The sequence below is a fragment of the Watersipora subatra genome, chromosome 9, assembly GCF_963576615.1.
Source record: "Watersipora subatra chromosome 9, tzWatSuba1.1, whole genome shotgun sequence".
Classification (NCBI taxonomy): domain Eukaryota; kingdom Metazoa; phylum Bryozoa; class Gymnolaemata; order Cheilostomatida; family Watersiporidae; genus Watersipora; species Watersipora subatra.
Window position 1 is genome coordinate 59,028,771 of NC_088716.1, and position 142,981 is coordinate 59,171,751.

General features: G+C 36.4%; 8 protein-coding genes across 11 annotated transcripts; 3 read left to right on the top strand and 5 right to left on the bottom strand.

Annotated features, from left to right (window-relative positions):
- Nucleotides 1-1,181: 1,181 nt before the first annotated feature.
- On the bottom strand, nucleotides 1,182-14,115 carry LOC137404201 (forkhead box protein J3-like). Its single transcript, XM_068090363.1, has 9 exons — nucleotides 13,708-14,115; nucleotides 12,960-13,034; nucleotides 12,279-12,464; nucleotides 12,076-12,166; nucleotides 11,717-11,902; nucleotides 11,526-11,582; nucleotides 10,192-10,317; nucleotides 7,398-7,568; nucleotides 1,182-2,498 (listed from the first exon to the last, which is right to left on the bottom strand). Exons 1-9 carry the CDS (start codon nucleotides 14,113-14,115, stop codon nucleotides 2,230-2,232), a joined length of 1,569 nt encoding a protein of 522 aa, XP_067946464.1. The 3' UTR covers nucleotides 1,182-2,229.
- Nucleotides 14,116-14,578: 463 nt separating this feature from the next.
- LOC137404305 (uncharacterized) lies at nucleotides 14,579-29,511 on the top strand. The gene is made up of 8 exons (XM_068090493.1): nucleotides 14,579-14,702; nucleotides 22,432-22,564; nucleotides 22,953-23,090; nucleotides 23,348-23,586; nucleotides 24,002-24,162; nucleotides 26,969-27,094; nucleotides 27,406-27,504; nucleotides 28,942-29,511. The coding sequence occupies exons 2-8, from the start codon at nucleotides 22,458-22,460 to the stop codon at nucleotides 29,020-29,022; spliced, it is 951 nt and encodes a 316-aa protein (XP_067946594.1). The 5' UTR covers nucleotides 14,579-14,702; nucleotides 22,432-22,457; the 3' UTR covers nucleotides 29,023-29,511.
- Nucleotides 29,512-29,772: 261 nt separating this feature from the next.
- On the bottom strand, nucleotides 29,773-42,291 carry LOC137404496 (uncharacterized). The gene is made up of 6 exons (XM_068090720.1): nucleotides 42,045-42,291; nucleotides 40,072-40,180; nucleotides 38,766-38,861; nucleotides 34,732-34,794; nucleotides 30,965-31,194; nucleotides 29,773-30,454 (listed from the first exon to the last, which is right to left on the bottom strand). The coding sequence occupies exons 1-6, from the start codon at nucleotides 42,201-42,203 to the stop codon at nucleotides 30,188-30,190; spliced, it is 924 nt and encodes a 307-aa protein (XP_067946821.1). The 5' UTR covers nucleotides 42,204-42,291; the 3' UTR covers nucleotides 29,773-30,187.
- Nucleotides 42,292-42,732: 441 nt separating this feature from the next.
- On the bottom strand, nucleotides 42,733-55,845 carry LOC137403709 (ankyrin repeat domain-containing protein 42-like). 2 transcript variants are annotated; one of them, XM_068089722.1, is made up of 11 exons: nucleotides 55,828-55,845; nucleotides 54,356-54,510; nucleotides 53,133-53,360; nucleotides 52,481-52,616; nucleotides 48,866-49,066; nucleotides 48,637-48,762; nucleotides 47,566-47,718; nucleotides 45,974-46,123; nucleotides 45,338-45,464; nucleotides 43,539-43,668; nucleotides 42,733-43,095 (listed from the first exon to the last, which is right to left on the bottom strand). In XM_068089722.1, exons 1-11 carry the CDS (start codon nucleotides 55,835-55,837, stop codon nucleotides 42,934-42,936), a joined length of 1,578 nt encoding a protein of 525 aa, XP_067945823.1. In that variant the 5' UTR covers nucleotides 55,838-55,845; the 3' UTR covers nucleotides 42,733-42,933. The 2 variants fall into 2 exon arrangements, with proteins under 2 accessions (XP_067945823.1, XP_067945822.1); XM_068089721.1 differs by having other exon boundaries at nucleotides 47,551-47,718.
- Nucleotides 55,846-56,107: 262 nt separating this feature from the next.
- Nucleotides 56,108-69,651, top strand: LOC137403735 (PAX3- and PAX7-binding protein 1-like). Its single transcript, XM_068089754.1, has 14 exons — nucleotides 56,108-56,493; nucleotides 56,801-56,928; nucleotides 57,617-57,755; nucleotides 57,851-57,989; nucleotides 58,205-58,534; nucleotides 59,055-59,259; nucleotides 59,424-59,544; nucleotides 59,892-60,098; nucleotides 62,782-62,981; nucleotides 63,954-64,101; nucleotides 64,377-64,572; nucleotides 64,809-65,016; nucleotides 65,776-65,900; nucleotides 69,360-69,651. The coding sequence occupies exons 1-14, from the start codon at nucleotides 56,220-56,222 to the stop codon at nucleotides 69,457-69,459; spliced, it is 2,520 nt and encodes an 839-aa protein (XP_067945855.1). The 5' UTR covers nucleotides 56,108-56,219; the 3' UTR covers nucleotides 69,460-69,651.
- A 9,129-nt stretch (nucleotides 69,652-78,780) lies between these two features.
- Nucleotides 78,781-94,531, bottom strand: LOC137405288 (uncharacterized). Its single transcript, XM_068091517.1, has 15 exons — nucleotides 94,491-94,531; nucleotides 93,890-93,999; nucleotides 88,611-88,730; nucleotides 88,193-88,369; nucleotides 87,056-87,119; nucleotides 85,427-85,509; nucleotides 85,002-85,199; nucleotides 84,692-84,892; nucleotides 83,552-83,683; nucleotides 83,077-83,178; nucleotides 81,748-81,888; nucleotides 80,903-81,211; nucleotides 80,320-80,480; nucleotides 79,388-79,674; nucleotides 78,781-79,174 (listed from the first exon to the last, which is right to left on the bottom strand). The coding sequence occupies exons 1-15, from the start codon at nucleotides 94,529-94,531 to the stop codon at nucleotides 78,781-78,783; spliced, it is 2,520 nt and encodes an 839-aa protein (XP_067947618.1).
- Nucleotides 94,481-105,859, top strand: LOC137403931 (eukaryotic translation initiation factor 1A, Y-chromosomal-like). Its single transcript, XM_068090054.1, has 6 exons — nucleotides 94,481-94,683; nucleotides 94,923-95,006; nucleotides 95,147-95,250; nucleotides 98,023-98,155; nucleotides 98,564-98,706; nucleotides 105,469-105,859. Exons 1-6 carry the CDS (start codon nucleotides 94,668-94,670, stop codon nucleotides 105,472-105,474), a joined length of 486 nt encoding a protein of 161 aa, XP_067946155.1. The 5' UTR covers nucleotides 94,481-94,667; the 3' UTR covers nucleotides 105,475-105,859.
- Nucleotides 105,860-106,734: 875 nt separating this feature from the next.
- Nucleotides 106,735-134,508, bottom strand: LOC137405443 (runt-related transcription factor 3-like). Of its 3 annotated transcripts, none has more exons than XM_068091707.1 (10): nucleotides 134,374-134,508; nucleotides 133,376-133,686; nucleotides 131,518-131,651; nucleotides 130,129-130,285; nucleotides 119,427-119,531; nucleotides 117,795-118,001; nucleotides 114,247-114,399; nucleotides 109,666-109,846; nucleotides 108,884-109,075; nucleotides 106,735-107,204 (listed from the first exon to the last, which is right to left on the bottom strand). In XM_068091707.1, exons 2-10 carry the CDS (start codon nucleotides 133,545-133,547, stop codon nucleotides 107,090-107,092), a joined length of 1,416 nt encoding a protein of 471 aa, XP_067947808.1. In that variant the 5' UTR covers nucleotides 133,548-133,686; nucleotides 134,374-134,508; the 3' UTR covers nucleotides 106,735-107,089. The 3 variants fall into 3 exon arrangements, with proteins under 3 accessions (XP_067947808.1, XP_067947807.1, XP_067947809.1); XM_068091706.1 differs by having other exon boundaries at nucleotides 119,418-119,531; XM_068091708.1 differs by having other exon boundaries at nucleotides 107,068-107,204; nucleotides 108,880-109,075; nucleotides 119,418-119,531.
- Between the last annotated feature and the right edge of the window lie 8,473 nt (nucleotides 134,509-142,981).

Here is a 142,981-nt window from a genome sequence, read left to right on the forward strand (position 1 = left end):
ATCTTATAGGTGAATATGTTGCTACAAGTTTAACATTGTCAGCGGAATGAATAGCGCTTGCTTAAGTTGAAATATTCTTTCTGACCGCTTCTCAAAAAATATTAAAATTTTACTATTTTGAGCCAGTAGTCAAGGTTTTTGTTGGTTATCTTTCATAATATAAGGTAAACAACAATTCTTTTAAAAGTCTAATATTTCCAAACTAACATATGCCAGGCCTCAAACATATCTTGGTATAGTTCATATTGCCTCACACAAATATGCTAATCTGTGAATAAGAGCTTTCAGTTTTAAGTCTCAACAAAGGATTTGAATTTTATAGTTTTATGAATGCAACCTATTAAAGTAAAATTTTGAATTAGAGTCATGAGATCATTGCAGCTAAATATAGCATTTTAAGTGGTTTGGGCTACAGTTTCTGACACCAGTTTGTCAATATTACAGCGTACAGAGAATAAGCAAACGCAAATATCACTCCTACAATGTTTGTTTTGCAGTTCTTATTCATACTATTACTAATATCGCTTGTTGTGAGCCAAATACATAGAGTTATCTATAGAGATACTGTACGCTGCACCCTGACTCATATGTGTTATATATACATGTAGTTGTACTGGTGGAGGCTTCTATAAACCACACCTACCATGACCCAAACTTGTTCACATCAGCCATCATTAGGAACTTAAGTTATATAAGAATTTAGGATAGTGTTGGACGCATCAGCTGTGTTTAATACCATCACACTCAAATATACTTCTAATATTATCAAAATATAAATGTAATATTATCACACTCAAATTTTTTTTCTAGTGTTTAATTTAATTACTAGATTGCAATCATAATACAAATTTCAGTAAACTTATATTGCACGCAAAGCAATTTTCAGACAGTAAACCCTCTAGCATGGAAGAGTTAACATGTTTTAACCATAGTTACGAAACGCGAAGGTAAACTCAAGGAAGGATATCATATGCTTACGTAATTACGATTATCTCAACAGCTTGTGTATGTCAAAACTCAACAGCTTCTTATATACACAATAATTTTGTGGTAAGTTGAATCAAATGGTCCTTAAAGCGGCACGCTGATAAGAAACAAGCTACATCAAATCTAACTGTAAACAGCTCTGGTTCCTTTCTTTTAAAACTATATTATATATTGCTAAACTGTGGAGGGAGAAAAATTAGGTTATAAATCAAAGTCACAGTTAAATTGAAATATTAATAATCACAATCATTTGAGCGAATTATAAAACAAAATTGTTATAGTACTCATTCTGTACATTTATCGGAAAGGAAATGAGCTAAATTGCCAAAAAAGTGAAATTGCAACAAGCACGAAAATGTAACAAATAAGAAAATAGAGGCTGCCATACTGAGAGACTATAGAGAGGTATATGCTACAGTTGCACGTGTGTCTAAAATGGTTGATAGAAAAATATGAATAACTGGACGGTGGACAGCAACAGCCTCGCACAGGGTTTCCATAACTGTTACTCTTAAAATACAAAACAACATAAATATTCCAGACAGAAGGTAAATATGAAAGACGGACACAAGGAGACGTGCATCAGTTGGCAAAAATTTAGAAATGTTCGCATCTACAGTATAATTACAAGACCAACATCATAGCATGGCCTCTACTCGGTCTAGCTGAATAGCAAGAAACCTGCGAAAAATTGGCTGCTTCTAGCTATTACCATGATAATTATTTTGGGAAAATTCCAGCAAGTGTTATTAAGGATATAGAAAGTGAATACTGCATGGTTGTGATAGCCAAAAACATTCCTTTGGACAGCGATATGATATCGCTGCAGTTCGCAGCTGTAAGAGAGATGCGATATGAAGTGGATTACTTCTAAGAAAAACCTTGTTTACAGAAAAATATTTGATTGGTTTGCAGAGATCAATTTAAACTAATAATAATTGATTAGCCTTTCTAAAATTTGAAATAAAGAGTTGCTTTTACACACCATTTCTATAGAATATAAGTGAAATATATCATCAAAATAGTTAGAGGTCTCAAAGCATTTCATTAAAAATAGTGATAAGGAAAAAGATAATTTTGGGATAAGTGGAGAATTACCCAAACACCATCACTCTACATGCTTGATGTGACGCTAAAAATGACAATATTCCATATTTTTGAAAGTATCATAGCACAAGGCAAGATGACCAATTCGATTCAATTTTTACCAAGGCCGTATTATACGGATCTTAGGAAACTAGACTAGAGCATCTTTTCCCAGTCTATACCAAATGGATTATCGTCTTCGGGACCATGTTGGGAGGCTGTTGAGGTAGAGATGTCTGCAGCCTGAGGTTCCCGTCTCACGACTACAGCCTGTCGAGGAGAACTCTTCAGCGCCTGCATATGAGGAGGTAAAGCCGACATTGTAGATACAGATGGCAGCAATGACTGCTGAGTCTGCTGCTGCATCATTGGTCCACTTAGAGAGCTGCTTTGTTGATATCCTAGTTGTCCGTCGCTGCCAACACCTGCACACAAAATAAGGAACTGTGCATAGAACACACAAAGTTTAATAACAAGATCTATGTTTATGATTTCTTAGCCTAAGGGCCAAGAATTACGAACTACGTAGTCAAATACCGTGTCAGAGAGAGTTGGGGTTCACTTTTGGTTTATCATTTTTATGTTGACAGCAGCCTGAAAATTCTCCGCATACAACAGAGAATACAATATACGTCTATTAATGGTATAATATATATGTAATAATAATATATAGAAAGGCACTATACCAGAGAATTGCCAATACTATAGATAATATACAGTGAGTTATCCCACGAGCAAACGAGCGGAGCGATGTGTGGGAGTTTTTATGATAAATGCATGTGCACACAACTTACGAAAATTATTCATCAACAATGAGACGAACCCTTGGCTAGAAATTTCATCAAGAAATTTAAGCATCGGAATGTAAAGTCGTTAAAGTATCATAACGATACAGAACACATTTAAACCTATTTAAATATGTTACCAAGTCTTTGTAAATTATCGGTATTATCTTTAAACTTACCCATCTGATCGGATTATACACAAATAGACAGATTTATTTGAACGAAAATTGCCACAAAAAGCTTGAAAAGCTCGGTTTAATAAAAGTTAAGACCGAAAATTGAAACGCCAATAAAGCCGTGCGACCGATTGTAGAACTATTTAGTAGTGCGTATTTCACGAGAAAACCGTGTTCATTTCACCAGTCTATGGTGCTGTTTACTTGTAATCGAATTTATTCGAAGGTTTTTGTAATAAACGTAGACCGTTTGAGGCGTAGACCGATTTACAGGTACGAAATTGTGGTACACCGTTTATCAGCCTATGTTTTTTGTCCAATCACCGAAGGTTTCATTATTTAAAACGTTAGCCGAAATTCTTTACAACTTACGTACCAGCTAGGGCCGAACTACAACGCCCGTTTATGACGATAACATTTTTTTTTATTTTGCTGCAGTTTGTAGAAAACTTTCAGAAGTGTGAACGCTCATACTTGCTTTCTGTTAAAGATCGCTATCAAAACCATTCTACATTCAACGCAACCAACTTTCAAACTGTGTATAGTACACAGTAGCTTGTCATTTTACTTTTAATTTTGCATTTCAGAGTTATAATAAACATATTTCCTTATTATTGTTGTTAAATTACATACAATACAGTAGATTAGGCCTACAGCTTTATAACACTTTTATAACAGCTTTTATTTTGCTGCAGTTTGCAGAAAACTTGCAGACGCGTCAAAGCTCATACTTGATTTCTGTTAAAGATCGCTATCAGTACCATTCTACATTCAACACAACCAACTTTCAAACTGTGTATAGTACACAGTAGCTTGTCATTTTACTTTTAATTTTGCATTTCAGAGTTATAATAAACATATTTCCTTATTGTTGTTGTTAAATTACATACAATACAGTAGATTAGGCCTACAGCTTTATAACACTTTTATGATAGCTTTTATTTTCTGCAGTTTGCAGAAAACTTGCAGACGCGTCAAAGCTCATATTTGCTTTCTGTTAAAGATCGCTATCAGTACCATTCCACATTCAACACAACCAACTTTCAAACTGTGTATAGTACACAGTAGCTTGCCATTTTACTTCTAATTTTGCATTTCAGAGTTATAATAAACATATTTCCTTATTGCTAATTGTTGTTAAGTTACATTATTAAACTAGAAATTCCATTAACATTATTAAATTAATTATTAAATTACGTTATTGTTAAGTTACTTATTGTTAAAATACAGTAGGTTAGGCCTACAGCTTTAATTAATATTTTTTAGTGTTGTGAAACAGGTTTGAGATAGTAGTAGATTAGGTGTGATTTATTGTTGTATTAAATCAAGTTTTTTAAACGTTTTGTGTCGATTTTCAGTAAAATCGGGTTGTAGAGCATATCTTTGGGATAGTAGTGGATTAGGTGTGATTTTTTTACAACCTTTTGTTTTGCATAATTGACTTTGAATTTAATTTCAAAACAACTTGACAACTACCATGGACATACAACTTCCCATAACACCACGTCGCGGCCGACGCAGTGGCCGTCCACGTGTCTCTCAATTATTACAGCGCAATAGGAGTATAACTAGGATAAATAGGAGGATAAATAGGTCCTCACAGCAACCATCTACATCAAATGCTAATGTTCAACAACACGCTACTCAAATTAATAACAACAACTCATCTGATTCAGATAATTCTTTAGTAGATGTTGTAGGCGATGTAAATGACATCGACTTGACAGCCCCTTTGTTTCCAGATGATGATCATGATTTTATGGACACTAGAAATTCCACTGTCATACAGCCCACGACCAAAGTGATAATTGAAAAAAAGAAAGGGTACTGTTGGTTGTTGAAAAAGTAGTTCTCAGCAGGAATTGACAGAGTATAGTGTAAATGAGACTTGTTTGAGTTGATATAAAATACATTTGAGAGAGCACGACTCTAAAAAAGTGCAACTAATAATTTATTTTAGAAGTAAAGTTGGTTTGAAACCAGATATACGAGTAATTGGTTAATTATTGATATTGTAATATCTATTATTATAAGTATACAGTATCTGTTAAAGGTCGTGCAGTCTAGATCAGGTCAGCATCTAATCATTCATTATTGCTTATTGTTGTATATAATAACACCCACACCCAGTACATTACAGCTACCATTGCAGTTATCCTATTGCACTGCAGAGCCATTTGATTGCTAATATTGCATTTCTCAACCATTAGTACCCTTTATTTTTTTGCCAATATCTCTGGCCATCTCTTTGGTCGTGGGCTGTATGACAGTGGAATTTCTAGTACATATATTATATAATATACATATATATTATATAATATACATATGTATTATATAATATACATATATATTATATAATATACATATATATTATATAATATACATATATATTATATAATATACATATATATTATATAATATACATATATATTATATAATATACATATATATTATATAATATACATATGCATTATATAATATATATATAACTTATAATGGTCTACAATAGACTTGGGAGAGTAGAATGGCTGTCATTAGGTTTAGAAATAATCTTCATGTTAATTGAATCAGTCAAAACCGATAGAATAGACAAAGGGTACATCAAGGAGACACTATAAGGACTCGCATTTAGGGCCGCAGTGGGACTTGCATAAACATAATAGCACTGAAAGCAAATTAAACATCAACCGCTGCAGTATGATCTAGGACAATGGAAACAAGATTTTACAAACTCAAGGGCAGCAATGCTAACTTCAAGCTGTGGAACCTAAACTCTTCTCTGTATCTCCTAAATACACTTCATCAGACAGCACCTGCTGAAGAAACCTCAGACTGGGCAATGAAGCAAATGAGCTGTATTTAGACACACACAGGCCTCTATTCATTAGATGTTATGTGGTAACGGGCCTATTTGGTTAGGCCCTATGATCTTAGCTGCTCAATGCTATAGACGAAACCATTTAGAGCATTGCACAAAGATGAATAATACACACAAATACCCGGGCAACATGGCAGCCAGAAACTAGAATGAAGAAAAATCGTCTGTGCCAATAACCAAGGAAGAGACATGAGAAAGAATGAAAACCATGTCAACACTGCACTGGCATTTGTGACTATGAAGGTGTTTTGATTTGAGCGGGTAGTGAATGTTAGATGCTTGAGATTGGTCTGAGTGAGTGAGCCAAGGCTAAGAGTTTAACTATTAGATCGCTTGTTTGTTATATAGGATGGCCCTAATAATAGCCAGCCTGAGCTCTTTAAAGATGATTTCCACCAAATTTCAGTAAAATTTATTAGAAAGAATCCGTAATTCTCTATCAATTATGATTGTTTTTTATATTTGAGGTGATCTGACTGCCAAGATGTTTCAAGATTAAAATTGACAAAACTTGATCGCAGTTAAAACACTCAGATCAAACAAAAGTGCGATTATGACATCTATAGTTGCAAAGAGAGCGACAAAATAGAGACGCTTAACGATGTAATTTGAACGCAATAGCCGATATCAACAATCGCGGCGACGACGACAACTAGTGACATCATTTCACACATATTTTTCTTCTGAGCATTTTAATCATGATCAAGTTTTGTCAATTTTTATCTTGAAACATCCTGGCAATCAAATCATCTCAAACATCAAAAACAATCGCAGACGATCAAAAATGCCGATACTTTCTAATAAAATCCATACTAAAATGTTGTGTAAGTCCATCCTCAACTGTGACCATAAAACCTATACTCACATCTCACGTTATTTGTTAGTGAAGTTTATGAAATCTCAGAAAAACATTTCAACTGTATCTACATTTGTCTCCGACTTAGAATACACCTGCAACTACCGTACTTTTCGGACTATTAACCGCACCCCTATATAAGCAGCATCTGCTTTATTTTCCAAAAAGCGATAATAAAACAATACATAGGCCACACCTTTGTATAAGCCGCAGAACTCAGGATGGTGCTTTTTAACGCGACACCGACTTGGCTGTTTAAAACGGAACAGTGCCAAACGGCACTGTTTCGTATTAACTGACGCTTTTTAACCTAGTGCGTAACGGAACAGTACCGTTAGGCATTGTTTCGTATTTTCTTTCACCGCTAGAGGCGCACTAACCGGAGATTCTGGTTAATGCGCCCTAGCGGTGAAAAAAAAAACTACAAAATAGCCGCACCTTCATATAAGCCGCATGGCTCAAATTATCAGAAAAAAGTAGTGGCTAATAGTGCGAAAAGTACGGTATGTTACTAAAAGAAATGCTAAAACCAGACAAGCCCAGGGTATATTGGTATAAGAAACCTTTTTTGACAGACAACACACATTTTCTAGAAGGTCTATGAACCAAGGGTGGTCTAAAGAACCCACCTCTGATCCTGAGGTCTGTGGTCCTGAAGTCAGCGGCTGACTGGGAAGAGCTCTGACGCAAGACTCCGGTTTGCTCAAAGAATGCTTCGAGTGAGGGTGCAAGATGTGCAAACTGCTCGGCATTTATGGAGTAGTTAGTTTGGTCGAGCTGCCGCATGTTCTCTAGCAAATCTACAGCATGATATTCCTAGATGTACCAGGCATCCATCCCGGCATATAGTGCACAAGTCTCTACATATCAACTGAATCCAACAGCGTGTCAATACATCTTGTTAAACTTAGTGAAATAGCGGATGCTGGCACTTAGCAAATATGCCAAGTCATGATTGCGTAATAAATTGATCTTTTTAAAATATATTGTGACCTAAGAGTATGTATTTGCTCTTAGATTCTGTCAAATAGATTTAAACTACGGCAGGGCTGGGAAGGTATCTCAGTTCTCGCGTTAAATCTCTGCCTGTCGCGTACCTCACCATTTTATTTAGTCGCTTGACAAACACAAAAAATGCTATTTCGAAATGCATGAAAGTTTATAAAACTTTTTGAGCTATTGAGCTATAAATGAAATGACATTATTCAACTGCCTTATAAATGTGCACCAGACCCTTATGGCTGATCCCCTGACGTCATTCATAAAATCCATTCAAACAATCAAAGACTGCCCTTACGATAATAACACAATGAAAGTATTTACTGGTTGACCCATACCCTGGCCTTAAAATATATTTGTAAAATGTTCAGTTCAACAAAACAGCTCATTGTCCGACACGTGAAAAAACATGTTGAAATTATACATCAGTGTAGAGAAAATATGTGAGAGCTCAAAGTCCATGAAAAAGTGCCAATTCAATTGATCTTTCAGATTCATGTATCTACAGCTTAGTGATTGGTTATTCTTAATTTTTTATACCAAATGATTTATCATCACCACATCTAAAGATAGTTTTCGCGATAAAAAATTATGACAGAACAAAATGTGAAACCACTTTACAATTGTCTCTTCTGGATGTAACCGATACAATGGGATCTCATTGTATTATCAAATAGAATTCTAATATCTCATCAGTCACTCCTCAGTCACTCCTCGATCATTCCTCAGTCACTAATCAGTCACTCATCAGTCACTAATCAGTCACTAATCAGTTACTAATCAGTCACTAATCAGTCACTAATCAGTCACTAATCAGTCAATCATCAGTCACTCACCAGCAACTCATAAGTAACTAGTAACAAACAAACTGCGGATCTGTTTGATCAGCCATGTAAACTATGAGATTTGCTATTGATTGAGAGATGCACAAGCGAATAGCAAACATTACGAGACATCTGATTTGCACTCTTACTAAAAATTTATGCAATTTTACGATTACTTTTGGGACCCGATAAAAGTTTGTAGCATAGAAAACATTCAATGAGGGGAAAAAAGAAAATGGGAAAATTTCATGCCGTGAACACACTTAGAAGCTGTCGTCTCTACAGCAAAAGTCAAACTAACAGAATGATTTCAAAGAAACTTATCAAGCTTGAGCGAGCTGTGAAGGCATTATAACATCATGACTGAATCGTACTGAGACCCAATTCTGCAAGTTTGCATTGCAGGGAGCTCGAGTCTAATCCCGCTGGCATTTCATCGGCTCTTTTCATAACTGAATAAGACAATCAATGGCGCCATTGCGAGAGATCAGGTAATTTGAGTTGCAAAATCAATAGCATACTTTCAAGCGACTGGACTGCGAGACAGAGCCTTCTCTTGGCCTTTCCTTGCATAATGGAAGGCCAAGAGGCAAGGTTCAATTGCGTTACATCGCAACAGCTAAATATTATGAAATGGGGAAACACCTTCGACTCTAAAAAACCTAAAGAAGTGATGTATTCAAGTGCAATAAAACCTCCCTTGGCAGCAGATCATGGATTTACCCACTAAAAATAGCTTTTTCAAGGGAATGAACACATTTTAATAGGCAGATGATGATATCATCGTGAAGGCGTGTCTTCCTGTCCCATTTTAAAATACTTCTGGTAGATACGTGAGAGGACAAAAGATCTCATGCAGTGCCTCTAAATATATTGTAAACTAGTCTTAAACCATAACTGTCACGTACAACTTTTATCCTATATCCTAGGTAAACCAGACACGCTGGTTCCGATTTTGTACTCAAAATAAAGATTGGTCCACTAACCTTCAAAGTCATTAAGGCTTTTTTAAAGCGTTTCAATATCCATCTCAAAAACAACACAATGGCACAACAAGCTCCGCCCATAAATATGTGACGCAGCCTAGCTTTTTAGGAACGGAAGTTAGGGATGTTTAGCCCGATTTAGAATGATAGAGATGGGCGTCTTACAAACCATTATTATTTAGACTCAGCCTGTATAATAATCTCAGTCTTTTATGAAAGGTAGACAAACTATTTAAAATTGCTCGTAGCTTGTTACATAATGTTTAATTTGTTTTAGCTCATTTTTCTCGGCGTTCAGCCTATTAAACATAATGTAACAATCTATGAGTACTGCTGAAATACCACTAACTAAAAAAATACTGTTAAAATAATATATTTTAGCAGTATTTTTTTAAGCGTTTTAACCGTGATCAGGTTTTGCCGATTTTAATCTTAAAACATCCTCAAACATCAAAAACAATCGCAAATGATGAAAAAATACTGATACTTTCTGATAAAATTTACTAAAATTGTGTCTAAGTTCGTCTTTCACAAATTTTGAGTGAAGGTCAACATAAATGAACAATTTCAACTATCATCCAAAAGTTTCTGAATTGGAAGGTAGTTTCGCATACCTTGGAACTGTGTCATATCGACTTCATCCAATTTAAAGTTGTTGGTACTAGCCAGTCGTAACGACTCTTTCAGATTGTCAATATTGTTCAACCATTCAAAGTTAGACCCAGTGAGGCTGACGTTAGCTGCAAAAGCCCAGATAAAGTTGCAACTAGAATGAAATTAAATATAAAGTAATTATAAGCTACATAAAAATCATAAATTAAAACTATTTACGTTAGCCCATATAATAAATACATTTGTATCAAGAATAATGAATCGGCTCAGTAAGCAAGAAATGTTCACAATGCAAGTTAAACTTCACACTTTCAAACACTTTGTATAAAATCATTCTTATAAATCTTTACTACAATAATAGCCGTGTTCGTTCATCTGAAGCCATGTTTAGAGGCCAGGAAGAAAGGCATCGCACAGGGATTGAACCCTGATATTCCACTTAGCAGCCAAACACAAAACCAGCTGCGCCACTCGCTCACCTTGCTGCACTAGCTATCACGCATGGTATTCTGACAGCGCACGAGTCTACCACCATACTAGTACATATAGTATTGATTGGAGACAAAAGCTTTCCCTTAAAGCTCAGCTTGCATTAAAAAATTTGTATAATAAAGTATAATAAATTTTACCATGTAGGTATGCACATATGCCAAGTTTATTCCAAGTTAATACCAAGTACGCACATATACCAAGCAGGGTTTTTACCAAGAACAATGTTTGGCATCAATTTGTGTGATATTAATGGCAGTATAACTAGCTACTTCCATCTAATTCTGTTAGCATCGAGAGAGCTTTCTATAACTTTAGAAAGTGACCAGAAAAAAATAAGCTCACCATCACAAATAAAAACAAAAACTTGCTAAAGATAGTAATAAACACGCAGCAACTTTAGCCAATATACAGGAAGACATATCAGTTGAGGGTCAGCCATTACAATAACTAAAGCATCAGCATGATGCATAATACGAGTAACCTTTAGCTTCAACCTGGACTACTAATAATCTTTTAATATTCTTAGTAGTCCGGTAGGAATGCCATGAATGCCACCCTTACTGTTATAGCAAATCTTAGCTCTGACAGCATGCACATACGCAAGAGACAAGTGAAAAACAGCAAAAATGATTGCTAATTATCTAAAGTAGCATGCGGTAGCAGACCCAAGCTAGTGGCTCCAATAGTAAAGCTAGCTAATGGTGGCTAGACGCTGCCACCACTCAGCTGATAAGCACAGTTAACGCCCAATCAGTTGTCTTTAGTAATCCATCCACTATTGATTGTGCCTAATCAATTAAGGATACAGCGATTACAGCACAGAGATATCCAGTAGTTAACTTACTCTGTACTTGTGTGTTTGGAGAAGCAGAATCCAGATGTTCGTGATAGTTTGAGTTTGCTACATAAAAAACAAGCAGAAGATGAGCAGACATGTTATCGGGTTGAATGAAAAAGGTTTGTCTCATTGAACAGCTATTCACATAAAACTTGTCAGGCAATGCGAGAAAACAGTCACAATACTACAGAACTTACCTGGTTGGGTAGATGGAAACTGGTGCTGTTGCTGGTGGAATTGTACTCCTGTTGCCGAGGAAACGCACGAGTTCGGCGAAGATGCCGGGGGCATACTCCCTGCCCCCGTTTGAAAATTGTGGCTTTTGAGAAACTGGCTAATACTAAATGAGTTGCCGGTGCCATCAAGGATTTGATTTCCAATACCTACATAAAAGTCAAGTCCAGATATACACGGAAAGTCATTCAAACTCTCATAAAACTGCAGATATAACATTGTTAGAATCACAAATTGGATGATAAGCCCAGAAAATGTTGACTTAAAGGCAAGCGGATGAATGCACAATCTTCAGAATGACTTTTTTACAACAAACTGTTACCTTGCGGATTTTCAAAAACCTCATGGTACAGTTTTTTGAATGATGCAGAGAGATCTGTGAGCATTGGATTGTCCCGCACAAAAGATGCCCCCTAAAAATACGCATCAAATTCTCAGCTACCAGTCGATACTAAATAAGTCTGCTTAAAATGCACTCAACATGAAGTAAAGAAAATATTTGTATTATATAACAAGTAGGCCTACCATTTCACTGGCCGGGAGACTGCCATGCAAACGTATCTGGCTGCCAGGGGCAGAGCCATGCAATGAATAAGCAGGACTTCCGAGGCTGCTGCCGCTGCTAAAACTACCTTCGGGTGAGTATGGGTTGCGTCTTTTCTTGCCAAACTGCCCTTCAATTGGATTGTGGTCTATCGCCCAATACGAGCCCTACACGCAGATTAAACACACTTATAAACTTCAAGCGTCGAGCTTTCTTTTGAAGTTGTTGGCATTTCCTATTAAAAAAGTATTAATTATGCAAATTTGGTGCTTGATTATTGTAGGTAGAGAAATTTGTATGCATAAACTATAAATAGCTTTCCGTTTGAAAGAATGTATTTGTGAGTCACTGTTTATCTATGATTTTCGTTAATAGAAACTAATATTTTACGAATGTGATAATTTTATATGCTCAGCGTTTAAGATGTACTAACTACCTAATTGGTGATTGTCACTATAATTTATAATCTGCACAAAAACGAGTGAACTTTTTCAATTATACTAAGTGAACCTTAAAAGTATAAATGTACAAGATTTTAGAGTTTTTCCATTTTCCTCAATAGAATCATAGTATCTTACACATAACCTATGTATCTTACACATAACCTATGCAGTGCTGAAACATTCACATCTTACTAACTATAAACAGAATATACGACCAACCTTTCCAGGATCATCTTTGTTTCTGGGAATTTTTACGAAACATTTATTCAATGAGAGGTTGTGACGAATAGAGTTCTGCAAAATTAAAAGATGATAACTGAAGCAACATTTAAATAGCACCTAGCACAGTACCATATATTGAAAGTCACAAATGTCACACAAAAAGTCACATTATTGTTCATTATAATTTGACAAGATGTACCCTGAAACAGCCAACAGCTATTGCGAGGTAGGACTTTGGTTCTATTTGAAGTTGAAAAAACATCACATGTATATGTTACGGTACACTGGACATCATTTAGTTATATGAAAATTTTTTTGAGAAATGTTTCTTTGCAGCTGGAACTTGAACCAACCCATGTTTTTGGACAGTAGAAGTAACTTTTAAATAGCATACTGCAGAACAACTTCAACCCAAAGCTGTTAAGTCTATCCTATAAGATGGACAGCAATTCCATTTCCTAAATAATACATTAAAGATTAAAAGATCTTACTATTTGGTTCAACGACTCCAAAAAACAACAAATTAGAACAACTTATAGGATAAACCCCTCAACTCTGGGCATTACGATGACTTGGTAAAATTAATAGCTGATGCCTCTCAATAGGTCATCAGTCCATCTGCATGCAGATATGATTATTTAAACATTCCAAGATCAATATTAAATATGTAAAAATTTCGAAAATGCATCTGTCAAATACTCAGGTAAAAGATTATGTTACACAAGCCAAATAAAAATGCGCCTACCTTCCATCCATTGCCTGCATCCTTAAAATATGAAAAGTTATCTTGTATCCATTGATAAATGTCACAGAGTGTCATCATTTTTCGAGGTGTACTGTTCACCGCAAACGTTATAAGATTGGCATAAGAATATGGAGGCTTTCCATCTTTTTGAGCTACACTAGTGCCATTTACTGGTCCACGCAGAGATTCTTGACTGGTCTCATCTTGCTCGAACTCGTCAGAAGATTGTGAGCTTCTTGATGATCCTCTGACGGTTGTTAATTTACTGCTATTGTTGTTTATTTCAGGCTTGACGCCAGGCTTTCCAGGAGCAGGAATGGAACCAGGTGCTACATTTATAGTATGCAGCCAGTCTAGAGAAGATAAACTTGATTCAAATCCTGTAGATCGTTTTTTTACCTCCGTCATAACTAAGCTACTAATATAAAATAGAGCAGCCGTACAACAAAACTTAACTTAGTTTGCAGGCTTTACTTAGAATTAATTCACTTCGCATTATTTCATCCACGACTTGCAAATTGTAGAAATACGTAGCTCATTCACGTAGGATTTAGCGTATGAATATAGACTAACTTGAAATTATATTTTTAACTTTTTAATGAGTGTATGCATATTTATGTAGTATTTTAAACTTATTTATTTATTATTTGTAAATAAATAATAAAAAAAAATTGTAATGTTTTTAATAAAATATTTTGCAACATAAAACCAGGTTATTACTCAAATAGCTTGCGGATGAGGCTGTTTAGATGCGTTGGGTAACTAGGAAACTTCGATGCTGTGGGATTAAACGGCAAAAATGTCTTTCGAAGTCATGCCTTTCGTTGCTGTGAAGCTGTATTACTTCCTAACTTCTTCTAATCCGTTTTCCGTTTTTGGGTAATTGGTGTGGTATACATGTATATACTTTTCGGGAACTGAAGTCCGTATCGTAAATTTTCAATCGTTCGAAGATGTGCAAGTGCTTGATTGACCAAAAAGAGAAGAGTATTTAAGTAAGCTTCGACAGTTTATTTTATTAGTTTCAACATAAATATGATACACCCAGAAGATGAGATGATTGAGTTTTTTTTTCTGTCGGAGCACTTGTCCATTAATGGTATATCACGCTTCAAGATGGATTTTCGTAAAGGGAGCAAAGGGTAGCAATTCACAGAGAACCTATTTTTTCTGCCACTATTTGTGATTGTATCAAAATAGAAGTTTTGACTATGACCCATTATATACTGAAACTTGGTCACTAAACTTAACTCAGGGCTGCTGTAGCATAAGAAAAGTTGGTAAGTGTTAGGAGCTGAAATTTGTAGGTTGCTATTTAGTTGAATGAATTATGCTTAACTAGCTGTAGCCCTCATAAACGTAATCTGACTCGCCTTTAATGCAAAACGGATTTTTATGTTTAGGCAGTATAATTAATAGCCAGACGTGATAACCAATCCGAGCCTCACATTCAAACTCGAGCAAACAGTAAAGGCCTACTATCATCTGTACATGCCACTAAAAGTGAATACTTTAACAGCTTTCTATCTAGAACCATAAGAGACATTAAAAATCCCACAAATAACCACTCAGCTAAAGCATTATGAACTTATATAGCAAGTTGAGCTTGCACTACTGACTAACATTAAACTCAATTACTTGAGAATTGAAAACCACTGACAAAATAACTTAAATTATATTAAGCACACCACTTCCACATTAAGTGGTTTAGTGTGAAGACAAATACGAGGTAATACGAGGTAATAAGTCATGCTGTCACACGTCGATTATATGGAATGAGTTTATTATTGTTGGGTTTTTCTACTAAGACCATACACAGCGACTGCGTAAGAGAGTACAGGAACACAGTATTTTAGTAATTAAGGAAAGCAGTCCCATATAGGAACTTTGTTTAAATGTGTTTATGACATATTGCCTTCACACAAGTATGTGCTACTGCAAACAGTGTCCAAGAATTATTTTAGAGATGTGCGTGTGTCTTCAGTGTTTTTCACTGACTGAAATTTATCAAAGTGTCAACTCTAATTTACTAATATAATTATAACAAATAGAAACACTAAATTCAAAATCCCTTGAAGTATTGCGTTTAATGCTATTCAATAAGCTCTAAAGTATAATCACTTGCTAATAGGTTTACAACAAATGCTCCTCCAGCTTCTGGTAGTATCTATGAAACATAAGTTCCTTTTTTAGCAAACGTACTGATCATTTTTACCGATGTGTGTTTGTTCTGCCTTGCACAGTTATATAATCACAAATGCTTGATACTATTAGAAACAGTTTGTGTAAATATGAATCGCCAGGTAAACGTTTCCTTGCATATCCAGATTGTAGAATGTAGCAGACTTGTTTCCTGCAATTCAATGTGCTTATAAGTGTAAACGGAAAAGTATAATTTACAAGATTTAGCTAGATTTTAGGGCAGTAGTTCGACTCCACAATTGTGGATACATCACAAAAGGCTGTCACTAAGGCGCATAGCTTCTAGCGTTTCTTGTGGCTTAACAAAAATTATTGTTATATCAATAAAAAATAATTGCTAAGCAGCTAGTGCCAAGCAAAGACATGAAAAAAATAGTGCAACTAAAAATGAGACGTATCAACTATGTACATGTATATATAAATGCTTAGTATCTTGGACATTCTTCAACATAAAAAAGAGATTTAAATAGTTTCACTCCCATCTTGTATCTTTGTATTCAACGTATAATACCGTGATGTTATGGCGTCTATTTTTCAATCCTTCCCACCATAGTGGCGCTTTCTTTAAGGTGGTATTAAAAAAGGGTAGCATTGTGTTTTTCAAATAGCTAGTCGGAATTTTGGGAAGATAAACTTGGCCCTTTCGCGGGCGAAGCGGATGTTGCTTATATTTTGCACTCTCCTTCAGGCGAAGCGACGTTAATCCTTTTAGATGCAAAAAATGTGCTGAAACTTACCTCCAACTTGTCGCAGATTTTTGAATAAATATGAACCTGAGAAGTATCTCTACTAGTTGATATATATTGCTTGTAATTAAACCTATGATGATCTTCAAGCCTGCGTTGCAATTTGTTGGAGCTTTTAATTTATTTCATTCTAAATGTGAAGGCATTTTTATTCTATAACTGTATTTAACAATGTTGCATAAAAGCTCATTGCACTCATTGATGATTGCTACAGTTTGCAGCCAAAACTGGCTTGTTATGTGCAATGAAAGAGGAGTTATGAATGTCGATTCATTGCAAGCCGAGTTTAGATAACCACAATGATGCTATCAAATAATATGCTATTAATCTGCAAATTTGTAAATTATATAATGTTTTGAAAGAAAAAATATTAGCATTGTTGGCTCAGCCAGCTGTTTTCTGGTTATCACTTTGCTTTGGAACCATTTCATCTTTATCTGGCTGCTCAATACCTTTTGCAGTGTCTGCTGACCTCAACTCTTCTGCACTGCTGAACTAGTCGATATTAGCTTTTAAACAATTTTTGAGCAGAGCAAAACATTTATGTGTTGCTATTTAAAATCTTTTTTGGTTAAAATAATGATAAAAATTTAGCCGCATGCGCGATTAACTCCGATATTTAGAACCAAAATTCCATCGTAATTGTTAAAACCTTGTTCACATACGTCGAACTATCAAGACCGATTTAAACAAAGAAGTATGTAATATTGGTACAGTTGTTAATCATTACTGTGATGTTGAATTCAAAGCTTTAAAAAAAAACTTTGAAGTATTGGATGGATTTAGAAAACGTATTTCAATATGAACAGAAAAAAAGAATTGATTATTATTGATGTAACCAAGTCATTATTAGTACCATTTTGTGGACACTTTTCTACTGATCACTTGCTGTTATGGTTTTGTAAAGATCAAAAATGGCAAATAGTGGTAATTAAATAAAAGTAGCATTTAATTAAAGGGTGGTGCACTATTTTTTAATTCTTCTATAAAGGCAGTCAAATAGAGGTTGCGGTCAATTAGAAGTGGAGGTCAAATACAAGTGGCCGTCAACTACACGTGGCCGTCAAATACAGGTGGCCGTCAAATACAGGTGGTCGTCAAATACAGGTGGCCTTCAAATACAGGTGGCCTTCAATGCAGGTTTTACAGTAAATGTGAATGATCTGATGATTCAACATCATGTTTGTTGTTTTACTATATGATATGTAATAGTTTGGAAAAGTTAAACACTATAGTGTAGTTTTGTTTTTACTCGCGATAGACGCCTCAATTACCCTCATGTAGTGCTATGTTGGCACAGTAGATGCTGAGTTTAGTGGCTCTACATCTTGTAATGGAAGATATTCTTCCAAAATATATTCTTCCAAGGTAAATAATAGGCTCCCTATGTGATCATCAAAATGAAGGCAAAAACATGAGCACCAATTAAGGTGTACACGCAATTTAACAGAATACCGTCTTTTACCACAAGGTTGGAGTACGAGTAAAAACTTGGAAAGACTTGCGCTAGGTTAAAGAGCATCATCATGGTACATAACTAGGCTGCACTACCACTGCATTTAGATTAGAAAACACAATGAATATATAGAACCTATAACCAAGAAAAGACCTTATACATTAAATTTTCACCTGAAGGACATCTATGTTATACGGACCACAAAACTACACTTGTACTATAACTATGTGAATGGCCGACATTGCATGGATAATAAAACAGGTTTTTGCATAGAAAACTTCTTTGTAATTAGAGAAGCTTTTTACCCTATGAATTTGAGTAACTTGAGCTAGCTAAAGTTTTACTGTAATAAGAGTTGTTATTATAAATTGAGCCAGCATTGTGAAAAAGATTGACTTATGATCTTTCATGCAATCATGATTTTCAAGTGTACTAGCTGAAGCCGCTATCTCAACTTATTGGCATTAAAAATTGGCAGGTGCGTAAGTACATGCACAATTGTTTATTAGTATATCCCATTGGACGCGTGTTGTAATGGATAGTACTACTCCTGTCTGCAGAACTGGATGTTCGGAGTTAGATTACAGTGCGAAATGGATTTTTTGTTCATGAGCCTTTATCACTACACCTGGACACGCAAATGACAAACAAACACAGATTTATATATATATATAGATGAAAATATGACCAGAAATTACGATTTTACTTGCTTGACTTGATTGGTCGATCAGTAATAAACACAATTGACACAGTGTGCCTATTGGTTCATCTCTCATCTGTTTGATCGTATGTACCTGTTGAATAATTTTCAAAAAAGCTTTGTTTCATCATTACTTAAAACGCATCATAGCTTTGTATCTTATAAGCTTATAAATAAAATATGTAGCAGAAATTCACATCAAAAATGAGAGTAACTCCAGTAATACTTGCTGAGGACTGTTATAAGCTGTAAGACTATAGCTAAAGGTTTTGTGGCTAAGTTACCTCATGACATCTACTGAAAATGCAGGCAAGGTTGAAACTGATTGCACACACGTTGAAGAATTTTAAAGTCATCTTTATACATCCTGCATGTTTTTGAGTGGTAGTTTTAAAATTAGACCAGTCAGCTTCTGTGCACCATTTTGTGGGTTTCGCTAGCAATAAATTCCTCTTTAACAATTTGGAAATTTAAAAAATGATGCGTAAAAATTAACTATTCTCAGAAGTCATCTGTTGAAAATCTATTTACACATGCCCTGCTTTCATGAATAAGAACTTCAAACAGAAATTTTTAGGCACTTTATAGTGCGACCTCGGGTTACTATAATCTTGTTGTACAAATTTTTCGCCCTACTATGTAAAACACGTTGATTTTTTTCTCTCTCCGTAAGAAATATTGCTTGCCATACGATATCAACCAAAGTTTCTCTCGAAATTCAAATTTGGCAGTCTGTATTCCGATTACGTCAGAATAACAAATATGCCGTTCTGCTATTCGCCGAAATCCCTCTAACGACGAATGAAAGAGATACAATACTCGATCTCGCTCAGTTTGGCGCTATTAGTTATTGTGGAAACGAAATCAGAAACAGATAGGTGATAAAATTTTAGCTGATGAAAAAGTTTACTAAAATAGCTAAAAATACATACTAAAGCTTAACCTAAAGTGTGTGTTTAGTAAGCTAAATTCAACTTTTATGTTATACGTCTGTCTTGAAGGTAAGACTCTTTACGGTACATGCTGCACGTAGTACATTGTAGCGTTACATTTTATTGCAGATCTTAACTACTAAATACAATAAAGTTACTGCAAGTAACTATAGTTGTTCAAGTTAAAATTATTTTGTTACTAATTTTCACTATGTACAGTACGTATACAAAATTTTGATGATCCTACCAGGGGGTGTTTGCATTAGATATTTACAATGGGTTTCTATACCCCTCAATACAAAATTCTCGCTTTACAATGCCAACACTAGAACAAATTGAAATCAAATGGGTAGGTCTACTGTATTTTGAAACCAAACGTTTTGTTATATGTAGCATCACAGCTTTTCCTTGTTGATATATTGCAAAGATTGCGAATATTTCTGTCCATTTCTGTGATTTAAGAATATTGATAAAACCTAGTGTTTTGTTGAAATTACACCCAAAGTATTATGTAAGCCAGCAATGCCTCACCAATATGTAAAGTGCTACTGCCCAAGTATTATAGTAGCCAGCAATGCCTCACCAATATGTAAAGTACTACTGTTAATGAAAAGGATTTTTAGCTGTCAGTTAACTTTTAATCTGATCATTATTTAATCAGCCATCGTAGGTAATTTCTGTTAATTTAAATCTAACCCAATCCGCTAATCAGAGTTGGTTGATATTTCACCTTATAGTTCGAATTTGATTGTATTCCCTTGATTAGTGGCTGCAAGGATTGCCATTTGAATTGTACTACATCAAGACAAGCGCTTGTATAATGGTTTGTCATCTCCACTTTTTAATGGGTTGCAGACTCGCAGGTTCTCTTTTTAATGGATTGCAGAGTCACAGTTTCTCTTTTTAATGACTACTTGTCGTTGCTAATTTAGATGCTGATTCTTATTTTTGGAGTAAAATTTGTTACTAGTCAGCATATTAAAACTAATGGTCAACTTTAGGGCATCCTGTCAAACAGTTATTTAAAATATTGAATTGAGCTATTATATGCAACCTTTTTGACTCAGGGTTGGCTCGGTTTAAACCGAGTGGTTTATGGTTTTTGCATTATTTTTTTGAAAAACATACTATTTTACGCTCCTAATGGTTCCTGTGTGATAGAAATGCAATTCTATGTAATTATCAGCTATGGAAGTTCGTTTAAGACACAGTATTGAAGTGATGGCAAAGCTCAAATTGAAACTACATGAAATCCTAGCACAACAATCAATTAGTGAATTTCATTTTCATTCGCTTTTATCAAGTGATATGATGATCCTTTTACTGATGAAATATAAAAACCATGTGAAATATACTAATCCCATCATCATCTCTAATAATGAATGAAAACTTTCTCAAGTCTGACCAGTGAAAAAGGATTGCTTCTAATTAGAAATTAAAACAAAATCTTTTTGGGCAAAAGCTTTAGGTTTGCAAACTAATATTTCATTTATTGGGCACAAGCCAAAGTAGTTGGATTGTTAGAATTCAGTTTATCAAGTTTTTTGTGCTTTGAAAAGTTAAAGTTGTGCTTTGAATTTCCAACATGTTTCGCAAACAGAATCCCGTTTAGCAGCTTTTCACTCGAACTGCAAAAAGTAAAGGTTTTAAGGCAAAATGTAATAGGTGTGCTGTCGTAACGAGAGGTCATGCAGATGGGCTTAAAGCTCATGTAGCAAAATGTCAAGCTGACAACACCAATTTAGACAGTGATGCTAGTATTCAGGTGATAGAAGTTGAGTCATCTGCCACTGCTCTAAACACGAGCAATGCATGTGCATTATGCTCTACTCTTCACTACCCCACAATTAATCACTTGGATTAAAATTCCTACTTATACATAGAGCTGTATGTAAAATATTCACTTTATGTGATAAGATTTCTGCTCTGTGTTTCATCAATCATGTTTGATTAAAGACTCATTCTGAAATTTCCATCTTTTCTCTCTTTTTCCCTGACAACTCCCACAGAACCTTCTTTAACAGATGATTCCACATATCTATGTTCAATACTCAATCATGCAGCTATAATAAGTGATGTTTATTAGACTTAAAATTGCAAAAACCTTGGTCAAGTTATAAAAACCGGTTTAAACCATAAAAACCTGGTTTATTTGTTTTTTTTCATAAAACCCATAGTTTTTTCCAACCCTGCTTTTTATTATAACTGTCAGTCTAGTTTGTGCATACAAATTTCTCTGTTTGGCATTGTTAACAACTAGAATTTGTGTAATATGCTTCGGGGTTGACATGGAAAAATTAACTGATTTCAATCATTGATTTAAATCTTTTTTTCGGGGAAAAAGGTCATGATTTTTTTATTTTCTTTATTTTTTCATTGTATTTTCAAATCATAAACATTGGAAAAATGATGATTCTTTTCCTAACCTTGATTTGCTTTACTTATTACTGTATTTGATGTATTTACAACCGACAGATCTCGTAACAGCTATAGACATACCCACATTATACAAACATTGCTACCGTTACCTGTTGTATATTTGTCAATCATATCTGCAATAGTGCTGACTGAGGCATTCCTGCACATTCAATGCCGAGTATAGTCTATAGCTACCATTAATAGTAAGCATGCTCTAGGGATGGGGTATTGATACGCCCTATAGTATACTTCTTGGTTGCTCACTTGTAGATTGTCGCTAACTTAGATGTGAATCAATGAGGATGGCTTCTCTTACTAATACTTCGATTCTGACTACAAAGGCTGGGGATATTTTATATGAGAGATGTTATGGTGATCTCTTTGATGCCGTGGCATGTGCAAGGTAAATATACTGTACGAATTTGGACAATCGCTTCAAGCCTTTATAGCTAATTTGTTGTTGTGTAATACATGTCGAATGTAAGTTATAAGGAAACTAGCTGCTCTTCAGGGTTAGTACGGAGGCTAGTACGTCCTCCCAACCCTTGAACTCATTTGTGATGTACTCTGTAGCCAGAAAGAGTTGGATATGTGTATCCGTCGCATTCTCAAAGCTAGCTGACTTCTTTGTCTTTGATGTAACAGCTGATGTTGTTCATCTGCATTTTTTTAAGTGTACCGGGTCTTAATCACATGATTTTCATTCTGCTAAAACATGTGGTATTCCAGTAGTACTTCACTCCTTTAGCTTGGGTCAGCATTAAATATCATGTGACTTTTTATGTGACCAGGTATTTGGTGATGTCCGCTGTGATCCTTGTGACAGCCATTCTCTGTGTGGTCAGGATATACCAACTCCACCGTGTCAGACACGGGGCTCTCCATCACTACTTCATTTTTTACAGCTCAACCTTCTGTTGTATTTTGTGGTAAGCTAATGAGATAGTTCAAATACATTATCACCACGTAGTCTCATTTTCCATAGAAGTCTATTCATATTTTCTATTGTTTCTGTCGACGCTTTGTGTATGTAAGCTAGAGTACACTGATACTTGTTGTAATTGTATTGGCACTCTGTATGCACAGATGTTAACCCCTAGTTCTATTAATAACCTATTTGCGCTTTTTGATACCAATTTGCAAGTGAATTCAATTATATGTTGGAGTCGTGCATCCTCTGTTATAGCCTCGTTCACTGGCTAATCGGAGACTATGCTCAGCTAGACTTTTTGGCTCAGTGGTTTAAACTCGCCGCCTACCTCTTTGTAACCCATTCCCTCTGGACAAGGGCACATCAGACTATACAGACAGACAAACTTACTAATTGCTGCCTTTTACCAGGACTTCTTTTGGGGCTCATCTACTGCACAACCACGGTCATACTTGGTGCTGTCATGGTTACAAACTACCAGAGCGCCTGTCGGGGTATGTTTGTTTCCTTTTTGCCCTCATGCACCAAACAGCAGGTGCTCTAGTCCTAGGATGGTCATTACTTTATAGACGGTGAAATAAATCAAATTTGCTCATTACTAGCATAGCTAGCTTGTGTTCTTTAGTTGGGAGTGAATAATATTTTTAGTTCGATCTCAGACATGTGTAGCGGGTGCTGTTTGACTACTGACAAGGGTAGCAGGTGCTGGCTATTAAATTAGTCAATGCACTGCCGCAAGTACGCGCATGTTTGAGATTATAGAATAATTGGTTTTTTTCTAATTTAGATGGTTACCTAAAAACAATAAGCAATTGAGTTGTCTCTTAGGTAGAAATAGGTAATTTGGATTAGTGTAGGTCCTGTCTTGCTCATGTCTCATGGATGTAGTAAGGTGCTGGTCTCCTGCAGCGCTAGAGTGGGTGATGATGTCTAGTGCGGAACTGCTGATTGTTCAAACCTTTCTAATCGCTGCCTTCTTCATATCCAAACGATTGAATGCCATAAGTACTGTCGAGATTGTAAGGACTTCCCAGCAGCGCAAGTTATGGGGCTTGGTCATTGTCTTTGAGGTAGATATTATCTTATTTACTGCTAGCTATGCTGTTTGTTCTTGGGAAGAATATGACCTCATTTCCTGGTTGTCACTCATTTAAAGCGCATGAATTACATAATTTTTTTATTATATATTTCAATACATCAGTCTTGGCTTTCGAATGAGCCTATATTCAATACACAAAGAATAATAGAACTATGAAAAATGGGGTGTCAAAAGTACGTCCTGCAAAAAAAAACACTTGGTTCAGGTACTCAAAATGTGACGTCATAATTCTCATTTAGCCTTAAGTCGTCGATCCCTTTCGCTGCCATTGAGGCTGCGTTTTTCTGTGACAATCGGTGCTGTTAAACCCGGAGAGCGCTAATAATAAACTAAGATTCTAGATAATCAACAATGCCCGCGATCGTGCTAACGCCCGACCAATACAAACACATGTTCTAGGTTAATTAATTATGCTTCAATAAACGTACTGTCGTTGATAAAGGTAATGAAATCACATCGATTAAATTATGACCTGCGGTTGCGTGGCCCTAGGACTAAATGTCAATCGCACTTTCGCGAGATCACGCAATGCTTGAAATTAATTAGTCTCAGTCGTCACCCTCAACATCACATTAAAAATAAAGAGCTAGTGCAAAATATCATCGGGAAAATATAGTATGGTTCTAGGAGTCTGAGGTACTTATCATAGAAATAATATGTACATGGAGAACTAATGACACTGATCCCTTTGTCATCTTCATTCGTTCTCTGGAGTTGTCCTACCTTCGCCTGCCACTAGCGTCATTATCGTAGTTGATAAATAAGCGGTAAGAGCACACAACAACGAATATGAGAACAATTTTTGAGACTACGCCAGTAAACTTTTTCGCGGTAGATCTCTGGGAAATCCTATAAACACCAACCAATGTCTGTCTCACCATGGCAAACAATAGCTCATTCGAAAGCCAAGACTCTGATGTATTGAAATATACAATAAAAAAATTATGTAATTTATGTGCTTTAATGTATCTCAAATTTTTTTGTAGCAAGCACTCATTGTACTCAGTAAATACCTAGTAATTGTTATCATTTATTGCTTTATAACTGTTTTTAAGGAGTCGCTCTCTCATTTGTTTATACCAGTATAATGTCGACCCTCGTTGAAACGGACCCCATTGGTCCAGATAGTGGATAAGACTCGCAAATTAAGCATAACAGCTGCAATCAAAGTGCAGTTATGTTTAAACAATTAATAATTGGTTTGTAATGATTTTTAATAATAATTTAGAAAATTGTTAAATGTAAGAAATGCTTGTCTATTAGAGCCGTTTATACCGAATCACTCACAAATGTGAAATACGTTTTTCAATTATATGGTTTGTGTGCTATTCGACTTTCATGATGGCGAAATATAATTTATATGATTTATAGATATGTTAGAAAACTACAACATGAGTTAAAATTGGTTTGAAGCGGTAGCAGTTTGAATATGCAGTAAAACAAACCAGTGGTAATACTTTGTGTGAATGAAAATTTCTGTGACCAATCCTGATTTTCCATTACAGGAGCTGACTGTTATTAGAAATTTCTGCAGCCTAAAAATTTTTCGGAAATTTTTGTTCAAGTGAAGTATTACAACCGTAAATTCACACGCTACTGCCATGTGTTTTGAGTTAATATTTTGTGTTTAGACATTATTCAAACTTCTCTTTGTACCATGTTTTCACAGGCCATCTACATGAGGTAGATAAATATTTACTTTGGTTTTTTGTATTTAACCTGTAATTTCTTTGTCTCATTTTCAAATCTATGCAGAATAGTATATAGTGCAAAGTATATCGACCTTATTATTGTGATTTCTTCTGTGTATACAGACCTATATATAGGCATATATATAGGTTAAACTGGATCGCCCACCACCTCTATTACCCTAGGACACTTATATTTCGCTAGTATTTAGTTTCGTGAGTAGCATACAGAGTAAAATTTTGCTGCAACTTAATTTCGCAGCTCTGATGAGTGCGAAAAAATTTTCGGAAATTTCTGTTCAAGTGAAGAATTACAACCGTAAATTCACACGCTACTGCCGTGTGTTTTGAGTTAATATTTTGTGTTTAGACATTATTCAAACTTCTCTTTGTACCATGTTTTCACAGGCCATCTACATAAGGTAGATAAATATTTACTTTGGTTTTTGTATTTAACCTGTAATTTCTTTGTCTCATTTTCAAATCTATGCAGAATAGTATATAGTGCAAAGTATATCGACCTTATTATTGTGATTTCTTCTGTGTATACAGACCTATGTATAGGCATATATATAGGTTAAACTGGATCACCCACCACCTCTATTACCCTAGGACACTTATATTTCGCTAGTATTTAGTTTCGTGAGTAGCATACAGAGTAAAATTTTGCTGCAACTTAATTTCGCAGCTCTGATGAGTGTGAAAATGTAGTGATGTGAAAATAAATGCAGTGGAACAAGCATAATTAGATTCCTCAGGTTCGGTTCACCAGTAAGAAAAAAAATTTAAATTTGGGACTACATGTAGTTTGTAATTGTAAACCGCAGGTAGAATTGTGTGGCCGAGATCAATAATGCAATTTGATCGCTTGCTGCCATTTGTTACTTGAACTATCAATGAATAAAGCTATTTAATTCCACATTTTCGCTCATTCGTTATGATAGTTTAGTTTCGCTCATGAAATTTTTGCAAGAGGATGACTTCGCGAAAGTTAGATGAGGTGAATACATAAGTGTCCTAGGGTAGTCAGTTTTAACGAAGGTCGATTATACTAGGGTGACTGTCTAGTAATTCTCTGCTATTCAACAGATTTCTGCCATAGCGAGTTTCTCCTATGATCTAGCCATACGTATCCTAGGGGAGAAGTATCAAACATGCCAAGAGATTTTTTCCAGTGAACAGTGGATCTACAGCCTTGTCTATGGCACATTCATGGTAAGTGAACAGTGGATCTACAGCCTTGTCTATGGCACATTCATGGTAAGTGAACAGTGGATCTACAGCCTTGTCTATGGCACATTCATGTAAGTGAACAGTGGATCTACAGCCTTGTCTTTGGCACATTCATGGTAAGTTCAATTATATTTTCAGCTTCTGTTGTCTGTCTGTTTTTTATAAGTCTCACAAGGTCCAGCAGCGGTTGCAAAGTAGTAGGCGATTTCTAATCACCATCACTCGGCCATAAAAAGTAAACACCTACATTTTCACTATTGTCTGAGTGCTCTGTACAATAGCCTCGGTTTTAGATAATAAAGTATGCTTTGCCGATGTGGGCAATGTTGGCAGCCCTTGATGCTGTCCCAACACTCTACAGAGCTGATGAGGACTTTACTGAAAGTTTTCATGTAAGTGCTGTTAAGTCTTCACCTCTATTGGTTTTTCATATCCTCTCCTACATCATGCTTATAGTTGCTTTGTTCTCTACAAACTTTCCAGTATTTTCAGTATTTTTCCAGTATTTTTGGTAAATTTTGGTTGAAGATGAGCTTACACAAAAGTTTAGTAGATTTCATAAAAAAGTATCGATATTTTCTATTATTTGCAATTGTTTTATATGTTTGAGGTGATCTGGCTGCCAGGATGTTTCAAGGTTAAAATCGACAAAACTTGATCGAGGGTGAAACGCTCAAATCAATCGACAGTGCGATTATAACCTCTATAGTTGCAAAAAGACCAACAGAATAGAGACGCGTAATGCTGCAATTTGAACACAATAGCAATGATAGCGTGTATATCACTCATTTCGGCATGTATTTTGCTTCCGAATGTTTTAACCACGATCAAGTTTTGTGGATTTTAATCTTGAAACATCCTGGCAGTTAGATCACCTCAAATGTCAACAACAATCGCAAATGATAGAAAAATGCTGACATTCTTTGATAACATCTATTGAAATTTTGTGCAAGCTCAACTTTATATCAAACGAGTCACTTTCAATGAGTTGGCTCTTGATTCACTCGCTAGTCGCTACATCGGTGCTTATATTAACACCGATGTAGTCCCAGATAGTGTTTTGCCCTCATAGCATTATCTTAGGATAAATATATTTCAGTTTTGGTGTTTCTATTTATTAGTAACAAACGTCAAACGCTCGTTGATATCACTAACTGCCAAAAACTTAGTCGCAACTACGAAAAGCTATAAACAAAATATTTCTGTTATTACGATTTTTATACCTCTATATATATAGGTAAAATATGTATAGGTAACGTATAGGAAAATATAAAATAGTTGAGAAAAGGATGCCGTTGACATAGTTCATTGATTTACTCACTCCTTTATCATACTCAGCGCTGTTTGCTCATCCAACATCATTAAATTTGTCATCTAGAATGTTCTTTGGGTTAGGGATCATGTTAATGCAAAAAAAATTTAAGAAAATTATAGTTGGTGGTTATTCATTATAGTATGGAATGTTTCAGAAGGCTTTACCAGAATAGTATAGGTCATGTTGATCTAGACTGCTGTGAGTACTAGCTCATAACAACTCACCTCTTCAGCATTTGCTTGAGGTTGCCTTGAAAGTTAAAAAGGTCCAGCAATTTTGTGTTGGGTCTAGTTGGCCTGTGAGGCTATGCAGGCACTTTGGTAACTCGATGTCAACCCGGAATTTGTATTCGTGATGCGCAGACAGTTGTGTGGTGGTCACTTATGTCAGAAAATTAATGTGATCAAAATCTCTTCTCCCCCCACCGTGTTTTGTTTGTGGTACAGCTTTATACTTGGTCATTGTCATAAAAAAGATATATATCACTGTTCCAGCCGTACTGTGTCTCTTACAGTCGACCCAGTCAGCTGTCGGAGATAGGAGGAATCAATACATTCCCAGATTATTTCAATCTCTTAGACGAGATGATAGTTGACTAATTTGACTGAACGCTCAACATCATTCGTTTCAGACTACCGCAAGCGCTCTCGGTGCTGGAGAAGCCACTTTATAATAGAGCGTTTACTCATTACTAGAGACAATCAACCCGATAATAAGAGGTCTATATTTAAACATAGCCTTGTCCTTCTACATTTAAACATTCAAGGTGCTCAAGAGACAAGCTTAGCAGCAACTGAATTATTTTTATATGAGTTAACTATTCACTTAGTGTGTGTTATCCTGTTTTGTTTAGCTCAACAAAGAACAATTCGTTAGAGTCTCCTGTCGGTGCTATTCTGTTTTACCCAATTGTGTAATATAGCTAAGTGATTATATACAGGTCAGCCCATGTTTTCATAAATGCCCCTTCATTCCGATTAAAAATCACTTATATTTTCATACGCATTTACTATTCACCGCTATTTTGAATTGTGGCATTGTTACAAGATTAGTTAGTTCTGTTGAATATAATGTTTCCGTTTTATATCGTGTTTATCTAGGATTTGCATCGGATCAACATTCGATGTTGATTCGCGAAAGGGTGAATTGTCAGCCATTTTCAGCCGCAGTCTCTTCAAGGAAATGGTTGGCTATCTCAAACAGCTATGTTTCTGAATAGTTCTTTTTTAATTTAAAAACTTGAGCAACCAAAATTGTAGCCCATTGCTCACCCTCACAATAGAACAATCGACAAGTAACTAGTCATATAGTAAGTTGAATAGGTGACAGTTTGCCACAGGAAAAGATCAATCATAAAATATAATCATATGCCTCAGCAGTGTATGATAACATAACTAAATTTAGTTGTGAACTGTTTGAAACTAATACTTTTTACAGGCAGCATAAATTAAACAGTAACTAATATTAATGTTTTCTCCAATGTGTTTAAGGACATTACATGGTGCTATGAAACCTGCTCAAGCAAGATAGATGACCGGTAATCATTTTGTTAATACTTGCTAAACATTTGAGAGACCTAACAATTCCCATGTACATGTACATTAAAATCAGTCATGTCTAACACCTGTCAGGCTGCTACTAGATTAATCTGCTGTCGACCAGAGTACCAGATGAGGTGCAACTAGGCATATGAATAGACTATCTAAAGCTATTATACAAGTAGACAATTCACTATATAACGCTATACATGAGAAGACAACTCACGAAGTAACAGAACACACTACACATGGTACTTCCTTGCTATTTCTTATCGCTCTGCAGCTATTGCTAACACATTCTCCAGTTTTAACTCTGATCATTTCTAAGCTAGGAGAGTGTGAGTAGGCTTCTCCCGCTGCTGGATTTCTGTCCATGCACACATGGTTGACTGTCACTTTGGGTTTTCTGTTGCTTGTGGCTATCATAAGTATGCCATCATATTCTTTCAACCATCCAGAAGGACAGAATCTCCCATTTGGTATCATTATCTGTGGTAAGAGATTACGATGAGAAACATTTTGATAAAACCTTGATACAACAATAAACATCAGCAAACTAAAAGAATGTCATGTAGGAGATCAACAGAAATAAGAAATGATTACATTAATTATCATAGCAATCCAGATTATTTATAGTTTGAGTTAATTTGAAGGACATGTTAGGTCATGGATATCTATGCTTGTTTCTTAAGAGCAGCCATGGCCGAGTGCCTTGCCAGTGCCATGGCCTGCAAACAACAGGTCGGGTTCAGAGATCACCAAAAAAGGTCACTGGTAGCGACATGAATGACATCCAACCTTAACTTGCTCTCTACAACTAGACATGTCTCCAGTCGTCGAGGTTCTCTTGACACTGGACTCAGGCATGTTCAGCCAAGATTGTTGAGCCACTGGTTTTTCAACAAAGCTCTTAAGAAAAACATACACTGCTTACTCTTTACGGCATCATACTCGATATTTGAGGGGTTGCACACTTGCACAACAGTTTCTCATCCTCACCTGTGCTCTCCGTTCAATTAGGCACACAGAGCAGCCAATCTTGTGGTTGCTAGGTACGGAGTTATCCTTTCTATCATAAGTAGCCGCTGCTAGCAATGTATAGGAGATGTTGTTTGGAGTCCTCTGATCAGAATTGAAAAGTCCTGTTATTACTTGATTATTTGGAAGACATTGGAGGTCAGAGCCACTACCCGCCAGTCCTTTAGCAATTCTTGGTCCAGCGATATACCCTTTCAACATTGCGAAAATGTTAAAATTATCATTTGTTTCTTCTTTTAATCTATAACTGACTTTTGTCTTGTATCAACAGCTTCATTAAAAAGTCATTACATCATATTATTAAATAAAAATTATAGTTTTGTGGTAAAGGCAGTCCAACTTTTTATTTAAACAGGTATAGATTGAACATAAACCTGCTGTAAATACTGATTGACTTAAACAGCTAATGCTAGTGAATATCATGTAACTTAGTAGAAATGTAATGCATAGCATATGATGCTCAAAAGACAACTCTCTGTGTGCCTATGAAAAACTAGAAGTATTTGTTTCAGATCTAACAACTACACTACTGGGTCACTGTAGCGGAGGCAGACAGCCAATCTCCAAGTAAATATTACTTATGTATAAGTTCACATGTTGTTGAAAGTTAGTCACATCCTAATCACTTTCATCAAGCATAAAGATAACTCACTTATATTGATTGAACTGAATGAATTCTATTTGGAGCTAAACTTTTATATTTACAATCAGATTCTATTTCTTTTGCCTAACAATGAAATTAATTTCATTCTTTTTTATTAATTTATATATATCTATAAAACTCAGTGTTTGTCATTTGTTTGTGGTTTCTCCAGTTATAGCGGTACAGTTTGAGAAACAAAATTTTCACTCTGCACTGGATTTGAACTCGGAGCCTCCAAGTCCCCAAGCAGATGTTCTGTTCAGTAGACTACATGTCCAACTAACCGTAGCGATTAATATTAGTGCACATCATATTTGTTACACTTGCCAATCTTTAATGCTGATTGGTTAACAGGCTCACTCTTCAGCTAGCACGCTTGAAGAGTATGACAATCTTTTTTTCCCAACGCTGGCTCAAGTTATACTAACGGCTCTTAGTTTAACTAAGAGCCGTTAATATTATTAACTAGCTTAAGTTACTCAAATTCATCGGGTAAAGAAACTTTGCCAATTAAAAATAAATTTTTTATGTAAAAAAATTTTTTACCCAATGCAACCTGGGCATTCATCTAGTATATATATATATATATATATATATATATATATATATATATATATATATATATATATATATATATAGAAAAGATCAAGCACCGAGCTCAGTAAGCACATATGGACCTTAAAAGACCAAGGCATAGAATATAACATCAAGTGGAGCATAGTCAAAAGAGCTACATCATACAACAAGACCACAGGCAGATGCAACCTATGTCTGTATGAGAAATTTTATATTATATACAATCCTAACATTGCTACCTTAAACAAACGCTGCGAACTAGTTTCAACATGTAGACATGCTGGCAAATTCCTTTTAAGCAATTTTAAGACTTAACTTTTAAACTTCTGCATTGTTGAGGCTTTAAATCGTGTTGCTTGCTAATTTTAATCCAACGTATCAGGGGTGTATTTAGGTATTTTAAGACCTACGCTTTTATTTCCATCTATATATAAGTCGTTTTCAGTGCTAACAATTTTATCTGATGATTATTGCATGGCAATATGAAACTATTAGTAATAAAGTTGTTTTAACTTAACTTTAACTTTCATTTTTACTCAATTTTACATCGCTCTATTTTAATATTGAGCACTTTCATGCAAGAGACTGTTCATACTGCATCTACTGTATATATATATATATATATATATATATATATATATATATATATATATATATATATATATATATATATATATATATAATACAAAGATGGAAATAATTTTAGCAACAGTTTATTACTTAAAGTTTCATGATGCAAAATTATGTTAAGTTTACACCAATCGTCAGATAAAAAATTGCATGACACAAACACAGAACCAAGAATACACTAAGAACACCAAAATGAAGAGTTACCTGTATAAATACAAAGATGGAAAATTTTTTTTAGCGATAGTTTATGACTAAAAGTTTCATACTGCATGCAGTAATCATCAGATGCTATTGTGAAGTGCTTGTGTATAATACTTGGTCAAATCAAGTATAAAAGCCTAACTATTAAATTGGCTAATTGGTGAGCTTAGCCTTAGATAAGTAAAATTTGGTGACGTGTCTACAGGATGTTACTATATCACTTCTCTGATTCTGGGTAGCCATGTGAGGTTGGAAAATTATAAAATACTTCTCAGTTAAGCATAGATTGCACTTAGAAACACCATTCTGACAGGCCTTAGCTCTTGTTATTACTTTCCAATCGATACTAAAATCCTTTCCCTCGTCTTTTAATTGCCATATATATCTGCTTAATTCGGTGGTCTTTCTCTTGTCACTAATACCAAAGGATGTTTTGTGGTTGTTGAATCTGTCCTTAAATTGCCTCTATGTTAGTTCGATGTATGTTTGTATGTCCGATGTATGTTAACATACATCGGACATACACGTCTTTCTCTTGTCACTAATACCAAAGGATGTTTTGTGGTTGTTGAATCTGTCCTTAAATTGCCTCTATGTTAGTCCGATGTATGTTTGTATGTCCGATGTATGTTAACATACATCGGACTAACAGAGAGGCAATTTAAGGACAGATTCAACAACCACAAAACATCCTTTGGTATTAGTGACAAGAGAAAGACCACCGAATTAAGCAGATATATATGGCAATTAAAAGACGAGGGAAAGGATTTTAGTATCGATTGGAAAGTAATAACAAGAGCTAAGGCCTGTCAGAATGGTGTTTCTAAGTGCAATCTATGCTTAACTGAGAAGTATTTTATAATTTTCCAACCTCACATGGCTACCCAGAATCAGAGAAGTGATATAGTAACATCCTGTAGACACGTCACCAAATTTTACTTATCTAAGGCTAAGCTCACCAATTAACCAATTTAATAGTTAGGCTTTTATACTTGATTTGACCAAGTATTATACACAAGCACTTCACAATAGCATCTGATGATTACTGCATGCAGTATGAAACTTTTAGTCATAAACTATCGCTAAAAAACATTTTCCATCTTTGTATTTATACAGGTAACTCTTCATTTTGGTGTTCTTAGTGTATTCTTGGTTCTGTGTTTGTGTCATGCGATTTTTTATCTGACGATTGGTGTAAACTTAACATAATTTTGCATCATGAAACTTTAAGTAATAAACTGTTGCTAAAATTATTTCTATCTTTGTATTTATACAGGCTCGGTGGACAACATTGAGCACTATATCAGTGAAGTCTCAACTATTATCTGTATATATATATATATATATCTGACATATATATATATATCTGACATATATATATATCTGACATATATATAGATATATATATGTATGTATATATATATACATTTGATATATTAATTTCATCCCTATCTATGACTGGGCTAAAATTAAAATAAACTCGCTAATTGTTCACCATTCTAAGTATTTAGCTCATAATGCTAAATTGGCAAGAGCAAAGAGCAAGAGCAAACATGAACCAGCTATATGACAAAATATAGTTTATCAGCTTCAAATGCTATCACTACAGGATGTCAACTTGTGAAGTATTCCTAAGCGTGACAATATAACCAAATGGTTAGAGCAACAACGTACTTACCTCGATAAACCTGAGTAGATAATTGTGGGCAGGTCACTCTGCCCCATCTGACATATGTAGTACCTAAAGAAGTTGACAAGGAAATACAATGTTACCGTAATAGTAGAATAAACTTTATTCGCATCATTATGTACATTGAAAGCCTACGCATTTTATTTTCTTGTTTTTTTTTCTCTTTTTCTACTTGATACAAAAACTTTAAAATATTCAGAACCATATTAAAAAACTGTACTATGTTTATGTCTGTATCAGAAGTCTTTAAAATAATTGCGATACATTGTTTAGAAAGAAAACAATAATAGTCAATCCTAAACATTTCATTATTCCGTCATTATTTTTACAAATATAATGCTGATTTTTATAAGGCTATTAAAACTGTAGATTACATAGAACACCGAGTCCATATTAAGTTCAGAACATTAGCATCACATTTTTTTCATCATGTTGAAAGAGCTGCTAGCTGTCATCGCAGCTCTGAGCAGAGGGGCAAAATTACTTTCATCTTTTTTGCCTATAGTATCTCACTACTAGAAAATATTGCTGCTCAAGGTATACTTGACTGCAAATCTACTTAAAACAACACAGAGTTCAATAGAAGTATGAAAAGTTCGATAGAAGTATGAAGAGATCGGTAGAAGTATGAAGAGTTCGATAGAAGTATGAAAAGTTCGATAGAAGTACGAAAAGTTCGATAAAAGTATGAAAAGTTCGATAGAAGTGTAAAGAATTCAATAGAAGTATGAAGAGTTCGATAGAAGTATGAAGAGCTCGATAGAAGTATGGAAAGTTCGATAGAAGTATGAAGAGTTCGATAGAAGTATAAAAAGTTCGATAGAAGTGTAAAGAATTCAATGGAAGTATGAAAAGTTCAATAGAAGTATGAAAAGTTCAATAGAAGTATGAAAAGTTCAATAGAAGTATGAAGAGTTCAATAAAAGTGTAAAGAGATCAATAGAAGTGCAAAGGTTTCTGCACACTTATTCTTGGCAATACAGAACTGGGTCATTTGAATAAACACACCAAAAAGACTTCATTAAAAGGCTCTTTGTTGGTTTAGGCCGTTTGTTTGTATATAAATTAAAGATACAATATTTTTACACAATTTCAAAGATAGACATTACTTATATATAAGTTCACATTGTTGAAAGTTAGTCACATCCTAATCAAGCACTTTCATCAAGCATCAAGATAACTCACTTATAATGATTGAACTGAATGAATTTTATTTGGAGCTAAACATTTATGTCCACTTGTGGTGGATGACGTCCCCTTGCATTTAGCCAAATCAAGCCGATGCATAGCCAAGCAATCCCGAGCCAAACCACAGCCAAGCCAGAGCCGTACCGACTCAAGACCGAGCCGAGCTGGACTGAGCCGAGCTGGACCGAGCCGTGCCGGGTCTAACCAAGCAGAACAAGGACGGTGTTTAGCAGCTACATAAGCCCAAACAATTGCATAGCAGAGCAGAGCTGTTATGGGCCTGTTCATTGCCTGTTACTTGATTCTTTCTCGTACACTTTGATGAACTAAGCAGAAACATATGTATTGTACTCATGCACGAGTCTTGTACTAGTAGAGGAAAGTGAAGGTCGCACAAACCTTTACATACTATCAGAGTCTATTTCTTTTGTCTAGAGCTTTTTTAAATTTTCAGTTCAAAAACAATTAAAAGTTCAAATGGTGTACTATATTAGCCAGCGATAGAAAATAAATATATGAGAACAGGAGATAAAAATCAAGATTCGCATTATCTAGTAGACTGTCTGCTTGATGTAAAACAGCAGTGACATCACCAGAGTGCTTTCCCAGTCTCTTAGAATTTCATCAACCAATGTTCAGTAAGTTTAGGATATAATTTTTTGTCTCGCGTTCAATAGCTTTTACATACCTTTAGGCTCATCGCTGCATAACGTTTGTACTCATATATTTTTAAAGTTGAATAAAACAGAACTTTTTAATTGTTGTTGATACTAGTACACTAGTAGTCCCGTATGCCGTGAGAGACCGTCATGTGTAATAAGTGTGTGCACAGTTACTCTTAGATGTGAAAAGGTGGTCGACTGGTTTGGTGGTAGTACGCTTGGCACCACCGAATGTCTGTGTTGATTTCTCGTGCAGGGCAATTTTTTTCCTAACGCTCTTAGCGTGTCTTTGGACAGACGAGCAGACGGACGAACATGGCAAGTATTATAGTAAAGATTACAACTTACTAAAATATACTCCATGTTAGCAAATTGCAGGTCTGCTAAACATTTTGTTAAATTCTTTATAATACTTACTGCTTTACTATATAGTAGCTATATTTAAACAATTTTTGAAATCATATTTCTACAAAATATTTTCCATTTAATATCATATGAACTTAGATGTGCACCAGTAGGAGTGAATACCAATGCAGTTTATATATTGGGCCTGTATTACTCCTGGAATATATATACCTCTATCGTTCCTAGAATATATACCTCTATCATTCTAGAATATATACATGTATACCTCTATTGTTCCTAAAATATATTGCAGTATATCATTAGTTTGTTATTGCGTCGAGATTGAAATTAAACAAGCATTATTTCAGTCTTAAGATTTATTCGTAAACAACGTTCTCTCGTGTTCCTCGTTGACTTGTTGACTCATTGGTTATTAACCAGCAAATGCGACTGATTTTAACTAGCAATTTAGTTGAAGCATAGATGAAGACCATTTTGTTATTGGCCGTTACAGACCTAAAGAACAACAGTCGTGTGAAACTTGTATATATGGAACGGTTTTTGAGTTTATTCCTTGAAGGTTGACTTGCGACAAAATTCGTATTACAGTTATTTAGTATCACAAAGTTCACTATGTCTTACTCTGCTGTGTTGTAGGAGAAAAATTTGTGGAAATGTGATTACAAGCTGTCAAAAGCTCAAAAACGAATAGTTAATCGCAGCTATCACAAAAACGCTGTAGGTTGGGATCCCTCTCCAAAATGGCTCAAATGGGACGTAGTTGAATACGATGTGCTTCTGTTTACACTTTCATGCAACCTCATTCGTCAAAATATTTTCACAAATAAACTTCACTCATACAATAAAACCATGTCTATTGTCTTTACGCATCTATTTCATCATCATTGTAATGCTGTCACTTTGAGCAGTCATCTCTCAAAACCTAGCCTAAAAATAGTTTAGTTTTTTAACCTTAGCTCAAAGGAGTGCATATAATTATCTGATAAACACAAGGAGCCTGTTGGTAACCTGTGATAGTCAAAAAATGCTGCAGAAATTGTTTGTGCCATTTGGCAGGAAGTATAGGTCACATGATCAGATTACGACTAGATGATTGGATCAAGCTGAAACGAAACTGTAAAGTAGTGAGCATTTATATGTAATAAGGGCTTTTCGGTAGAACCCGAAGCGCTTGTCATAAACTAGTGCTACAGGACTGCTTCAGTTCATGTGATAACATCACATGTCAAAACAATATCCCCCGTTGAGTTGAGTACGTCATCGAAATAAAGGGATTCCAACCAACGGTGTTTTCGTGATGGCTGCGATTAACTGTTCGTTTTTGAACTTTTAAGAGCTTGTAATCACATTTCCACATATTTTGCACCTACAACACAGCAGAGTAAGACACGATGATCCTTTTGACACCAAATTACTGTAATTTGAATTTTGTTGAGAGTCAACCTTTAATAAATAAATAGAGAAACTAGAATTTTTGTAAAATATGAAAACATACTGTAGTGATATGATTGCTGCAAAGATTTTACTGCAATGGTTATCTGACCGATGACACCTCAACCAACTTCGTCAAGTAACCATTGCGATAAAAATCATGCAGCAAACATTTCACTTCTGTGCCTTTTCAAATTTTACAAAATTTCCTAATTTTTTGATTTATTCTTTGTTAAATTTCTCAAAAACACAATAGGTATATTCATTACTAGCTTAATACAAAATATTCTCAATTGTTGCACAATTTATGAACGTTTAACACTTACAATATTTATGCAGTAGTTTGCTGCCACCATGCATGATCATACAACAAACCTGCTATTAGGGTTCGAAATATATCGGAATGAAGAAACTGGCGAGAAACTGGCTCTTCCGTTTGCATGTCAAGAAGGCTGTTATCAAAGAAGTCTCCTGAAAAATAGAAAAATGGAAAATGGTATTTGTCTGTTGGCAGCATTTTTGTAGCATAACAATTTTACACTGTTTAAAAACTATTCAATTATTCTCATATATCATTTTGCTTAAACTAAACTGTGAAAAATATATAATTTTGTTTTAGATACCATAGTACATGTATGTTTTTACAATACGAATATATTCAGAAAACATTTAAAAAAAATTGCAAACTACTGTAAAAAAAATTTCATTGGAAAACTTTTTTCAATTTGAAAACTTTCAAAATTGTCATTGAGTATAAACAGTGAATAAAAATAATGTCTGAACCAGTTCAATGGAATTTAATAAAATCAGTGCATCCCTAATGAGTATCTATGTACTATCCTCATCAGTTTAGTAGAATCAGCACATCTGTAGTAGTTATCTATGTACTACCCTCATCAGTCTGGTCGAACCAGCGCACCTCTATATTGTATCCTAGTTTAATGTAAGCAGCACATCCCTAGCAGTAATCTAAGCACTAATCACTTTAGCAACAATGCGATTTCTGTAGGCTTTTTTGTATAACGGAACACGTTAAAGATATCTATCATCTTTTTCTGGATATCACTTAACAATAACTTGGTTTTTTTATATCTGCTTTGTTATGCTATTGTTGCTTGCAACAAGAATGGTTTTCTCTAGCACCATAATAATCAGTCAGTAAGGACTAGCCAATATTTCATTCTTACACCTGCTAGACATGTCATAGTAACCATCTTGTGTTAGGAATAGAAAACACCCTAATCCTCCCCGATCTGTATTTAGAGTAGTTACAGGCTGGTGCGAGGACCCTCGAGTTGGAAAAGGAAGATTAGCCGTGATTAAGGATTATAGTGTTTATTCGGCGGAATTAGTTTGGAATTTATAGTAATTATAATACAAATTAAACCCCTAGAACATTTTAAGATGACGCTTTATCAGATGTTTGACCTGCTAGCTGGAAGTCTTGCCGTCATCCATCATATTGATTCGCTTAACAATTTATCAGCCGGAAAAGCTGAGCGCCTTTAGATAGTTTGCTGTCTCTGTCTTCTAGATAGTTGCTTGGTTGATTAGCATATTATTCTTACTCTTTGTTGCCAGAAGAAGCAATCTAATGTACGTAAATAGTCTACCACCATAATCAAGTTTTGTTCTTTAGCCTATAACGTGTATCAGGTATTGTTGCAAAGTTAGCGCTTACCAGAGGAAGGGACGCTCCACATAGAGTTGTCAAGAGAAGGTGTACTTTGTATCGGAGGGAATGTGCTGCCTAGCCTGGAAAATACTCTCTTTGACCTCTGCACCCTCTGCTGTAAAAGTCATAGACCGATGAGAGTAGTTGTTCACTCTTGTTCACTCAACTCCAGAGGTCTTGTAAGCTCTCCCAGGTGTACGTTAAGCTCACCAAGTAATAGTCCGGAAAGAAACAAATTGAAAAATATATGTCTGTTTTACGGAGCCTTGCATCGTATTTTTCTAGCAAATAGATTTTAATTTAAATCTTATAGAAATTCACATTTTCTCATTTTTAGTTTATAAATTACAATGCAATTCATAAACAGAACATAAAAACCAACCAAGGTGTTTATAATTTTTATAATTGGTTACAAAGTATAGTATAAGTATAGCTTGAAAATGGGCACGCTTGCTACACGCCCCTCACAATTTACTGGTCATTCCATAATTAGCTTTGCGGAAAAAATAAAGATTGACGCAGTTAGTGCAATCACAGATATGAAGTTGCCGACAAAGAGTGTATAAGACCTTTAATCCATTATTTTCCTCCAATCATTACATTTTCTATCTGTCTCTTTCTCTTCAGGTATAAATTTGACGCATTCCAATGTTTTGAAGGATTGTCTCAGCCAAGGGCATTGGCTATCTGCTATCCAATGTTTTGATGGATTGTCTCAACCAAGGGCATTGGCTATCTGCTAAAATCTCTGCTCAAACCTCACATAAATATAGTGTCACAGTTGATAAAATGTTTACCTGTTCCCTAAAGTTATAACAATATCCGTCAAGCTTTCTTGACTAGCTATACAGCTGCGGGAGTCTTAGCAAACTGATTATGCAGTATTATTGCTACTGTCATACATGAATATATATTGTCGTATAATTTTTAAGATTTAATCTCCAAATGATTTGTTTAGAGGAAGAAAGTTGAACTGTCAAAGATTTAAAAACTAACCGTCAGACAGTATATTACAAAAGAATATGAAGAACGATTATGGTGTACAAGTGGTAAGTAGAGGCTTCCTGTCCGTTTTTTCAGATCTCGAAACAGATTTGACTCAAAACTAGTAAGTTGGCAGTTTCCAGCAAGATTACTCTATGAACTGCCTATTTATGTAGTCTCCATAGACATATATTACTCCCCATCTATATATATAAATCTCAAAGTCTGTAGTTCGGTTTGTCCAGCTATAGCTTTTAAAACATTGTAATAAAGAGCCAGTATCGCAGAGGATTTGATCTTGCAACCTTGCGTTCACCAGGCTAATTCCTTACCAATTTAGCTACACGAGATTAATGGATTTGTTAGGCAACATATGTCGGTATGTGGCTGAAAATACGCTACCGCTCTCCGTTATGGTGCAACGTCATTCTATGTATTAGTAAAAGCCGCAGATAACTAGCTTACTAAATTTAGCCATTGGCAATGTGCCAGGCTAATGGCGAGTGGCAGTGAACTACATTATAAGCTGGCTTGTAATGCCCGTGCAACGCCAGACATTCCGCTAGTAGATATATATAACTCAGGCGAATACTTATGGTTTTATGTTTTTATCCTGAGCATCGTCAAGCTTGTTTTTCCCTTACATTTATTAAAATAGAAATAAATGCCGATTCAACTAACGATTTCATGCAAAGAGTCTTTGCATAAAATCATTAGCTAAATCTTTGCTTGAGACAGAGCTTCATCTATTCTAAAGTTCCTCCTATCTCAGACTATCAACAATTCACGCTTCTTGTTTTTGTTATTATAAAAGTTCTACTGTACATGAATTTTAGACTTTAGAGAGTCTTGTGAAAAGCTTGTTTTTTCAGCTACATTCTTCTTTATACATGTAGCAGTTAACATGCTAGTTGGTTAGGTACCAGTGATTACAACTTCAAGATTTCAGCAGGCTTCAATTTCTTAGCTTGTCACATGCCACCACCTGCACCTACCTGCCTTGCTAATGCATCCTCTAGACTGCGTATTCTTCCATTCATAACGAGCATCATGAAAACTGCAGCGATGAGTAAGCCAGATGCCAGTCCAATACAAACCGTGCCAAGAGCTTGTCTAGCTGCTGATAGCTGACCATTACCTGCTCTCTCTAACATGCTCAGCTCATAGCCAGACAAGCGGGCAGCCGTGTAGAGAAGTCAGTAAACGCTTACTAGCGAAATTGCTCATTCATCTCCATATTAACGGATTATCTCATGATGGTACAGCTGCGAGTACATATACAAGGAAAGCCTCTCCGCAGTCCTTCTCATAAAACTATTAAGCATACATAAATAACACGGCATTGCTATTAATATTGGCGCCACATTAACTTTTTTTTCTCTGTACTTGCTAGTTATAATTTGTACTTCTGCCTGTTCTTACACCCTTTCTGCTTTCGGCTACACATGTGGTATTTTAATGCCAGTCACCCTTTAATCTTTAAATCATTACTGTTCCTTCTTTCATACATTTATCATTAAGTGGTGATAAATCTCAGTTTCTTACCTGAACGTCTGCCACTAAAACCGGTTAGTATTTTAAAGCATGCTGCCAATATCAGTGGAGTGCATAATATAAAGTAATAGGTATTGACAGTACAGAAGGTAAATATGTATTTTTAAGTTGTAAAAAGAGAAGCATAAACAATAAATAGTAGAAAAAATAATATTAAAACAGTGACCTAGGAAGATGATTGAGAATAGGTCAAGTTGTAAAAGCAGCCTATTGCGATACAATTCTTCTAAAGGTGTACAGGAAATTTGAAGAACATTTTAGCTTCGCTAAGGAAAGGTGAAACGCCAGACTTAAACGCATGCATAAGTCATAAAAATCTGTTCCGACATTTTACACAATTTGTCGGGCTCGAGCAGACGTAGATCGTGCACTATTTCGCCTAATTGGCTCAGACTTTTCATCCCATGAGCTTTTTTTCTTTCCACCCTTTTTGTTGGCTGAGAGCTGTTTTGCTCGCTGTTTACGGCTTCGTGGTACTTCTTCATCACTCTCCTGTTTGGTAGCAAAAATAGCTAAGTTATGGGATCTACGCCTTGAAAAGGCATTGAATCAATAGCCTAAAATCTTTCCTTACAGTTTAATGAAATTGAGTGTGGTACACAAAACAGCTCTCTTACTTCGCCAATGTTTTATACTATACTAAGTGTAGATAACGCAGAAACCAGAAGAACCAAAAGAAATCTCAATCTAGGCTTACAGCATCACTGCAGAAATTTGCTCACATCTACAGTGACATTTGTCTTTTCATCAAATGCTCAGACCTTTCAACAATATATCCAAACATACACATAGAGCTATTCACTACTATGGAGTCCTAGAAACATTCTCAGGTATATAGACATAGAGCTACTAACAGATAAGCTGATCCAGAGATACTCAGAAGAGTATAGCCATGGCTTGTACTACTCAATTGTACAAGTCATAGAGATACTCACCGGTACATAAGCATTATCAAGCTCTCTGTTCAGATGATTTATCTCTCGCTTGTAGTTGTCTAGCAACGCCTCTAGTTTCTCTCTGCGCAGCCTCTCGTACTCAAGCTGGTCTGTTAGCTCATTTATTGTCCTGCATCATGATATGACACATCCAGTCAGTGGCTAGCACTCATGACATATTCAGTCAGTAGCTAGAACCTCTGGCATATTCAGCCAGAGGCTAGAACTTATGGCATAACACATCCAATCAGTGGCTATCACTCATGACGCATCCAGTCAGTGGCTATCACTCATGACAGGTTACACTCAGTCAGAGGTTAGAACTTATGACATATTCAGTAGGAGGCTAGAACTTATGGCATATTCAGTAGGAGGCTAGAACTTATGCATGACACACCCAGTCAGTGGCTATCACTCATGACGCATCCAGTCAGTGGTTATTACTCATGACAGGTCACACTCAGTCAGATGTTAGAATTTATGACATATTCAGTTAGAGGCTAGAACGTATGGCATGACACATCCAGTCAGTGGCCACCACTCATGGCATGACGTATTCAATCCGAGACTAGAACCCATGACATGTTGCATTCCCCTAATGACTAAAACACATGGTAAATAAAATGTTTTTTCAATACAGAGTATTAAATTAACAAAGAGAACAAACTACTACATACCAGTACCATCTATTAAATTTATTTTCTTATGGTCAGGTAAGGAGTTTTGATAAAAGAAAATAGAGAGCCACATAAATATATTTAGAAGTTGAAGCAAAAGATGACATGTGCTTGTGACAAGCAAAGATATGTGTCCACTAGAAAGTGCAGTGCATCAGACAGCAGATCATCGTGGCCTCAATATGGCCCTAAGAATCATATTGGTTTCTAATAAAAGTCAATATGACATTTATTTTCCTTTTTGCAAGTCAAGTGGTTTTAATTACTTCAAAAAAATCAAAGACAAACCAAAAACTTTTACTTTTACCTAAGAATAGTGTAAAACATTAGCAATGAAAGTAAAAAAATTACATGACAATTTGTAACAAATTTGCATTAAAATACTGGCTTGCTGATATATTGTTGAAAAAATAGTGAGCTCATTTGAGGCTTGAGATGGCTTGCCACAGCCAGTCCGTACTTACTCTTTCTGCTTAGCGTTATAAGTAGCGAGCCGTGATCTAGAGAGAGGACAGCAGTCAAAGATGAACAGAAAAACTATCAGTAACTGGTTTAGCTAATAAGAGAAGGAACAGCAGTGAAGTCACTGACTTCAACCCAAGCCATCACACCGGACACACCAGCGGAAAATGCAATGATAGAACAGTATTTAAGAGTTTCATCGTGACATGTGGAGTTATTTCAACAAGAACAATACTAGCCAAACAAAGATAGACTCCTGCGTGTCCAATTCCTGGCGCTAACAAATTCTAGCCAACAGGTACTTGCCTCGTGTTAAACCTCAAATATTAATAGTTGGTAGCTAAACACAGGTTTTCTCGTTTCGGCTGCCAAGACAGTAATTTGGTAGTTTGACCGGGAGATACTACTACTTAGAATAAGTCTAAGTAAATAGATTGGTTGAAAGAATTGCTATGCTTAAATTGACAACTGAGAATCAAACAGCAAATCAGAACTTATTTACAGAAGAAACAGGTAACAGGCAGCAAATTAAGCCATATACTGATATACAGATTTTACATGAATTTCATTCATAAATTAACTTAGAAATGAAAAAGAGAAGTTAGAACAAGAATTGTAAACACAAACATTTCAACTAAAAACAGTCTTTAAAAAATGTACCTTTCCGCTTCCTTCACCTCTTTAGCCTTCTGTCTGTCTTCGTCTAATTTCCCTCCCAGCTGTCTGAAATTATTCTTGGCAATGTCAAGCAATCTCTCCAGCTCATCTATCTTTTTCCTTCCTCTCCCTAGAGCAGAAAAAAGTATTTTGATGTGCTCTAGGAAATGTAGTGCCAGGAAGAAGTTTAGGTGTGGAAACATATACCCTCACAAACAACTCTATTATTATTTTGTAAAAAGGCAAGAGCAAAAGTTGTGACTGGTTCTTGTAAGGTTGGTCAGTGCAGCCATCTGCTTTAGAAAAATGTCCTCGATAAAAATGATAGCAAGGTTATCCGTGTTGTGCTGAGGCAGTTTTAGCAACCTTTACTATAATAAGAAACGTGTCCTTCCGTCGTTACTCTAAGACAAGTTACATTAGGATCAAAAGATTGCCTTGGACAAGAATTGAACTAAGACATCCAAGTTTTGCAGCCAATTGCTCTACCAATTGCACAATCAGACCACCTTGTAGTTTCTTGGAATAATTGTGCGCATAATGATTACACATGATGATCTCTCAGGGGGCAACAGGACTGGAACACAACCAATAGTCCTACTATAGATAATATAATAAGTAACGGGTTATAAAAGACACCTCTTGCTTGTTTGATCTGCTGATCAGTCATGGCTACAGACTCTCCTTCAGAGTTACCGATAGTCGGGCCACTGAACTCATCCTCGGAGTCGTCTCCCTCATGGGCGAGGTGAGCGATATGTCCAGGGCCAACTCCTGTCTCGTCATCATCTGAACGTAACGTAAATCAGTTGAAAATTACATTGAACACCTCATCTACATCTGAGCCAACAATCTCTCTAGGTTGGAGTGAATAGGTGTAAGACAGTTTCATCTACTTTATCAAGTATAAGGAGGGTTCAGACAGCCACAAGTGAAGATGTGGTGTGTATAGCAGTGATCGGCATCACTGGCGCTAAGAAACCTTTGGAGCAAACTTGCTGCTGATCACATGAGTAGAGTAGACTGAATAGAAAGGACTTACCAAGGTAGATTTACTGATAGTGACCTACTAAGAGCGACTTATTATGAGTAACTTACTGTGAGTGACTTACTATGAGTGACTTTGACTTACTAGTAGCGACTTACTAGGAGTACCTTAATTGGAGGGATCTACTAAGAGAGACTTACTAGAAAAGACTTACTATGAGTGACTTACTACTAGTGATGTACTAGGAGGAACTTACTAAGGTAGAATTACCAAGGTAGACTTACTGGGACAGACCAACGATGTTAAATGTCATCAGTAGGTGATATGACTCCACCAAAAACTCATAATATGGTGAACCAAGAAATCAGATGTGAATATGTGACAGGGGTCATGCAGTGTATAAAAATAATCAGTTTGAAGATAGGGTTTTGTTCACAAATTATGCACAAATGAATTTCTAGATGGAGGAAATCACTAAGGACATAAGTCATATAAGACATAAGTCAAACAAGATTATTAAAACAACAATCATATTCAAATGATGGTAATTTTATAGGCTAGCTCCATGGACCTATGAACTCCTATAATGCAATCATTAGATTTCACTAACAAGCAATTTACTCAGCAAATGTTTTGACAACTGCGACTAGGTAGTTTATTACAGGTTACAATCAAAGATAAACACATACAGCTGCTAGTTAATGATACAGCATCGAGTAGGGCAAATTATAAATGTATTAATATTACAGGAAACAGTAAAACATGCAAAAACTACAGATGCAGCAATGTTAAATTCAGCAATAGAAGCAGAAGTGAACACGTCATCCATCCTGTTGGTATTATTGTGCACACCTAACAGCTACTGTCAATCACAGCACAATGGTACAGAAGTCAAATAGCCATCGAACAATGTTAATCTTTAGTGTAGCTCTCTTATTACCTTTATTGTTTTGTTCTGCTGAATGTGTTCAGAGGAGTACAGTAGCGTGTGTGCGTAGTACAAACATAGCATGTGTTCAGAGGGGTACAGTAATATGTGTGTGTAGTACAAGCATAGCATGTGTTCAGAGGGATACAGTACTAAAAGTATCGTTACACAGATATCATGCTGATCGAGGTTTTGCTCTGGCACGCAACAAGCAAATGCAACAAGAATTCATAACAGTTGAATGTTATTCCCTACCCTAAAGCCCATAAACACCTGCACAGACCTGCACAGACCTGCAACCATGACATAGCATACCTTGTACAACCCCTTTCAGCATCTTGACAGCAGCGAGTTGGGCAAACCTGGCAGCGACATCTTTTGGATTTTCTCCTGCATTATTGTTTACAGTCATGTTGGCACCCATCTCTATGAGCCACTCCAGCACAGCTAAATGTCCTTGACCTGCCGCTAAAATAGCAACACATCTCATGAGCATTAATATTTCACTTACCAAGTCAGAGTTGTGTCAATATGAAGCTAAAGATGTTTGATGTGATAAAGAAGGAATCAAGGGAACATGAACAACAGATATCGGTGAGTAGGTCAAATAAGTGTTGATATGTTACCATGATAACAGTAAGATCATGTGGCAGTTACTAAAAAGAAAAAAACTCTAGAAATTACAAGTAAACATCAATACTGACTAGTGGAACTAGTATTAAAAATCAGCTTATAAACAGTGACAGGTAATGTATTTGCCTGCCAATTGCCATTAGCCTGGCACATTGCCAATGGCTAATTTGAGCCAGTTAGTTAGCAAACTTATTAGTAAACTCAGTAATAAGAGCCGTGAGAGCAAGCTTTAGTGACTTGCGTAACGTAGCGCGATATGCGTACTTTCACCCACATAGCAACACATATCACCTAATGAATCCCTCAATTTCGCGTAGCTCAATTGGTAAGATATTTGCGTGGCAAATGGGAGGTTCCGAGATCAAATCCAGCATGAAACGAATATTTCATTCCTAAATTTTAATAGCTATAGCTGGACACACAGAATCACACACAAACTTTGAGATATATATATATATATATATATATATATATATATATATATATATATATATATATATATATATATATATATATATATATATATATATATATATATATATATATAGATGCATTATGATCAGAGAATTTACAAAAGCTCTAGGCAGAGACTGGGATAAAGTCGCCTGATCTGCAGTGCCTAGAGGAGTAGGTGACACAAACAGTCAAGGAGACAAAAGCAAGCCAGCGAGAGATCTAAAGGGTTTATAAGACACGTTTGTCCGGGTGAGGAATAACAACTAGATGGTGCTAACAGGAGTAGAAAGATTCTACCTTTATGAGCGGGAGTCGAGCCCTTGTCATCTCTCTCATTCAGGTTGACTATTCCATTCTCAATAAGCATCTTGAGATGCTCCAAGTCTCCTTGGTAGGCAGCGATATGAGCAGGAAAAGCCAGATCTACCATGAAAAACATCACAAACAAGCTCGACTTGCGTCAACACTTCCGTCTACATGAATATTAAATGATTTAGAAAAGTATGTCACAACCATCTTTGCATACTTTCAGCTTCTTCTGGGTGGTCTCTTTCCCACTCTATCCCTTCTATATATTCGACTATGTGGTGCTTGTAAAACTGCTGCGCGAGGTTCTTAGGGGTTTCTCCTTGGTCGTTTACAGCTCCTACGATGTGGGTGGCACTTGGAGCACTGGCTATGAGGAACTTGAGACAAGGAAGGTGGCCCTCCATGGCTGCCAAGTGCCCTGCGTAGCCATACACAAATATAACCTCATGCAGTACTGACTTTTACGGCTAGTTAACGAGAATAGATATGAGGTCCGAATACGATGTCACAGCATCTATAAACATAGAAGTTGTCTACTTTGGCATCTGAGAGAGGTAAACAGATGTTTAGCAACTTAGAATTTATAAAAAAAACTCGTACAATTTATGAACAGCTGACTAAATTACTTACGGCTTCATTAAAGGCTAAACCAGTTTAAAATTTATGAATCTGTTATTACATTTGTTTCTCGAAAATGTAGCACATACATTCCTTGGTAAATTTGAAATATTTCCAGCCAAGTGTAGTCTAAAGTATTTAAAATATTGAGCTAGAAATGAGAGCTTTAGACAAGTAACCTCCAGAATCAATAGTAATCATATAGAAATCTACAATAAAGCAGACAAATTCTTACTTCTACCGATCACTTTGAGCCATACAAGGCAGACAGGCAACAAGCATTAGATCAGTTTATAATGCAAGGGTTATGAGTGTAAGATAAGAGCAGAAACAGACAGGCAACAAGCATTAGATCAGTTTATAATGCAAGGGTTATGAGTTTAAGATAAGAGCAGAAACAGACAGGCAACAAGCATTAGATCAGTTTATAATGCAAGGGTTATGAGTGTAAGATAAGAGCAGAAACAGACAGGCAACATGCATTAGATCAGTTTATAATGCAAGGGTTATGAGTTTAAGATAAGAGCTGAAACAGACAGGCAACAAGCATTAGATCAGTTTATAATGCAAGGGTTATGAGTTTAAGATAAGAGCTGAAACAGACAGGCAACAAGCATTAGATCAGTTTATAATGCAAGGGTTATGAGTTTAAGATAAGAGCTGAAACAGACAGGCAACAAGCATTAGATCAGTTTATAATGCAAGGGTTATGAGTGTAAGATAAGAGCAGAAACAGACAGGCAACAAGCATTAGATCAGTTTATAATGCAAGGGTTATGAGTGTAAGATAAGAGCAGAAACAGACAGGCAACAAGCATTAGATCAGTTTATAATGCAAGGGTTATGAGTGTAAGATAAGAGCAGAAACAGACAGGCAACAAGCATTAGATCAGTTTATAATGCAAGGGTTATGAGTTTAAGATAAGAGCAGAAACAGACAGGCAACAAGCATTAGATCAGTTTATAATGCAAGGGTTATGAGTTTAAGATAAGAGCAGAAACAGACAGGCAACAAGCATTAGATCAGTTTATAATGCAAGGGTTATGAGTTTAAGATAAGAGCTGAAACAGACAGGCAACAAGCATTAGATCAGTTTATAATGCAAGGGTTATGAGTTTAAGATAAGAGCAGAAACAGACAGGCAACAAGCATTAGATCAGTTTATAATGCAAGGGTTATGAGTGTAAGATAAGAGCAGAAACAGACAGGCAACAAGCATTAGATCAGTTTATAATGCAAGGGTTATGAGTTTAAGATAAGAGCAGAAACAGACAGGCAACAAGCATTAGATCAGTTTATAATGCAAGAGTTATGAGTTTAAGATAAGAGCTGAAACAGACAGGCAACAAGCATTAGATCAGTTTATAATGCAAGGGTTATGAGTTTAAGATAAGAGCAGAAACAGACAGGCAACAAGCATTAGATCAGTTTATAATGCAAGGGTTATGAGTTTAAGATAAGAGCAGAAACAGACAGGCAACAAGCATTAGATCAGTTTATAATGCAAGGGTTATGAGTTTAAGATAAGAGCAGAAACAGACAGGCAACAAGCATTAGATCAGTTTATAATGCAAGGGTTATGAGTGTAAGATAAGAGCTGAAACAGACAGGCAACATGCATTAGATCAGTTTATAATGCAAGGGTTATGAGTTTAAGATAAGAGCAGAAACAGACAGGCAACAAGCATTAGATCAGTTTATAATGCAAGGGTTATGAGTTTAAGATAAGAGCAGAAACAGACAGGCAACAAGCATTAGATCAGTTTATAATGCAAGGGTTATGAGTTTAAGATAAGAGCAGAAACAGACAGGCAACAAGCATTAGATCAGTTTATAATGCAAGGGTTATGAGTTTAAGATAAGAGCTGAAACAGACAGGCAACAAGCATTAGATCAGTTTATAATGCAAGGGTTATGAGTTTAAGATAAGAGCAGAAACAGACAGGCAACAAGCATTAGATCAGTTTATAATGCAAGGGTTATGAGTTTAAGATAAGAGCTGAAACAGACAGGCAACAAGCATTAGATCAGTTTATAATGCAAGGGTTATGAGTGTAAGATAAGAGCTGAAACAGACAGGCAACAAGCATTAGATCAGTTTATAATGCAAGGGTTATGAGTTTAAGATAAGAGCAGAAACAGACAGGCAACAAGCATTAGATCAGTTTATAATGCAAGGGTTATGAGTTTAAGATAAGAGCTGAAACAGACAGGCAACAAGCATTAGATCAGTTTATAATGCAAGGGTTATGAGTGTAAGATAAGAGCTGAAACAGACAGGCAACAAGCATTAGATCAGTTTATAATGCAAGGGTTATGAGTTTAAGATAAGAGCAGAAACAGACAGGCAACATGCATTAGATCAGTTTATAATGCAAGGGTTATGAGTTTAAGATAAGAGCAGAAACAGACAGGCAACAAGCATTAGATCAGTTTATAATGCAAGGGTTATGAGTTTAAGATAAGAGCAGAAACAGACAGGCAACAAGCATTAGATCAGTTTATAATGCAAGGGTTATGAGTTTAAGATAAGAGCAGAAACAGACAGGCAACAAGCATTAGATCAGTTTATAATGCAAGGGTTATGAGTTTAAGATAAGAGCAGAAACAGACAGGCAACAAGCATTAGATCAGTTTATAATGCAAGGGTTATGAGTTTAAGATAAGAGCTGAAACAGACAGGCAACAAGCATTAGATCAGTTTATAATGCAAGGGTTATGAGTTTAAGATAAGAGCTGAAACAGACAGGCAACAAGCATTAGATCAGTTTATAATGCAAGGGTTATGAGTGTAAGATAAGAGCTGAAACAGACAGGCAACATGCATTAGATCAGTTTATAATGCAAGGGTTATGAGTTTAAGATAAGAGCTGAAACAGACAGGCAACAAGCATTAGATCAGTTTATAATGCAAGGGTTATGAGTGTAAGATAAGAGCTGAAACAGACAGGCAACATGCATTAGATCAGTTTATAATGCAAGGGTTATGAGTTTAAGATAAGAGCAGAAACAGACAGGCAACAAGCATTAGATCAGTTTATAATGCAAGGGTTATGAGTTTAAGATAAGAGCAGAAACAGACAGGCAACAAGCATTAGATCAGTTTATAATGCAAGGGTTATGAGTTTAAGATAAGAGCAGAAACAGACAGGCAACAAGCATTAGATCAGTTTATAATGCAAGGGTTATGAGTTTAAGATAAGAGCAGAAAACCTGGAGTACTGCCATCTTTGTCCGTCTCGTCTATGGTTGCCCCCCACCTGACTAGTAACTGTAGACAACCCAGTCGTCCATGAAAACAGGCATAATGAGCAGCCGTCCAGCTGTTGTGATCTACGTGGTTGGCGTCCTCAAAAAGAAAACAGTAGAAAGCGATAAAGAAGTAAGCCATGAATATCCCTTTAACAAAAAGTGACCGAGCAGACAACTTCAAAACAGTAATAATAATTGTTTGGCTCACTAAGCTAGTGGGATAAATTGAGTTTCCAGACAAACAATGCAATAATATATAAACTTGTTTTTGATATATTTTTCCATATTTAAAAATATATAAATATATATGTTATATATTTTTTTAATATATATAATATAAAATTTACAATTATATTATATAAACAATATTAAATAATATATATATCAGTGATATTATATATAATACCACTGTTATAATATACTATAACAATGCAATAATGTAATATATAACTATATTTGTCTATATATAATATATATATACAAATACATATATAATATACATTTGTTTTGTTCAATTTTTTGACCAAATAAATTAATTCAAAGCTTTGAAATGAAAAATAATGAGAAAGGATAATATTATAGTGAGTAAAAATAGGACGGACGTGATACTTACCACCCCGGTCCGAAGAATGGTTTGCAAAGTGAATGAGTTGCCATGCGCAGATGCCATGTGCACAGGATTTGCCCCTCTCGTGTCCTCTGAAGACATGCTAACAGCATTGTTGGCCAAGGCTTGCATGCATGCATCCTGGCCTCTTATTGCAGCTATATGCGCCGGGGTCCAGCCTCTGGGTGTGACAACTGTTGTATCAGCACCATGCCATAGTAACCAATGCATACACTACAAGAAGATAGTAACACTTGACCATGTCAATTCCTGTTTAGCTAACAGAAAGCTAAACTGCAATCATTCAAACAGCACAACTCATTGTTTCCGCTCATGACCAGTCATTGCACTGTGAGCTAGCATGGTAGATGCAAACAGCAATATCGCAATTCAACACTTTAAAATCTAGGCCAAGATAATTCGGAAAGTTGTGTCGGCTTGTTTGATTATCAAAACAATTTTCCCGGGTTTTCCAACCTGATCAAACTGTTTTCTAACCTGAACCTACGCCCGAGTAAACTCAGTGGCACAGTTTCATTTTGTTTTTCCACACTTCCGGTGTACATAAGATTATGGGAATCTTGCCGATTGGTGTGAAATATATTTGCAGCAGAGATCCAAAGTTTCAAATTAGTTGGATAATTAGTTTTTAAGATATCATCAAACTACTAAGGGCACTTCTAACCGACTAAGAACTGAAAAATGGCTGCCGACAGAACATTATTTTCTGATGACATACTGATTGAAATCCTTCGCAATGAAAAACAAAAAATAGACAAAGGTAAAAAGCTTCTCCTCAGCAACAACTGCTTTACATGAAAAATATTTTTTTCTCCATTCATAGCAAATATACACACTTTTTCAGACTCAGCTTACTGCAATTACTGTGTTTCTTCAGTGACCTCTAAAACCTCGCTTTTTTTAAAAAAGTGTGCAACAAAAACTATTTGAGTTCTGTTTATTCAGTGAGTTTTACCGGCTTGGAGCTTTAAAATTATAGTCAGTTTAAAGGAATTGCTCTATTTTAAGTGCTGTTACAGTTGACAGCATTTATAATCAAAAAAGTTGTTAATGCGATCTGAGAGCAAGGAATCTTCTTGTACATACCAGACCAGGTTTCATAGAGTTAACACTGGGAGACTAAAGATTAAGAGCAAGGAATCTTCTTGTACACAAAAGACTAGGTTTCATAGAGTTGACGGTTCTCAGATGCTGCGACTGCAACTAACCTCTAGAGCACCGCTGTGGGCAGCCCAGTGTAAAGGAGTAAATTTATTGTCTTGGTCTACTTCATTTATGCTAGCTCCAGCTTTTACCATCGCAATAACCTCGTCAACATTGCCGCTCCTGACCACATCGTGAATGCTTTTAGGCTTGTTTGGAGCTGCAACATAGCATATTCAATCACAGGTCTAAATAGGCTATGAGAGTAAGAGTTTTCGTAGTCTGAGAGAACCTCACTCCGAAGAATTACTATATTAGCAACTCAAAATACCTGCCCTAAAACATCTACTAAACATGTATCTGTGTTATTTAAACACATAGCTACGAAAATTTAATTGCCAAAGAGCAGGTCCTAATGGTAAGAAAGTTAAGTCCTTAGTAGATACTGCTAACAGCAAACAGGTGATTTGATTTTGGTAAATCTATTTTTTTTACCTAACCTCATTATTTAATCATAAGAATATGATTTGGACACAGATATGATGTCTAAAGAAGCAAATGAGTGTTAACATTGCTCAAAATCAATGTCAATTATTTTACAGAAATACTGGTTTGATTTTCATCTTTTCAGTTTCAATATACAAATTGCTCAGACATCTTAGCGATGCTGAAGAAAACGATTATATATATATATATATATATATATATATATATATATATATATATATATATATATATATATATATATATATATATATATATATATATATATATATATATATATATATATAGGTATAAATACGGTTGTGTGGTTTTTAAAATTTATGTATAGCCTTTGTATATATAGCCATGTATATACATGAACAAAATTATATGGGCTATACATAAATTTTAAAAAACACACAACCGTATTTATATCTATATACATAAATAGCTGAAAGAATAGTTTGTGCTCAGCTTTCAGCTACTGCCAGTTGGCCAGTTTCAAGGATGTGTCTCTCCTCTTATCAGTCTGTCATCTGATGAGTACAGCCTGGTGAGAGGAAAGATCATATATAGATTTTTAAATATATATATGCTGAAGGCAACGACAAAAGTAAAAATGAGAGGTTTCACATTTCTCTAACTCACATCTCGTCGACTGCAGACTGCCTCTGATTACACACTTGTTGCATTATAGCTGATTTTGGACATTATTCGAATGTGCTAGCTAGCTCAGAAAAGCTTTTTGTAATATTCAAAGTGTTTAGCACTAAAACACACGTAAACTTAATAAATGACACAGCTGACTCGTCTCTAATCAGATGAAAAGAATTATTTCTATAGTTTTAGGTAACTCTAAATTATACAAAGCAAGACATGCTTTTGTTTGTATTTCACGAATGCGTACAATTGATTTTTATGGCTTCACTAAAGCCAATTAAAAACTTATTTTTGCTTAAATAGAGCTTTAGGCTGCATTTAAAATAAGAAGTATAACTGATGTATCGTATACTGAAAGAATTATCTTAGGATGAGAGAGAAAAAAACAAATCACCTGCAGGCATCTTGGCGTCTCTACAGCAACAGTGATCGACGCGAGTGAGTATTATGACAGGTACAAGTAGCCAAGTAGCGCGTTATCCGTCTAATCTTACAAATAGTGTTTCGCGTCAATGGATTGGACTACTTCCATTATAGTCCGAAATTGTATAGTAAATTATGAGTTGTCGTTTCTTGCCAGCTTTGATCTCTAACACGTTTCAAGATTTGCATCAACGCATTTGAAGACCCAGTGCGATGACCTCAGATATAGTAAAAATTGAACATCCGTTGAATGCTAGTGAGCAATTTTGATAACATGGAGAGTTGTAAAGGCTTAAAAGCAAATATTATAAGTTTGTGACAGTATCTGAGAATATAGTGTGACAGTATCTGAGAATAAAGAAGATGTTTAAAAAACCAAAACGTCATTTTAGACAGAGAAAAGACACAGAAGGCTCAGATAATGACGGTTCCGATGACGAACCCGCCATTTCTGTGCCTATCGCCAAAAGTGGAAATAAATATGTTTCTGCAACTAGTCGCCAAAGTAATGGCAAAGCATCAGTTAGTACCAACACTAACCAGCAGTCTCACACCGTGGTAGATAAAACAAACAAAGATTCCAAAAAGGGGATTGCGGTAAATGTGGCGCCTATCAGCTTTGAGTTTGAAGGAGAAGGTAAGATTGCTCGTCTAACGCACATGCTGTCAGTCTACCAAATCATGTATAAATGTATGCTGCACTTACATAATGTTGCCTGCTACTAGTTGCGCTTCTTGCATTGCCACAAATGTGTGCGTGGCACATTTTTGTTAACAAGTGTACTTGTGCATGTGTTAATGTATTTAGTGCCATGTATAGATAAAGAAATTTTATGCAATCCCAATTATACGCAATCCGATCACATCATAAATATTGATGCATGGCCTCTGAACAGCAGCAGCGCAATTACCTGCAAGTGTGACATTACTATTCATATCGGCAGGAGAAGCTTTTCAAGTTAAAAAGTCTAGTCAGAGTAAAAAACTGATCAAGCGACTGAAGCGAGAAAAAAAGGAAGAAAATGCTGAGAAGAAAGCTAATGATTCAGTCTCATCTGAAAGTGATCGAAAGGTAATCTCATTTGTTCTACACTTCGTTTCTGTAAGCCAACCAAATCAACTTTCAAGAGACTGGCCATAAAACCTAGCTTGCTGTATCACTGCATTAGGTACACACGGACTGAATATTTTTGAGTGCTTGATAAATTAAGCATAATATTAAACAGTCTTAAGCTTTGAATATCCACTGCAAAAGCTTTTACAGGAATTTTCTTGGAGAGCACTTTTTGGCTATGTGAACTGCTGCATCACTTTTAGAGCAGCTTGTTTTGATTTTAAACTGCTGAAGTAGTTTTCGTAAGTTTTTAGGTTTCACTAAATCCCCTCCAATTGATTGGTAAATAGTTAAAGAGTAACTCACTGTATAAAAAGATGAAGGTCGTGTCACACACACACACAATTTTTATGTTAAAATGGCCATGCCACTTACAGTTACCTTCAGTTGCTAAGTGCTATTTAGTGAAAGGTAGGAATAATTGCTGTTAATATTAATCAGAGCTACTCTTGTAAACAACTACTATTGTATTCTCTGCTACAGTGTATTACGTGTGTGTGTGCGCGTGCGTGCATGTATATATGTGTCATGCAATATTTCTTGTTTAGACTAGGAAGCGGTATTAAAATGGGCTTCCATAGCCTGTGTACCCCTACTTATTCTACTAGTTGAAAGATTTCTGTACTATGTTGACATTTATTCGCAGGCTGCTTCAGATGGAGTCAGCATTGTACTGAATGGTGATAGAGCCCTTGACATGGACTTGGACAGTGATTGTGAGCCAGACAGTGGCGAAGCAGACCAGGAGGAAAAACCAAAACATGCATTTAGATCTCTACTGGAGCGTAAGTCGCAATCAAAGGCTACCCAGCAGTTATTCTGCTTTTGATGTGGATTTGGTCGTAGTTTTTTAGGACTTATGAAGCAATTATTTGTTTAGGCGGAGAAATACCAGATGCAAACCTCATACACCTAGCTCGTAAAAAGAGAGCGCAGGCAAGAGAACAAGGAGACTTCATTCCTCTTGATGATACACAAAAAGTTGAAGATGCTCCTGTATCTACACAGCGTCTCGTACGGTAGGCCAGTCGATATACTACGGTCTAAATTTATCATTTTCAGCATTTAGCTTTGTCCATCTATAAGAGCTGACGCTAGCTACAGCGATATGATGGGTTCGCAGAAGTGTGTTATCATTGCTATTGTTTCACCATTAAGAATGCTGTTGTAGTCTGTTGTAGTTACATCGGAGTTGGTAGTATCACAATGCTGAACTATCAGTCGGGTATTGTAGAGATGATGATAACGACATGAGTGATGAGGAACGGGTAGACTTTAGTATCAACGCTGCTCAGAGAGACCGGCAGCAGATGAAAGACACTTTTTTGGCAGCAGAACATGGCTCGGATGATGACAGCGACCAAGAGAGGTTGAGATGGGAGAAGGAGCAAATGCGGAAAGTGGTTGGAGGGAAAGAGCCAGTAGTGGCTCAGGAAGACTACCAGTCATACTACTCCGTATCGCAGACAGACGTCACTGCTACACAGTATGACAGTCTTCGTGACCTCAAGCCTCTCCCCGACACACTCAATATCGATCAAGTAAAAAAGTCTCTGACAGAGAGGTATACACTCACTATGAGCGTGTATTTGTGAATTGAGCATGCTTTTGTCTTTCATGTTCACCATTAATAACAATGAATATATTCGCTTCATATTATTTATTGGCGTCTCGGTGTAGGAAAGTCCTTTCTAATTATGAAGCATTCAGCACTTCTTGTCTGCTATGTTACATTGGGAACCTTGCCAAAACATTCCTTGAGTTTACTAGTGCACCGATTCTCCAGAGATTAACACGCCAGATGTATTTCATACTAGATTCTATGCAAGAAGAAAAACCGTATCTTGTCAAAACTGTGTTTTGGGCATTCGACAAAACTGCGTTTTGGGCGTTCGACAAAACTGCGTTTTGGGCATTCGACAAAAACCTTTTTGGACAAAAAAATGATGTAGTTTTTATCATTTGATTAATTTGTTGTATCAATCATCCCGTCGATTACTTCATCAACCTGATCAAGTCTTTGGACACACTTGTCAGCCGCTTCCTGTTAGCATCTGTTGTCTATGGGGCTTTTGCTATTGTAGGCTTGGCAACTTGGAAATAGTGCACAGAGTTCACAAACAGGAGCGAGACAATGTGCTTGCCGGGCTGGTGCAAAGCAAGAAATCCACTGAGGAGCTTGAGAACAAGAGCGCTGACAGCGTGCTGTCAAGGCTCAACCGTAAATACACGTTCATGCAGCAGACTCGCTCGTACATTCGAGATGTGCTCGACTGTTTCAATGAAAAGGTGAGTTTAGGAAATGCATCGTTCTGTTGTCTGAGCGGCTAAACTATGAGAATATCAAGGCCACAAGATAAGATTTGGACATCGACTTCGTATCATTTATGAGGATTTTGTAGTAGTTGTATTGCCAACAGCCATTGTAGATAAATAATTTTGTTTGTTTGAAGTACCCACGGATCTGTGAGATCGACCAACAGCTGATGAACCTAGCCAAGGGAAGAAGTGAAAAACTGTGCAAACGTCGACGAGACGATATCAAGGATGAAGCTAGTGATTGTTCCTCTATAAGTAGGGCAAGATTATCAGTTTATGTGCGGCCCATATCCGTCTCTCTCTCATTTTGTCAGTTGTATCTCTTTATCAGCATTGTATGCATCACCTCAGGCTTCCTGTTATAACTTCAATGCTTTCATGTGTGCTCTTACTTGCATGTGCATACTTTGCTCACATGCATGCGAGTCTAACAAATTCATTTTTGACATTTTTTCCAAGAAAATCATTAATAATTTTAAATATCAATCATTTTCAGCCGTTTTCACTTTGTCACATAGAATTTTTATTTTTAGCGCATAAATTTGACTATTTAATATGTGATAGAAATGGATGTTCATTATCACTAAAATCTCACATTTTAGACAAAAATCTAGCTGCAATGGAGACACCAACAGAAAAACGTCAACAGGCAGTAAAGAAGCGTCGGGTAGCAGACAGAGACGCACGACGAACAAGACGACGACAGGCAAGACAGAGTGAAGGAAGGAGGGACCAGCCTCACTATGATGGCCTTTCTTCAGATGACGAGGAGAATAAAAGTGACATGATAAAGTATGAGGGGGAGAGAGGTTGGTATGCTACATCAGCTGAGCTTATTAGGGTGAGACTGGTTGGTATGCTACATCACCTGAGGCTTATTAGGGTGAGACTGGTTGGTATGCTACATCATCTGAGGCTTATTAAGGTGGGACTGGTTGGTATACTACATCACTTGAGGCTTATTAGGGTGAGAGTGGTTGACATGTTGTATCCCCTGAGGCTTATTATGGTGAGACTGGTTGATATGCTGTATCACCCGAGGCTATTAGGGTGAGAGTGATTGTGTAAAGACTTAGTTTTGAGTTTATTATCCCTTGTCTTTACTTGAATTTAAAACTTGGCACAACGGTTCAGGGATTCAGTCTCTGTATAAGAACTGATCTTTTTCAGATGCAGTTGTCTGACTGTACTTATGGTGGAAGTTACTGAGAGATTACTCAGGTTGTTTTGTAGTCAAAACTCAACTTCTAGTTTACTAGTCAAAATGTCAAAAACACCTTTATGTATAAATTATTCTCGAACAAAAGTTATAATAATGTTTAAAATACACAATACACAAATTCTAAGTAAATTATAAAACCTGCTTGTTAAAATGATTCTAAAGACTCAATCCACAAGACTGGATTGTACAGAGAAATACAGATAGAATTATAAGACGTAAAACACAAACCTTGCGAGCCGCAACCGTAATAAAACTTTTGAGAATGTCAAACTGTCTTAGCTATATACAGTCAAACATGGATAACTCGTCCACGGATAGCTCGAACACATGGTTAATTCGAACATTTCCTTTGGTCCGTTCCCACGTAATGATAAATTGCTATAGATAACTCGAATTCAACACTGTTAATTCGAACTGTTTTTTTGCCCAACAGCTACCGAAACGGTTGTTTTCGCTTTAGAAAATCACTTTATTCAAAGCCATAGAGGTAAACTGCATCTTTTCGTAATTCATAAGCGTCGTTATTACCACCATCGGCAAAAGATTTTTGTCAACGACTTTTCTAAAAGTTTGGTGAAATTTGATTTATACTGCGATACGATGAATAGCACGGGCTAACCGGGTCACGCGCGCAAGAATTTCCGCCACGCACATACAAAACAAAAATCGCATGTTGTTTTGTATGTGCGTGGCGAAAATCCTTGAGTGCGTGACTCGGCTAGCCCGTGATGAATAGTTTTCCGACGTTGATTCCGTGTTGAATCAACGTCGGAATGTTGAATGTTTAAAACGTCTTAAAAAATGTTGTAATTAAACGTATACGTTGTCTGAGCTACAAAAAACTATTCATCGTTTGACCTAAACACAGAATACGTGTGTACATTCAATAAGTATCTATTAAAAAAGCGCGAGTGATATAGAATGTACCGTAAAACCTCGTAAAACTTCTAATTGAACTGCCTGGGAGTGTTGCTCTTAACGAATCCCAGGTAAAGTAAGGTAATCTGCATAAACTTCAAGAAAAAACGGCAAAATTGATCGTGGGTAAAACCCCAAAAGAAAAACATGTCTTTTCTTTTTAGCATTTCAACAACGATCAAGTTTTGCCAATGTCAATCTGAAAAACGTCCTGGCAATAACATCACCTCAAACAACAAACCAATCTCAAGTGATAGAAAAATCTCTATACTTTTTCATGAAAACGTTTTAAACTTTACATTAGAAGCATTTAATTTGAAACAAGCCATTTGTGCTTTTGATTTATATTATAGTTTGTATATGTACTTGTATCTACTAATAAATAAGTAAATATATGGACTTGTGACAGTGCTCTGATAACTTGAACGCTCTGATAATTCGAACACTTTTGCTCGGTCCCGTGAAGTTCGAGTTATCCATGTTTGACTGTACTTGGTTAGATAAGGCGCCGAATAAGTTGCGCGCCAGCTTTATATAGTAAAAATTAGAATATTAATTAAAAAGTTCGATCAAATTACTTTACAATTGGCCTATGAAGAGGAGATGGGTCGATAATTAAACTACTAAAAATAAGTCCCGCTCTTAGGTCAGTGCTTTGTCTTCAGTGGGCTCCGGAGACGTATTTGGCGGTAACGGAGATTGTCTTGAAGAAGCGGAGATAAGTAAGGTATGGTCAATAAGTGTAAATATAATCTTCGGATTACTGTTGGATGGATCTGTATGGTAATTGGATGATATGGCGGAGATTGGTGTGGTTCTGTTATAATGCTCTGGTTAGTTTCTCTCTAGGACAATGATGGTAATGTCATCTGAGTTATAATTGTATCGATGTCGTAATCGGTGTGGGGTGATGAAGTGTTACTAATTGATGACCTCCGATGTGTAGCTGAAATAAGAGTGTTCATTCCTGATAATGTGTATATAGTAATAAGTGTTCTTTAGCCTTTACAATTGATATGTTGTATGACCTGAGGCTTACCAGGGTGAGAGTGGTTGATATGCTGTATTACCTGAGGCTTATTATGGTGGAAGTGGATGATATGCTGTATCATCCACTCCTACCCTAATAAGCCTCAGGTTATAGCATATCAACCTGTAGATGATGAGCCTGAATAAGCCTCAGATGATATGCTGTATCATCTGAGGCTTATTAGAGTCAGAATGGTTGATATAATATTTCACCTGAGGCTTATTAGGGTGAGAGTGTTTAATATGGTTGAGAGATTGATATGCTGCTTCTTCTTTTGAGGCATGGTAAGGTCAAATAAGAGGGGTGCACATTTGTATTGTAGAGAAACTATTGGCAGAGGCTGGCAGTCTGTTTGAAGATGTCTTACCTGAGTTTTCGACTGTGTCAGCCATCTTGGAACATTTTGAGGATTGGAAGAGTCAATTCAGCTCAGATTATAACGACGCGTACGTCGGTCTCTGTCTGCCCAAACTTCTCTGTCCCCTTATTAAACTGGAACTCCTTGACTGGAGGCCCCTTGAGGTGAGCATTCGATATTCAAAGTGAATTATACCTGTATTGTTGTTCTTGATAATGCATGACAATTTCTGACCATAGCCTGTCTTGTTCTTATATCTCAAGTAGTCCTCGATACATTTTCACCCCTGATTTTGGAAGTGTCGTTGAAATCATTAGTGGCCAGTCTGTGACAAGTTGTTCATTGGAATCCAATCTTATTATTTGTACATATACGCTGATTTTGTCAGAGTTACCACGATGTACTAGTACTCATGATATATAATGACTTAATATGTTGGTCAAGCAAGAGCACAGCTTTAAAGGGCATTGTTTGGCGCACAAGGACAACTCATTATCACTGATTACCCATGGTGCCATCTAGCTCACCCTCACCATATTGTAGTAAGGCTAATAAATGACAGCCTCTCTTTCTTCCATACACCGAAGGAGGCAGCTATGCAAGATGGACTGAATGGCTGACACCGCATAACACCTGTCGTTATGTGCCTGAACAAAAAGTTTACTTTACGTACCAAACATCTACCATGGACTATCATAGGAAACTAGTGTGAACCTAGAATCTAAAACTAGAATAAACTAGTGTGAACCTGGTCACTTTGGGTTGAAAGTCTCTTGCTCTTGCAGTCAGTCGAAGTGAATAAAACTGTCTATGGGTGTGGCTTGCATATGATAGCAGACCTCCGATCAGCTTGATTACAATCAGTCGTCTGTCATGAGTTTGTATTGATCTGCCTCCATTTTAAATTCCTTTTAGCTACATCTTTATAGAGGAGTCTAGACCTTCCTTGATTTCACTTACCATCACATAGTTGCAAGTATAATAGTTGACGTGGAAGCCGGTTTCGTTTCATTCTGTGTACATGGCCTATCCATCTCCTACTTAAATTTAATTGAAACCTTATTCATCCGAGAAGATTGAGAGACGGGTTATATATAGGTTATATAGCCTAAGTATAGTTTATATCATTCTTGTAGGATTCATGTCCTTCACTCTCCTCTTTCTCTTGGTATCAAAGTGTAGCCATATATGGCCACAGATCCGTCGAGACATTCGACCAATCAGATCCAGATAATCTGCTAATTCCAATGATAGTGGAAAAGGTATTAGTTGCTAAGTTAACAGGTATGACTTATGTATAATAGATAGATAAAGGCTAGCCCGCTCATGTAGCCTCCAAATACCGTGTCTTGTTGCAATATTCATTGTATGCTGACAGCCGGCACTCACTGTCTAGCTTAAACATAAAATGGCTACCATGCCTACAAGTGGAAGGCTTAAATCTTCCTCCTTTTTCAATGCGCATAAATGGCATGATCGTGTCTTAGTTCTTTCCGTTTATTAGAGCTGTCCACAATTATGCGCTTCCTGACTCTGAGCCCGCTATTCTTATCTGGCAGGTTATGTAGATATGGTTTGGGATCCTGTTTCCAAGAGCCAGACTAAAAATCTCACAAATCTCTTGCATGAGATGGTGGACCTCTACCCGAGCCTCCACTCTGGCAGTAAGACCACGGCTACCTTAATGCGAGCCATCAGTATGAAGATTAACATCAGCCTTGATGAAGATACATTCATGCCTCTTTTTCCTGCTGAGTAAGTCACATGACAGTGGCATCAATCCTTTCAGTGCCTGATCTGGTCTACGCTAGTAGCGGATGCATTTGGTGTGGCTTATGCGAGTTTAACGTCTGTTCATGCATTGCTTCTTTAGTTTTGTTGCAGCTCTTTCTGCATATCTTGAAGCTGACCTTTTTTCTGTTACAAAATGTTGCTTTTTTCCCTCCCTTTTTCTTCGTAACCGAACTTAATTACGAGGAGTGTGTTTGTAGACTGCTGAAGAAGAGTGGAGAGGCGCGGGCGTATCTACATAGACAGATCTGGTCAAGTATTAAGCTCTATGAGAACATATTAAGATTTTCCAGGCTGCTAGGTGATGAGAAGTTGAAGAGGTTAGCATTGGACAGTCTCCTCAACAGATACATAATGTTGGGGCTGCAGTGCGCCGGTCCTACCGATGCTCTCAGGAGAATTAAGGCCGTGAGTAAAATTGCCGATGGGCTGTAATTGTGTTGTTTTATTTGAGTATTATATTTCTTTAGTAATGCTAGTTTAAATGGGTTATAGAACAATGTTAATGTGAAACAGTATGTTAAGATCGTGTTATGGAGCAGTCTTTTACATGCTGAAATTATTTGAATTGATTAATTAAAGAAATAAATTAAAACAATTAAATTTAAAATCATTTTAACAATTAGTTTTCTTGTAACTTCATAAAATGCGCATGCATATTGGACAGCTAGCTGATAGCCTATGTCTACTCCCGGGTGCCATTGCTTGCCCAGGCTCCTCAATCCTTTGTCCAACCACAATCTAGCTTCAGAAGAATTATTGCTTTTACTACCAAAGCGTTGATTAGTTAATAACAAGAGCATAGAATGATGCGACTGAATAAGCGTAAGATCGTTTCTCTACACCAGACTACTAACATATGCATATTTTAAATGGTTGAAAGTTTTCAAACTCATTGAAAAAGTAACATTTCGTAACCACTATCAAAGAGGTATCTGGGGTATCTGTCCCCTTATCTGCCTTTACGGATGTTTTTAGTTGGTTACCAAAAATTTTGTCGAGTTACCAAAGGATTAATGTTTAATAGATCTGTTGTTAGTTATTGTATGTAAGAGACTCTGCTGCTTAACATAGTGTTAGCAAACCGTTTCGCATCACCATAGGTCAATAATACGAACATTATAATAATCCATTCTCAATAGGATGATCTTGTTCGTCACTTTCAAGGTCACCGACGCATTGCCTAGTCATTGGTTGAAGTCTGCTGACAGTGACACGGCGCTGCCTCAGCTGGAGAATCTTTGCAGGTTCATGCGGTCATGCGCTACTTCCTATCAGCAGGCTAATAACAGGTTGGTTACTAGACATACTTACCTCTTCGCTGTCAAAGGCTAAGTAGCCTGTCTTGACAAACTGTTGTTTTTGCGGAGTTGTCCCCCGTCGCGCGGGCGAGTAACAACAGCTTGTCACAAGACGTGCTGCACCTGATGCATCAGTTGCATTTATAGGTAGTTGTTCTCCTCTATCTATGCGGCTTGGTTGTGATGTTATGCCGGTTGCTCCATTGGTAATCATAACGGATTTGACGCAAAAATTTATGTAGAAAAAAATAAGATTACAACGTTTAACCAAGCAACCAGTCTCTGCGGCAAACTTTAGTAGAACTTGAGAACTTAGGCAACAACAGCGACTAAACATGTCGTTATTTGTGCGCTCAGTCAGTTTAATTTCTATTTTTGTATGTCAGTTTTATTTGTTTTTATAGATTTTATTTTCAATTTATTTTATTCTTAAGTTTTACTAAAGTTTACAACAGAGTTGTAAACAACCAAGTCTTTGGTTAAACGTTGTGATCTTTTTTTTTCTACATAAATTTTTGCGCGAAATCAGTTATGATTACCAATGGAGCGACCGATATAACATCGCAACTAAGCCGCATAGACGGAAGAGAACAACTCCCTATAAGCGCAGCTGATGCATCAGGTGCAGTACGTCTTGTGACAAGCTGTTGTGTTGCTCGCCCGCTCGACGGGGGACAACTCTGCAAAAACAACAGTTTGTCAAGACAGGCTAGAGGCTAAGTCACAGCCATTGCTATACTTCAGTGACAATTTCAGTACTATTAACTTGATGAGGCATCACTTAGCTCAGACGAGTAACCAGTAAATTACCACAAAGTCTTAGAATTGATTGATGTTAGAGAGTTTTCTAACATATTTATAAACAATAACAGTAACATAAATATAGTTGATTGTCCTGGAACTTAAATTGAGCAATTAATGGTTTGGTTGAAAACTTACATCTTGACCACCGACCATGAAATCTTCATCATAACAGTTTTCATAACCGTAACAGCCAGCATATTTAAAGTCAATCATAAATAAAATGAACACAGTTTAAATACTATTGTTTAGTTATTATTATTTCTAGAACAAAGTCGTGATAAATTTTATATGAGTTTTGAAAAAGGGAGCTGTTTATAGTAGCTGCTACAGAAGCTAGGTTATAAATGAGGTGAGATTTACAAAAATTTGTCATATACTAAAATATAACACTTAAGATAAATTTTATGTATGAAAATAGTCATAAATGCAGCCAAATACAGTAATAACATATATATAATATATATATACATGTATGTTCTATAACATATACCTTCTATAATGTAATTTCCAGATAACGTAAAGTGTTTATGTAAAGTTTCTGTTTCATACTACATAAAGAATTTAATATAGCGTGATGTGTGAAGTCATTCATTCGATTTGAATAACACGCATCTCGTGGTAGCCTTGAAAATATCGCTTTCTCTCCTGCCGCACTTGAGAGAGAAATTGCCGTGTACATGTAGGGTTATCTCTATTACACACACCAGTAGAAGTCTAACGAGAAATCGTTAGATTTGTCGTTAAAGCGCAGATAGTAAGTAGATGCACAATTGCTTTTTCGGTGGAGGTGTTAACGTGTCGGTATACCGATCTGAATGTCACGAGTTGGACTACCGTTGAAAGCTATCTGTTATTATAACCATGAATCTTTTTGACGTATAGATGCTCGGACAAATAGGCACCGACTATTATTGTCACACAAATCGAAACACAAATTATAGTAAAGTTATTTTTTTACTTTATTCTAAACATAAAACATTTTTATTGTTTTCCTTTTGCAAAAAGGGCATTGTTATCTAGAATAGAAGAAAAACTTGCAGTAAATTGCCTTTGAAGGTGTGCATTATCCATAACTCATTGTAAAATTGTCGCAATCGTAAACAATGAACTGAGTGAAACTGATAAGGAAAAGTAGAAAAGTTGTCGGTATAAACTAATAATACTACAGTTACACTAGTCATTAAATTAAAAAGTCCACTATAGTCCTTGTTTCCCTTTTGAAGGTCGAAAGGGGTGAGTTTGGGAAGATCTAGGAACAGATTACATAATTCACATGTATTTTACTGTTCGTATAACGTAAAGACCCTATAACGTAAATGTTCCTGGAACAGATTATTTACGTTGTAGGAGCGTCTATGTAATAGGAAACCAGGTTTTGTTTATATGTATATTTTAAATATATTTATTATATATGTATATATATATATGTGTTTATATGTATATTTTAAATGACCGGTATGTAAACTGTTGTTTGTAAACTGCTCTAGCTGAAAGTTTTATTTAATTGAATGAGTAGAGATGTTCCTGACATTACGGAATTCTTTTTATTAGGTTCTGCTGCCGTTTTAACAAGATCTCTGTTCTCCTAACTTCAATGCGAGTTTGTAGTTTTGGTAGTTAATAGTATGTTTGTCTTTGATTATATACCGTACTATTAGAATTGTTTTAAATTAATCTCTTTGTAAGTCCGTGTTGAGTACACGCTACTGTCGCTTTAATTCTGAAGTGCAGAGATCTAACTTTCTTGTCGGTTAGCATTGTTGAGGGAGTGATTATCCTGTTTTGCGGTCTTATAGATAGTATTAAATTTTATCTTAAAGCCATTGACAAAATGATCGTAAGCCATTACAGAGCAGTATGCATTGTCTGCTCTTTGGGGGAGATGATTTCATGTGGGAACAGAAGCATTAACCCTTTCATTGCCATCCATCTACAAATTTAACTTTTGGCCTACTGCCAGCTATTTTATTGAAAATTGCCGATTTGGCTGCATGATATGTATACAGTTTTTCAATTTAAAACCTTATCTAAAACATTTTTGTTATATATTTAATGTTGCCAATGTGTTAACAAACAGAGCTATGAAAAATATTCAATGTATCTATATTGTGTGCATTGCTAAAGCTATGTGAAGCTATGGTCGCTACGAAGCTAGAACGATTCTCTACAATATTCTGTACTCTTACAAAACTTACTTTTACCACCCTCAGAGTCAGCGCTGTTGCTTTTATTGTCTGAGTATTTATATGTAGTTAATTCTGAATCTGTCATCAACAAAAGCTATTCTGTCTTTAGCACGAAAGGTGCTTTGCTGAAGCCATAAAAAGTTCAATCGTCAAAAAAATGTTCGTTTTGACTTGAATTTCCTGATCAAAGATTATAATTTGCTGCGCAGATGTAGGCTAGTTTTTCAGAAAATTTTTCACAGTAAATTTTGCAAAAATGTGTTTACTGCAGTCGATCATAGAATTCGCATAAACTCGCGTACGGCAGTGAAAGGGTTAAAGGTCCAATGCACTCCAGTGTTGGATATACACTGGAGTGCATTGTATCATGCTTCATTCTGATTGGTTTTGCAAGTATTTAGAGAAATTTAGTAACTTTAGAAATTTATGAGTGTATGGCACCTCACCTATTATTCTGCAGAGAGGATATGAAAGGCTTGCTAAAGATTCTCGTTACCATCCATGCCCATAACCATGCTAATTGGATGTCCAATGAGTTCTCTCTGCGAATGCCAAAATGATAGAGGGCAGGCAACTCCTTACTCTCCCCTACCCCTTCTTACACCCGACGTGTAGTCAAGAATTGTCTTCTAACTGGACTGAACACAGCTTACTTCACATTTAGCCTAGCTGAGCTGGTTTAGGCATTTGTATACTGTTGTATATAGTTCCTTGTATATAAGCATATCATCACCATTCGTCATTATTAAAAATACAGAAGTTAATATGACTAGCAAACCTTCATGTTCTGTATAATCACATACATGTCAATTAGAATGGTAGGCAATGTTTTAAGTGAGATGTATTTTCTGCAAAAGTGTTTCAAGGGGAGGAGGCGTTTGGAACCCGAAGCCTCAAGTCGGTCAGATTTTTTTGCAGGTCTGGTTAGGTATTGTCCCGTTAATTTATTGGAAACTGGCCTAAATCTTAACTGAACATTAGCCTTAGTATCCTAACATCCATTTATTTGTGGGTGGTAGTTAAGATTATACTGCAGGTTTTAAAAGAACAAAGGCTAAATAGCTGAAGTACTGAAAGTTCAGGGCAGGCAAAAATAACACCGTCCTCTGGTCTGAGGCTATAATGCTCACATGTGACCATGACTGGAGGAGTACAGCGAGTCCAATCACCTGTTCATGAAGCACTGAATGTGATGGTGTAAGAACTTGTTCTAAGTAGTCGTTAGGTCCTAAGGCTTACCTTATCTAGACCATTTTATTTCCTTTGAAAGACGAGTTATTGTAGTTACATATTGCATTGTTAAAAAAGACATCCAAAACAAGAGAGTAGAGAACACAATATATTTTGATAGCATGCAAAGGGTGCAATGAAGAAATCTTAAGAACATCTAGAGATATAGAGAGACATGGTTAACAAGAGTATGTATCAGTGTAAAAAATATGTTCATCAGAATGGGCATGTTATGGTACTACCACAACTAGACATTAATGTTTGTAGCACATGTACCTTGCGGAAACACCTCGCATTTGACGTAAAGTATAGTAAGGCCTCCAGTCTCCGCTTCCTACTTGTACTGCTTCTGTGAGGGAGCCACTTCTTCCAAACAGTGACTTCTCCACAGGGCTCTAAACTAGTGCTGCACGATATTTTTGCATGTACATTCGATTATTTGGTCTCAAAATATATCGAAAAATATCGAACATTGGAGTTGTCTTCTTTCTATACATAGTGTTAGGCTTTAACATGCACGATATGAGAGGATATTGGTTGAAAAATAGGAGTTGTCACCTGATTATAATAAAAAGAATAGACAACTCCATTTTTTCAAAATAAAATCGGCCGACATTTCGATAAAATATCGGCTTCGATATTCATATCGACTTGAAAACTGACCAAATATAAAATGATCCACTGAAATATATCGTCATATCGAATTATATCGTGTTATTGTGCAGCACTACTCTAAACAGTCTTCATCACTTTGTAAAATGATATTAATACCACCGACATCCTGTCAGCTAATAAAAAATGGGAAAACAAGACAAAGTGAGTATGTATGCAAAAGATAGCAAAAAGAGAAGTTAAACTTTAATAATTATGTCAAATAATCTACTAGAGGATGAAACCTCTGCCATTTGTAGTGGCTGGTTTCATAGGGAGTGAGTAAATACCAACCCTCTGCCACACTTCATACGAAAATAGTGAAAGAAGAGTGATTGTAATAATAAAAGGTAAACGCTACCTATAGAGATACTTCCATACATCTATATATATATATATATATATACCTGAAAAAATACATACATATATAGGCGGATCGGACTGGTGGATCGGACGGTCTGTCAAGACAGCAGGAGAAGGCAAACCAATCTTGCCATGGCTTGGATTGACTACAAAAAGGCCTATGATTCAATTCCCCATAGTTGGATACTTGAGTGCTTCAGTATGTACAATGTTCACCCTGCTCTTGTGGCATTCATCAAGATGTCAATGACCAAATGGAAGACACAACTGGAGGCTAATGGCAAAAAGCTGGCGAGTGTACAAATTAAGCGAGGCATCTATCAAGGTGACTCCTTATCACCGCTGCTCTTCTGCATATGCCTAAACCCTCTAAGCAATTTGCTGGAGGAGACTCAATATGGGTACCAGTTTAAGAGTGGCACCATAATAAACCACCTCTTCTACATAGATGACATCAAGCTGTACGCTAACAAAGAAAGGGACATTGATTCGCTAATACACCTCACTCAGGTATACAGCAAGGACATCGGAATGACCTTCGGTATTGAGAAATGTGGAAGGCTAATTCTTAAGAAAGGCCACTCTATGCCCACAGATGGCCTAAGAATGCCAAATGGTACCATCAAAGATATAGAAGAAGGGTATAAGTACTTGGGGATTATGCAAAGCAACATCAACCACGAAGCCGAGGTACGTCACAAAGCCATTACCGAATACAAGAAACGCCTTCGGCAGGTCTTACGGAGCCAGCTCAATGCCAAGAACCAAGTCATGGCAATAAATACCTACGCACTGCCAGTAATAAGATATCCAGCAGGCATAATAAAGTGGACTGAGGAAGCCATCAAAGAAACAGATATAGCAACTCGTAAACTGCTGACCATGCATGGAGCACTCCACCCAAAATCTGATACTACTAGACTGTATCTTGATAGGAAAGATGGCGGTAGGGGACTCAAAAGTGTACAGCAGACAGTGAAAGAAGAGGAGCAAAGCATCAAAGCATATGCAGCCTCCATGGCCATCTCAGATAAGTTGCTAGCTGAATTTCAATCAGCTGCTCTTACAGCGGACCTATGCCCTGATGATGAGGAAATTGACTGGCACACGAAACCTCTTCATGGTGCTTACCACCAACAAATATCTAAGGTTGGCGATCTTCACCAGACATATATGTGGCTGAACAAAGGAAACCTAACGGCCAATACAGAGTCGCTAATCATGGCAGCCCAGGAGCAAGTGCTCCCAACAAGGCAACTCCAAACGAAAATCTATCACACTAGAGATGATCCTAGATGCAGACTGTGCAAAGATGCACCTGAGACCATCCAACACATTATCAGTGGATGCAAGCAGCTAGCAGAGAACGCATACACTGAGCGGCATAATTATGTCGCAGGTGTTGTGTATAGAAGTCTATGTGATGAGTATGGCCTTAATAAACCACAACACTGGTGGGAAGCTCCTGGTAAGGTCAATGAAAATGACCGCGCTAAGATCCTCTGGAACTTCTACATCCAAACTGACAAGCATGTCCTAGCAAACCAACCAGATATAGTAGTGGTAGACAAGGAGAACAAGAGGGTTACTATAATAGATATAGCAGTACCCAATGACTACAATATAGCCAGCAAAGAAAAAGAAAAGGTAGAGAAATATCTCCCTCTTGGAGAAGAAATTGAAAAATGCTGGAATGTAAGAACAACTGTAATCCCAGTAGTCATTGGGGCACTGGGCGCAATAACACTGGCGCATAAAATGTGGCTTGCCCAAATACCAACAGCAATCAACTCAGGTGAGTTGCAGAAAAGTGCGCTATTGGGAACAGCTAAGATCTTGAGGCGAGTGCTCAAACTCCCAGGTCTCTGGTAGGAGACCCGAGTTAGAGCAGAAATTACCACCCATACGGGGTATCCGGGGTGAGGAAACAATTTATATATATATATATATATAAACATATATATGTATGTACTAGCGGAATTCCCGGCGTTGCATGGGTATTAAAAACAGCTTATAAACAATTGTAGGTAATGTAGTTGCGTGCCATTAGCCTGGCACATTGCCAATGGCTAATTTGAGCAAGCTAGTATCCATATTGATAAACTTATTATTAAGAGCCGTGAGAGCAAGCTTTAGTGACATTGCACCGTAACGCAGTTGCTATGCGTCTTTTAATCTAGATAGCAACTTACATCGCCCCATAAATTCAGGCATCTTGTGTAGCTCAATTGGTTAGCTGGCTGTCTGGAGAACTGGAAGTTCTGAGATCAAAATTGATCTACTACGGATTCTTCATTCCAAGATTTTAGTAGCTATAGCTGAGATTTATATATGTAGGCCTACATACTAGTTGTGCTACCTGGTGTTTCATGGGTATTAAAAATCAAACAATGAGAGGTAATGAGAGTTGCCTGCAACTTGCTATTAGCCTGGTGCATTGCCAATGGACAATTTGAGTAAGCTTGCTAATAAGAGCTACCGCTTCTCATGGTGTTGCACCATCACTCTACACTTCTCATGATGTTACCCCATCACCTTGTGTCGTGACGGAGAGCGGGAGCGTATTTGCTCCCATATAGTGATGTATATCGCATAATTAATCCATCAAGCTTGTGTGGCTGAATTGGTAAGGCATTGGACTGGCAGACCGAAGAGTCCGAGACCAAATCTTTTGCATTATGGATTCTTTATTCTAAGATATTAATTAATAGCTATAGCTGGACATACCGAAAGACAGATGACAAACTTTGAGAAATATATATATAGATATAGTATATGTATTGACTATAGCAAAGTAAGTGTAGGCCTTTCACTAACATTATCACCTGTTGTGGACAATTATTAAATCTAATAAGTATGGTTTCGCTAAAATTTAAACAAGTTCTGATAATTCATTATTACTTTCATGATTACATTGATAGAGAGACGTAAGTTTTATGTTTGAAAGTAAAAAAATACTTTTTAAAAAGAATAATAATTAGAAAAGTAGAGACAGGGTGGCTGTTACTATCTGCTGATACTCACACGCCAGAGGATCACTTGTACCAGATATCTATCTGTGTGAGCTGGCAGCAGTTCTTGCAATAGTGTCATCCCTCCCCCATGGACACATTGCTCATATCCAACCCTGACTACCCTGAGCAGGCACTTTTGCCCGCATGCACCCTCATAATTGTCAAAGAAAAAATCTCTTTGCTGGGTTCACTGCCTGCACGAAGAGATCCCATTTTAAAATATTAAAGCAGGTATTGACTGACTTGTCAAATTACCAAACAGTAAGGAAAAGTAAAATTCGCAGACTGATTTCATGACCAGAACAAACATGCTTAACTACGTGAAGAACTTTTGCCCCTCCAGGGAGGCAACCCTCTTCACTCCTAGCCCTCTCCTCTTTCTTCCTTTTCCTACTCTCCTCTTTGTCTACCACCATGATTTCTTGCTTTTTTCGCGCAATGTCATGTAGTCTAATCATTCCATATCGCGTACAAATCATCTGATCTCGATTACAGGTGAGTAACCATTTCTACGTTCGCTAATGCAAAAAAGATCGGCCTACCTTGCCAAAGAGGCTATGACTCCATCATATGCGCATGTCTGAATAGAATGAGTCAGACATTTTACTAGTTGTTGTTTAAAGCATTATTGAAGTACAAGGACTACAGGCTGTAGAATTCCATTGAGTCAAGAGTAATTAATGTACAATGATGAGGAAACTTTGGGCACGGGTTTGAAGATGCTATTCGAAAGATTAAAACAACAGGACGAACAGAACTCTCACATTTGGTCAATGCTGTAGATGAAGAGAAGAGTTTCTATAGTTAGATACTATAGTCATGTAATCAAAAACGACAGGCTGTACAACACCACTGTACATGCCATAAAGTATGAAACAAAAATATATGGTAGTAGAAAATAATGCATTGCAAAAAATAAACAACCTGATAAAATAGAAAGAGTAATCCCAACGTAGACGAATAAAAGACGCATTCGTCATTCTCCGCACATGTTGTCATAGATAGCATTCAGAACCATGAGTTCACCTTGCACGAGTTGTCATACAACCCTGTCAAGCTGGGAGTGGTGGTGCAATCTTGTAATCCAACTACTTGGAAGCTAGGTTTGTTGGTCAACATCGGATCGAATAAACTTTAACCAGCTTATCCGATTGTCAGTAAACTGGTTTGGTCGCACACTTTTAGAGAGCGATTTTGAGTAGAAGGTGGTGGAAAGTTTGTAAGAATAAAAAAAGCCAATGCATTTTGGCGAGATGCTCACTACAAGCCAGTGATTGCCATGTTTCAAATAACTCTGTGTGTTGATGACAGCTAAGACGGTTTCAGAACGATCCATAGAGGCGAGAGTAATGGCGAAGCGGTTAAACGAACATTTTTCAATACAAATGTAGAATTTTGTCCATTAGTACAAGTACTCATCTTCCTATTACTCAGATGAGGTCAAAGCATTGACAAAACCATTAAACCACGATGATCTCAAGAGACGGAAACTGCAACATCATAAATAATCCACTCACCAATGCTGGTCAGAAGGCTTTACCCCACACAGAGCTCATGCAGCCTATGTTGGAGACTTGAATAGATTGGCATGGCGATGAGGTAGTCCCCGCCACTGGTGCACCAGACCAGGTGGAGGTGATGTCAAAACTTGGGATGATCCTGCAACTCCCCTCTGCTATCGTCTCAGTCTGGATGGCTAGCCCCGAATGAGCCTATGATGGTCATACTTCTAGACTAATAGAGAAACCTTACTTCCAAAGTCGCATCCCTTTGAAAGTTAAGAGACGCCCGTTTCGCAGCATTCTTGTGTATGTCTTTGCTTAAACACTTGCTTACAAGAAAATATTTTGCTTACAAACAAGTTTACAGTTCTGCAGCCAGAAGAAGTTGCTTATATTCAACCTAAATTCAGATTTAATGTTCAAGTATCGCGTGTTTCCTTTAGTGATGAATAAGACTCGTGGAGTAAGTTACCTCTACTGCTATTTTGTGTGTGCACGAATGTGAGTCTGCATGCCGGTGTATGTGTATTGTATACATAGGATAGTTATTTGTCTTACTGTAGTGTCATTGTCAGACTCAGGGATGTAATCAAATCCCAATGCCATTGTCTATACATTTACTTCTCTTGATTCAATGGAGTTCCGGTACTCATGTATGTATAAATTAGCTGAATGCTTGGTATTGCACCGGTAATAAAAAAAGGTTTTTGCGCATAAAATTATCTTTTAATCAACATATTCAACATTTACCATTATAACTGTCAAATGTAAGAGTTTGTTTATTTCTGTGTACTGTGTTTGTTTCTGTGTAATTCATATTGTACCGGCTGCAGAACCGAGAGCCAGCACTGCAGTCAGTATTTATACTGGTTTCAATAGTCTATCGAGCACTATTGAATGTAAGCATTTTTCTTCACATTTGGGCATGCATTATTCATTTTGTGTGTCTTCATGCATAACGCTAGCTGCAGTGTTAAATATGAAGCCATGAAAGATTGGCATGTATAGTAAGTATGTGCCTAGTTTATTCCATAGTAGGCCTATAGTCATTTAGACAGCGTAGTGCTTTGGATAAGTGCTTTTCTGTAAAACTGGAGGTTTTGAGTTCATTGGGTTCAAATCTGGAGCGCAGAATATTTTTCATTTCTAAAATTTTATCGCTATAACTGGACACGCGAACAAACAGACAAACAAACACCCAGACTTATATGTATAGATGTATTGTTTATTCATATAAGTAATGTTTACCTTCTAATACTAGTTATTAAAATTACTCGTTTATTGCAACCTCTGATGAAGTGTGGCAGAGAGTTGATAATCACTCCCTACAAAGCAAGCTAGTACAAGTGGGGGAAGCGTCACCCTTTAGTGCGTTATTTGACATATTCACGTAGTTTCACTTCTCTTTTTGTGATGTTCTTGTCCGCATATATAGTCACTTTGTTTTATGTTTTCCCAATTTTAATTTTTATAGTTGAGAGGATGCCTGTAGTATTAGTATCACTTCACGAAGTGGTGGCGATGTTGGAAGAAATGGCTTTTCCACAAGAAGAGCAGGAAGTGGAGGTCTCACCTTCATGTAGTGTGCTTCCGGATGGTATAGGCGCTGAAAGCACTAATGTTTAGTTGTGATCACAAGTTTACACTGATGTATGCTTTTGTTCTCCTGTGTAACCACCACTCTCTTTAGTTGCTCTTAAGATTTTGTCATTGCAACCTTTGTCTACTATCAAATATATTGTAGTTTCTGTTTTCCTTTGCTTTTTAGATGTCTTTTTCAACAATACACAAAGCTACAATAACTCAAGTCTTTTAAAGGAAATAAAATAGTCCCGAAAAGAAGGTGAGTTTTAGAATTTCCTGACTATGTAGAGCGGGTTCTTACAAGATCACAACATGTGGTTTTTCATGAACAGGGTATTTGACTCGCTGTGTTTCTCTTTCTGTCACGGTCACACTATGGGTCACTTTATGTGAACATTATAGCCTCCGCACCATATAAAATAAGAGAACGTTGTAATATTACTCATCCCAAACCTTTAGCACAAAAATAGGTGAACACCCGGTGTTGCACGGGTAATAAAATAATTATCCAATAAATTTGAGTAACTTACCTGGTAAGCTAGTAGTCTGAATCTTTACTAAATGGGTGGGAAACCAGCTTAATAATCGTTACCTGTAATGATCAACTGTGCCAGGTAATAACCCGAAGTGCTAACAACTGTTAATATTCTAATGGATGTAAAGAATGTCATCACAATCAGTCATCGCTACCGTGAATTAAACGATCTTAGGTAGTGGTGTAGACCGTTGGTTTTCAGAACCTGGAGGTCTCAAGATCAAATCTTTTATCAACAGGTTTTTCATTGCTAGATTTTAACTGCTGTAACTGGACACATAGAGAACGGAAAACAAAAGACAAACAGAAGAAAAATGAAAGACAAACATTGAGATTTATATATATAGATAGGTACTTTGTTATTTTGTCAAAGACCCGAAGTCTTATATTGACTTCCAACCACGGAAAAGGAACTTCAATATAGTAAAGCTGATGTTCAATTAAAGTTTTGACTAATTTCCAATAACGAAGCAAAAAAGTACCTACACCACACCATCCGTAAAAAAATCTGATGGATCTCAGGCTTTGGGTCCAACTGGTTATGTTAAACTAAGTTTAGTATATATTCATCACATGATTGCCTTATTATCTAGTGAATTGAAAAAATAAGTAAATTGTAATATATAAATATGCACAAAAATACAAAAGTACAGCAGTGGGTAAAAAATTATGTCTTGCAAAGTGCAATCACCAACTTCATATAATATATTCTGATTGTCACGCAATATAACTGCATATAGTACAGCCGTCTTATATAACATTCACGTACATTAATAAAAAGTGTCAAAGGAAAGCACCGGATAACTGCAAAAAGCATGAAGGCTAAGGATTCTACTGTGCTTATGGCAACCAACTACAAGCTATGATGGACAGATAACTTCCAATATTTAAATTTGTCAAAATAAAATTTTTTTCTGGCTTTGGCCGCTATACATGGTGTCTATATAAAGACATCACCAATTGTAGGCCTGTGCAAAGGAGTGAATTTCTTTTCAATATGCGTTAGACTTTATCGATGGGTATCTGCTTGTGAGGAGGCTGATAGCGTCGTCTGAGGTAGAGAGTGTGGCACACATAAATTAGGGCTGCTATAATAATTACCAACATAATTAGGGGTGCAAAAGTCCCAAAAATGGCCCATAAAAGATAACGTGTTGTATCAAAGGGTGATACCGCAATCTCTCCACTTCTACTAGTATTAGGGTATGTTAAATTTTTAGATATTGAGACCCCCTTGTCATATGATGTCGGATGCGTTGTGAATGATGGGGTAGAAGTTGTCTGCTGGTTGTCTTGTTTTGCGTGTTGATCTACTGGAATGATATAAAGTGTGCGAGTATCATATAACTCTTCATCGCTTGCCTCGCTCTTGCTTATAGCAACAAGAGATATTGGTCTACAATATAAAAGCAAATGCAACAAAACTGAAACATCGTAATTGCTGCAAAATGTTTTCAGAATTACTGGCATTCAGTGATGAAATTTAAGTCAGTATAACATAGTTTACATAAGTTTAAGAATTTTTCTGGCAGCATTTTAAATTGAGACTTGAATAAGTTTTGAAGAGAGCACGCCAACCGCGCCATAAAAACAACAAAAGTAAATTTACCTATTGTCTTGGCTAATTGGATTGGAATGGAATATCAGTTTCACACTGCAGACAGCATTTACGGTGAGTGAGCAACTCTTAGGAGTGATAGCTATAATTCCAGTCTGAGTTACAGCCATTTCTACTTCTACATCCACAGATAGCAGATTTCTAATTTCGACGTCTGCACTTGTGGCGTTGCTGAGTAAGATGGAGTCAGCTTGTATGTCTACGTGCTGTGAGTCTATATATTCATTCATCTCTAGCGCTGCCTTGGAGTATTTCATAGTCACTGTTACAGCTCTGGGCTATTAAATATAAACATATCACTGTAAATTAATTTATTGGCATTCAAATTGCTTAATTTGAAGAAAGTTTTTATAATTTAGTTAATAAATCAGGAATTTCTTATTTGCTAGAACAATTTCGATGTACATGTAGATAACTAGTTGTGGAACAGCTGTCTGCTCTCGTATTTTCATGAACAGACAACTCTATTACCACGTGTAACCACCAGATTGCAGCAAATCAAGTGAAGAGCAAAAGTTGTTTAGATAAACTTAACGGAAAGCATTATGTTAAAAAGAAATTTATCGACAATGCAGAGAATGAAAAATTTACTATTTAAGCGAGGCTCTTCAAAAACCTGCAGTTATTTTTTGACTACCACTCACAAAAAAGAGCTTTAGAATACTAGGACTAATGCTTAGGAAAGATTTTCATTCATTTTCAATAAAGTAATCGGGCCCTATCCACCCAACCAGCAGAGAAATCTGACGGACCTGAGGCTGACAGACTTCATATGCACTTAAGAGAATTGTCGTTGCCAAGCTAGACCAATTCACTCAATTTTTATGATCAGGTAAATATTTGTAAAGAGAAGTAACAAATTGTTAATAGTTTGAGTTCAACAAAGCCTCTCGACCAAACTTTTGTCATATTAGAAGACTAACCTGGGTTTCAAAATTTGTGAGCTCTTTGGTGAAGCTAATCCGTTCTGTTTCATCATTGCTATTTTCAAACTTGCAGCCGGACACATTCAGGTCTCGCTGATTTATTTTGGCTTGAACATTCTTTGCTGCTGATTTTATAGCTAATAGACATCCGCTACAAACTATAAATACTCATTGGTTAACAAAACAAGTGCAGCAATTCCTCTGACACACTAAGAACAGCACGATAAAAAGCTTGGGCAGCCAATGACTCTAGCTATAAAATTTGGTAAAATCGCAATACCATCAAAATCTACTTCATTACAGAATGGTAATAAATGCCACAATTCACATGCTTTCTATTGCAATACCATGATATATGCCGGGACATGCAAGTCACCCACTGTAGTTCAGTGTACTGCTGTGGGTGACTTATAGTCCAAGCATGAAAACAAGGTATTTTGGGTCACCCTGTGTATTGTAGTACACTGTAGCACACTGTACTATACTGTACTACACTGTACTAAAATACAGTGTTCCCAAAATACCTTGTTTCTCACAGTACTTTTTCCAACTCAAAGCGTTATGGCAAATTTCTGTTTACCTTGATTCTTTGGATACCATTGATCTCTGGGACCTTTGGCAACGGGTTGCACTCTAGCGAGTGGTCTGGATGTCCATGTGCTAACTGTGCAAGAGATCAAATTTTCATCTCCTAAAGTAGCCACTCCTATGAGATCCTTATTTTCCAAGGGAGTGACTTTGTAGATGGCGGTAAAGTCAGTTGAGACCAACCCACTTATCGCAATCTGCCCAAAGATCGTTTTCACATTCAGCCAATTAATTTGAGCCCTCACACAGTTCGTCACAACAAATGTTGAGCTGTCCTTTGGAAGGAAAATGTGCATTGTATCTAGAAGAAGAGAAGATGAGATGCTATTGTGACGATATAAATTCGTTTTAACATTAATATAGAAGAGTCAGTAAGGAGTTATAAATAAAAAAAGCATGTTCTATTCTTCCTAACTGTATAGTAAGTGGGTTGGTAACAAGCCTCCAGATGTAAAATAAAAATCTTGTTACTGCCTGCAAGCTACATTGACTTAGCTGGTGCTTATTAAAGATGTGATAATGACTTTCAGATATTGAGTCAGAGATTAGGAGATGGTTACTTATTAGTACGTGTATGTATGACAGCATGTGGCGCTGAGACTCTTCTGTTTGCAGTTTTTATAGCTCGACCAGAAGCTGGTATTTATGCCAAGTATCACTCTACTGAAGTGAAAGTCAACTTGTTACACTAACCTACATGTACAGCATGCTGATCACGTTCAGCACTAAGCTGACCCTGCAACAAAAGACACTATCTCCATTTTGCTTTAAAACATGTTGTTTATGTGACACAAAGTAGCAAGTGTTATGACATCATTCATACAAGCTATTGCTTACTTGTGGTGACATAGTGTGTAATGTACATGTCAGCCTTCATAGTGTGTATAATATCAACAAGGTCTCGAGATCCTTTGATATAAAACATCATTCCTCTTGTTGTTAAACAGATCTGAGCTATCATCTTCAAGGTATCTTGTTCTAAAACACAACACGCAACACTTTTAAAATAAAAGTAATGTACTAAAGTGTTCCTACAGTTGCCATGTAATATTGCGGTTAGCAGTGGCTAAAGAGTTTTCTGTAATTGGTGATGCAAGTCATCGCAATACCGAGGAATCGGTGCCTAACAAACATTTTAGATTTGGAGCCTATTAAAACATTCTAGATGAGAACCGGAAACTTATGATGCAAAATCGTACTTGAGACTATGAAAATTTAGAGAAGAATACAACTAGTTTTAAGATCTCATGCTATGATTTAAAAGTCATGTAGAATATCTTGCCGGTTTCCTGGAAGGTGCTTGAAAGTCATTAGTCTTGAAGAGTAACTAATGTCAAATTTTAGGATTTTATCAGAAAGTATAAATACTTTTCTATCATTTGAGATTCTGTTTCTTGTCTCACTTGATCTGACTGCGTGGATGTTTTAAGATTAAAATCAACCAAACTAGATAGCACTAGAAAATAAAGTATTCTCCAATAATGACGTCAATAGTTGTACTTCCAGTTTTCTCCTATCATTATACTATCGGCTATTGTGTTCAAGTTACAGTGTTAGGCTCTTCTATTGACATATATTTTATTTTGTGTTTGCTCTTGTTGTGAAAATAAAATTTCAAATATAGCCTTTGATACATTCCGATATAGGCTATGTTTCAAATTATTTAAAAATAAGTTAGTTAAAATTTATCCCACTGTTTTTTATAAATTCTATTAAGTATATGAATCCCAATGCTGATGAGACCAAATATTTATCACTTATAAACAACATGCACAACTGCCAATGTAATTTTTGTGGAAGTCTGGGCATGCCTTTTTTCCTGAGCATTCTAACTATAATTAAGTTTTGTCAATTTTAATAATGAAACATCCTGGCAGTCAGATCACATCAACCAACAAAAAGAATCTCAAATGATAGAAAAATGCCTATACTTCCTGATCAAATATTTCAAAATTTGATGTGAATGACCCTTCAAGTCACAGGTTTTTATTTCCCTGACTGTTTAAGTACTTGTGCTCCATCCTTAACTACAGAAGGTATGAGCATAAGACAAGTAACCACTGTTGAAGTTGTCTGCTCACAGCTTGCAAGTTCTTGACTACATTTCTCACATGATTCATGCGACTAATCGGGGTAAACTAAGGAGCTCCATAATCGTCTACTCACCCGCAGACTTTGGGTTTGTGACAAACCACCAGATTCGGATACCTCTCGCTACAAATACCTTCCTTATGAGTTCAGCTCTCAATGTCCCATCCAATGTACCATCTGCATAATGTAAAAGGGTACATATGTGTACATTTACATAGAGATGTTAGAAGGTCTGCACAAAATAACTGTTGACTTTCATAAACCTATGCGCTAAAGCTACTTTCATGGTTTGTGCAAGTCCTCAGGCTTAAGTCATGACCATAATTAATGTCATACAGTGATAGCTGTTTGTCAAGGCCCTAGACCGTAAATATTGATATTCACAATTTAACATTTTTTGACTACATGCTTCAATGTCATATCAGCAAGTCAATACTGTCATGCGTAGATATTAGTATTTGCTTAGGGAATGATAGAGCTGAGTTTCTGATAAGTGATTCATCACTTCTGAGTCTTAGATAAACATGACCTCATCAATTGCCATACTTACTGGTTACAATGACGAAATCAGAATCATCTGGAAGGGTCTCTGCTGCATGGAGAATGTTAGCCTCAGTAATCGGAAGGGATGAATTACTGGGACGCTCCCTTAATCGCTCGTATACACTTGAACCTTCTTTTTCTAGAATATAAAGATAAGATGTCTTACCGATAAAAGGCTGAATTTATTCTGTCCTTACAACTATTCAAACTGTTAGTACAATGGACAATACCTTAGCAAGTCACTACATGTACATAGAGAAGACAAATCTCAGCAGATCTCATCAAATCTGAGGTTCCCTATCCCAATTGTCGGCATACCCATGTGTTACATCAGTTATTCTAGAGTGCTTCATTTCTTTAGTAGGCAGGTTTATTAATAATAATGAAGACCATTTAGGGTGATTATATTGTGTGGAAGACCTGGTGTTATTGTCCTACCGCTTTACCACTTTTCTGTTAGGCAAGAGGCCGTCTGTTTTACAACTCTTTTTGGCCACGATTTTGCTTTTAATGTCTGAGCAGTCTCTCAAAGATTAAGTATTATGTCTGCTTGGCTTACTGCAAGCAGAGGCTGCCTGTGTATTTCAGAGCCTTTGTTGTACGAACGGGAGCTCTGCGATTCTGGTTGGACATGTCTGAGTCTAGTGGTGAGGAATCACAGTGGGCTGGAAACATGCCCAGCTGCAGAAAGCAATTTTGTTGGTTACCATTCTTGTCAGCAGCGAATTTTTTGAGTATCACATCTTAACCCGCTGTTTGTAGGTAAGGCATTCTCGACCATCAGGCCATAGCTGCTCTCGCTAATATATACAACCTTGACATAGTCCCTTTTCCATTACCAACCATCACTAAGTACAGCCGAGGCCAAGGTAAATATTTAAAGGCCAGATAAATGTATATACGTAAGACCTGCCGTAGATTGGATCCTAATCTCAGCAGACCTTGCCAGTGATGAAAATTTTGCTAAAGACCATTTGACATTTAAGTTTTAAGCTAGTCTCAGGTAATTATGTTGCCAGACACCATATAATTGTTCAGATACGTAATGTGGAATAGAGAATATAAAACTTTGATTTAAGAAATATAAATTTACATTAGCTCGTTGAATTTTGTAGCTTAGCTCTAATTTGATCAGCTGCTAACTTACCAAGGTCACCGCTGGCAGTGTAAAGGTGGCTGACACTCCAAGGCCATGCTCCCCTATAACTCGCCCACACACTCAGCCAGTCATCTGTATTTGACAGCTGCCAGAGAAATTGAGTTTGCAGAAACCCAATATGGCGTTCAACTCCGACTCCAAGAAGACGGAGAATGTCCAGCGGTGCCAGAGTCGATGAGAGGCTGTAGTCTGAATAAGGTTAAGATGGATGAGTCAAGGCGGCGTGTAGCGTAGAAGGCAGTACCAAAAACTTTGACAGCTATAAGATTTTGCAATTTAGTTATGGTTCGTGACTTACCTGATTGTGAGTGAAAAAGTGCCTGAGTGGCTTTTGTTGCCCAATTTGAAGAGAAGATATGAAAATGGCTCTTCGGAGACAACCCGGAGTTGTGAGACTCGCTGTTTACTCCGCCTCTAGCGATTAAATTTGATGAGGTGTCAAATCGGCCTCCATGACTACACTTGCCAGCCAGTTCATTGCCTATTATTCCTGTTACTATTAAAATTCATCAGAAATTACGCAATTTCAGAAGATAGAGTGTTGATTGAGACACAAAAGCGGTGAGGCAAGAATGGTAAGTCCATAAATCAAGTTGGTGTAGCCAGATTTGGGGCTACAAAAAACCACTGCTCTCACAGCTGACTGCTGCCAGATGGATAGTTGACTTACTTTTTGAGACTTACTAGCTTTCATTTACATTATATGTTATATATCTTACGAACCATTTGGCTTTTTTGCATCCTGTCCAGACCTGAAGCCGCTGGCTATATATCCATGTGCATGAGCAATATTGCCTGTTATCATTCTAAAATTCAAACAAGCTCAATGCACTTAGTTTAAGCATTAAAATGGCTCAAAAGAGATATCTAGAGTTGTCTGCATAATAGAGGGTAACTCCTGTTTTTTCTTATTAAACAAATATGAGGTAATATAATATAGTATAGTTAATATATATATAGTATAGTATATAAATAGTATATATAGTATAGTATATTATAATATAATATAATATAGTTGCGCAGTCAGGCTAGGCAGAACAATAGATACACGCGCTTGTAATGCAATCAATAATTGATAATTACATGCTGGGCTGAAATGTTGCCTAATGGTTCAGGGCTGACTCAACACAACAGCTGACATGTTTATGGAATGTTAATGATAGAACAGGAAACAGATCTGTAACATCTGCACCATTTCGAAAATAGTTTTTAAACACCGTTTTCTAATAAGAATTTATGCGCTGAGATTCCCTAAAATTGCTATTTCTATTTATCGCCTGTTTAGCTCAGGTCGCTTGCGTCATTGAGACTTATTCCAACTGCAATATTTACAAAATGAATATTCAGTTTTCTGCATCACAGTTAACGAGCTTCTGAAAATCTACATATTTTAGTTCTATTCAAATCTATATTCATAAATCCCACTCAGTCATTGTATGTGTGTGTGTGTCTGTCTGCCTGTCTGAAACCTATGCATTTCCACATTTTTTCAGCTGATTTAATCCAAAATTTACCCACGATGCACTCCATGCCTTACACCAAATCGCCACAAATATTTGCTTTCCAAGCAGGTTCATGACAACCAGCCACTTAAACATGCACTAGCAGGCTATCTGATTGAAAACTAAAAACTTCCCAAGTATTGCAGGGCTTAAAGGTTGACTTGCAACAAAATTCACATTATAGTTATTTGGTATCAAAAGATTCGCCATGTCTTACTCTGTTGTGTAGTAGGTGCCAAATATGTGGGAATGTGATTAAAAGCTCTTAAAAGCTCAAAAACACACAGAAAATCGCAGCGAGACGAGATTGTAATGACTGTAATGTGAATTTTGTTGCAAGTCAACCTTTAAAGCTAATCTTCACTATATCTTTACTATAAGAGCTCATTCACCCTTCTGTCCATAGTAAGCCACGGCTAGAGGTTAGAGAAATATTGCATTACATGGGATTTGAACTCAGACACTCGCGCATACTAGAAGATACGTATTACACATGACAATCTCTCATGGCACACAGGGCAGCCAGAGTACTAGTAGTAAAAAAGAAAATGATTCAATAGGAACTTACATGTAACCTTCAACAAGTCTTTTACGACTAAAAACATTTCAGTTTTGTTAAACACATTCTATTTCACATTTTAATAGCTGGCTTATTCAGACACAAGCCTACTGGCAAAGATACATTCTACCAGCTAATGTGTTAGTTTTTCTGAAGAAGACTGTAGTTCCCAATTACTGTACTTGTATGAGCATCACCAGACTTGACAAGCTGTTTTCGGACATATTGATGAACTGTAAGTCATCAAAAACTAATAGCTATGTTATGTCTGCTGTGAGAATACCAACTTACTTGTTTGAGTTCTTGTCTAAACATGGCCACTTAAACAGCTTGAGAGCCTCTCGGTTTGCCATCGCTACAACAGAGAGTTGTCTACTCACACTAGTAATATTTCTCTTAACTTACCCACAGCCTATCACAGTGAGCCCACTCACTGTGATAGGCTGTGGTACTTCAAGCGCTGCTAACTTTGCTGCAATTCTGTTTATAGTTTCAAAGTATGTTGGGTGTCGGTGAAAACAATAGCTCTATGAAAATGATTATAACGCATAAATAAAAGCTTTTTCCTTAAGTATAAGATAGCTATAGTTTTATTGTCTGGCATATACGTGTGAGCACATTATTAATATTATTATTATATTATACTTTTTAATTTTTAATAAGGATGCTGTAACTGGAAAACAACATTTACCAACAATAATTATTAATGACAATAATTACAATATTACAGTTAAATAAACAACCATTACATGTACAAGTAATTATATAAGTCTGAAATATCTGTACAGCCTAAACCAAGTATATGCTACCCACGCATGACTTCTTTATGAATGTGATCCAAAACTTGATCTTTGCAAGCTCTCATTGTATTTGAGACAATCCCTTGTTTGAAGTTTTGTATGGCCTATTTTTTCAACTCATTCAAGCATATATCAACGCAAAAAAACATACTGGAAAAAGCGAACGGTTAAAACAGGCAAACAGATCAGAAGTGATAGTTGTAGAAGCGCTGCCAGTTATCAGTTAGGATTGTGTGGGAACAAAGGAAACTTGACCTTATATAAGCTCGCTATTGATGTGAAAAAACACTAAAAGAATGTGAGAACAACTCCTAAAAAGAGGTTGTAAGACATTTTAAGACTCTCCAAATAGCAATTTCTGAATGTCTGCCATTGTCACAGATGATTAGATTTTAGTTAACATATGATGCTGATAATCCATAGCCTTTAGTAATGACCCTGAAAATTTGAAAGGCAGCAATATACTCTTCCATGATAGTGATTTCCATTTTTCTCATAGTTCACAACAGTTACCGGCAGCACTTGAGTTTGGAGTTCCCATTTGATGTACTGATACTGGGAGCTACCGGCAGCACTTGAGTGATAGTCGTAACAAATACGCTGAGCTCATTGACCAAAAAATACTTACTAAGGTTAAAGTTTATTTCGGCTTTGAACTCTGACCAATCACTGTTACTGTAGAAATCTTGTATCAGGTGTAGCGATTGGCCGATCAGATGTCGTGCAATTTTGAGCGTGTGGGGAGTCTTACTCTGATTGAAGATTTCTAGCAGCTGTCTTCTCCATTTAATGAGTAACTCATTGCCTGTAATAAAGTCGTGCAACTTCGTGTTTTCACCTATCATGACTGACATGCTAAATGTAAATGCTCTAAAGTATTCTACTTTCATGTATCTATAGAAGAAAAACTTAAACTTAAAGAAAGCCGCTTAAAGAAATTAGCAAAAAGCAAAATCTAGCATCTAGAATAGCATCGTTACTCTAATCTGCTGAACAGAAAATAGGCAAAAATAGCCTGTTTCAGGTTTGTCAAAGTCGATTCTCACCATTGGCAAACTTTTCAGCATTGAAGTGGTAAGCTGCCTTGTCATCCTTGTACTGTCCAATCTCATTGGAGCCCTCTAGGATGGCATTCAGAGACCGCCACCTCGGCACTCTCCAGTCTCCTGTAATCACATATTTTTTCCAGTTGTAATCACTGAACGATAGAGAGTTTATCTCCGCTGTTCTGCTGATGTTAAAAACAAAATGGAGACAAAAGTTACAGCCGCATTTAATAATTACAATATATTCATGAATTACATTTACACTCCAAATACTTTCAAGCGCAATTTAGCGGCAATTCGTAAAGCGTTTCTAAAGCGCTAGTATATAAAAAGCTTTCGAATAGCGTTGCTGAGCGGTTTTTAGACTAAAGTCACAACAACGAGGAAAGCATCTAGCCTGCTGGCCAACCTGCCAAGGAGCTCACAGCAGTTTGTTATCAAACAATGACGAATCAGACCACTGTAAATTTACACCAACAATTATGCTGCAATACAGAGTTTGACCGCTTTTGAAGCTGATAGCATAATTGCGATCTGTCGTCTCATTCTTACAACTTCCGTTTACAAAAGGAGTCAGGACTAAAAGGGTGTTATTTTAGTCTGCTCTAAAATAACTCCCTTTTAGCTATGACACCATCTTCGAACTTGGTTGGTTAGTTTCGCATAAATTTTGTCGTCGCTGTAAGACATTCCCTTTATAATCGGAACAAAATCAGTTTACTAAATCGGTCAAAAAATTTAGATTGCGGTCTAAGATGGACTCTTGCAAAAATGACAAGAGACAACATAATAGTTTTAATAACGTAGCCACCGAGACACGTTACCAAGTGTGAGGTGTCAACTTTTGGGAGAATCGGATAACAAAAACTTGAGCGGAGAATTGGCCAAAACATCTGCTTTCTGAACTTGTGTAACCAGAGGATAGTGAGGGTCAGGTTAAACAAACTCAACAATGAAGAACAAAATGAAACTGAAAATTTTCATGGAAAGCTAAATCCTCAGTAACTAAGTGTCTTGATGGCCCTCTATATATTTCTTCTGAATTCTGATGTGAGTCAACCTTTGACTACCGCCTTTTCCAAGTACCCATTGCGATAGTCAGAGGGCCGCCTTAAACTTTCTTGACAGGCTACGTTGAGTCTATAAGCTGTTTGCACAGCACTTTTATATGATTCAACTCAAGATACGATCTATTTTATAATGATGATAAGAGACAAAGCCCTTGCAACCGTGTCAACAGATAACGTAACAGGACAAGCATAGCTGATTATGTTGAGCTGACGGAGGTACATGGACATAAGACACAGCCTAGTAAACCTTAACATTTGCTATACAGATATATTTAGCGCGCTGAAACAGAGGATTTGCACATTTTAGAATTAATTTTCCCCATCGGGCTCTTCAAACATATCACAGCTCAGAGTCAGAAGCTAAGTTATGAGAACTTATTTGAAGTCATTCCAAGCTAGCCGTGTCTGTTTAGACATGTCCAATAAAATCTATTTCTCTGAAGTTTCTAGTCCGTAATCCCTTATCAAAACAACCGTTTTGCAATAGCAACTAATAAAAAACGGCGGCGTGCAATAGCAAGCATTGAGCATCTAGAGAAGTCTGCCACCATCAATGATCTGGCTTTAGCAAAATCAGGGCAGCTTTTGCATAACTTTCACTAAATAAAAAGTAGTTAGAGAGTAATAAAGGACAAAATAAAAAACTAGGGGCTAGCTGATGTTTAGGAGTACGATTGCAACTCGACCTCAGAAATTATCAAGGGTTTGAATAAGTTGAATAGGTAAAACGCTCGGGGTGCATTCCTAAAGTCATCGTAATTACTGAAAATCTGTTGTTAAAATGTACCAAATGAACATTGGAATCAAATTATGAAACGCGTCATAAGCATCACGACTAACGCGCACACAATAGGCCTTTACAATCGAGCGTTTTGTGAATCCTCACTGATACCTATCTTAAAAGAGGCTAATAAATATTTGCTTTGAGTCAGCCTGTAACAGGAGACACGACTCCTATAGAGATCAAGGTGAATAGCTGGCAGAGATGTGTTGTTAAGCCGAATGTCTGTAAGCAATGCAACGCTTATAACAATAGAAAATGGGACCTATAATATGTCTATTATTGTTTTAATCCGTTGTTTTACAACTGGCACTCAAAAGAATGTCTTTCTGATTCATATTAAAATAACCTGACTAATTGTTGGATTGATTAACAACGGTGAAAAGTTTTGTTTAAGGAGACCAGTCACTCACATGGGCTCGCTATTGTCTAGCTACACCCGCTATTGTCTCTCTACACCTGCAGCTTCTAATAAGACTCCTTCAGTGATGATTCAGTAGCTCCTATTAATGATTATAGCTTTCACTTTTGCCCCCTTGTTTAATAAGGGTGGTTGACATGCCTCCCTTACCGATTTACATGTACATGTAACATGAAGGGAACGTTTTGCCTAATTACAGCTGATTACAATACAAATGTAGCTGTTGGGAAATTCAGAAATCTAAATCAAATTTTATAACCTAATATCCGTTCTCTTAACAAAGAAAAGTATTCTAAACCTTAAGTGTCAAACCATTCATTTGATTTGGTTTACTAACTGTTGCCCTCTTCTATGGTTCCTGTATTGCAGAATTTGGAAAACATTTCTGTTTAAAATAAAATTATTGCCAACGAAGAACAATAACAAAACATTAAAAAAATATTGTATAAATTAACATTATAAATGCAACAATGATATTTAAAGTTACTTTTGAATATTAGCTGTGAATATGCTAAGAGAGATGATGGCTTCCAACAGTTCTCATGCCACTGTCCTTTGCCACTATTGGCTGGCCAAAGAACAGATCAAATGCAGCCGTTATTCAATGTTGCCTAAGAAAGGGCTGTTTAGCTTTGTCGAAGCAATCACTGCCCCTTCGACAGCTCACAGATGATGAGTAATATAAGAACAGCCATAAACTGCTGACTGACATTGATTGGGAGACAGACCGAGAGACACACGTGGTTATAGCCCTCAATTATCTCTTTACACAATCGGTGCTGTTTAATTAATATCATCTGCAGCTTACCAACAGCTATTGAAAATATGCAGCAAAAACAATCTTCATTATTCAAATTGTAGCTTGTTCTAACAACGGCGTGTAACTCAGTCTTTGAGTTCATTAGTTGCTTGTAAACAGCAGAGAGATACCGCTAGATATAAAGTAAAGAAACACCTAGGGCATCTTATGCATAAATCTTAGGCATTTAAGAACCTCAATACCGGCAGTAGACTGTTTAAGCAGGGCCCGTTTAATTGCCCTTATCGCTGACCATAGAGATCTGACCCCTCTTAATGGAATCATGATTTAGTGAATATTTATCATAGAATTATCACAGCCTATGCAAATATTATGGAAGGTGAAAACAGACGGTGACCAACATTCTGATGCATGAGTCACCCTATTCTTGCTACTAGCTAATTATCATCAAGCCGAATCCTATTATTCATATCTGAATCAGCTATGCCAGAAAGTGACAAATTCACCTGCTTCAGTTGTCACCTTCACTTGCAGCTATAACCATAATGATTAATAAGAAGGCACTAAGACCTCCTAGACAGCCTTGTATTAGTTTGCTTAATGGTGGAAATGCTCTGCTTTGGAAACTGCCAGATCAGCTGATTTCCATTCTCATTAATATATATTAGAATGTGCTTCTTTGTGTTTAAGAAATCAATTATGGTAATTTGAACACCGAATTCCACGCATACACCCTTACGTTGAGGGAGTCACTCAGATACTTGGATCAGGAAAGTCTTGTGGTTTCTTATTGTACTCAAATCTCTTGAGAGAACTCACAACAAGGAAGTTGCTGCATCAGAGCTGTAGGCGCAATAAAGGCAGCCAGGCATCATATGTTTTTTTAATTGGTTTTGCACATGTTAATTTTATCTGCAGTTGAAACATTTCCAACAGCTTCTCTTCTAGAGCCATATAAATTTTTCAGTTACTAAAATATTTTGCTACGTTTAATTTCATAGTTGTGAAAACTTGCATACTATTTCAGACACATATAATAAACTAACGACCAGAACGACTGTCACATCACACCTGCCCAGCCTTCGATGTACCGCCTCATTACCAAAATTGCAATTGCATTTACCGAGACTAATGACTTGTGTAAAGACATGTCGCCATTCACAGTTATTACGCATTAGTTTCATTGTTATTGCTCAGCTCCTATTATTATTATAGGAGTCGACAGGTGTGGCATAGAAGTGTTCTTATGTTGACTGATGCACTAATGCTGCCTTCAACTAATTCTCTGATGCAACTTCTGAACATTAGCTGAGTTGAGACTTGCAAACAACATTGACAGCATGGAATAGCCTCCTATTCACACAGTATACAACGCTGATTATACCTATTATTCACTCAGAAAGACAACTATTGCTGTACATTTCTCAATGTCTAATTACAATATGGTTTTGTACGCAATTATGGACTATAATATAAATATTTCCACTGATGACCTCATGATGGCCTTGTCTAAATTCAGTTCTTTATTTGTGGTACTTTTTCCTAAATATATATTGTTGTAGTTTGGTGCTAATTCAGTTTTGTATGTGATATATCATGTAAAATATGTGTTGAAGCCGCAAAGGAGACCAGCTTTTATGTTATCAAAATACTAAGTATTGCTAAAAGAAATATTGGGTGATTAGCAAAACCAGACTAGCCTATCTGATGTTACAAAAGGATGAGACAAGTTAGCTGCTGTATTTATCAGCCATGAAAACCTAGCATGCATTACTATTTCTCTGTGCACAGACCTTGTGAAATACAGCTGTACAAGTTCCCAAGAGGTTCTATGGTTGTTGCGATAACATTTAGTCGTACTGTTTTAACTGTAGAAATAAAATTCTAACTCAAAATTTTATCTGCAGGCGTTTTTGATTCATGTAAACCGATGGCTGCCCTATAGCTTCCGATGTTGATAAGAACCCATAAGACATGACTGCTTATATTGGTAAGGCCGAACCCATGAGACATGCAGTTTGGAGTAATGGTATAGTGGTATTGTGCTTTACAATAACTATAGCCACTTTAAAGTGGTATTCACACTGTTTGGTAGCTGTTTTTTAGATTTTGAGGCTAGACTGTCTCATATCGACTATTAAGATCTTTGGGAATATTCCTAACTGAAATCAAGGTAGATGCACGCTGTACAAAAGAATTGTGAACTTTAGTACAAGAAAGTAAAAGTTGGAGTATAATTCAACTTACCTTCAGGCAGAGAAGTTTGAGATGAAATTTCATCGATAGTCTTAGCAATGGCTTCTTCAGTAATAGAGGCGTGCGTATTATCCTTTTGAGTTGAATCGAAATATTGGCAGCTAAAGTGATTGTTTGGAAAAAAAGCATGCGCAACAACACAGCATAGCGAAATTTGACAAAAAATTTGTAGTACACTAGAGTGCATCTTGATATCAGTACTGAGCTGTAACGTTTGTCTCCATTACCTTTCTAGCCTTCTTTGCTTATGGATTTGTGAGAATTTGTCTTACAACGCTTGGGAATTCCTAACGCGCGTGGAATTTACCCGCTCAGTGACGTTGGTCACACTAATTGGTCAGTTACCAAAGTAGACCGTGTTAGTTCGGACTAGGTCGGTTCAAAATTGAGGTCTTTGGTAACATATCATCAATTTTTATGCGAAAACGATGAGAGATAACATTTTTGTCGTAGCCTCAAAGCACACGCAGTAGTACAAATATATACAAATAGATTGTAGCAAGCATTAGTTATTAAAAACTGAAGCTAAAATATCAAGCTTTGTTTTCAAACGGACTCGCTGATTATATTTCTTCGGATGTCTCCGGCATACTGTTCATGTGTTCTCGTGGACTTCATGTTGTTCATCGACATTCTTAGTTACTAAGTGTTCCTGCTTGTTCAGAACAAAAACTATTACAGATTCTCGTGTTCTTGTTATAGTGTATTAAACACTGATCATCTAAAGACATTATTTGCTTGTATCTGATTTACGACACAATAACCAGCTATGCCCAAAAATAAAGGTAAATTATATTTTATGACAAATAGGCAACAAATGTTCTGCCTTGTTGTATATATGCTTAATTGAGCTCAATTCAAGTCAGAGTTTGGTTTTTAAAAAGAGTGATATTATCGTAAAAGTTGTTAAAAACATTCTATGGTTTACCGGTATCTTAGTAGGATTGCATAGCGTAAGATTTATGTGATACTACCTGTCTGTTATACAGCTAAGCATGAATAAACTATTTTTGTGATACACTAGGAAAGGGAGGTAAAAACAGAAGGAGAGGAAAAAATGAGAATGAAAACATGAAGCGTGAGCTTATCTTCAAAGAAGACGGACAAGGTTAGAATTTAAGGATTTTGTGTCAACTCCTTGTTTCTGAGTGCTTTATTGAGCTGTTCAAAACCATATCTTGGTTTCCAGTTATACTTGTTGTAATTATCTGTATATAGTTAAACTCTTATTTCCCAATGTATTTGCAGAGTATGCGCAAGTCACAAAGATGTTAGGCAATGGACATTTAGAGGCTCTCTGTTTTGATGGAATAAAAAGGTTGTGTCATATTAGAGGAAAACTGCGAAAAAAGGTTCGTTTAGGATCACAGCATTTTGTTTCTATCAACTGAGTCACACTATCACAGAAATGGCTTGAAATTTCTGGCTGCCACTAGTGTCAAATCTTGACCTTAATGTACAACTTTCAACAGATGATGAAAAGTTTGAACAAGTATTTGATTCAACATTTAAAGGTTGACTTGCAACAAATTCACATTACAGTTATTTGATATGAAAAGATTCACCATGTCTTACTCTGTTGTATTGTAGGTGCAGAATATGTGGGAATGTGATTACAAGCTCTTGAAAGCTCAAAAATGAACAGTTAATCGCAGCCACACGAGACCGCCGTAGTTTGGATTCTCTTTCCAAAACGGCTCAAATGTGACGTAGTTGTGGGAGATGGTTTCTGTTTACACTTTCATGCAACCTTATTCGTCGAAATATTTCACAAATATACTTCACGCATTCAATAAAACCATGTCTATTATTCTTACGCGTCTGTTTTATCGTCATTTTAATGCTGTCACTTTTAGCAGTGATATCTTATAACTTACCATAAAAATTCGTTTAATTTTTTAGCCTTAGCTTGAAGGAGTACATATCATTGTCTGATAATCATGACGAGCCTGTTGGTCATTTGTGATAATCGAAAAGTGCTGCAGAATTTATTTGCGATGTATTGGGTCACATGATCAGATTACGACTTGCCGATTAGACCAAACCGAAACAATACTGTGAAGTAGCGAGCATCTATATTTGATACGGGGTCTTCGGTAAAACTCGAAGTGTTTGTCATAAACTAGTGTTACGATAAGTTTTATATTGAGCTTTTTATTGCCCTTTCAATTCACAGAGAACATCATGTGACAAGACGATAACCAAATTTCATGGCTACGTCAGAGAAATAAAGAGATTCCAATCTACGGCGGCTTTTTGTTTTTGAGCTTTTAAGAGCTTGTAATCGTATTCCCACATATTTTGCACCTACAACACAACAGAGTAAGACATGGCGAATCTTTTGATACCAAATAACTGTAATGTGAATTTTGCTGCAAGTCAACCTTTAAAGTAACTTGTAACATGTTTTTTGGTATATAGTAGTTTTGTGAATTAGAGCATATCTGTGCGGTTGTCTTTCAAACAGTTTAGTTTTACAGTGTAAGAATAATATGACACTTCACTTCTTGTTTTAGTTATAAAATGATGAAACTCAAGGGAAAAAAGCAATACTAAACTTGCAGTGAAAAATTATAACAAAACAGTTTTTGGTAAATGCTGTAAAATATTTATGGAAACCAAAAAGAGAAAGTGATGCAAAGAGAAAGCCTGATATGAGTGGATGGGACTATTAAAATAGCAGCTTTGAAGACGAACATCTAAATATGTTATCTTAATTTTAAGCTTATGAATTTTAAATTCGACTAGCTCTGTATTCTTAACACTATCTTTATCGTCTCTCCTGTATCCCCAAAACTTGATGTGTATTCACTTGCTTTCAGCTTGAAGTATTTAGTCTTTCTGTAGTTTTTGTTATAAGATTGGTGATCTTTGGACTGAATTAGAATTTATTACGATGTGCTATCATAAGAGTATGTGCTCTTCAAATAATAATAATACAATAATAATAATACAAATAATTTTTGAATTAATTGACTCAGTATGTTGAAGTTTGACTGTACATTTATTTAGCCTGTAGTGATTACGCTAGTAAGTTGTAAGTTAGTTGCCAATACCATGGTCAAGTAGCTACATCTCAGTAGTCTTGCATGGTTCATGCACCGAGTTGTTTATGGGTGAGCAGAATTAAAGTCATCTGTGAGGAGCAGCTACTAGAGTTTTGCATATGGCTATTCTTTAAAGGTTGACTTGCAACAAAGTTCACATTACATTTATTTGGTATCAAAAGATTCACCATGTCCTACTCTGATGTGTTGTAGGTGCAAAATATGTGGGAATGTGATTACAAGCTCTTAAAAGCTCAAAAACGAACAGTTAATCTCCGCCATCACGAAACCGCCCTAGATCAGAATCAGTTTATTTCTCTGATGTAATCAATCCATTTGGTTATTGTTTTGACACGTGATGTTTTCACGTGAATTGAAAGGTCAATAAAACTTCTCGTAGCACTAGTCTATGATGAACACTTCGGGTTTTACCGAATAGCCCTTACCAAATATAGATGCTCGCTACTTTACAGTTTTGTTTCGGTTTGGTCTAATCGTCTAGTCGTAATCTGATCATGCGACTCGTACCTCCCGCCAAACAGCGCGAATAATTTCTGCAGCATTTTCCTACTATCACAGGTGACCAACAGGCTCGTCATGTTTATCGAAGAATGATATGCACTCCTTCGAGCTACGGTTCTAAAATTAAACGAATTTTCACGGTAGGTTTTGAGATAGTAGTGCTCAAAATGACACCATTACAATGATTATGAAATAAGCGCGCAAGAACAATAGACATGGTTTTATTGAATACCTGAAGTATATTTGTGAAAATATTTCGACGAATGAGGTTGCATGAAAGCGTAAACAGAAGCCATCTTGTTCATCTACATCCCATTTAAGCCGTTTTGAAAAGAGATTCTAATTTACGGCGGTCTGGTGATGGCTGCGATTAACTGTTCGTTATTTAGCTTTTAAAAGCTCGTAATCACATATTTTGCACCTACAACACAGCAGAGTAAGACATGGTGAATCCTTTGATACCAAATAACTGTAAAGTGAATATTGTTGCAAGTCAATCTTTAAGATTATGGATTTAGCTAAGCGGCAGCTAATATTGAAATGTTGATGAATTAGGTGTGGATCAATCAATCGGATATAATACTGATTGGCTTGAGGGACTACCAGGACTCGAGGGCAGATGTCATTATGAAATATTCTTCAGATGAAGCTAGAAATCTAAAGGCATACGGAGAACTTCCAGAAAACGGTGAACATTTTATCAAACCGCTCTAATAAGAGATTTTCGATTGCTTTTACATAAAAAGTGAGATTAATATTAATCAATAATTAAAATAGATTATCTGAAGAACTCTATTCTTTTGTTATGACTTTATTACCCTTGTAATATCTTACCTTGTTCAATAATATCTTACCATGTTCAATAATATATTACCTTGTTCAATAATATCTTACCTTGTTCAATAATATCTTACCTTGTTCAATAATATCTTACCTTGTTCAATAATACCTTACCTTGTTCAGTAATATCTTACCTTGTTCAATAATATCTTACCTTGTTCAATAATATCTTACCATGTTCAATAATATCTTACCTTGTTCAATAATATCTTACCTTGTTCAATAATATCTTACCTTGTTCAATAATAAATTGCAGCTAAAATCAATGAGGATTTCGGGGATGCGGAGGGTGAAAACCTTGTGATATTCGATAACAATGGGGAAGACTTCTCAGATTCTGACGAGGATGATAATCCACATGGCAAAAAAGACGATTTTGATCTGGATGACATTGACGATGTAAGTCTATAAATAGATGTTGTTGCGCTAACATAAATTCCTATTTATCATAGTTGGTAGGGTTTTTATCATAGGGTAACAGCTAGTTTATGTTGTTGCTGCTGCTACATTGGACTAAACCTTGTGTAGTACTCGAACCTTGGCATATGAATTCATATTTTTGGCGTATCTATGCCGATATTTGTTATATTGTAATAAAATCGCACTGTATTTTTGTTGAATTCACTCCGGAGCCCACAAGAAGCTATGGTAAATACTCAAGCAATTACACAGTATTAAAACAAGTGCATCGAGTGAAACTTTGTAAACATTGAATGTTAAATGTAAATTATCAGGGAAAAACTTAGAGAAGTAATAATCATTAAGAGAGGCTTTGATTGTTACTTTTATTAGAGACACAGAGATGGAGGTTCAGTGGTAGGGTGAGGGCTAAAAATAAGATTGTAAATTACTCTGATTTTCACTAATTATTTCAAGTAAACTTAGTTTTTACACTTTTTATTATTTGTAAGTGAAATTTTGACCATTTTATTTTATACTTACAAAAATTGGTATTAAAAAATTGAATTATATTTGTGCTGAAAATCAATTTGTACTTTGAGACCAAAGTTAGCTCATGTATAAGCAATCACACGAAGAAGTGATAGGAACTTGACGTCAGTCTGTGCAGCAAGCGCATAACACTCACCTGATTACCCAGTACAGTTGTTATTTATCCCTTCAGTAGCTCGATGAATAGACTATTTTACTGTATTTTGCTAGTAGCTCTGTTAATACATATTCTGCACAGTCAACGCTTACTACACGCAGTTCCATCTTTTCCAACTACAATAAATTTTATTTGCTGCAATTGGTTCCCACAAAGCAGCAAGCAGTAGGTTATAGGGGATTATCTGATAAATGCACATTGTGGGAGTGTATAACTTTGTGGGAGTGTACAACTTTGTAGGAGTGTACAACTTTGTGGGAGTGTACAACTTTGTGGGCGTGTTCAACTTTGTGGGCGTGTTCAACTTTGTGGGGGCGCACAACTTTGTGGGGGCGCACAACTTTGTGGGGGTGCACAACTTTGTGAGGGTGCACAACTTTGGGGGGGGTGCACAACTTCGTGGGGGTGTACAACTTTGTGGGAGTGTACAGCTTTGTGGGCGTGTTTAACTTTGTGGGTGTGTTTAACTGTTTGGGGGTGTACAACTTTGTGGGGGTGTACAACTTTGTGGGGGTGTACAACTTTGCGGGGGTGTACAACTTTGCGGGGGTGTACAACTTTGCGGGGGTGTACAACTTTGCGGGGGTGTACAACTAACTTTGTGGGGGTGTACAACTAACTTTGCGGGGGTGTACAACTAACTTTCTGGAGGTGTACAACATTGGGGGGTGTACAACTTTGGGGGGGTGTACAACTTTGGGGGGTGTACAACTTTGGGGGAGTGTACAACTTTGGGGGTGTACAACTTTGGGGGGGTTACAACTTTGGGGGGTGTACAACTTTGGGGGGTGTACAACTTTGGGGGTGTACAACTTTGGGGGTGTACAACTTCGGGGGTGTACAACTTTGGGAGGTGTACAACTTTGGGGGATGTACAACTTTGGGGGTGTACAACTTTGGGGGTGTACAACTTTGGGGGTGTACAACTTCGTGGAAGTGTACAACTTTGCTACATTCACATCGTTCTATTTCACTTTTAAATAGGACTACAACTGGTCATCTTGTGTGAATTTAGATTCAACTGTTAACGTATGCCAGTTGCTGTAAGATTGTGTGAAAAACCTTAGAGCAACTGGCTGATGGAGTTGTCAGTTAGCAAGATAACCATTTACATCATAACGTCGGTACATTAATGATCAGGTGACACCGTGACAACTAAACTGTTTGATAAAGTGCCTTTCCATATTTGGTCCTTTATTTAAATGCTTTCGGTTAAGCTTTTATAGAAGTACTTAGCTTATCATTAGCTTTATGTACATGTGGTGAAAATGGTATCTTCCTACATTGAGCATAGCCTATTGCTAACAGTGCATCGTGCATTTGAGTTTCAATACCCAGGGGCGCGTAGGAATAAATCTGACATCCGTTCAAGCGAGTAAAAAGGTGAGCTAATCGTTGCCGAGTCTCTTCGATTAAAAGCTAGATTCAGGAAGCAATCATTGCTGCACCAGCTTTGTGGTTGTTCGAAAGCTGCATGTTGAGTAATATTCACAAGAATTTTTTCCGTCCTCCAAGTTCACCGCTGCATTTTCTGTAACAGTAAAATGATGAGTAGGCCTCGTTAAGGTAAGTAACATGGGCTCTGTAAGTACCTAACAAAATTTTTGTAATAATGAAGCATTTTTTAGCCGGATGCCAAACCAAATTTGAAAACCATTTGGTGTTTTCCTCTGACATAATCTAAATTTCCACACCACTTCTGCTAAGCATCACAATGAGTTGTCATTTAATAACTTCAAAAAGAGCCCCCAGCTCATTGCATGAAAAAACTCATTTGTGTGCTTTAATCCATCATTCGTGTACGAGCAGGATTTACGAAAATAAATTTAATCAAGAAACTTGTAGGATGTATATATGAGTAATAAGTAAACAAGACGATTAAAATGTTGGTTATTGTGCAGACTCGGACCGCAAATACGACTCAACAAGCCGCGAGGTTCCTAAACTGGAATAGTCTGAGAAAAATGTAGTAAGTGATGACTATTTCCTGCCGTTACTCATTACAAGGCTAAGAGTGAAACAAAATCAGCGCAATCAGACAGAACACAAGTTGAACACAGTTTTCAGTAAAATGTAAGCTATATTTCTTACGCCGACTGGCGTGTAGCTTATAAACTACAGTTGATCTAGTTTATGGACCAAGTGAAAGTGATGGCACTACTTGGTGCTTTCTTCAGTTTGGTGGCTAGCGCTGATCTCTGTTAGCGGCAGTAAATGAGATGTCTCGTGTTATACTTGTCTGATGACTCTGTTAGCAGCAGTAAATGAGATGTCTCGTGTTATACTTGTCTGATGACTCTGTTAGCAGCAGTAAATGAGATGTCTCGTGTTATAGTTGTCTGATGCCTCTGTTAGCAACAGTAAATGAGATGTCCTGTGTTAAAGTTGTCTGATGCCTCTGTCAGCAGCAGTAAATGAGATGTCCTGTGTTATAGTTGTCTGATGTCTCTGTTAGCAGCAGTAAATGAGATGTCTCGTGTTATAGTTGTCTGATGCCTCTGTTAGCAGCAGTAAATGAGATGTCTTGTGTTATATTTGTCTGATGCCTCTGTTAGCAGCAGTAAATGAGATATCCTGTGTTATACTTGTCTGAAGCCTCTGTTAGCATCAGTAAATGAGATGTCTCGTGTTATACTTGTCTGATGCCTCTGTTAGCAGCAGTAAATGAGATGTCCTGTGTTATACTTGTCTGATGACTCTGTTAGCAGCAGTAAATGAGATGTCCTGTGTTATACTTGTCTGATGCCTCTGTTAGCAGCAGTAAATGAGATGTCTCGTGTTATAGTTGTCTGATGCCTCTGTTAGCAGCAGTAAATGAGATATCCTGTGTTATACTTGTCTGATGCCTCTGTTAGCAGCAGTAAATGAGATGTCTCGTGTTATACTTGTCTAAAGCCCAAACAGTGCATGTCTGTGGTCTTTATGCTACAGTGAAACAACTCATCAAAAGTTTTGTTGTCAAAAAATTGGGTAGAATGCTGTGGAGATGTGTTTTTACATTCACATTAATTTTCGACACTGAGACATACACAATTTTTTTCAAGTCCTCCGGCCAATAAGGTGCTTGTGTTGTCTTGCCAAGCACCAAATCAGTAGCTCTTAGATCTATAGCTTATATCTGACCATTTGACCGATATCATGTGATTATGATTTTCAATCAACATTTTCTATTCATATGGCTTTCATTGCGCTGATGAGCTAGCTGATGGTTTACACTATTAAATACAGACTCATCCTTTAACATGACATATTTAATAGCGAGTATGACTGCAATTCTATGATAACCAGAGTAAACATGTGGTTGCATATTATACATGGTCTCATTGCGCGTGAACCACTTGTAAACTAAAAAATCCTACCGCCATTCTAGCACAAGTTTGGAAAAGGCATTTTTCTTTTGTTAGTAGCCATAGTTTTGTTCATGTACCCTGTTATCTAAAATATTACTCGGTACTCATTTGACTTGCACCAATTTGAAGAGGTTACTCGCGCATGGAATTTACATACAGTTCTTGTAGAACTAGATATGATGAACTACGTGGTCTAGTGTGTCAGTCCACTTCCTCTTTTCACTTCGCTTATTTGACCGTTTCTATGCGGCTAAGATTAGATAGACAATAGTGCTGAGTCATCTTTCATAGTTATTATCTCTCCAGCACTCAGGTTGATTGCCTTTAGACCATGACATCATAGCTGTCACCCTCTGACACTCTTAATTACTCATCTGGTTTGAAGCTAGTCTTTCATTGTACATTGTATATTCACCCACACAATGGGTTGTATCTGACATGTGTCCCCAGGTACCCTTCAGGTAGTGCTAGGAAGGTCGCAGCATAAAGTACAGACGCTCCTCTACTTACGAACACTCGAGTTACGAACAACGGTACATACGAACATGTCTGCGCGTATGTCCGACACTATTAGTGACGGTATTACCGAGGTATTAGCGGCGGATTGAGGCACTACTCAGAAGCACCACCCAGCATCCACCTTCCTCTGCCCAGTTCATTGCAGTGCATAAGTGCGTGAACGTATCTCCAGTTCGCAAAGAACTTTTTATTTTTACTGTGCGTATTGGAAAGGATTTTGCCGGCCTTTACTTGACACAATCTAGACTAATAAATAAAGAGTGCGTGTAATTTCATTCAGCTTTTTATTAACGAAGCAAATTTCACTAGCCGAGGAGCGTACGGCTATCTGCTCTGCTCAACTGAATGAGCGCGCTCCTTTATATACAATAATATCAACCGTTCCGGCAAACGGTAAGAACACCGGCTAACAAAGTGAATAAATAGGACAGCTAGCGCGTTGGTATGACAACAATATAAGTGACGATAGGTGATAGTGTTATGACGGGATATCAGATATAACAATAGCATAACGAGTGAAACAACAAAATAATAAAAGGACAACACATACAAAAAAGACAACAACGATAAGTGATAGCATAACGATTAAAACAACGATATAATAAAAGGACAACACATACAATAAATAAGAAATGCAGTGTCATGGCCCGGCGTCCACCTCAGTATTCTCTCCATTTTATTAAATTTTTTTTTCAGTACAAACCAATACAGGTTACTTATACAAGCCTTAAACATACTTATATAAACCTTCAATATACTTATATAGGCCTTAAACATAAATTATAATACAAAATATAGCACTGAAGCAACTTACGAACGAATTCACCTTACGAACGATCGTTCGGAACGTAACTCGTTCGTAAGTTGGGAAGCGTCTGTATTTGGTTTGGTTTTAGTTTTTATTAAAATGGCCCTTTACTTTTAAATGGTGTTTGGAAGTCCATGTTTCCACCTCCAAACACCGTATAGAACTGACATACAACCTTCTGTTTAATTGTTGGTGTAGAAGTTTTAGGGAGCAGTTTTACTAGCTACGCAAGGATTGTCTTCTCAGTGTATCTTAGATTCAGGTGTGGACAACTCTGAATATGAGGTTGCATCAAAGATAGTTTGTGCATGATGGGTCATTCTTTGTTAACCCTTTTGCAGGCATAGCAACATTATTGTCGCTTTGCGATACTGATGCCAATGGGCTGAGCGATTATTATATGTCGTCACACAAACACTGTTTTTATAAATTGATTTCCGGCTGGCTTAATGACTTTTTTGTATAATTTTTTCAACAATAGTAAACTACAATAAATTGGTCACTGCTAGCGACAAAAACCCGTTTTGAGAGAAAAAGATCGTTTTTGCATAACTAAACGAATAAAAAATCCAAAATAAAAAGGTCTTCAAATAAAATTGGAAATTTTGTTTGTAGCTTGTTTCTGCTTTCTGAACGTTTTCCCAGATTGCAAAAAACTTTGTTTTACTATCATGGCGTCCTCCAAAGGCTATAGGCAAAGGCAAGGTTATAGCAGAACAAGCACATGGTGTCAAGACTGTGGTGTAGACCTCTGGAAGGGCAAATGCTTCCAAAAGTAACATAGCTAGAGAAGCAGTTATATGAAGAATTGGCTTGAAACATGTTTCATAAAAACATAATACACGTATACAATATCATAAATAAGTGTATCAATGATTTTTTTCTAAACCGATTTGTAAAAAATTTATTTGCCCAGGGGGCCAAAAATAGCCCAAAAAACTCGCCTGCGAAAGGGTTGATGGTCGATTTGCAACAAAGTTCACATTACAGTTATTTGGTATCAAAAAATTCACCATGTCTTACTCTGCTGTGTTGTAGGTGCAAAATATGTGGAAATGTGGTTACAAGCTCTTAAAAGCTCAAAAATGAACAGTTAATCGCAGCCATCTTGAAAACGTCGTAGATTGTAATCTCTTTATTTCGACGACGTACTCAACTCCGCCTGGTTCAGAATCTTTTGATACCAAATAACTGTAATGTGAATTTTGTTGCAAGTCAACCTTTAAAGAATCGTAAAATGACATTTAATGATAAGCTACATGCATCGCGGGTTCTTTATTCACCACACTTTCTCGTCTTATTGCTGCCTCCTACCTTGATATAATATTGATGTATTATTGATGTATAGAACTTTATCCTGTGCTCGTCTGTTGCAGATCTAACCAGCGCGCTACAACTTGGCCACACTATATGGGATGCTGACTATTTAAAGGACTCACTAATGTTAACTTACTTTCCATTATGGTTTCAGTATTTAATTCTCTTTGTTATGCAGCTTTATCAGCCGCCTTTTATGTACCTCATCATTGTTAATTAAAAACAGTATACCATTTCAATATCTAGACACTGTTATACTGGCATTAGTTGGCCATTTTAAGTTACTCGAAACAAATCACCTGTATGGGCCAGAGAGCTGTTATTATTGTTGGTTTGTGACAATGAAATATTTTCTTACCTACTGCCGATAACTGCTTCATTTGTCTTCGTCATATAGCTTGGTTGTTGTTTGTCTCAACTTAATAATAATAAATTATATAAATAACACAACTTTCAGTTTCAGATTAGCTTGTCACGGGCTTCAATTTATTGTTCTTTTACATGTACAGTGTTGTGTATGAAATAAACTGGACCTATTTGTTGGAAAACATAATTTTTCAATTACAACAATGTTACTCTGTTACAATGTTAAATTATATATTAAATTAATTCTCATTGTGTCCTGATTTCAAATCTATAAACCAAACATCTATAAAATTGTTTTTGAATGAATATGCAGACTAAATTCCGAGCATTTCATTTTTTATGGCCGAATATACTAATCTGTACAGATATGATCACACCACATACATTTCTATTTTCTTATTTCAAGTCAAACATATTTAATTGACATATTTGAAATCAGGACAAAATCAGAATTAATTTAATATATGAATATATTAAATATATTCTATTATATATAATGGAATATATTAAATATATTATGGTTATTGACTAAATTCACAATAAGTGACGATGTTGTAAATGAGAATTTCAATTTTCAAACAGGTCCAGTTTATTTCACACCACGCTATAAATAATAGTGTATGACTTCGTGATGACATCATTGCCACTGTCCCTTTATTGTACGCATCCATGTTAAACATTAACAACTCTCGCTAGAATCTGAGCTAGTAAAATTTTAGTAAACTTAACAACTTGCAACCATACCAGGTTATTTGCTTTATAGGCAGCCCATTTGTGGCCACTGCTACCCTGATAGCTGTAGGCTCGATAACATCTAAGCTGGTAAAGGTCTGCCAGTTCAAATCTGAATTTGTGGGACTTGTGAGTGGCTAACACTCAGCCTCTAGTGACTCTAGAAACAAACTGTAAATAGTTTGCTTCAAGGACTAAGTCAATAATAACAAACAGTTTTTTTTTCAAATGTAGAATGACACCGTATGTCAACGGTGAACATTGCATATATTTTCATAAATATTACAGTCTATGTTAAATACAGCTTGTATGTTATAACATGAATAGTGCCTGTATGACACAGTTTCGTGATCAATTTCGTGTCAAGGCAGCAATATTATTTAAAACGCTACTTACAAAGTGTGCTGCCGCTACTTACAAAGTGTGCTGTCGAGTGACAATGGCAGCAGTTCTTATTCGCTTATGTGGCTTAATTATTACTATCTTATATTTGCACATTTCCCTACTAGCAGTTCATTCCTTTTTCCTGGCGATCTTGTCAGGTCATCGAGGCTTTCGCTTTCATATCTGGTACTGGCCTTCTCAGTAAGGTCTCCAAACTCCCGCTAGAATTTCTGCAGCTGCCCCCGCTGCAATGGCGGAATAACTCGCTGGCCACTGGGCTGTCAGTTTTGCTGGTGATGTACTCAGTTCGTCGCTACAAAATATTGAATAAATTGTTGCAACTGATGGAACAGCAGCAGCTGATAAACACTACAAGTAGTAATTAAATGTAAATATTGTTATTCCTATTTGTCAGTGGAGAGATACCTTTAAATAGTTTAATCCAAACAACATGTGGACAATTTGTCTATTTTGTTTGGATCATGCTTCTGAGTGTTTCCACAGCAGAGAATGTTTCCTCTTGGTAACCGGTTACAGTAGAGTGTTTACTGTTAGTTACTGTTTACAGTGTAGAGTGTTTACTGTTAGTTACTGGTTACAGTGTAGAGTGTTTACTGTTAGTTACTGGTTATAGTGTAGAGTGTTTACTGTTAGTCACGGTTTACAGTGTAAAGTGTTTACTGTTAGATACTGTTTACAGTGTAGAGTGTTTACTGTTAGTTACTGGTTACAGTGTAGAGTGCTTACTGTTAGTTACTCTTTACAGTGTAGTGTGTTTACTGTTAGTTACTGTTTACAGTGTAGAGTGTTTACTGTTAGTTACTTGTTAAAGTGTAGTTTGTTCACTGTTAGTTACTGGTTACAGTGTAGTGTGTTTACTGTTAGTTACTGGTTACAGTGTAGTGTGTTTGCTGTTAGTTACTGGTTACAGTGTAGTGTGTTTACTGTTAGTTACTGGTTACAGTGTAGTGTGTTTACTGTTAGTTACTGGTTACAGTGTAGTGTGTTTACTGTTAGTTACTGGTTACAGTGTAGAGTGTTTACTGTTAGTTACTGGTTACAGTGTAGAGTGTTATGAATCAGTTATTTCTATTGAACTACTTTTTTAACCAATTGAAGTCTGAACAATGTGTAGAGGGATAGAGAGAGTTATGCCAGGGAGGGAGAGTGAGTGGGCCAAGTTGACCAGTTCTATACCTACAATGTCTTCACTCCTTTCATACATAGCTCTGTAAAGTTCCCGTTAATTGTAACAACAAAATATCGAGCTTCAATAAATCATGATACAAAATATGTTTTAAAGACTTTTTTGATAATTACTAACAGGTCCACTTTGAGCAGCAAATTTGATTCCATGTTTTTATACATACATTATGTATGTCAGACTGGAATACAGAGAGTTACGGAGAATGTAATGCTACAGGAAGTATATGAGCCCAATCTTGGATCCATTTGGGCTCCCATGGTTCACCCTCTCTGTCCAATGATTGAAGCGTAATAAAAAATAGGTTCATTTACTAAAGTGCTGATTTTGTTTTACTCTTAGCCTTGTAATGAGTCACTGTAGGAAATAGTCATCACTTACTACCTTTTTCTCAGACTATTCCAGTTTAGGAACCTCGCAGCATGTTGAGTCGTATGTGCGGTCTGAGTCTGCACAATAACCAACATATTAATTGTCTAGTTTACTTATTACTCATATATACATCCTACAAGTTTCTTGATTAAATTTATTTTCTTAAATCCTGCTCGTACACGAATGGCGGATTAAAGCACACAAATGAGTTTTTCATGCAATGAGCTGGGGGCTCTTTTTGAAGTTATTAAATGACAACTCCTTGTGATGCTTAGCAGAAGTGGTGTGGAAATTTAGATTATGTCAGAGGAAGACACCGAATGGTTTTTAAATATGGTTTGGCATCCGGCTAAAAAAACGCTTTATTATTACAAAAATTTTGTTAGGTACTTACAGAGCCCATGTTACTTACCTACCCATGGCTTGGTGTGCTGTGTCCATCTGCGTCTACACGGACCCTGGCTCCTGCACTATTGTGATAGGCTGGTGAGAGGGAGTAGGCGTGCCCTGGATGGTACTGATGCTGCGCTGAGGCTAGACTGTATGGAAGAGTGTCTTGCTTGTTATTCACCAACGGTGGCGGAGGCAATGCCGGAATGTTCTCTTGTCTGTAAAAATTGTAAAATGCTTCAATCTAATTTCTGCAAAGTTTCGCCAGCAGCATTTGAAGCAAAAGGAAAATGTAAACAGTTTATTTTATTTGCAGCAGGCCTGTTCAAGCTTCATGAAAACACAGGCTTTTTTTTATTTGTTTTACCAAGTTATGATTTGTGCCATGCATTTCACTGAGCTCCTCAGCACTGAGATTTCCATGAATACCTCTAGCTACACGCAGGCTGACTGATCGAGTTGGTGGAGTGATTATAATCCTGATGTATAAAACAGTCATTAGAACTTAAAAGAGCAAAGAGCCAAATTATAGTAATTTGAATACCAAATTGTGTAGGAAAATAATGTCATGATTGGCAGGCACTGTTGACATGGAAATGGCTTCCTAATAGCTATTTTGGTAAACCTATTCACATCCTTGAATTTCCCGTTTTCACAGAAATATCCTGGCTGGATTTCACTATGAAGTGAGCAGAAATGGATTTCTAAAGTTTTTTTTAAAAAGAGGCAAGAAACAGAAATAACCTGTTATTCACAACAGAAATACAGTTTTTGTTTGTGAATAACAGAAAAAAATAAGCAAACCTACCCATTTTGAAGAGTTGGTGGAAGGTTGGAATCTAGGTTATGTCTACCGGGGATCATCAAAGAAAGCCTTGACATAGTGTTAGTATGATGAAGGTGTTGTGATATAGAAGAGGGTATGGTCCTGTGTGGCAAGACTAAGTCTGTCGGCCAAGTGACTTCCCCCAAAGGACTCGATTTGGTACCTGCAGCACAGCCTTACTATAAGATGGTAACAGACATCATGGTACGTAGGCTATTTATTAAGCTCATATTACATAAAAATAATTTCTCTCTGTTTAGACTTTTCCCGAAACTAAGTTTGCTCGGCTGCATTAGGTATAAAGTGAAAATTGCATATAGGAATAGTTCAGCAAATATGCGATATGCTTGGTTACTTAACCACAAACACGCTGATGGCAGGCTTGTTGTATGTAGGGTGATGAGTATATCACTTGCTCACACTTCAACTGCATGCTACTCCGTTGTACAATACTTTGGGACACGCTTACATACTGCATAGATATTAGGAAATAAAATCAAAAGGTGGTAAACTTTGAGTTGGTAACATTGAATTAGGCAGAAAGTCGAACTATTGTAATTTGTAGCTCAAAAACGCTACGCTCCCAATGACGAGACAAGAAAAGTATCCCAGTGACAAGCGAGCTAATGCTCAGTAAAAATAATTACAATAATCATGGTGTTATTTATCAATAATGACCCTGAAATAGCTCCCTGTCAAAAACGCATTAGATTTGAAAATTACTGTCAGAAACTTGGTTTTTCATGATTTCCATGGACACAAATTTATTCAGCTGGTGGCACGGCGGCATGCACTCTGATGTACCATTGTCTCTGATTGGATGCTAGTTTGTGGATTTATGTGTCTAGAGTTTTTCATTCGATATTGCCTATTTCCTTTGATAGCCCACTTATCAGATTGGCAACACCATAAAGCCATTTATCATTTTTAAGATGGTTGCTATGAGTAATACAATTTCAAAATGTCATAGCCCAATTGTTCACTGTTGCGTCTTTATTGCGATTTGATTTGAGTAGGAGATTATGTGTTCTCATAGCTGATTGCGAGCACTTGAAGCTGATTGGCCAATCAAGTATGATAAAAGTTCATGACTTATAAAAGCCAGGTGTTCAAAAGCAATGAAGAGGTATTTAAAATTTTTACAAATATTAAAATATTTAATTGTAAGTTATTCAAAATCATAAGTGCCTGCCCTAAATCATGTGTATCTGGCCTTAATCATGGGTATCTGGTCTTAATCATAGGTATCTGGCCTTAATCATGGGTATCTGGTCTTAATTTAAAATATTCATATTTTAAATATGAATATTTAAAATATCTGGTCTCATAAAAGATCTGGTCTCATACCAAGGCCAGATACCCATGATTAAGGCCAGATACCCATGATTAAGACCAGATACTTATGATTAAGACCAGATACTTATGATTAAGGCCAGACACTTATGATTTGAATAGCTTATAAGATACTGATATGATATTATTGGAATAATCATCTGATACAAATGATAAAATCTTAAGCACGTTAGATTCCAAACTAGGCCTACGGCGTTTTCGTGATGGCTGCTTTTAAATGTTCGTTTTTGAGCTTTTAAGAGCTTGTAATCACATTTTCACATGTTTTTCACTTACTACACAGCAGAGTGAGACATGGTGAACCTTTTGATACCAAATAATTGTAATGTGTATTTTGTTGCAAGTAAACCTCTAAGATCCCCATACTAACTATAGATGATGATAATATGTTATTAGTTAGTGACATGGCATGGCAAAATGCCAAATTTCAGTGCAGGAGTATTCTCCTTGCGGCTTAGGGAGAACTTAGCCAAACCTGCAGTTTCCTTCATGGCATTAGCTATATTTAGATGTGCAGTTAGTGCTAGGTTAGTCCTTGATGACCTTAATACATATATTGTCATCATTTGTTCGAATGTACCTAGATTATTTACTATAACAAGAACTGTGTCCGTTTGTCTGTCCATTTGTCTGTCTGTTTGTTTGTCCGAAGATAGGGTTGGAGGTTAAGAAAAAGATTACATCAAACCCGTTTGTATAAAATGCCGTAATAATCATCTGATAGAAATGATAAAATTTTAAACAACCACTGATTTTGTCAAGAGTCAGCAAGAACTCACGGCTGATCAGTTGGAGCAGAAGAATCGCTGATGAGATCCGATCACTGCGCAGCTTAAGAATGAACTTACACATGACGCAAAAGTATAAGTATTTTCTATCATTTACGAATGCTCTTGATGTTTGAGGTGATCTGACTGCAAATATGTTTCAAAATTAAAATCGACAAAATTTGATCGTGGTTAAAGCGCTTAGAAGGAAAATCAGATGAAAAGCACATGTCAAATGACATCACTAGTTGCTATAGTTGCTATAGTCGATATCGGCTGTTGTGTTGAAGCTGCAGCGCTGAGTGTCTCTATTCTGTCGATCTCTTTCAACTATAGAAGTCATAATCACACGGTCGTTTGATCTGAGCATTTTAATCGCGATCAAGTTTTATCAATTTTAATCTTGAAACATCCTGGCAGTCAGATCACCGTAGCCATCAAAAACAATTGCAGTTGATAGAAAAATGCTGATAATTTCTAATAAAATCTAGTAAAATTCTGTGCAAGTTCATCTTTAACTAGTAGCGAGCGTATTATATATTTTCCTAGCAGACTATCGGTTCAGTGCGCTGTTAGAGATCATCATGTGTGATAACATATGTAGGATATACATGTATCTATGTTATTTTTATAAAAAGGTGGTAGGGTGGTGCAGATGGTAGTGCGCTTGCTTAGTAATCTACCTCCCCGGGTTCATTTCTCATGCGATAAAAAAATTTTTCTTACGTTCTTATTATAGTAAAGGTTTTATTTACAAATCCTTATCTGTTGTTTATCAGAAGATTTGAGAATTTAGTCGACCAACTGTGAATAGAGTATATAGTTTTTAATTTGCCCCGAACCAGTCACACCAACTTGACAAGGATTGTCACATAAATCGGAATCGGCAATCTGCTGACTCACTATCATTAGTGTAAACACACATGCCTTTGGTTCATTTAATACTCACCACCCGATGTTCAGGACTAGGGAGATGATTTCCAATTTTTTGCATACTGGTTAGTAACCTTGTACCGCTGGCCACATGCTACTGAGAGGTGAGGCGTTAGACTGAAGGGAGTTCAATGACCAGCCTTACAATGACTGAGGCAATCACTGTTTCTATGACACAGTTTACATAGATTTGGAGTTGTGCACTCATGGAGTTACCGTGCTATAAATGATTCAATGGACATTCACGTGTTGCGGATTAGCGCAGGCCATTTTTTTACAAAAATGAATAATTCTACGTCAGAGGTCATTGCCGAACATCGCTGTCTCGCTTGAACGATGTTTTTAGTGCATCATTCGTAAGCAGTGTTTTCATCTTTCGCAAGAGAAATATTCGATAAAATTTTGTATGTAACAAAACTCGCTTGACTAGCGGGTTTTTGCAGTTTCCATCTTGCGGATGAAACAAACTTGTGGATTGGCCACTCTATGAAAACATAGTATATGGTGCACATGGTCACTCTATGAATGCATTATGGTGCATTCATATTATGGTGCATATGGTGCACATAATCTGAAGGTCAAACCCAGCCCACCTTCAGCAGCTCAGGAATCAGATAAATACAAGGACTGGATGACAATCCCATTGCGCTATTACGTTATGTATGAATGCGGCTAACTGGTTTATAAGAGTTACCAGTTTACTTATTTGATTAAAATATACAAGAATTATTATTGCAAATGTTTTGGATGTTTGAAAACGCGACTAAATAACTCATGTCTCGCTTATATGTTGGATGGAATCTTACTGCCAGCAACCTGTGCGATGAACAGGGTGTGCCACCAATCCCTGTTGTTTGTCAATCTCGGTACCATTTGAAATGTATCCTAAGAGAGCTTTGAAGTGGTCACCAAGCAACCATGTACACCAGCAGAAGCTATAGTAGCTCAACATGTTGGCCTACAGTCGCTATCACGTTTAGCAAGATAAATATTTGAAAGAAAATTTCTAAGCAATAAAAATTTTTTATAGCTTCCATTAATTGTGCTGAGTGGCATGTTCACACCAGTTGACGTAACAGCTTGCAACAAAATGAAATAGTTTTGTACCATGCCATTCACTTTGAAACATTTATTTTGTGGCCTCTGCCCTGGGAATATTTTTTTAATATTTTATTGATGTTCACCAGCGAAAGACCTGCCCAGATATTGATGCTTTTTGATTTATTATTTTGCACTGAGCTACAGGACGGAGGTGTTTCTCCTATTGGACATTCAACTATAGCTTTTTTCGTTTTGGAAATGCTAAGTTCAAAACCAAGTGGGCACCTAGTTTTTTGAGATAGACCTGCTAGAAGGTGTCAGACTAAAGCTGGTACCATGTGCCAGCAAATAAACCTGTGAAAAGGTGTCAGACACGGGTTTGATGGACACCCAGCTTCTACTGATGAACCTGCTGCAAGATGATAGGTTGTTAATAGGATAACCAAAATATATATACATATGTACTTACTTGAGGGCTGGTCTGAGCTATTGATTGCGCTGCCATTGCTGCTGCTGGACAGGAAGTTAGTCTGATTGGGGCAAGTCACCCGTGGATGGTATATGGGAGAATAGGCAGCTGGCCACTGCTGTGTCTGGAATGGCTTTCTATCTAATATAATTTCTATAAAAATGAATAATACAAATGCCAAATTTGTATTCTTCAAACTAAATATAATATCTAAAATGTTTTCCCATTTTCTTTTGCCACATTTCACCTACAACAAGAGCTGAACTGTTCTCCAATAAACAAATGAATCCTAACATGCTTTTGTCAAGTTAACGCATTAAAAAAACTCCACACCATTTTTAACTTTTGTGAAAATGAACAATATACGAGATAACTTTTAGATAACTTATCCAGACTTGCATGTCATCTGGTTACATTGACATTAGGCGTGATGCATCATGACAGTGAACCCTAGCTGTAACATTTTTCATCAGTATTAAAAGTGGAGGACATGAAAATAGAATTTTGTGTGGTTAATAGGACTCCCATCGAATCCCTGAGTGAGAAAATATAAAATAGTGTTTTGCTTTGGAGCCAGATTGCTTTTGAGAGTTCAATCAGTTTACAAGTGACTTACACGCATCTTACTGGTGTCTAAGCCACTAATGCCATGATGCATTGTTGTGATATATTTATAAACAAAGAGCTATCCAACGTGTATGCCTAATATATAAGAAAATAATCACATGTCTAATTCTATTGTTATAGCAAGCATTGTCAACATTTGTGGGAGAGCTGTTAGAACAAGGGTAAGGGTTGTCAAATGGCAGTTTTTCTCCTTATCAATAGGCACCCTAGGTTAGTTACACTGTCGGAGCTTGGCACAAATACATTCTTAATACTTGCTTAGACTTTAGAGATCACCATCTGCTTGTCACTGTTTTATACTGAGCAACTGCATTAAGCAAGCAGTAGTCATTGTCACCTGCTCGTATTAGTCATTATCACTTGCTTGTATTAGTCATAGTAATTGCTCCATAGTAATTGCTCGTATTAGTCATTTTCAACAAGATCCAGAAAGTTTATGGAGGCATCTGCATTGATGCCTCCATAAAGGCATCCCTTTATGGAGGCATCTGCATTGATGCCTCCATAAAGGCATCCCTTTATGTTTGTCTACAACATGTAAATTGGTGTAGACAAACATAAAGGGGCAAAACTTTGCCATTACTAGAATCATTGTCACTGAATTAACATCACAGTTGGTTTGGTAAGCTGATATATGGACATAGTATGCTGCTATATGGGCATAGTATGCTGCTATATGGACATAGTATGCTGCTATATGGACATAGTATGCTGCTATATGGACATAGTATGCTGCTATATGGACATAGTATGCTGCTATATGGGCATAGTATGCTGCTATATGGTCATAGTATGCTGCAATATGGACATAGTATGCTGCTATATGGACACAGTATGCTGCTATATGGACATAGTATGCTGCTATATGGACATAGTATGCTGCTATATGGACATAGTATGCTGCTATATGGACATAGTATGCTGCTATATGGACATAGTATGCTGCTATATGGGCATAGTATGCTGCTATATGGTCATAGTATGCTGCAATATAGACATAGTATGCTGCTATATGGACACAGTATGCTGCTATATGGACATAGTATGCTGCTATATGGACATAGTATGCTGCTATATGGACATAGTATGCTGCTATATGGACATAGTATGCTGCTATATGGGCATAGTATGCTGCTATATGGTCATAGTATGCTGCAATATGGACATAGTATGCTGCTATATGGACACAGTATGCTGCTATATGGACATAGTATGCTGCTATATGGACACAGTATGCTGCTATATGGACATGGTATGCTGCTATATGGACACAGTATGCTGCTATATGGACATAGCATGCTGCTATATGGACATAGTATGCTGCTATATGGACATAGTATGCTGCTATATGGACACAGTATGCTGCTATATGGACATAGTATGCTGCTATATGGACATAGTATGCTGCTATATGGACATAGTGTGCTGTTATATGGACAACCGGAAAAAATTCACAAGAAAATTTTCTATCAACTACAAAATATTTGGTTTCTATTTCTAACGGAGAGTATTCTCACTCATGCATTAAACTAAACTCTTTTAATTCAGTAGAATTTTTTTAACAAAAACAGAAATTATGCAAGGAAGCAATGCGGTATACTTCACTCAAATGACTTTAGCTTTGCCTCAGATAAGAGCTTGGCAGCATTAGCTCTTGGCAGCTCTCATATTTCATTGTCGAAAGCAAAAGACAATGAAATATTTTGAAATGATGCATCAGCACTAATGTGACTCATTTATGGAAAAATCGAACCACAAAAATTTGTCGACAGATCTAGTTATCCAAACATGAAAGAGTAAGCTTTTAAAATGATAAAGTTCAAGGGCTGTTACTGTTCGGAGAGTCGATGCTAAAACAGCCAACACGTGTGTCGTCACAGCCTCCTTTTCATATTTTATCTACTCTAAACCACTCCTTACACACTGGTAGTATTAGTTACTAGTAATAATTGGTGAGCTACCCATACACCTAAGTAAGACTTAGAACATCCTCCTAGAACATTAAGCCATTTATTTTTAATGCCATGCTATACATACACTATGAAATCAACACTATCAACACAGCAGCAAGACAACACAGCCTTGGTACATTGCGCCCTTCCCGTAGGATGACCCTGTTATACATTTACTTCGCCCTATGATGTAGAACATGATGACTTTTTGCCCTCTCCATATGAAACATTTTTCGCCATTCGATATCAACCAAAATTTCGCTCGAAGTTCAAATTTCGCAGTGGGTATACGGAATACGTCGGAATAACAAATACCCCAATATGCTCTTCGCCGAAATCCTTCTAACAACGAATGAAAGACTCGTTATTATTCGTTATTATTCGCATTACTCGTTATTAGTTTTTGTGAAAACGAAAACCGGAAACAATTAGGTGATAAAATTTTAGTTTCAGATAAAAGTTCAGTAAAATAGTTAAACATACATACTAAAACTTAACTTCAAGTATGTGTTTAGTAAGCTAAATTCATTTAAGTTAAATTCAACGTATATGTTATACGTCTGTCTCGAAGGTAAGAACTCCCCACCGTACGTACTACATGTAGTACATTGCAATGTTACATTTCTTGCAAATCATAATCACTAAATACACTAAAGTTACTGTAGGTAACTATAGTGCCCAAGGTTAACATATATTACTTTGTTACTAATTTTTAAAATTTTAATGATTTTTAGGGGGTGTTTGCATTAGATAATTACTATGGGTTTCTATACAACTCTATACCACATTTTCGCCTTACGATGCCAACACTGAAATGAATTAAAATCATATGGGGAGGCTCCAATGTACTTGACATAGCTGAAAGTAACAGACAGCACAGCCTTAGTACCTGAAAGATCTGGAATAAACAGACATCATAGCCTTAGTACCTGGTGGAACTGGAACTAACAGACAGCATAGCCTCAGTACCTGGTGGAACTGGAAATGATGCTGGTAGGGGTGAGTCATGGGACTTTCTGAGATTCTCGAATTCTGTGTTCAGTTGGTTCTGGTGGTACGGAGGGTGACCGTTTGGGTGGAGGCTTGCTGGATCATGAATGACCCCACGACCATGCTGCCTTTGAAGGTGCGGGCTGAGGTGGTACGGGTGAGCAACCAGATGCTGTCTCATAAACCCTGTGAGAATAAAGGGCATTGGTATGAGCTGCCATCAAAATTGTGTATCAATTACATTGTCAACTAAGTTTTAGTATATAATGACTGGGTACACTTGTTACACAACAGATTGCATACTGTCGATATGGTCAAAGATTGGCTTGCAACCAGCAAAAACTGTCGTTAGTATGTTTTATTATGCAACAAGTCTCTCTTTTTTATTTTTAATTATTGGATTCACACAAACTAGGATTCCATGATGCTCAGTAAGACTTCGTGAGCTAAAATATTTGTCTGGTGTAGGCTCTTCCACTTGGTTTACCAATCTTACTAAAAGGCACTTTTCATTACATGTGCAAACAGGGTGATGACATAAAAAAAAACGATGGATTCATTGCATTGAAGTTAATCCTTACTTGTTTACTCTACCTTGCTAGGCGCTACAACGCTATCTGAATAATGCACAGGTTACGTGAGCCACTCTGGTACTAGTACGTCTTTTTACCTGCAACTTATTTATAAATGCTGGAAACTTAAAAATTAGTTTGTTCATATCTCAGGCATTATCATTCACCAACTATAAAGTTTGTATTACAAGTATGTCGTTTATAAATGCAAGCAGAGAACATATTGAAATAAATGTCCAGGTTTTCTAGTTTACACGAAATTTTATGCAGTATGACTTTGAGAGTAAAATAACTTTGACAGCAACTGTTGTACAATGACTCTGACAACAAACTATTGTAAGATGAAAAAAATTTTGCCTACTAACCGATAAAAAACAGCTATTGTTTGACATCAATGTCAAACAATAAGTCTAATATACTCGTATTTGTTTGGAAGAAAAAATTTGTGCTGCTAATATCTTATTGGTTAAATGTGATTGCACCAAACACACTTTTTAGTTTGTGAAAGCATGTCAAAACTCAAATTAAAAAAAAGCTTGACATGTAAATCAAACTCAGAGATGTATTTTCTTTGCTTAGAATTCTTGACCCCAATCGAGCAAGCTTAAATAAAATGTTTTTATCAAATAATATTTTGTTTAGGTGAGCTATAAGCAGTTTAGTGCCAGTGAGTCAAATATTTAGGAGGTCTGTAGACCAAGGAAAGTCTTTCAAACTCCCAGATGTCTCGTGACTAACTGATAGACTGAATTTAGTAGTAAGTCGGTTGTACAAGAAACCGATTGCTTATATTAGCAAACCAGATTGTGGTTTTTTACCATAGTGGCAAAAGTCAATGTACTTTTATCAAGACCTTTTTTATAATACAAAGATAATGAGACTGAGTTTATGAGTTTACTGTAATCAGAGTTTTGTTTTCAACAAATCTCCCGGCTTTTCTAATTTTTTTATAGCAGTATTACTCTGTCGAGATTAAGTATTATAAAAAGCTGATAAAGTTTTAAAAAAACAGATGAAGAGATGCACTAACTAGCTTTACTTCTTGGCTCTCTTGGTCCGTCCACCGTAACTTTTATGGCGTTGAGGTAGGTGCAGACTTGAGGAGGGCACGTAGCAATCGTTATAGTAACATCAAAGCTTTTGCCTGTAAACAGTCGTGCATCCTTAGTTACTTTCAGGGTTTGGTCATGCAACTTTTATGAAATAATTATCAATAACAGGTTCATGGGGATGTTTGGTGTTTCTTAATATAGGTTCAGTGTTTACTCCAGATTATTCAGGTAATTTTGTATGAAAAAAATTTCTATATAATAATATATATTATAAATGTAATAATGAATAATATATCATATATGTAATAATAAATAATATATATTATGTAGTGTATTTGCAGAGACACTCGTGTGACCTTCAGAGACCACACCTACAAACAATCAATCATTATCGATATGTATTAGAATATAAGAATTTCTCTTGGTAATGTAGACCAACATTACATACTTGAGTGGCAATAATTTCGATAGTGCCATCATCATGGAAACTCACAGGAGGAGGCTTCACAACAAACTCAGTGCAAAAGACAAAATTTTGACAAGCATGCATGATCAAAAGTGGTAAAATAATGTTATCTACTTCAGATGCTCATTCACTACTGAGTAGCGCCCGTTCAACAAGATACCAGAATAAACCAGCTTCTTCTGATTAGTATACTTAAATGAATAGACTACTTTTATCTACAACGTGTCAAGGAGACCCTTTTGCTGCTGTACTTATAACGAATATCGTAAAAACACTCTATTGTTACCACTGGTTGCTGTAACCTTAAGCAAGATAGCCTGAGAGAACTCGCAACAATGGAAATGCAGTCCTGTGACAAGATCTGGCATGTTTACTTCGCTCAACTAAATTGATACATAAACTGAAACTGCCATAAGCATTTATCTATTTATATAAATCTCAGTGTTTGTCATTTTTCGTTCGCGATAATGTTTTAGGAAGGAAAAATTCGCTCCGTACTGGATTTGAACTTGCAACCTCCAGGTCTGCAGACAGGCGGGCTGTACTTTAGGCTATGCACCTATATTGTTATACAATGGAATACTTGTGCATATCATACTTGTTACAAATTTTAATGCCAACTTTTAATGCCAAATGGTTACAATGCTCATGCTTCACGCTTAAGCTAGCATGCTTGAAAATCATGATTGCATGAGAGATCGTGATGCAATATTTTTGCGTAACGCTGGCTTAAGCTATAATAAAACCTCATATTGTAGTAAAGATTTAGACTAGCTTGAGTTACTCTAATTCATTAGGTAAAAAAGATTTGTTTACTACCCGTGCAAAACCGGGCATTCATCTAGTATTACAATACATTACAGGCAATCGGATGGCAATACATGCCAGCACTCAGATCTCTGAATTATCAAATACTTAGACACGCCACCAATATAGAACATCTTATAAGATATGGGTCGATAATAGCTCTGAAAAAGAGGTATTTGCGTGACTGACAGCTATTGTTACTGTGAATGCTAGACGCCGTTTTATATTCTAATAATGTAGCATCGTTTGTTTTTACTAAAAAAAGCAATTTTCTTTCAGCTGTCAGAAAATTGGTTTTTTAGTCTGATGGTTCATTGGTTCTACTATAGTTTACTTGCTAAATTCGAGCTGAAAACATTACTGTTTAAATTTGTTACTAACAACAAAGCAAAGGTTTTATTTAAGATGCCAAATAAATTTATAAATAACTAATGCAAAAAAAGTAAACATAGCAAAACGAACCATTTTTAAATAATCGAAAATATGTCAGAAATTCAGGTTTTTCTAACATTTAGAAAAAGTTATTAGAAGTATTGTTAGACTTTTAGCAACTAAAATATGAAAACCTGCTTTTAGAACCAAATTTGAGTCATTTATATTTTACCATGCAGTTTCCAAACCTCACCTAAACAATTCGTCTATAGTTACATTACAGCAGCTACGACACAGACTGCTGACAAGTGACCTGTAGGAAGTTATTTCAGGAGCTGGTTTTACACTTGCGCAAGGTCAAACAATTAGGAAAATACGTAATGGCGCAACAAGTAAATAAATCCTCATTCGCTCTTCGTTCACTGATCCCAGGAATAAAAGTGAGGAGTTGACTCATTGGCTGACTTGGGAAATCTATAAACTGTGGTAAGGAGAATTACAACATAGTTTGTGATATGTGCTTCTTCAACAAATTACAGTTCGTTTGCATATTTTATTCAGCAATTAATTATTGTAGACCAGATAAGAATCAACTATATACATAAAAACAATGCAAAAAGTCACTTATTCAAACAAAGACAAAGTGACAAAGTGACATGTCTATGCGACTCATAGACCACCAACTCATAGACCACGACTCATAGACCACCGACTCATAGACCACCAACCCATTTTTTAGGCAGCCAAACTATTTGTTCTAATCTGACAATTTTAAGACCTGCCCCTTTTTATGTTACATGTTCTCATGTTTAACAGTGAGTGTCACATCGGCCAGTTACATGCGTACACGCCAAAATAATACAATATTTAAGGTCATTATATTAAACGTATTATATAAATGTTATATGTATTGCTGGTTCGGAGAGATTACACTTTGTCACTACTGTAGCAACAATACTGAAATTTTACTCAAATGTAAATTGTACAGTAGCGATACGAACTTATAGAAATGCTGTACATTCTATTTAAGTGTATTTTGCAAACACTTGATATTTGAATTGGTGTAGCTTGTCATTTGATAGAGCATATCTAAAACCCTTTCAGAGCTCTCAAAATGGCAAAATTTTTCACCTGAATCGATAATCAATAATAAGTAAATCAATAATAGTTCATTAAGAAGGTTCATCAAGATTTGTAATTGTGGTGGGAAATATTTTGAACTTAATTTAGCTGAAAAAATAAATGTAGATAATTGTATTTTGCAAAGAGTAATGAATAAGCTTTTTTACAATTTAGTTGGACTGATAAAGGCCCTCTTGCCTCATTTCTTTAGCTTTGCTATACAACCTCTAGAGTCGTCTCACCTCTAGGGTCTCACAACCCTTAGATCAGAATGAAGTTCATGTAGAATCTAATTTTTGCAGTTCATTTTTTTTAAAGTTTTGTTCAAAAATTTGTTTATATAACTTCATGAACATCACAACTTCAGTTTGATATGTTATATAAGTCAATGTTATATATAGATCAAAGCGTTTCATATCATGCTGTCAGTCTTTAGTGTTGGATAACCTTACATGGACAATAGAAGTTTCCGCAAGGTCACTGTTTTACATCTAAATGAACTTTTCCAAACCCACCTTTGCCTAATTTCTCTTTTACAAGCAGCTTTAATGCACTTACAGCCTTATACGCTTACTTAATCTCACTTACAGCCTGTAAATGAGCTTTTTACATTTATTAACTTTGTATAGGTGATCAATTACTTCTTAATTGATCTGAAAAGTCAATTGACACCAAAGTCAGCAGTAAGGTTAAATATCATAACTACAGAAAATATTCGTGGGCCCTATAAACAAATCATGGAAATGATGTGAGCATAAAATTTTTGCATTTTTTTCAAACTCACGATCTGACTATGCAAGCTGCAATCTTATCAATCAGAAAACACAACTTTCGACACAGTTGAGCAAGAATGCTCATGCGAGAATAAGCTTTTGAGAAATTCTAAAAGATGCAAATCATAATTTTGCACAATACTTCTGGTTTTGCGACATTTCTCATATTTTACATTTTTTAGCAATGCAAGGCTTTGCCAGATAGGTCAATCAATAGACCAACCAGCTGATAAACATGACAAATTCTAACAACAATATTGGGCTTTTCTTGATTCAAAAATTTTGCCCAAACAAAACATATACTTGTATAAAACAAGGTATAGAGCGCTTAAAGTTCAATTGTTTGGTTTCCATACTAAACATAGAAACCACACGAAACAAACTTTTAGTGCAAATAAATTATAGTCACTCTATACCTGCTTTATTTTGGCTTTTTATTTTAGTCGAGTACTTTATATGTGCAATCATCACAATCAAACTGGTTTTTGTACATGTACTAGCTAAATGCCCAGCGTGGCACCGGCATTAGAAAAGGTTTTTCAGTAACACGAATTTGTATGAACTCATGAATTCCATGAATTTAAGAGACTTGAGCCAGTCTAAACTTTTACTATAATAATAGTCGTGTTCTTTCTTTCGGTTGGGCTTATAAAAAAAGATTGTACCTCATGGGAAACAGCCCCATACTTTTGGATGGACATATGTTAAGCCACACGCACTACCACTAAACCATGCAGCCACCTTGCCACACTTCAGAATAATTGTGCTTATAATCGCCACACATCATGATCTCTCTTGGCGCATCGGACTGCAAGCGTTGGTTTTGGGAAAAGTATTTTTCTTTTAGTGGTTTAAGCGTGCTTCTAGGAGTTTGCTTCAAGCAGTTCAAGCGCTGCAAACGCGATCCTAACCAATCGTATAAACTGAACATACGACAGACCAACTAATATTTAGATTTGTAATATATATGTAATATAGATATAATATACTGTGTTAGACAATATTTCCAAATGGTGCAAACCTATCCCTTCAGACTTTTGGAGAATCGCTCTATAAACTACCTAGAACAGATGTGGATGCATGATAATCATTAGTAGTTATTCATAAATTTAATCACAGTATTTCAATTGAGCAACTATGTATATTTCATTTGCATTAAGATCAACCAGTTGGTTTTGTTTACAAAGGTCGGTGAGAGACAACTACAGTAAGCTTGTATGGGACACATAACCTACGAGATGTATGCAAAGTTAATTAGAATATTCTGATGCACCTAAAACATCTATAAATGCCAACAACTGTTCTTTTCAGATAGAAGTTTGCCAAAACCTTGTAAACAAATACAGTGTATTATACTTAGCATATACATAGTAAATAGATTTTTATAGCATTCGTGGCTTCCAAATAGCATTCTGTGGTTTTCCAAGAGTTATCTCCTCTCAGAACTTTCTGGCTTAAAAAATCTATGAAGTCAGAATGCAGTTGTTTTGTTAACAGCTTCAAATTAAGATTTATTGTAGATGAGCTAGCAAGGCCTGTTCCTGGTTTGTTTTTGGTTTCAAATAAGTAGTTCCCGTAGACACAGAATGCACCAAACGTGTTATAGGAAATAGCGGTGGTTAGGTTGAACATCTAGTCTAATCGGTCTGGTCCACAAATCAAATTCTGTAGATTTTTCACCAAATTTTAAAAGCCTTTTTATTGAATACCGTTGCAATAGATTAAATTTTTGCCATGAAATCAAAAATAACCAACATTAAAAAGGTTCATGGTAAAATGTATGTAATTAAAAAGATGAAATACCACATTGTGGACAATATTAATGAGAAGTGAGCAGAGGCCGCCGCCAGCTTTCTGGGTTGTGTTATTAAAGCGGTTATAAGATACCACCCATGTTTCTTCCTTAACCTACTCTTCAATGAAAAATGCCAAAAGAACTTTGTGCACTCAGTGACACTTGTCAGTCTGTGACCATAAGCAATAGTTCTGCAGTAGTGAACTGATTATATAGGATGTATGACTAGTTCCTTTGGATGGGTCCTTGAGTGGCCTTTCATTCGGGAGAAGTTTTGCTATCTCGCAGGGGTTGGAAATGAGTCACTCTAGTCCTAAAACTATTGTTTCTTACGTATGCAACAAATAACTTTTCAGACTAGTGCCTTTGTTAGCATAATAGAAATTAACATAAAGCTCTAATTTTATAGTGACTTGCAGCCTTGTGCCTGCTGCTGTCACAAACAAAAACTAAACAGTGTTTGCGCAACTGATTGGGTATTATTTGTCGTGATCTCGTGACTCTTCTACACCGGCAGCAGGTCAGCTGCCGTATCTTAATGGCTCGTCTTACTCCGGTAGTTATTTATACACCACTCTACAGTCCAATGAGTTTGCTAGTCACTACTGCGACATTGAGTCTGGCATGTTTTCTTGTGACAGGCAGAGGCATAGAGTTCTTAGTCAACTCTCTAAATGAGAAACTCGTTTATCAAATTTTACCCTTTCACTAGTTCAACTACTCCTAATCTTCAGATATTAATTACAGTTTATCCCAACATGATGATGCAATCAGCAACCTTTAAGTTTATGTTCCTGAGTAACAAGTGTAATCCAATCTAAAATTTATCTGTGATAAACTTAACACATTTCAACCGAAGGAAGGATAGTCACTGTTCGTGGATTTAGCTACTCAAAATAAAACTTTCAGAGTAGTATTTGATTCCAAATGAGTTGTTGAAAACAGCTAATAGCCTGGTGGAGGTCACTCTGTTTGCACTAGACATTTTTTATGGGAATTTTAAAAAAAGGTTTATTAATTTTAGTATTTAACAGATCATTAATCTTCAATTAGATCCACAGATTTGGCAAAATTTTCAATTCCTTATATTTATTTATTTATTTTGGTAAGGCTGACCACACTGGGAAACCTAAACTACTTTACAAAAGTCTCTTTAGGTCAAAGAAAATGTGAACGTTAGGATATTTAAATACATATGGTTTGATAATTGCACTTTATTATGTTGATGTTTTACATGAGTAATGCATTACATTTGAGATAAAAATCCACAATAATTGTTTAATATATAATCTACACCCTTAATTTTAATCAGCTAGCTAGCCAATCAGGTTTGGGTATTTGTTAGCAGCTTCCTTAGAAATATAGCATATTCATCAGAACAATGCTTTTAAATAAATTTTACTGCTTCAGTTTAAGGGTTGATATATAACCCATCATTCAGATGACTATTTTATGTACATAGGTCTTTTAACGTCTGACTTTAAACTTCAAAATTTATTTCGAATATCATATCACTGACAGAGTCAAAAAGCTCTTCCAAATATTTATACGATACGATAGCAGTGTTGTCCAAATAAATGCATTCTGTGAACTTTTTGTTTTTATCAAACAATAGTATATATGATAATTCATTTGTTGAATATTTACTAAATGAAAACTATTTAACTAACCAAATTTAATCGTAATGCTATGTACTAGCTTGGGAACCTGATAGCAAAAAATAGCCACTTCTTACTCACATGGCAATCTCTCTCTCCAACTTCTGCCCTTCCACATGAGCTACATTGAAAGAGTTATACTTTTTTTTAATTACTCATAAGATTGTGAAATCGATATAAAATTTACATTTGGTGTGATTGTAGCATGCCATTATAGGACAGGCCTTCAAAACACAATAATCAATATTATTTTATGGGCACAACAGATTATATATACATGTACTAGCTGTGCCACCCGGCGGCGTTGCCTGTGTAATAGAAGAGTATTTGGACAGAAAATTGATTTGTATTTAACATATTACAACATTTGCCATTCTAACTTTCAAACTACATACCATGAGAAAAGTTTTTTGTCTTATAAACAATAAGAAGTAGTGAGAGTTTTGCTATTAAGCAGTTTAATAATGTGAGGAACAGCTTCTCGTGACGTTATGCTATGACCCGCGTCATACGTAAAGCAGATAGGTATTGTTCTGATATAATGATTTATATTGGCAGGCTAGCAATTCGACTTCTATAGTCCAGTGTTCTAGGTGTAAGACTTGTGAATGGCTTGGTCCGAGATTGAATCCTCTTATGTACGGAATATTTATTCCAAGATTTTAAGATCAATAGCCGGATTTCCGACGAACACACGGATGGTGTTTGAGAAATATATATATAGATAGAAACTTTAGGTTTGGCAGGATTAGCTAGAACTAGTTCATATCCAATGCTTTACATGAAAAAACTTTTTTATATAAATATGGTGAATAGATCGTAAAATCATACTTGCTTTCATTTGTATCAGAGAAAATTGCTTTTCAGAAGATTTTTTGTTTTTTTTTCAAGGCAAACAAAATGCGTGTAAACTGTTATTGACTAACCACCTGCTTCTTCATGTCAAGAGCTTGATTGGCGTAATGCCAGCCTTCAGTTAATGGCCATGCAAAAATACTTAGTAAAAATTTGTTGTCTGCAAAGCCTTGTTGATCTTAGCTATTGTGAGAAAACTAATTCACAAATCCTAATTACATATTAACAAAAAATGTAACTATGGCAGACTATACAGGGGATGTTACTGAATAACATTGTAGGGGAGTTAGTTGAGGCGGTTTTCCATAAAAATGGTTCTCACAGCAATTGCAAGCTACAGCTACAGACTTGTCAGCTCTTGGGGCGAATATAGGAACAACACTTCACGCTTTGGCCAAACAGCAAATTCATTGGCTAACAAACAGCACAAGTAGCCTAACTTGAAATTATTCACAAAATTTATACACGGTAAAGCAAGTATTTAGTCAATCAGTTAACAGCACATAAAACTGAAGTCAGTAACAGTGTTAGTGAGTTATATAGAGAACAATAATGTGAGAAGATTGGTAGGGAGGCTGTTGACCAGAGAGAACTAACGGCACTCCTGCTGGCCATTATCTGACCAGTAAGAGTGTTTATGATCCTGAAGCTCCAGCAAGCTGAGTAACAAGTACATGGTAAAACTGTGGAACAGAAGAACTTAGTGGTACATGAAGCCAACACACAGTTTATGATATAAACACTGTCACTCTCTAACAAGTGCACATTTGCGAGCCGCTGCCGGAGAACTAGGTCACATGACTTGTAGAATACACAACAATAAACCTCTGCTGTTCTGCCAGCATTTAATGTGCTCTGAAGTCGTGATATAATTTTAACGCATTTTTGGTTAAGCCCTGTAAGGGCACTATTTATATATACATGTAAGTGTATGTTTGTATAAGTATTGGAACTGCAAACAGGAAAAACAACTGTAATTGCTATACCGGGCTTCAAATGTCTTTTCGAAGCTTATATCAAGCCAGAAAGCAAAATTCAAAAGTCCTCAACTTCATAAAAACTAAAAATTATAAGACGTAGTCAACAAGCCATTAAATTACACTGAGCTCTGTATTTTGGAAATTTTTGTAGTTTATTTACTTTGGGCATTTCAAATGAACCTCTCTCAACTGTGAGCTCTTGTGCATAAGTTCAGACAGACTGCGGGTACAGCTTAAATGAAAGATTATCTTACACACTTATGGTACATAAAGATCCTAGCTGCTATCCTAGCACCCAACTGAGTGTTTGCTATAAAGCTTTGTGTCATTGTCCCAGCGCTTTAAAAAGTTGGTGTTTCGAAAGTACTTTTCACTTGTGTTTAAACTAATGGAATGTGCAACGGCGAAATGACAGCATGATTTAAATGGCAGATTACAAAATTTTATTTTGTTGTTGAGTCCAGCGAGCTTGATGAACGATGAAACAGTCAAATAATAAAAACTAATTTATAATAGAGGTAGAGTGTGTGAATTATAAAAGTTCTTATTTCAGCCAATCATTCGAGGCAACAATCAGCATATATCTGTACTCAACTTCCGGAAACTTTTCCTTTGAAATAAGCACCAGTGAGAGAATCAGCACGACTGAACAAATCATTAGAAACCACAGAGAGAAAGTGTTTATGTTGATTCACCATGATAGCCCACGTAAGCCATAAAGATGCTACATCTCGTGCGCAGGGAGCGGGATCTGTCCTATGGAATTCTGGGACGCGTATTAAAGCATCCCTCTAGTCAACTCCGTACTTTAAATAGTTAAAACCTCAAAATGATTATGTATGACCAAAGGTTGAGAAATACTTGAGCTGTTGACGAGGTTTATCAGCAAACAGCTCTGTCAAGCATGGCCACGTGCAGCCGACAATGCGCCGCATTCATTAGTTTTTAGAATTAATTCCTTATTCTCACCGTTACCATAAAACTAAAAACTTCCATTGAACTTTACATTGCGTTCTAAGTGAAAACTGTCCATTGTGTAACTGGGAATAAACGCTTGCAGCAAAATCACAAACAATCAAGCAAAAGCTGAACCTAATCTGAATAGTTGGTTCAGAAAGAATATTTTTATGAAACTTGAAATAAAAGATATATATTAGCATACCATATAGTATAAAGTAAACATGTCACTGAATGCTAGATAAAAAGCAGATGCATTTGCATTGTGTCTAGAATATCGAACATATTTCGATGAAATTGTACTATCGCCTGAAATTCATTTAAGATGAAAACATATAAATGTTATTTTATAGGCTTTGATATCAGTAAACAAGCTTGATTTACTTCTCATAGATATCAGGACTAGACTCTTCTCAGCTTTTGTAGACCTTTAATATTTTCATGTTCCTAAAGATGGACTGACACAAAATTTTAGTAGATGCTATCAGACCAGCCAGACTACCTCAAACATCAAAAACAATCGCAAATTATAGAAAAATATCCATAATTTCTGATGAAATCGACTAAAATTTGGTCCAACTTCATCTTTAAGCCGGTCAACACACAAATAATCGCTAACTGTAAGCAAATGTATAGACATACGTATATGCATAGGCGTAGACATACACATTTCCCTTAGGCAGAAAGTTGGCAAAATCTGCTTATGCATATATACAGAGATGAAGACTAAGCTAGCCCTTAGATTAGTATATAACTCTATGATTAGAATATAACTCTATGATTAGTATATAACTCTATGATTCCTTGACTTTAAACAACACTAAATTTGTAATAAAAAGATACATTATTAACTTATTCTCATTAAACAAAATAATGCTCTTTATGTACATGTAAATATACGAACCTCTTCCACTTTTTCCAATAAATCTCAAGTCCGTAAACTTGGCAACTCCTCCTTTCATAATAGCAACACTGTTACGCAGCTCCGCGTTGTTATTTTCCGAGTTTCCGGCCTGCACAATGACCTTCGTTCCATCTTTTATCTCAGTCAAAGCGACGACCTGCAGCAGACCACCAACTCTGAATTACAATAAGGGATTAGGTTGTTTGTCTAATAATACGGGAGGGTTATATAATGAAGAGACAATAGATGTTACCACAGGATAAGTGTTAGCCACTCGTTTCTACTGCCAAATCTGCTCACTCAGATCTGATTCGTCAATTATATTGAACAGCATCGCTAACTTGAGTATAATTAAAAAATTAAATCTGTTTTTTATGCAAAAAAGTTTTATAGTTCGTTGTAGGGTGGCAGAAAAATTTATTCTTGCTTTAGAGATCCTTTTGTTATTCCGCTATCCGCTGGTAATTTAGGCAGCCATTATTGGATGTATATTATAAATGTTGCGCTACCCTCGAGGAGCAAGTATTCAACTCTGTAGAATAAAGGAGATAAAAGTCTCGTGGTCAGTCACATCTTGACCCGTGAGTCTGAGGTTAATATTGAAACTGTATCTTTCAAATCAAGTTCAAGCATTATACAGCCGGCCTTTGTGGCGGACAAAGACCCTCCATTGTGTTGAAGCTAACTTCTATATATTATAGATGATTCACTAAAAAGAAAACAACAACAAAGGTAGAAGTCCAGAAGGCGAACGGCAGAACCGTCAAATCTTAAGGTGAACAACTTGCCCATCAGAAGTGACACATGGGGAGCGTGTAATACCTCAAGCGTATATCATGTCAAACATGTTTTACATTGTTTAACTACAGCTTTTTCCTAAAGAATATATAAAAAATTGTTTACATTGTTTAACTACAGCTTTTTCCTGAAGAATATATAAAAATTCCCTACATTTAATGCTTGCCTTTTGTATAGTTTTAAATAGCTAAAGAATTTTTGCTTATGTGATTTGATTAAAGCTATTTTAGAGGATGCCCCGTTTGACGTCTTTAAATATATTGTTTGCAAAATTTTATTAGTAGATTGCAAGCGTTAGAAGCAAGCTTTCATTGTGGAAAAATGCCGTTTTTAAAGGATTTTTCTACAGTGGTAGCACCTCAATGTTGATTTTTGCTGTGTTCTGACACATGATTCCTTAAACTTTATAAACAGTTCTAAAATATCTATAGGAAAGCAAACGCTTACCTAAAACTAGGTAAGTTACTACCTCCCTTAGATCTGTTGTCAGTAAAAACCTCTGTTTATCACACGGACATAAACATTGCCATTAAAAATATTTTCACAGTAATGTTGCCCCAATACTGCACACAAGCGTGACCTTGACCTGACCTTGAAAGCAAATGGTAATGTTTTGTTGCTCCTCCAGTGTGTAGGGAGCGGGGAGACAAGGAAGGCTAGCGAATCTGAGCGAATTAACTCGGAGTGGTGCTCAAATACTCCTTGCTGCTGTCCACTTCCACCACCTAAAACATAACAAAAACTGTATACAATTTACGGTAAACTATAAAAATTATTTTTTGAGAGATATTTTTCTTCATGCTTATTTTAGACTCTAAAGGTGCATTTACACCAGAACGATATTGGAGCTGTGTTTTCACCGAAACAGTTGGAATTGAAACAGCTTCTTGTCTGTTTATGATTTGAAATACATTTTTGCAAAAACTTACACTAAACTAACTCAAATTCCTACTATAAAAATGGGTCACTATTTTTAGCCTATGAAATACACCATCGGTATCCATTCCATTTGTTTGTATTCTCATCGACATTAACATTGCGAGATATGATTGGTCAATTCCATGTTGTTCTCATGATGGCCGTCAAAAATAGACCAACGGTATGTAGCATTTTACCGATCTTGTTTAGGCGACTGAGGCACAGCCGTTGTTACAGCAGTTTTTCGGTTGATACCAAACAGACTTTGTCGACATGGAGGCAACTCTGATATATTGTCACGGTGTAAACTCTCCTTATTTGTTCAGCCAGTCATACAGGAGCTCTCATCAGTTCTAGCTGCTTAATTAGTTGATATTAGCTGATCTGACCAAGTTGTTTGCTGTTTCATTACTGGTTTACTAGTTTATGGGGTATGCATGTATCCAGAAGCCAGACTATCAGTAATCTTCTGCTTTAGAAGTTCAAATTACAAGGAAAAAAGAAGAACTCAAAGGAATGTCCTCAGGGTCTAGTCATTGTCTTAGTATTGGCAGCTCGAGACAGAAAGTACATGGGCCGCTCACGCTTATCTCTGATATTGAGTTATGACAGCTGGAATTTATTATTTTATTATGATAATTATTTGTTAATCTTTTTTAGAGATGCTTACATTACGTAGCATTACGCATTCTCTTACTTCTTGACCATCATTGGATTGAAGCAGGGTTTATTTAGTGCAAATATACCATTCACCATGGAAACTTTAGAGAGCCACAAATGATATACAACGACAAGACCAGTCAAAAATTATAGAGAAGTGTAGTACCCTGGGCAGCCAGTAAGCGGTACAACGAGGTAACATTTTCACAGAATTATGTTAAATTCTATAAACCAACTGTAGCCTAACTTTACCAAAGAAGTTGAGAAACTATCTCGTCTTAACCTATCGGTTTTAGTAAGTTTATTGAGCTAGATATTTCTGTCACTGTCATCCGTTTCGGCAAAGAAAAACAAGGAATGGGTTTTTAATGGTTCTTTGCCTTGTTCTCAGAAACCATGCTTTACTGCTTTTCGATATAACTACAAATAACTATTACTATTTTTCTATTTTTCAATCGCATGACATTTCTAAGTACATACACAACTCACAATTGGAATAATCCATCACTTACTAAATTTCCTGGTTGCCATTGATAGAGAAAGGAACAACAAGAACAACTAAACAAGTTCCACTAGTTAGGTAAACCATCACTAGATTTAATAGATAATGCCGGTTGCATGCATGATACTAACTGTCACGAGAGCTAACTGCTCCTATCAAAAGGCTTCCAAGGGAAAAAGTTGGAGCTTCGGTAAACAACTCTTAGCTTTTGGCAGATATCCAAGCGCCTGTTAGAATTTTCACAATATTTATTATGTCGTGAAAGAAGGGGGTAGTGAAGGGAACTATTTGAAGGCTCCTACAGTGATAAACCATGACTTACTGTTGTGATAAACAAAATAACTTACTAAATGTCAACATGTAACTTACCGTGGTGAGCAGGTGGAGATTGGTGATGATGGTGAGAGGTTTGTCGTAGACTCTGCGCGCCGCATCCGCTGATGGGAAGGTTACCGGTAGACTGGATCTCGTGACTAGAGTGCTGGTTGGAATAGCGTGGTGGTACGACACTCTCATTTTGAGACGAGTATGCAGATAACATTCTGCGTATGTTTGTTCTAGTTGTAAGTGGGTATATCCGGGCGTCTGTTTTATAACATTCTTATTGTGTTTTTACTATCCTTAAACCGGTAAGACGATTACAACTCCAACTTCCAGCTCGTCTGGTGGTTTTCCTTTAGCTGTGGTAAAGAAAGTGAGTTAGAATTATAGAAGAGCTCATTCAAGTCGTTCTTATGTTGTTGTTATGTAACCGTGTTATGCTAATTTATAAAAAAAACCTAAATTGTTTAGGACTTGAAGGATAATAATAATTTATAGCTGGCAAGTGACAGTCATAATATAATTTGCTCTTCTTCCCTCCAATTTAATACAGATCTGAGTTTCGATAAACAAGTCTGGCTGTGGTCTGACACGGACATGAAATGACAGACATGTGCCCTACTGTCGGAGGGGCATGAAAACACGCCCTGTTCAGCTCAGCAGTCAACATGTGTTCATGTGTGAAAACTAGCTTGGATCCACTCACCACTGCTGACTGAGGTCATAATATGTTTTTGACCTATTACTTACAACTCCATTGCTCCTAAACTTCTAGTTTAAAACTTGGTTTTGGCACAGAACATTTACACGCAGAAAATATATTAGCATTTAATATTTTAATTTTCAGGAATATTTTCATACATATGAGCTTTTTAAAAACATCTTCTTTTATTTCTGAGTTGCTAGTTTCTTTTACCAAATGAAAGCAAAAACATCAAAAGCTATAAAAACTGATATTAAATTTAGGCCCTTATACAGTTTGTAAATATAAATACTATCAAGAAGCAAAGAAATACTGGTTATAAAAACTTGTTAAAACAGCTTACCTCAATCTGAAAAAGTCAGCAGGCAGTTAATCCAGAGAGAACTTGTCATGTATGCAATAAGACTTGCTGCAGCCAGTCGCAGTAGCGAGAGAAACTAGAAGACGTTGTCCTGTGTAATGCACAAGCGTTGATAAGAGCCAGTGGACTCCTCACCACACAATCTAAGCTCATGAAAACACTTTGACCACAAGTATTAGAAGCTTTGCAGAGCCTAGCCTCAGCTCTATACCACAGCAACATACTGCCCTGCTAATGGCTCATCCGTTATGCATTGACATGACCAGTGCTGAGATTGAGTAGAGGTGAGAGGAAGCCATGGCTAAACATTGAGATGCTCCGTACATGATAGACACAAACAAGTTTCCTTCAAGCAACAGGTCAGAGTGGCAAGGCTTCAGCTACCATTAGAATTTATAATACAATAAAGTACCTTGGTGCTTTAAAAAAATATTTTAAGGGAGTATTTTGAAGTTGAAAGTATGAACTTGGAAAATGAAAAATTCTATACTGGCTGTGTGGCATTTAATTTCAAATATCATTGCCTAAATATAGGAAAGAGCTGGTTTTGTTTTTAAAGTTTTGGTGTTTTTTCTTTTGCTAATGAACATTCTCCCAATAGTGCTTGGAGCACAAAGTAGTGTATGGAAAAATAACATGTAATCGTATATTTAATAACTAGTTAGCCTCCTTACCCTTGTAGCTACTATATATTGTAAAAATTGGTCATTCATATCCATACGCTAAATAAATAAAAGCCAGAAAGACTTCTGTAGCGAAACATAATAGCGTATACAAGTTCTAACCATTAAACTATGTATTTCAGAAGACAGCTTTTCTGTACACTAAAAGTTAACTAGTTTTAAAATTTATATCAATTTTATTTTATTTAGCCAATATTCTAAATATACCGTAAACCCCACAATACACTAATATATATATAACACTGGCTCCTTGTCCTGGTTAAGAGTATGCTTTCATGGAGCACCAGCTAACAATGAGAAGTGAAAGGATCACCTTGTACAAGTTATATGAAAGCGTGCGACTTGTAACTCTACATTAGAAGGCAAGTACTGTAACAAAGCTTCCTGAAGGTAACGCCTTACGCCAGACTGTCAGCATAGTTCTTGTCTATTCAGATACTTGTTTATCCAGTCATCTTGGTGTCAGCCATTTAATGGATTTTGAAGCCATATATAGCCGCTGAGTAGAAATATTTCTGGCCCGTAGCACATCACTTTGAAGCACTCATTAACATTTGACAATTATCATGAGCAAAAAAATTTCTAACCTCTGAACAATAACTGACTAGAGTTTAATTATTAGTAAAAATAGGGTATTTTACTTCACAAATTGCAATTAATATGCAAATTTTCAGTTAGCTTCCAGTCTCTTACCCCATATATTTAATCTAAAAACATTTTATTTGCTATTACCACATTTATTATGAGTTATGCATTTTAATTACATTTCTTCTATGTTAATGGTTTACCAGAACTGCAGCTATATGTATGCTAGCTTGTTATAGACTTTGTGTCCAAAATAATCTCAGTTTTCATTTTTGTTCTACGATTACATGTCTTCTGTGATTATCCACTGTAACTCTCCACGTTCACATGACTTCCTGAATAAGTATTTTGGTTTGAAAATGTAGATCAGCTGTTAGCTCTAAGTAGCGATATGAAAGCTAATGCGTCGTGCAGATTGGGCAGAAGTTAATACAAATATTTCATGCGTTTCTAATCATGTCAAGGAACTTGTGTGCTTCTTCCATCGCCTGTCACGATGTGAGTGGTAAGAAACATATGTGATATACATTGTAGGTCCACTTAGATACAGTCTTACAGATACGCGTAAAATCGTCACCTTAAGCATCTAATATATTCAACATCAAATCCAACATATACTGGCAGTGTAAATGCTTTAGTTGTGCACAAATTAAAAATAACAAACTATCTTTTCTCTAGCGGAAAAGACATTGATTTTATTTTCCTGTTTGACAATGAAGTCGCACAAACCTTTAATAAATTTTATCAGAAAGTATCAATATTTTACTATCGTTTGCAATTGTTTGTGATGTTTGAGGCGATTTGCCTGCCGGGTCGTTTAAAGAATAAAATCGACCAAAATTGATCGTGGGAAAACAATCAAATGGAGCAAATGTGCGATTATGACACCTATAGTTGCAAAGTGACCGACAGAAAGAAGATGCGTAACGCTGCAACTCAAATGCAGAAGCTGATATCGACTATTGCGATGGTAGCAACTAGTGACGTCATTTCGGACGTATTTCTCTCCTTTGTTTCTAGCAGTGAAGTCGTTCATTTTTCTTTCTTTTATAGCGATGCCTTCGGCCTCGGCTTTTCTATAAAAATCCTCAGGTTGTTAATATGGTGAGACATGTTATAGGATTAGTAGCATTGACTTATCTAGTTCAATTAACACAAAACACCCAATGTCTAAGAAAACTTAGGCATCTCAAAAACTTACTAAAGAAAGTTTGAAAGGTAAAATGAGGCCATGAAATATCTATCAGCAGGTAAAACCTGGCAGCTATGATGTGTCTGCTACTTATAATCACCAATCAACAGGAATGTCATGCAAGGCAAGATTGTAAAGTGCTTTATGAATGAAGGAAAATGATCCCATCAAGTGAGAATTACAAATTGGTTTAATAACGCGAAGAATATAAACATCGGCCCTGCTGTTTGGTCAGAATTCAAATGTTGTTTACAGTTGTGTAATATAATTTATCATTTTATGAAAAGAACAGTGTCAAAGGGAAAATATTTAATGCCATTTCCTTTAAAACTAGGTGTGAGTTCCAACTACACTGTAATATACTAATTATGCTGTATTATACTAATTATACTGTACTATACTAGCTATACTGTATTATACTAACTACACTGTATTATACTAACTACACTGTAATATACTAACTATACTGTATTATACTAACTATACTGTATTATACTAACTATACTGTATTATACTAGCAATACTGTATTATACTAACTATACTGTATTATACTAACTATACTGCATTATACTAACTATACTGTATTATACTAACTATACTGTATTATACTAACTACACTGTATTATGTTAACTATACTGTATTATACTAACTATACTGTATTATACTAACTATACTGTATTATAATAACTATACTGTATTATACTAACTATACTGTATTATAGTAACTATACTGTATTATACTAACTATACTGTACTATACTAACTATACTGTACAGTATTAACTACACTGCATTTTACTAATTACACTGTGTAATACTAACTACACTGTGTGACACCAACTACATTATGTTATACCAACTACACTATGTTATAGTAACTACACTATGTTATAGTAACTACACTGTATTACACTAATTACACTGCGTTACAACAGCTGTGCCATAAAAACAGCTATACTAATGGTTTTTTGATGTATACTAGTGGGAGGGAACCCTTAACACTATTAAACTGACCCAAAATCTCTCTGTAATGTTATATTTGCACAGACAACTCATGTGAACCTGAATTGAATGACATCTTACTCATGAGTTTTCTGCAACTTTTTTAAACTGCCTTAGACAGTTCATATGTTGGGCTAGCATTGTCTCTTGAAGAGCCTTTACAAAAATAGCCTTGACCTTTGAGAGTCAAGGCTGTCAGCTGGGACCTCTGGTTCTCAGTATTTTGACGCAAGCAGCGTTTTTATACTAAATTTTTATATCAATGTCTATTAAAATATCTGTGTTCGTATCCAATTCTAGGTCAGTGCACATCAACAGACACATGTACATCATCATGTGCATGGTAATGTCTATGTTAATTTCTATTTCTATGCCAACATCTATGTTTACGTCTATGCTAATATCCTTGTCTATGGCTATGTCTTTGTCATTGCCCATTTTCATTCTTATGTCAGTCTTCGTGTCCATATCTCATAGACACAAGCATGACTATGAGACATAAGTATGTCCCATAAACATGGGCGTGTCTGTGGGACATAGAAATATGTTATAGACTCTGGATGGTATGTTTCCACCATTGGAGCTAACTCATTCAACCTGATCTCTCTGTTTCTACTCACCATATCGCATGAATCATCTGCCGTTTGGTTAATCTCATCTCCCCCAGGCGTTGAGGCCGCTGCCTTGAGTACATCAAAATTTTATCTGTCACGATTGTCTACTATTCTTGTTTCAAACATCTGGAGAATCTTTCTTCTTTGTCGCTCTGCTTAAACTCTGTTTCAAACTTCTTCTGCCACACTGCTGCCACACTGCTGCCATACTGCTGCCACACTGCCGTCACACTGCCGCCACACTGCTGCCACACTGGCTGCTGTGTTGTGCTTTTCATCACTCATGCTTCTTTCTATTTCACTGGCTTAGAAGCATTTTAGAGGCACAAGTTGTTCCTCATGTGTAAAAACCTGTATGTCTATGTGGAGTTGTCTGTGTCTGTGCTTTTTATTCATTCAACATTGCCAGCATTCCTTGGATCAAAAAAAAGCTTTTGCTAACACAGAATGTTTTACCATTGCATTCTTCACATTGGGAACAATACAGAGATGCTAGTTACACCACCCACACACACCCTCGTCACTCTATCCTTTCCACCCACCACCTCCACCCAAACTCCTCCCAGCTCGTGTAATACTACTTTTGAAACCGTGCAAGATGCTGTTGAAAATGACGCTTTCTGCTTAAACGATAGATCCTAATGACGTCACATCGATAACTTGGGTGTTCTTCAGTAATTTATGTATATGATTAGCTAATCAACTGAAATTGTAAGCTGAAAAGTCTGTATAAGAGAACAAGTTTAAAGTTATACAGACTTTTCAGCTTACAATTACTGCTATTACTAGTACTGCTATTACTAGTACTATTATTACAAGTACTATTATTACTAGTACTATTATTACAAGTACTATTATTCTTCAATAATAGTACTTACAAAAGTCCTATTATTGATGAATAATATTGAAGCCCTAATGATGCAAAAACTTGTATCATTTATGGAATAACTAAACAGGTCGATGGTAGGCCCTGTTGCACTCAGCCCAGACTACAGATAACCTTGACCCTCATCGCACCATATTGGCGCTTGATTGGAACATTGTTACATCACTTAGCTAATTATGGTTGCAATAAAAGCACTTTGGACTTTTTAGAAAACTACCAGAAAGTTATGTTTGCCTTTGTAATGAAACTAGCAACACGGGTATTAAAAAAAATAACAAAACGCCATGAATAAAATATCGGTTTGCAAGTTTAGCTTTGACACAAAGCCTTCGCTAGTTGCTCTAAAATATCAGCCTGTCTACTAAACATGTTTATCATTGCAAAGTCTTTCTCTGGCAGCGGCTGCCGGATTCTCTAACATAAATAGGTAATGCCTCTTGTTGGATTCTGTCTATATAAGAATGACCAAACGGCGAATGAATATTTTTAATGGCTAGAATATGCTTGACTCAGCTTGACTTTAGCATCTTTGTCTTTCAGTTGCGTCAACCGCCCTATGAAGAAAGATGGTGATTATCTGTTCTCAAGCATCCCGCAGCCTTCAACTTCTCAAAAGTGTGAGTCAAACAAAATTATGTAAAAGAGATTAACTTTAGCCTCTCCCATAGCCTGATGCTGAGACTGCATTCTGTTTATGATGCGGTGGCTTCGGTATTGTGAAGGCTGTTGTTGTTTTCAAAGTCAGTACATCGTAATATTCTGCTGCAATCTTGACAACGAACTGCCTCTGTGTTGTAACAGCATTGCTCAGTGTCTGGCGAAGGAATGTGGCTCTTCTTAGGAATGGAGCCCTAAGGCTTGTCCACGATTGTAAACTTTACCAAAAATGCAAAAATTGTTTCTTGGTTGCTTGAATACTATATGTATTCTACCCTAGTATGCTGAATACTATATGTATTCTACCCTAGTATGCTGGATACTATATGTATTCTACCCTAGTATGCTGAATACTATATGTATTCTACCCTAGTATGCTGAATACTATATGTATTCAACCCTAGTATGCTGAATACTATATGTATTCAACCCTAGTATGCTGAATACTATATGTATTCTACCCTAGTATGCTGGCGTGCGCCAAGAGTGTAATAAGTGTATGCACAACTATTATTTGCTTTGGAAATGTGGTGGAGTGGTGCATATGGTAGCACCATTGGTTGGGACCCAAAGATCTGTGTTTGATTCCTGGGCAGTGCAATCTTTTTCCTAACGTTTCTTAGCATGGCTTTGGACAGCCGGACAATCACGGCTCCTATTATAGTGAACATTTCAATTTGCGGAACAGTCTAGAAGCTGTTCAGATCTTTGTTTCCATTATCATGACTTTTCAATGAGATCAGAAGATCTATTGGTTTCTGTGATGAGCCAATCGCGTCACTATTGCATAAACATACCTCACATATTCTTGGTCAAATAATGTGAAGTGTGCATTAGGAAAAATGTTGAATTAATTTACCAAAGATTCTCACCATCCTATCCGACTTGATTCTGTTTGAGTTCACTAAGTCTCTGAGTAATTGCGTAGGCTGAGGACAGAGGCAAGGTGGTAGTAACAACTCTAACAACTCAACGGCAGCCATAATCACCAATGATGATTATACTTTGGGGTACCACATGATCTGGCTCTTATAAGCTAATCTACTTCCTTTACCAGATAATACGATAAATAGATAATACGATAAATAAATAAGAAATACTCTTTCCTTCGATTGTTTTTACTGCGAACAGTTTTGTTTTTAGCTCAGCAAATTAGGGCTGAAACAAATTACGGGATGTATTTTCCATAATCCCCGTAATAAGCTGTTATGTAATGTTAAATAATAGCCTGCAAAAAATGAAATATTGTAAGATTGATTTAGAAAAAATTACATTTCAGCCGCAAATTAAATCTTTTGCACGAAACAAGCTAAAATGAATATAGAGAGTTGAGATTGGTCGGCTTCAGAGAAGATGCAAATTAGTGTTATAGACTTCGTTCGTAACGGCAAGAATTTGATTGTACAAACTAAAGGGGCGGTTGTAACTGATGCAAGGGAAACTATCAGTACATGAAATTACAAGGTGTTTAATACATGATTCATCAACGCGCTGTGGCAAATACCAAAAATAATATTAATGTATAAAAGAGGACGACCCCGAACTGCTGACTTTCAGGCTCAGCACCTTGAATACACATGCTATTGTGCATTGGGACCTGCATCACTACTTTCACGGCTAATAATTGATAAAATATTTATATATGTAGTTTTATTTTCTTCAATATTATTAATTACAGATTATGATCAATGTGAATAAAACAAAACAAAAGTTAACTTTGTCATTTGTTCTTTCTTTGAGATGAAGTGAAGTTTCTCTTTCTGTTTTCTGGCACTCGGTAGCGAGGTGTGTAGCATTATTGTGTGTAATTGTTAAAAGACAACTCTTGCTATCAGATAGATATTTATGGTATCAAATTACTTTCATATTGCGTTTCGTTCAGACACCATTTTTAGTCTGTGGTTTCTCTCTTAAGCTTACAAACAAGTTCTTTACCCAAATAATTGGCTTCCGTGAAACTTTCTGTTGTTTTTGTTTTTATTATTTTGGTACTTATAATTGCTAGATATGAAGTAGAGAAGGTAAACCAACAACTGCACTAAAAATAGTAACTCTTTTAACCAGCCCCCAACCAACACCTCTCCATATTCATCTCTCTCCGACCGCTAGCCTCGCCACTATTCAATTAATAAGCTTCCTTTGGCCATTGTTCTTTTTCACGAGACTATAACCCTACTCAGTCTTGTTTTTACAAATGTTTGCTTTCTCCCGACTCCTCGTATTCCCAGAGCAACCAGAGTTCAAGGCTGTCAGTTTACCGAGGCTGATAGGCAGCTCACTCGATACCCCTAACACCTCATAGCCGTTAATGTATTTTTTGTGCACGGATTAGGTTCACGCCTTCTAAGTTATTTGATGAATCATTGCTCGATATGGCTGGAGCATTTTTTCATACCTGCACGAATCATTTAGCAACAGTAGGTCAGAGTTTGAAAAAATATTGGAATGTCAGTTTATATGTTTTGGTAGTCTGTGATCTTGAAATTTGAAAACTTTTAAAACTTTTTCAAAATTTTCAAACTCCCAACTTTGAAAATTTGTGAGCATGCATTAATGAATGAATCATATATCAGCTATATGTTTTGGCTAAGTTGTTCAGCCTTAAATTTAGGGATTCTCCTGGATTCAGTTGTAAAATGATTAGGGGTGCGAGCACCCCTAAGGGGTGCAAACTGTTGTTCAAGGGAGTTCAATAACCAATCGGGAGAAAGGAGAAAATATATTTGTTATCACAACTTGCCTATATAAATGCGGATTTTTATCTCTTCTATATATCAAAAATAAATATAACGCTATCCATCCTGAAATTGACCTGCTCATTTCACTTAGCCGCAAAGACCCAGGTTTCGACTAAATAAAAGCAGAGAAGAGGCAGGACAAATGTCAGAGATTATAAAGTGAGATTTTTTGTTTAGATGTAGCTGAGTAAAAACATTGCTCTTCTCAGAACCCCCTTTCAATAACATACTG

Excerpts from the sequence above, each read along its gene's own strand:
- LOC137405443 (XM_068091706.1), bottom strand. The coding sequence starts at position 133,547 with ATGTTATCTGCATACTCGTCTCAAAATGAGAGTGTCGTACCACCACGC. Across the intron at positions 109,076-109,665 it reads CCACCAACTCTTCAAAATGG|ACAAGAGAACATTCCGGCAT; the intron begins GTAGGTTTGCTT and ends CAATTTTTACAG. Across the intron at positions 107,205-108,883 it reads CACAGCACACCAAGCCATGG|CGACGAACTGAGTACATCAC; the intron begins GTAGGTAAGTAA and ends AATATTTTGTAG.
- LOC137404201 (XM_068090363.1), bottom strand. The coding sequence starts at position 14,115 with ATGACGGAGGTAAAAAAACGATCTACAGGATTTGAATCAAGTTTATCT. Across the intron at positions 12,465-12,959 it reads ACAAAGATGATCCTGGAAAG|GGCTCGTATTGGGCGATAGA; the intron begins GTTGGTCGTATA and ends ATCTGCGTGTAG. Across the intron at positions 11,583-11,716 it reads GTTTCCATCTACCCAACCAG|CAAACTCAAACTATCACGAA; the intron begins GTAAGTTCTGTA and ends TTTTTTATGTAG.
- LOC137405288 (XM_068091517.1), bottom strand. The coding sequence starts at position 94,531 with ATGTCGATGAACAACATGAAGTCCACGAGAACACATGAACA. Across the intron at positions 83,684-84,691 it reads CACTGCCAGCGGTGACCTTG|AAAAAGAAGGTTCAAGTGTA; the intron begins GTAAGTTAGCAG and ends TTTATATTCTAG. Across the intron at positions 81,212-81,747 it reads TACACACTATGTCACCACAA|ATACAATGCACATTTTCCTT; the intron begins GTAAGCAATAGC and ends CTCTTCTTCTAG.
- LOC137403931 (XM_068090054.1), top strand. Across the intron at positions 95,007-95,146 it reads CTTCAAAGAAGACGGACAAG|AGTATGCGCAAGTCACAAAG; the intron begins GTTAGAATTTAA and ends ATGTATTTGCAG. Across the intron at positions 95,251-98,022 it reads GAGGAAAACTGCGAAAAAAG|GTGTGGATCAATCAATCGGA; the intron begins GTTCGTTTAGGA and ends TTGATGAATTAG.
- LOC137403735 (XM_068089754.1), top strand. The coding sequence starts at position 56,220 with ATGTTTAAAAAACCAAAACGTCATTTTAGACAGAGAAAAGACACAGAA. Across the intron at positions 56,494-56,800 it reads CTTTGAGTTTGAAGGAGAAG|GAGAAGCTTTTCAAGTTAAA; the intron begins GTAAGATTGCTC and ends TCATATCGGCAG. Across the intron at positions 65,901-69,359 it reads TATCAGCAGGCTAATAACAG|AGAGGATATGAAAGGCTTGC; the intron begins GTTGGTTACTAG and ends ATTATTCTGCAG.
- LOC137404496 (XM_068090720.1), bottom strand. The coding sequence starts at position 42,203 with ATGTTAGAGAGAGCAGGTAATGGTCAGCTATCAGCAGCTAGACAAGCT. Across the intron at positions 40,181-42,044 it reads AGGATGCATTAGCAAGGCAG|CAGAGGGTGCAGAGGTCAAA; the intron begins GTAGGTGCAGGT and ends TGACTTTTACAG. Across the intron at positions 34,795-38,765 it reads ATTTCGAACCCTAATAGCAG|GTACTACATATGTCAGATGG; the intron begins GTTTGTTGTATG and ends CAACTTCTTTAG.
- LOC137403709 (XM_068089721.1), bottom strand. Across the intron at positions 53,361-54,355 it reads CCCACAGCGGTGCTCTAGAG|TGTATGCATTGGTTACTATG; the intron begins GTTAGTTGCAGT and ends ATCTTCTTGTAG. Across the intron at positions 47,719-48,636 it reads CTCGACTCCCGCTCATAAAG|CGGCAGGTCAAGGACATTTA; the intron begins GTAGAATCTTTC and ends TTGCTATTTTAG.
- LOC137404305 (XM_068090493.1), top strand. The coding sequence starts at position 22,458 with ATGAGGATGGCTTCTCTTACTAATACTTCGATTCTGACTACAAAGGCT. Across the intron at positions 22,565-22,952 it reads GATGCCGTGGCATGTGCAAG|GTATTTGGTGATGTCCGCTG; the intron begins GTAAATATACTG and ends TTATGTGACCAG. Across the intron at positions 24,163-26,968 it reads GCTTGGTCATTGTCTTTGAG|ATTTCTGCCATAGCGAGTTT; the intron begins GTAGATATTATC and ends GCTATTCAACAG.